The 118264-nt window shown below is 37.6% G+C and overlaps 4 protein-coding genes and 1 non-coding gene across 5 annotated transcripts; 3 read left to right on the top strand and 2 right to left on the bottom strand.

Annotated features, from left to right (window-relative positions):
* Positions 1 to 11055: 11055 nt before the first annotated feature.
* LOC134657699 (uncharacterized) lies at positions 11056 to 23714 on the top strand. The gene is made up of 6 exons (XM_063513262.1): positions 11056 to 11249; positions 12277 to 12430; positions 14821 to 14928; positions 17590 to 17741; positions 18507 to 18684; positions 23334 to 23714. Exons 1-6 carry the CDS (start codon positions 11056 to 11058, stop codon positions 23712 to 23714), a joined length of 1167 nt encoding a protein of 388 aa, XP_063369332.1.
* Positions 23715 to 37308: 13594 nt separating this feature from the next.
* Positions 37309 to 39570, top strand: LOC134657400 (uncharacterized). Its single transcript, XM_063512947.1, has 3 exons — positions 37309 to 38111; positions 38299 to 38445; positions 39321 to 39570. The coding sequence occupies exons 1-3, from the start codon at positions 37643 to 37645 to the stop codon at positions 39491 to 39493; spliced, it is 789 nt and encodes a 262-aa protein (XP_063369017.1). The 5' UTR covers positions 37309 to 37642; the 3' UTR covers positions 39494 to 39570.
* A 6835-nt stretch (positions 39571 to 46405) lies between these two features.
* On the bottom strand, positions 46406 to 109747 carry LOC134657554 (uncharacterized). Its single transcript, XM_063513130.1, has 11 exons — positions 109578 to 109747; positions 81438 to 82167; positions 53055 to 53270; positions 51702 to 51955; positions 50963 to 51144; positions 50485 to 50585; positions 49786 to 49879; positions 49236 to 49311; positions 48617 to 48772; positions 47658 to 47830; positions 46406 to 46551 (listed from the first exon to the last, which is right to left on the bottom strand). The coding sequence occupies exons 2-11, from the start codon at positions 81937 to 81939 to the stop codon at positions 46410 to 46412; spliced, it is 1896 nt and encodes a 631-aa protein (XP_063369200.1). The 5' UTR covers positions 81940 to 82167; positions 109578 to 109747; the 3' UTR covers positions 46406 to 46409.
* Positions 109748 to 113516: 3769 nt separating this feature from the next.
* LOC134657375 (golgin subfamily A member 7) lies at positions 113517 to 117557 on the top strand. The gene is made up of 4 exons (XM_063512915.1): positions 113517 to 113844; positions 114920 to 115072; positions 115529 to 115714; positions 117394 to 117557. Exons 1-3 carry the CDS (start codon positions 113692 to 113694, stop codon positions 115703 to 115705), a joined length of 483 nt encoding a protein of 160 aa, XP_063368985.1. The 5' UTR covers positions 113517 to 113691; the 3' UTR covers positions 115706 to 115714; positions 117394 to 117557.
* Positions 117558 to 117610: 53 nt separating this feature from the next.
* On the bottom strand, positions 117611 to 117682 carry Trnat-cgu (transfer RNA threonine (anticodon CGU)). The gene has a single exon. It is a non-coding gene; the product is annotated as a tRNA-Thr (tRNA).
* Between the last annotated feature and the right edge of the window lie 582 nt (positions 117683 to 118264).

The raw sequence follows: 118264 nt of genomic DNA, 5'->3' as shown, positions 1-118264 counted from the left end.
CAGACGTATTGAAAAGTGCTAGAGCCTACTATTTCTGCAACTACATATTTCCTATAATATCTTTAATACCGCATAATTATAATACCGATATTTAGATAATAATATATGTACATGGTAGCCATTACTCAGAATTGCATGTACCTAATGCTGATACAGATGACGCTGATTTATTCGGATCTAAAGTAACACTCGTGGAGGTTACGTGATTACCTCCTCATCAGTTAATCAACAGATTTGAGCGAAAAATGCGGCATCTGATAGATATTACTGCGATTTAGGTTAATAGTACCAGCATAAAATATGTGGGCTTATAGCGAGCTGTAAAAGTTCCTTCGACCCTTTGTGGAGCTCCGTCTTCGGCCTTTATCATTTAGATACTTGTAATATTTTTCTGTGTTTGAAGAACTAGTAAGCATGGACGCGAGCTTGCGTGGAAACGATCCTCTCTCGGTCGCTTCGAGCCGTCGGCCCCTAATTGGAGCTTTGGCCTTCGCCTTTGCAATTAAGAAACTTGGGGTAGTTCCAAAGAGCACGCACCTGGCTCACGCTCCGGGCCTTAAGGCCCTATTACGCGGAGCTCGTCCTTCGAAATTAAGATGCTTGGGGAAGTTGGAAGCCCGCACCGAGCCTGGCTAAGGGCCTTCGGCCCTACGCGGAGCTCGGCCTTCGGCCTTCGCAATTAAGAAACTTGGGGAAGATACAAAAAGCTCGCACCTGACTTACGCTCTGGGCTTTACGGCCCTACGCGGACCTCGACCTTCGGAATTAAGATGCTTGGGGAAGTTATAAGCGCGCACCGAGCCTGGCTCCGGGCCTTCGGCCCTACTCGGAGCTCGGCCTTCGGCCTTCGCAATTAAGAAACTTGGGGAAGATACAAAAAGCACGCACCTGGCTTACGCTCTGGGCCTTACGGCCCTACGCGGAGCTCGGCCTCCGGCCTTCGCAATTAAGAAACTTGGGGATCTTACATAAAGCACGCACCTGACTTACGCTCCGGGCCTTACGTTACGGCCCTACACGGAGCTCGGCCTTCGGTGTTAAGATGCTTGGGGAAGTTGGAAGCGCGCACCGAGCCTGGCTCCGGGCCTTCGGCCCTACGCGGAGCTCGGCCTTCGGTCTTCGCAATTAAAAAAACTTGGGGAACTTACAAAAAGCACGCACCTGGCTTACGCTCCGGGCCTTACGGCCCTACGCGGAGCTCGGCCTTCGGAATTGAGATGCTTGGGGAAGTTGGAAGCGCGCACTGAGCCTGGCTAAGGACCTTCGGCCCTACGCGGAGCTCGGCCTTCGGCCTTCGCAATTAAGAAACTTGGGGAAAATACAAAAAGCACTCACCTGCCTTACGCTCCAGTCCTTCGGCCCTGCGAGGAGCTCGGCTTTCGGCCTTTGCAATTAGAATACTTGGGGATGTTGTATAAAGCGCGCACCGGGTCTGTCTTACGCCCCGGGCCTTTAGGGTATGCAGCACGGCCTTTGGCCTTTGAATAAATGTAGATTTTTACAAAAAAATAGGTTATTAATGACACTTTTTTCTGTCAAAGTCGGTGCAGAGTTAGCTTAGACGGACTCTACAATGGTATCGATTAATAAATATAAGTTATATGTACACATTTCGATTCCATTAGCGCAATTTGGAACATAGGTATCTGGCTGCTTTTAAAACATGTCTTAAAAACTTTAAGTAGTATAATGTAATATGTACTATATTATGTTTTTTTTATGATCGGCGGTGAAAACCTTCCTTTTATTATCCGATTCAATAATAATAAATGGTTTAATGGGATTTGCTTTTCTTAACATATTTTGAAAGTTCTTATATTCTCTAAATTAGACTTAAACCAACATGTTGCATATATATTATTACTCGTCTCTCAAAGCTCTATATCTTGATACCCTACTCGATAGGTTTGCAAGATATTTTTTTCTTAAGGTTGCGTAATATGGCGTATTAAGTCCGCCATATTGATTTTGTAATGACGTCACATAGCCTATGTCACCCGGGATGACGTAAGGATTCTAATGATATATCATACATCTAAATCGGTTAAGGCATTCTGAAGTTATCGTGGAATAAAGAAACTCACATAAATACTTAAATATATACATACAAACATGAACGCTGAAAAAACAATACAGTCTTTTTGTTTGGGCAGTCGTGTAAAAACGCAAGTAAAGCACTTTCTTACAAAAACGCACTCTAAAGTGTGTGTAAATGTAATGGCCTGAGTGGACGCTCGAAGCGGAGCGATCGGCGGGGCGTGCAGCGTGGCGGCGGGCTCACAAGTAATTTGAGCAGCGTGCACTAAGGCCACTACTATACGCTTGGTAAGTACGGCTACCATCAGTTTGGCAGTTGGCACTGAAATAAACGCCGTCGAGAACGTAATTTACTTTCTGTACATATCGCTCGTACTCGCATATAAGTGCAAACGAGATGTATCGAAAGTAAATTACGTTCTCGATAGCGTAAATGTCAGTTTTGACACTGTCAGTGACTCATGGTACGGGCTCAGCTCTCAAAGGCGACTCCGGATGCTCTAACTAAAAGTTCGCCAGATGATGTCAGCCTGTCAGTTAAACAGTCACCTTTTGACAGTTCCGAACAACTGACAGGCTGATAATCGTCCGGCGAACTGGTAATCTGTGGGCCCCTTTACATCATTTACGTGGAACGATCTTGGCTCTCGAAAACACAAACAACATGCTTTGTAAACTACAACATCGATTCAGACATACCAACAAATCTTTGATTTTTATCTGGTAATAAGTGTTGCCACTTGCAGTTAAAATAATCCCGTATTTTGTATAGTACAATTTTACACAGATCTACCTAAAAATATTTCCTTATTTGTGTTGTGTAGTGTGTTGTAAGTAGTAAGTTACCTAAAGGTTCAAAATAGCGAAAATAAAATTTACCCTCCCATATAAAATGGACTAGCCTAAATGTATGAGGGCCATTTTATTTAAAGTTGTCCCCTACACTTTTTTTTAAATTTGTGAATTTCTATGTTATTTCTGCTCTATCACGAGCTCTTTCTAACCTAATAGGAGAAAAAAAGTGTCCCAAGGTTTTTATTTCCATTTCGTTACCATTTTTCATAGACTTTGTATGGCGGTCACGGAATGGAATGATCGAAAAATGTATGGACATTTTGGGACACTTTTTTTCTCCTATTAGGATCAAAAGAACTCGTGATTCTGAGTAGAAATAACTTTAAAAATCCCAAATTAAAAAAAAAAATGTAGGGGACAACTTTAAATAAAATGGCCCAGGCAGGCGGTTACTACCGACTAGACTCGCCTTCATAGCCAAGTATTTAAAAACGTACTTAATATAAAACAGCCACGTAATATGTACACACTACACATAGATACTGTAGCCTTACCACGAGTATGACAGTTGACACTGACCTGATACTGACATATTCGCTGGCGTCTGCGTAACTTACTTTCTACGCATCTCGCTCCTACTCGCAATATATATTAGTGCGAGCGAGATGTATAGAAAGTAAAGTTACGCAGACGTTAGCGAATATGTATCTTTATTGCACATAACTCAAAACACAAATTTATGGCACAGGATAGGCAGTACAAATACGAACTTATCCCTCTAAGGGATTTCTTCCAGTTGACCTTTGAGTAGATGTCAGTGTCCAACTGGTAGTGGCTAGGAAAGTACCTACAAGCTGTTTTTTTAGCCGGTTCGATTCCTGGGTGAGGGAAGCGTATTTTTTAAATTCTTTGAATGCAGTTTTGTTTCTTTTCAAAAATAAAGGAATATTTATTTTAAGTGCTTATTTGATTTTTTGAAGTGAAAACTTCTTTAGCGGCGCTGGGCACTTTTTGGGGTGGGGAAAAAATGATAAACTCGAGACAGCGTAAGGGCCGTAAGGCGATCACGTGACCGTAAGGTTTAGATGGCCACTCATTTAGATGGCATTTAAATCAATAAAGAAAAACTCAATGGCATAATATAATTCAATAAAGCTACATCTTGATGAAATCGCTAATAAAAGTGAACTGTACTACTTAACTGTAGTACTGGTGAATAAAACTCAAAATATCATGACATTCATGACCAAATAAATATATTTAGATGCGAGGTCTGCAAGGTAACTTTACAATTTCTATTCGAATTTTAAACAATTAACGCTACAAATTTAAGCTCACTGGCCAGCAATTTCCGAACTAAAGTTTTTTAATAGAAAGGAGGATGGGTCAATAAAATTATACGTAGTGCTGCAGACATTTTGGACTAGTAATTGAGTTTTCACTTCTGTCGGCACTCCCGGAGTGCAACCCGTTGTTTTTTATTTTTTGCTACGTTTTCGACCGTGGGTCTCCGTTTTAGCTTGGGCAAAAATGCTTTCGTATGTCCGAATACGAGAGTATTCTCCTCTGCTGGGCTATAACCGCGAAAATCGAAGTGCGCAAATTGCGGGCATCTTTCTCTGTCATTCTAATTACGCCTTTATTGGAGTAAAAGAGAAAGATCCCGCAATTTGCGAATTTCGGTTTTCGCGGTAGGCCCCCTGGGGCCCGTTTCTCAAAAGCTTGTAACTTGTAATAAGTCCCTTTCTAATAAAATAACAGCTGTCAAAAAGTGACATCCGCTTGTATTACAAGTTTTTGAGAAACGGACCCCTGGGACTTGTACGCGTGTCGTGAACTGGTCGCATTTCCTAACCAATTCTTGTAAAAAAGATTAAGGTGGTTAGTCTGACGTTTAGTTTTTTGTAAAAAAATGATAATGGCGGAAATCGCTATAGAAGACTCAAGCACCAGTGTAGAGACTAAGTGTGGCACTTACGAAAACTGTCATTACTACAACTTAACGTGGTGTTTTTACACTTTTAAGCTAACCGCGAGGTCTACAACTCACAGAGATCTTTGTCTCACACTAGCACTAGCACCCAAGAGAAAAGGATGAGTATATAGTTTTTTTGGTTCTTATTTACTGACAAATCGGTTTGACCAACTATAGTTTTAAAGTATCGCAAAGAACAAAAAAATAAACAACTTTAACATAAAAACAATGGCAACACTGAAGTGAGCCATATAAATACGTGGAACGACAACCGAGAGCCAGTTGAGCGAAGATCAGTGTCAAATAGGTAAAGTTAGACCGAGAAAAGTCTGCAGCGATTTTGATAGCCCACGCAGTGCAAGTGTCATTTTAAACGTCAACCTTCTATGTATTTATGACGTGTAAATAACATTTGCACTGCGTGGGCTATCAAAATCGCTGCAGACTTTTCTTGGTGTAACTATACATAATTCAATTTTTTTTAAACAGTTATGGCCTGGATGCGAGTTCTTTAAGCCAAATTCAATCATAATCATGTGGCGTTTATTATTTTGGTAAGTGTTCATTACTATCATTTATTTATCTTAGCTCTGTGAGTTGTAGACCTAGCGAACTCCCATAGCTTAAAAAGTCATTCTGAAAAATGTCCAAAAACGGAATCTATAATAGGTAGTTATTTACGATACAAGTGCGAAAAATAGGAATATTTAAACACGACCGAAGGGTTTTCAATAGATTTTGCGATCGTTGTATTTACTCAGCTCGTCAAAAAAAAATTGCTATGTGGTACTTATAGATACACTACCTGTTTAAAAAGAGTTAAACTAGCGACCCGCTACGCTACCCGCTTTAACTAATTATAGTAATTATACATAAATAAACCTTCCTCTTGAATCACTCTATCTATTAAAAAACCCGGCCAAGTGCGAGTCGGACTCGCGTTCCAAGGGTTCCGTACATTAAGTCCGACTCACGCTTGACTGCACATTTCTAATAGGTTTTCCTGTTATCTATAGGTAAAGAACTATTTTGTGTATTTTTTTCAAAATTTTAGACCTATTAGTTTCGGAGATAAGGGGGGGAATGGTAATTTTTTGCCTATGTTCTTAAATAACTGCTAAACAATTAATCCTAAAATTATAAAAAAATATATTTGAGATCCTTAGAATGAGCTCTTTCATTTGATATGTAACACGATATAGTTTGAAAAACTTTTTTTTTACCGTACTATGACAAACACACGTACTTATACCAAACAGCAGTCGTCCGCATTTCGTAAAACAGATTACTTACGTTACCGTGTATATACATATATACTTGAGTCTGCACTTTTTGATAGAAACCACTCGGAATTGTTTAAAACCAAAGGAGAAGTATGTAAAACTAATAGTAGGTCTAAAAATCACAGCTAGCCATACCAAATACCAAATTAGCTATGTGCAGAAAGGGGCCATACTACCAATGTATTATAATTACAAATAAACTCCCTGACAGTATAAAACAGGAACCGTGCGACAAACAGTTTAAAAATACGCTTAAAAAGCTTCTTCTAGAAAAAGCATACTATACAATAGACGAATTTTTAAATGACCAAACACTGGAATAATGCTATGCTATGTACTTAATTATTGTAAGCATTTATCGACATTCATGCACTCTATAAAACGACTTAATAATTAATTAATGTGACCATAAGTATTGCTTATTGTTTGAATCTATTTATAAATTAACCTGGACATCTAAATTTAATATTCATTAGCATGAGAATTTTATTATTAGTGTACCGCACAAACTTTGTTCGCAGTACACTTATGGGATCACATCGGTCTTGCAAATCAGTTAAATGTGTTTTTCTCAGAAACCGTTTGACGTAGATAGCTAAAATTTGGAACAGTTATAGCAAGTACCAGCACTAACATTACTAATAAGTAAGTCAAAACCGCTTACTTATTATTTTAGGGGAAAATTTGGGGGTTGAAGGGGGTCAGCTGAAAATATTTTTTATTTGTAAGAATCGTGTCGGGTACCGTTGGAAAGCTTCCAAAAAATTGAGCCGATGGACTGATATTGACTTCATTTTAGAGTGCAGTGGTTTCGCTAAAAAATGCATTTAAAGTTGCAAGTTTTCATACAAAAAATTTCACCTCTGTCCTGGCGATTTTCGCGAAAACTATATCTAACAGGCAGCTGACCAGTCAATACCCAACTAAAACAGTCATGGAGAGGGCGGGAAAATTATCAGCTAAACTTTATCTTTATTCGTTTTTCAACTGCAGCCTGATCTTTGGTTGCTTAGGGTTAAGGTTACTAGCTAACACTGGTCATTTCATATAAGGATGTAGTTTTAGCGAGAAAGATCCTTACTTCCAACTTTGGAGTTTACAATTTATGACTTATGTGCTTGACACAAAGTTTAATTCGTCTTGCTTACTCTTGTGGGATATTCATTTTTTTCTTAATAGCCTACTATAAGTATGAGTGAGAAAAAGATCTACAAAATACAACCTTGTTAAAATGCTAATAAGTTTAAATTTCGAACGAGCTTTGCAACCAAAAGTCTATCTCAATGTGCCCAGTAAGAATCATATTTATTATTGGAGTATATCTGTAAAAAATTTAATTAAGAATTCCGTTCTTCACTGTCGTTGTGTTTTGTTTTTTCACAATAAAGCACATAGAGTTAGTAAGGCGTATAGTATAGAGATAACAAAGTCAACTAATACCTTTGAACGAGCAATTCTTGTATATTTATATATTTCGGGGATCTCGGAAACGGCTCTAACGATTTAGATGAAATTTGCTATATGGGGGTTTTAGGGGCGAAAAATCGATCTAGCTAAGTTTTATCTCTGGGAAAATGCGCATTTTTGAGTTTTTATATGTTTTCCGAGCAAAGCTCGGTCTCCCAGATATTAACCTATTAATGCGGTTTAATATTGCATTAGAAGTACATTATAAAAACTGAATTACAAAAACTCGTACTGAATCCAGTATCAATTGGACGTAGTTTAGCGAAAAGGATTCATCCATACCATAAAATGTCATTTTAATTAATTCTGCTTACACTCTCACTTTGTTAGCTTAGACGAACTATGCATTTTTAACAGCTCTATATAATATTTAAGTCTATGTATTTATGGTATGGAACTAGCACAGAAACAAAATCAAATCAAAATAATAAGTTCTTTTGTCTATCTTGATGTAGTATAAATTCAATATATGCGATATAATCCGTTTTAATAGTTTTATTTCATGAGTAACTATCGCGGTAACCGAAGACAATATTAAACGTAGAAGCTAAAAAACCGGCCAAGAGCATGGTCATGCTCAGTGTATCAAAAAATGTGTACTTATCTAAAAACAGTCAAACAATCTCTGTAAAATATAACGATGCGTGCGGTACACTAAATGCCACGAGCTATGACTCGGGCTTGGCCAAATTTTTTTTTACTACTTTCATAAAAGGAGTGACATTATTTAATACTGTATAAACGTCGATAAAATATAAAATTATGAATACAGATTTTATTGCTATTGCTATTGATATAAGATGCCTACCATCCTCGGGAAATGAATTAGAGATTCACTAGATGTGAAATAGTAAAGATATGTGACGTTCTACGGCAAAAGGTACCTTATGGCGGCTGGCGCTTACGCTATTATTAACGCCACTCCAATATTCAGCCGGGGCAATGGTACCTTTTGCTGTGGAACGTCACATATCTTTACTATTTCATATCTAGTGAATCTCTAAATCGTTTCCCGAATCGCGCAGTCTGTATGTGGTATATATCTCTCTCTCATCTCTTATAGCTCTCAAACGGATACACCGAATCGATACGGTTTTTAGGTGAAAGCGAGTCCTTACGGTGGTTTTTAGCAGGGATGTTGCAAATATCCGCATCCGCATCCGCATCCGCAACCGCGGAACTTCCGCATTATTTTCAACATCCGCATCTGCATCCGCATCCGCATAAAATCGATGCGGATTTAATGCGGATGCGGATGTGGAACAGGTCGGTACAGGAACGTCTTAGCATCGGCGTAAGTGCTAGACTGCTAGATAATTTAGTCATTAGCCAATAAACCTATTAGAAATTAGCAGTCAAGCGTGAGTCGGACTTAATGTACGCAACCCTTGGAACGCTAGTCCGACTCGCATTTGGCCGGTTTTTTGAAATAAAAATTTCTAAAATGTAATATTTGACGTTTATTATGTACCTATCTTGACATCCGCATCCGCATCCGCGGATGTCAAAAAATCAGCATCCACAACATCCCTGGTTTTTAGCTATGTTTGGTAATTTTATATGTTATTAAAAAAACCCCATGCAACAGTCGCAACTACACCATTTTAGAAGTACTCCAGCCGGGGTCCCGTTATTTCCCATAAAGTTTTAAGTCATAATGTATTGTTTGTTATATTATCATTAGTCATAAAACTCAAACCGCTAACATTTCAGGATTTTCGTTAGGTTATCCTATAGATAGGTTAGGTTAGGTTAGGTTTGTTTTATGGCAATCCTGAAAAGTGACGCGGTTCTGAACCAAATGAATTATGACTAACGAAAATGCGGGCAAACAATATAGACCCACTTCGGCCACACTATGACACAGAATAAATAATAGTACTAGGTACACAAGACTCACTCTCTAACAAAACGCGTCTGTTACGATCAGCACAGATATGGCCGCTAGGTGGCGACAGCGCCACGCGCGACATAGATTAGTTAAGTTTATTTATTTCATAATGATAAATTACAGTATAAATTATTCTTGCGCTAATCTATATGAATTTACATTATGGTCGTCAATAATTTAGCATGCAAACGTATAATTATAAAATGTCAACAATGATAATCAAAAAACAATACAAATTAATAACACTAACAATTTATAAGTTAAGTTCAGAAATTACAGAATAAATAAATAACGGAATACATGTCAAACAAAATATGTATTGTAGGTATCTCATAATTATCTTCATACATATAATAGGGATGATCACACATGTTGAATTTTATAACAAAATTTAGTAAAATAGATAGCAAACGAGCATTTTATCACAATAATGTGGATATTAAAATAAAATATTGAAAAATTACAAAAATACAGGACCTGAAAGTTTCAAAATTTAAGTTTTTTTAAACTTCCAAAAACGATAAAAGTAAGGGTACCATTCGATTCCTTACATTTCATCAAAAAAAATATTGTATAGCAACTATATATACATAAACGCAATATTTCACCGACAAAAGCGCAATTTTCTTGTTTTGTCCATACTACAAGATGGGCGATGACGTCACGGCCCTTGGCCGTTTTGTATAGGGCGTTTCGCGAGTGAAGTGCGACTGTCGGCCTTTGACTACAATTTCTGACCTTTGTGTTACTTTAATGCAATGGGTCCCATATAGACATTTGATCCTAAAAACAAACCCGATCGATTGAGACCATAAAAAAATTTTTGTCATGTAGCCTATTTTAATTTATAAATGAACAATGATTTAATAACAATGTTGTAATTATGTAATTAGGTTCTGTCTCGCGCTGTCTCGGGCTTATTGGATAGACTGGAAACCGTATGAAAAAGAGCACGCGCCCCACTACTTCGATCGGATCAATTTTACTAAGAAATATCATGGCACGTTTTATGAAGTAAGAACTTTAGTGTAAGGCCTGAGTGGACGCTCGAAGCGGAGCGTTCGGCGGGGCGTGTAGCGTGGCGTCGGGCTCTCAAGTGATTTGAGCAGCGTGCACTAAGGCCGCTGCTATGAGTTTGCATTTGTTTAACATGCACGCCGCACGCCCCGCCCCGCTGCACGCCCAACTCGAGCGTCCACTCAGGCCTTACACTTAGGCTTTCTTTCTATCGAACTTTAGTCTAACCGCCTAAATCCCAGAAACTTTATATTACCTCTCGCGTCGAATAATATGTCATAGGAACGACAGTTCATTTTTACAAGCTTTTACTTAATATTTTACCAGAGCACATCATTAAGAATATTTATATTTTAATAAGTAATGACATTTTCTGTACTATGTAATTTTTCCATTACACAATTTTTTCAAATTTTTTATGATTATATTATAATATTTTTTTGCTACTGACTTGTAAACTAATTATAACGTTTTAATATTGAATACTGACGAACTACGAGTAACGACGAGTTTGGTGAGGTGTATTGCCTCACCAACCAAGCGCATTGTATTGTATTGAATAATTAAACTTTCAGTGGACAAAACCAATAATGAAACCAAAAAGGCCCCCAGACCTGACGCCGGATTGGAAGATTGATGAAATCCCCCCAGAGCCATATTCGCAGAGCTTTTACCAAGAATTTGAGAGACCATATAAACTGCAGCCGTTCGCCATGAGCGCTGCATTTTGGGACGCGTCAGCTAACAACTTCGTAAGTACTATGCCTGCACCAAAAAAGGCCCGGTTCTACCGGCGTACTAACTTCAAATTTTCATACTTTCAAAAGGTTTAAAAGGTTCTAATTTTACGTCCTTGTCCACTAGATACAATAGACAAAACTACAAATTCATATTATTCTGATTAATTTTAAGTAGTTTTATTTTATGTGGGACCGGCAAGAAACTCTATATTGGGATACCCTCTTACAATTTAGGAGGGATTTAAATCTTCTCGGGTCAGAGGTGTAGGTTTAGAGCCGGCGTAGCTTTATCGCGTATTTATCTTTACTTGAAAATAGTTGTAATGTAGAACTAACCTTTTGCATATATAACTGGCCTTAAAATGTATAGTTTATGATGGTTCATTATTTTGTATGTCGGTAGTTTTACAGTGATAGTTTCTTCCTCAGTCACCCGTTGATATTAATCCGTTTTAGCAGTTTTATTTCATATTGAATTGATATGTCACAGTTTGAAATTGTTTGAACAACGCTAGCAACATTTAAATATTTTGAATGAAAAATAAAAATATAACATATATATTTATAAATATACTGAACTATGCTATTTAGTTTCCTTAATCGTAGGTAGGTACGAGTATGTCGAAGTTAACGAAACCATTAATATATCCAGAGGGAAAAATGGGGACTACGTTTGTATGGAGAAGGGGCCGTCCCCTGTCCTCTTAAGCTGTACCGTAATAAGGCCCATCAATGGTCTGTCCATACTGATATAGAGAAATATAGTAAGACAAGAGTGCTCATTCCATACATCAGTTTGGTTGGTGCTCACTCCATTCATCACTTGACAATAGATGTAAGACCGACCGGAAAGTCTAATGCTCAACAACATAAGACTTTCCGGTCGGTGCTACATCTATTATCAAGTTGTAATACTGATAATTCCGCTACTCGATGCTAGATGTCGACTATGAAAATAATAGTCTTTTTGGTACTAAAACAGATGTATGGAGTGAGCAATTAATCTATGTATTTTTTTCTCTATGACCATAATAAGGCCCATCAATGGTCTGTTCATACTGATTAAAAAAGTGTACTGTTTCAGGACCACCCCCAACTCCTGGGTTGTTACTGTTGTACTGTGTACAAAAAAGTGGTCCCACTCGCCGGCTGTGCTGTCCTTACGACTCGGCACATTCTGACTACGGCCACGTCCACAGAACTCGTTCTTAAAGAAGTTGATGAGGTAATATAATTTTTGAGATTTTTTTTGCCATGCCTAGTGCGGGATTCACAGCCACGTTGCTGCCTTTGTTAGGTTACCTTTTACTTTAAATATTTAATTTTTTTTTCGGGTTGGGCCATAATCTTTTATACAGTCTTCAACGCTTGTCGAAGCAACAATTAAATGTCGTTTAAAAAGGGCTTATTACGATTTGGGCAACTAAAATATTAAACATAAACTTTCTTTGGGCATATAATAATACAGTGTGTAATTCCAATACGGGTGATTATATTTAAACGGTAGTTAGCATAGGACCTAAGAAGTATATTGAGATAAATTTTGCTTAGAAATACAATGAAAATTTTGAACCATACAAAATAATTCGGCCCGCAATGTAATACACCACACAAGCTTTTTAAAGTAACTGTCAACGCTTGTTGGCAGTCACTACAAAAAGCTCGTATTTCGTAATGTCCTCGGTAAATAAAAAAAATACGGGGTTATAAACGAAGTGTAACCTAAAAGAAACTTTTTAATTCATGATAAGACGGATAAATTCTGTCTGGTATAATTGGACGGCGTTACGGGTCAGTTTCTGAACGCGATTTTTTTTTGTGTCCGAGATGAAAATCGGAAGATAGCTTCAGATAATATTATGTATCATTTTTTTTTTCATAAAGAAGTCACACTTCCACACCGAGGTCAACATGAATTCACTGATTAATTTGTTTTTAGGGTACACTTAAAAATATGTATTTCAAGGCTAAAATTACTACTTCCGTTTCCTGTCCGGAATCTGTTTTTAAGTATACTGAAAATTCCTACTAAAAACTGTACATTAGTATCACTTATTGAATGTTTAATCCTTAAACTAGATAATAATTATTATCACTGAGCATATAAAACATTAACTTCTTTGTGACAAATAACTCGTGATCGACGTTTAAGACGAAACAGGAGCTGAGATTTAAATATTTTAGGTAAATATACCAGTCTCGCTAACGGAAGCAGCTCCTAAAACCAGTGCTATAAGGACAAGGCGAAAAATCCTGCGTAAAATTCTCAAAAATCGAGGTCTCGTACTCGACTGTTCCCTCCTCCAAAGCTTAAGCAATCGTAACCAAATATGGAAATCTAAATAATTATGAAATTATCTGTGTCGGACCGTTTTGCTTTTTTGGCTAATTGATATCAGTTTTGAATACCACGCCTCTCATTGCGGCATAGTCAATAGGGAATATTACGCGAAAGTCTGCGTAGGGGGCGCCACATCAACAACAAGTAAACAATCTAAGGGTCTACCGCAAACGAGAGAGTCGACATTTTGTTATCTAACATCTCTATCACTCTTGCATATTCGAGCGAAACTTGTCAAAAAACAGTTTAAGGTACAGTATGTATAAGTTACTCTATGGTATACTTAAGTCACTAATGCTGCACTCTGGCGGCAAAACATTGCAGTAAGTACTCCCTATTAGGCCATTTTGGCCATTTTTGAAGGGCTCTAGCGCCTTAAAAAACAAAAATATCAAAAAAAGCAAAACGGTCCGACACATATATTGACAATATTATATAATCTGTGTTGAAAAAATCATTGCTCTAGCTTCAAAATCCACGGAGGAAACAGTCGAGTACGTTTGTATGGAGAAATGACCACTCCTGTTGGCTCTTAAATTTTGTCCCAGATCTAGAGTAATTTTTTGTCAATCAACATCACATGTGAAGCCTTGATTTGTAATGCACTTCCGTTTTCTTGTTCTGTCATGTGTCTTCTAAGTCTAAGGCCTGAGTGGACGCTCGAGTTGGGCGTGCATGTTAATCAAATGCAAGCGTATAGGGGCGGCCTTAGTGCACGCTGTTCAAATTACTTGTGAGCCCGACGCCACGCTGCACGCCCCGCCGAACGCACCGCTTCGAGCGTCCACTCAGGCCTTACACTAATGTATATATTTTAAATATATTTTCGTTAACGAACAAGCTAACTAGTAGTTTGACATATCCCGTTTCTATCTTAGTATTGAGGATAGAATAGAACTTCTGTAATATGCGAATTAGACTCTACACCTTAGTCAAAATATGTGGCTAATATTTAGTATTTTCACCTTACGCCCATGTGACGGTAGCGAAAAGGTGTAGAGTTTGTGAAGTTAGGGCTTGTAGAGTTAGAAGCTTGGCTCTACTAGAGATCTGATAACTTTTTGATAGTGCGAGCCTTTATGGTTTCGTCTTGGCAACATTTTATATGAAAATGTTTTTGGTGGGATACCTACTTACTAATAGCCCCCGTTTGGCCTGTTTTGACAGAATGGTAACTACGAAACTCTATACTGAACATGGCCCGACATGCTCTTGGTGGGTTTTTATTTTATCAGAATTTGTAATATCTTAATAATTATCTTTATTTTATACAGGAAAGAGAGAATCTGGAAAATTATCTCGGTGCCTGGTACGATGTATCCTATTACCTTTCAAACAACAGCATCTATATGACACCTGCAAGGATTCATTATCATCCTAAAGTAAGTTATTATAATAATCTTTAAAAGAAAAAAACCGACTTCTCTAACTACTATCATCAGAACTCAAGCTTGACAAAAATGTGGCTTAAAAACTTAACATGATTAACAAACATAACGAAGAGGACAAATCACCAAACGTGAACTATGCGTTTTTGAAGAGTTCCGTTCTGATCATCATCAGCAGTTCCACTTCCTCAAATGTCTTATTTTTGAATGTATATGGTTGATTTGTTGATAAAAACGCAAAAATCACTATATGTATGCCTTTAAGATTTGAGGAGTTCCCTCGATTCCTCACGAAATTCCATCATCAGAACTGGGTTTTGAAAAAAACGGGTCCAATCTGTATGCATGTACATACGCACGCGCGTAGTTAAGTATAGGTATTGCAGTCCCGCCCAAGATTCCGGCGGTCAGTGGTACAGTGCGAGCGAGTCAGCGATATAGTTATGCACGTATTTATTGCACGTGCAATTGAGATCCCATCAAAAACATTACATGTAAAAAGTGCAAGTCTCGCAACGCTTCTACTACAAAAAAGTTTTGAGATGTAATGTGAAACCAAGTCGGTTATTTTAATCAGTGCCAGGGGGTGTTAAAACCGTATCAATAAGGTATCTTTAATTTGTACGTATTAATGATATTGTGCGCAGAGCGATGGTGTCGGCTAACCTGCCGTGCGTGTTAGAATCCCAGGGTCTTAGTCGGACGGACGGGAAGAGGCCAGACGGTCTCACTCTTGTTCCTTGGGCTAAAGGTCGGAGTCTGTTGTGGGATGCTACATGTGTGAGCACCTTTGCCGCATCGCATCTTGCACAGACAATACGTGCGGCTGGGGGGGCTGCGGAGAACGCCGCGAGACAGAAACATGCCAAGTACTCAAACTTGAAGCCGGTTTACGATTTTGTCCCTCTCGCTGTTGAGTCGGCTGGTCCTTAGTGTTCCGAGGCGAAGGTTTTTGTGAGGGACCTGGGAAAACGCTTGCGGGATAGGGGTTGCGATCCTAGGTCTAGTTCGTACCTGGTCCAGCGTATATCGTTGGCTATTCAGCGCGGGAACGCCGCTGGTATTTTGAGGACGTTTGTGCCGGGTACTTACCGGATTAGGATATAGGTTTATGGCTTATTATTATGTATTTTGTATTACCAATTTCCTTTAAAATTTGACGATGCGTGTTGCGGATGACATATGTGAAAATATACATTTTATTTTGACGAAACCTGAGGTGGATGAGCTATCTGTATGATAACGAAGCCTGCGCTGTGGATTTGAAGGTAGCTGCGCTGCGCTGTGGATCTGTGGATATGCCAGTGTCGCGTTCTAGAGCGTTCTAACCTACTAGATGTCCCGTTAGGTATGGGAAATTATAAATGAGTACGCAGAAGAACGGTACAAATTATTTATTTCCACAACTAGCCCAGATGGTAAAAACCGGCCAAGTGCGAGTCGGACTCACGCACGGAGGGTTCCGCACCATCAACAAAAAATAGAGCACAAAAGCACAACACAAGCACAAGCAAAAAAACAAGCAAAAAAACGGTCACCTATCCAAGTACTGACCCCGCCCGACGTTGCTTAACTTCGGTCAAAAATCACGTTTGTTGTATGGGAGCCCCACTTAAATCTTTATTTTATTCTGTTTTTAGTATTTGTTATTATAACGGCAACAGAAATACATCATCTGTGAAAATTTCAACTGTCTAGCTATCACGGTGCGTGAGATACAGCCTGGTGACAGACGGACGGACGGACGGACGGACGGACAACGGAGTCTTAGTAATAGGGTCCCGTTTTTACCCTTTGGGTACGGAACCCTAAAAACGGGTAAAATGACGTGGTTCGTGCTAATACTCTTAAAGAATCGGATTCCGCTAATCATTTGCAGCCGAAGTACTCCCCTGACGATGCCGAGGTGGTAGGCGCCGTTTTTCTGGTCGGCGCCGAGTTCAGCGCAGCTCGGAACTGCGTGGCGCTGAGTCGGGGAAAGGGCTAGAAGCACGCCAGTTAGCAAAACGGCAAGCGGGCGGCAAGCAGGAACCCAATGAAAGTCACTCTGGGCTTTGGAGCATACAAATTTAACATACTTTTAGGGTTCCGTACCTCAAAGCTTTCTGTGAAAAATTACATTTAAAATAAATACAATAATAATTAATAATACAAATGTTGATACAAGCTTTTATCGCTGAGTGTACTTTTCTTTCCACAGGCAACTAATTTTCATCCAGACAATTCTAAAAACCCCAAACAAAATTGGGTTGCGTTGTTTTATCAGTTATCACAGAGTTTCAATGGCCACCTCCTGTCTCCATCATCAGATCAGCTCGATGGTACCATAATATTTCATTGTCATTCAACTTACATAATTAATAATTATATGTATGAAAATTTTCAGCTTCATTGAAAACCGAGAAGTGGGACAAATTAACTTGAAACATTTGATTACAGACAACGGGACATTTTGAATAAGTCTTTCATTTCATTTTTGTACAAGCTTTTATCGCTGACTTTTCTTTCCACAGGCAACTAATATACTCGTCGAGACAAATCTAAAAACTCCAAACACAATTAGGTTGCGTTGTTTTATCACAGAGTTCCTATGGCCACCTCTTACACATGACATATGTCCGCCCTGTGGTTTTATGTTAATTCATATTGTTTCAGTATATAATGCCAGAAAATGTAAATGCCTCACATCCAATCCCGGGAGTCTTTGATTTGGCAGTATGGGCGTCAACATATCCATTTTTTCGCTTCAAAGATTATTATGCTGATATGCGGCACACCTACATATGCAACAGAGCGGGATCATATTGGTACTTATATTCTCCACAAAAAAAATATCTTTCATTTTCTGGATTTATCTACGTTTAATAGATTAAAATGAGTTCAAACGGCTGTCGCTAGCATTAAAGTGCGATGGGCTCCGCCGCTGCGGATGAGCCGGCCTGCCACCTCCGCGTGACGAAGCACAGTCTAGTGACCGTAGCGCGATAGTCTTCAGAAGTGACCCGCACTCCTCCGAATTTCGTCCACCTAACGAGCTAACGAACGCCAGGAGCTTCTTTCATCCGAAATCGGCCACCATTCCATTAACATAACATAGCGGTCCCATTTCAGTTTGGTAATTACCGTGACCCACCCGGATGTCGTCATTCCTCGCTTGATCTTGCAGCTTGATGCTGCCGAGCATGGCACGCTCCATGTCTCTCTAATGGTACATTTACACGCTTGGCAAATCTCGACAAGCTTCCACAAACACAAGCGTGTGAACGGGGTTGTTTGGCTTGGCTTGCGTGAGCTTGTCGCGATCCGGGCTAGTGTCGGTTTTTGGAGACAGATCAAAGGGAGCTTGCGGCAAGCGCTTGCGACGTATTTACACGTTGGCGCGTGTTTAGTGTTTACTTAGAGCAATTGCCGACACAACTTCAACGTCCACGTCTGCCATGCTTGCTTGTCCGGAACACAGTAACGCACTCGCAAGCATGTAAATGGCATCCAAGCGTTTGTAAAGGCTTGAAGCTTGTAGACGCTTGCCAAGCCTCGGCAAGCGTGTAAACGTACCAGTTATCTTAGGTCAGTTTTAACCTCATACTATTCTTGTGCAGGCTACAATTCGGATCTCCGACGCTTGGATCTGTAAAACAGCCTGTCGCCATTATAGTGGGATTCCAGTTTATATTATGGTACAAAAGAAAACCCAGCCCTTTTTACAAATATGCGGTGAAAACACAGAAGTACACGGGTAAATGTCCAAAGGTAAGCTTCATTCGATTCTATCACTTTCTTGTCCATAACCATAAAGAAAAAACCTGCCAAGTGCGAGTCGGGCTCGCGCACGGAGGGTTCCGCACCATCAACAAAAAATACTTAGAGCAAAACAAGCAAAAAAACCGGCCAAGTGCGAGTCGGACTCGTGCACGGAGGGTTCCGCATAGTGATGTGCCGTTACCGTAAATTACGAGAACAGAGAGAATCGTCGGGTAACTTTCGCGGTAACGTTCTCCGTACGGGTAATTATCGAGAAAGTGGTCTAAGTTTAAATTTTTTTAAACTTTTTTTTACAGAATTGATTCTTATTTAGGTAATACAATCTGTATAGAAATTTTCAAAATAATCTGGCAAGAGGAACTAGTTTATTACCAAAATTACCGTAAATTACCGCCGTAAATTACGGGCAATCTTCCCCGCGAATGTTCTCGGGTAATTTTTCTAAGAGAAATTTTAACTTTTATCAATGAATTCAATGATGTATGTAATTAGATGTTAGAGATTAAATACACAATAATATTACATTATTTTACTAATGTTTAATAAGTTTCATTTGATGTGCGAATTAAGTGTTTTTAATGAAAGTAGGTTGAATCAAACTTGCATAACGAAAAATAAAGTGTGTTCTTTATTATTTTAGCTTAAATGTATAAAATTCATCTCATAGTTATGACAGTGATTTTAAATACCTAATTCAAAATGTTGTGTAACCTAAAAAAACATATCTTATACCTTTAAACGAGCAATTCTTATATATTTATTTATATATATTTCGGGGATCTCGGAAACGGTTCTAACGATTTCGATGAAATTTGCTATATGGGGGTTTTCAGGGGCGAAAAATCGATCTAGCTAGATCTTATTTCTGGGAAAACGCTGATTTTTGAGCTTTTATATGTTTTCCGAGCAAAGCTGCTCGGTCTCCCAGATATTATATTTCAATGTCATATGTAAGCAAGCATTGATGTGTAAGGTAAAGTTTGATTTGCAATGACTTCCATTACAACAAGTGTGTTTTAAGATACAATTTTATTACGTCGCGTGTTTATTTTAAGTTAAGTAGGCTGTTATATTGTAAACAGGTAAACGCTTATCAGCTGAGTTTGCAATGTACCCAGTTACCGCAGTAAAAATAAAACACGTGGAAAGTGCATTTTTGTACTGTGTGGGTACTAACGGATTAAAATAGTTCCTGATGGCCCTCAAGATCCTGCATTTATAGCGCTCGACTTTTCTATGTCCTGTTACTTGTCTCGATAGCGCAATGAGCACGTAAGAGGATCTTTCAGAGTGGTCCTTTATTTATGACAAACTAAAAGAAGGCTTAGGATGGTCCGGTCCGGCCACATGAAACGTTTGATAGTTTGCCAGTTAAACATCCCTACAAAACACGAAGTCCTCACAGTCTGCAGCCATTCATGCCCTTCAGGGCATGCTAAACCTTCCATCGCTTCACCTACACATACAGCAAGAGGCCATCCCCCTCAGCGGACATCCCGAAACAGACAGTGAGTCGGACTCTGGTACCTTCTCAGAAGACCTGAACGTGTCCATTACCACCGCTAGGAGCCCATAACTCATATTCCAAGCTGAGTGCATGGGCATCATCAATGCGGCGGCTGCCATCACTGCAAGGAGGGTAGTAGGATCCTCCATCCACATGCTATCCGACAGTAGAGCACTCTTAATCGCCCTGAGCCATATAATTACATCAAACCGCATTAGGTGCGGAGGCGATTGGCCCGGAAACGATTCTCCCGATCCACTTTAGCAAGGTACGCTCACTGCTGCTAGAACGTACAAAGAAACAGCACACTGGCTAAACCAGGCTGGAGGCCGAAAGGCCATGCCTGGTATCAATGAAAGACTCACGAAGTCGCTCTTTCAGGATCCAGCAGGAGGAAGGGTGACCATTCCTCTTGAGGGGTTGGGTTGGCTGGACTAGCCCCCACCCCCCGTCATGAAAAAAAGGCGCCCGTCGTCGAGTTACGGAAATCTGCCCGTGCTACAATACAATACAATATCCTCACAACATTCCTGGGAAGACGAAGACCTCCCGGCACATGGTAGTTCAATATCAAGAGGGAGATGAAAGCCCAGAACCTAAACCCTATGGTAACATTGGTAACCCAGAATAAAGCGGTTTGTCTCCGCCGCCGTACATATAAGCCCAGATAGAGGTGGGACTAATATAAGGAGAAATAAGACTAGAAATTATTATACCAATCAACCACATGTCAGATAACATAAAAATAATAATAACACAGAATAATAATAATGTAAAAAACATTTAAATACTTTAAAACCACAAAACTTGTAAGCAAAATTCAATCCTAATTTAATATACTTCATGGGTAAGTTACCGTAAATTCTCGGTAATTTACGGTAATTTTCACTAATGAGAATTACGGTAAGTGCGTAATTTCTCGGCGGCACATCACTAGTTCCGCACCATCAACAAAAAATACTTAGAGCAAAACAAGCAAAAAAACCGGCCAAGTGCGAGTCGGACTCGTGCACGGAGGGTTCCGCACCATCAACAAAAAATAGAGCAAAACAAGCAAAAAATCGGTCACCTATCCAAGTACTGACCCCGCCCGACGTTGCTTAACTTCGGTCAAAAATCACGTTTGTTGTATGGGAGGCCCACTTAAATCTTTATTTTATTCTGTTTTTAGTATTTGTTGTTATAGCGGCAACAGAAATATATCATCTGTGAAAATTTCAACTGTGAGTGATAGCTAGTATCACGGTTCGTGAGATACAGCCTGGTGACAGACGGACGGACGGACGGACGAAAAATACATAATTATATTGCTCACTTCATACATCAGTTTTGGTACCAAAAAGACTATTGTTTCATAGTCTACATCTAGCATCGAGTAGCGGAACTATCAGTACTGCTCTAAATAATAGTATTTTTGGTACCAAAACTGATGTATGGAGTGAGCACTCTTGTCTTACTATATTTCTCTATGCCATAACCTAGCGTAGAATTTACATCTCATATGTCATCCCTCCAGAGATATAATACACATAATTATATTTTAACTGTTGTGAAACACACCCAACTTTTCAGTACAAAAATCGGTTAAGAGCATGTCGGGCCATGCTCAGTGTAGGGTTTCGTAGTTACCATTCTATCAGAACAAGCCGAACGGGGGCTGTTAGTAAGTATCATGTAGGTACTACATTACAAGCGTTAGGGACTAACATAAGGGAGTAGCTTCTGGGAAGCTTTGCATGTCTTTTTTACTAAGAAGAGTTTTTTTTCAATAGGTAACTTAAAAATGGCTGGACCGATCATGTTTGCTATAGTTTTCATTAAAAGTATTCAGTAAGCTTTTGTTTCACGGTTTTTTTCATTATTTTTGGACCACGGGTCCAAAAAATATGACAAAATCGTAAAGTACCTAACAGCTTAATAAATATTGATCATGAAAATGATAGCGAACATGATCGGTCCAGCCGTTTTTGAGTTATTGCAAAATTATTTATAAAAAAAACTTAGCTTCTTTGTAAAAAAATACCAAATTCCCTATGCTTGTAATGTACATGATACATATTATTAATAGCCTCCGTTTAGCCTATTCTGGCAGAATAGTATAGCTTGTCGATTCATAAGAGACCCCGACGGCGAATCCTTTGTCTATTGTTAAGAGCCAACAGGAGTGGTCATTTCTCCATACAAACGTACTCGACTGTTTCCTCCGTGGGTTTTGAAGCTAGAGCAATGATTTTTTCAACACAGATTAATATTGTCAATATCTGTATCGGACCGTTTTGATTTTTTTGATATTTTTGTTTTTTAAGCCGCTAGAGCCCTTCAAAAATGGCCAAAATGGCCTAATTGACTATGCCGCAATGAGAGGCGTGCTATTCAAAACTGGCATTGATCAATTAGTCAAAAAAGCAAAACGGTCCGACACAGATAATGTCATAATCATTTAGATTTCCAAATTTGGTTACGATTGGTTAAGTTTTGGAGGAGGAAACAGTCGAGTACGAAACCTCGATTTTTGATATTTTTACGCAGGATTTTTCGCCTTGTCCTTATCGCACTAGTGTTAGGAGCCGCTTCCGTTAGCGAGACGGGTATATTTACCTAAAATATTTAAATCTTAGCTCCTGTTGGCTCTTAAGTAAAACCGCACGTGCTACTTACCTGCAAAAAAGGGTCCTATTTATTCTAATTGGCACCTGAGCGCAGGCTAGTCCAACGCTCAAAAAACCTGTTTAGGTGCGCTCTCCGATAACGCGCCTTTGTTACGCATCTCGATGACACATTTTAGACTGGTTCTGTAGCGTTCGACTCGCAGGCACTCAGTAACCGTAGTACCTGAGTGCCGGCGAGTCAAATGGACCACACACAGCCTAGAAAAATATTTTTCCATTAGTTCATTTTGAACCTTATTGCAATCTCCATAGAGTGGTAATTCTATAACCGGTAAAAACGGCCCAACCATTTTTTAGGCAGGTAGAAGCACCTGCGGTTTTACTTAACAATAGACAAAGGATAAGCCGTTCGGGGTCTGTTAGGAATCGACAAACTATAACTACGGAACCCTACACTGAGCATGGCCTGACACACGACATGCTGAAGCCGATTTTTTAACGAGTGGTTATATTATTTCCAGACCGAATGGGGGTGGTTCTTCTGCGTATGGGGCAGATGGGCAGGGCTAGGGCTGGACAGTGGTGCCGCCCTCCACAGGGCAACACAAGGGCAATCTTGGCTCTACGACGGGCTCCTCGGTTTGAACGCTTTCTCCATGGACCTGAGGGCCAAAGAGCTCACCCATTACTTCACTCCAGTGGAAAACCACGCCGTCTTGTCCTGGCTTTATGACGCATATATGGGCAGAGTGGATTACCGCTGGCTGGATGGTCGTTTTGAAAACACGGAATGGCAGGCACCGGTGCCGAAAAAAGGAATCAAAATCGAATGGAAGTACGACTCGGTCACTGCAAAGTGGTGGAGCCCTGGGTTCGAGCCTCCGATATTTTATAAAAAATAACCTTCTGGTCGACCCTGGACTCTGGTCGGTCTGGACTTACACAAGTTACACATACGTGTATAAAAAGCTATTCTGAAACCCCCCGTTCACATTAATGCTTTTTATTTTAATACAGCAGAAAAAGCTTTTAATAAAGCACAAAAGGCTTTTAAGAAAGCAGAAATCTGGCCAAAAGCGTTGCTACGCTTTTGGCAACTACTATTGAATCCGGGAGTCGATTGTATACTTTTGGGCCCAATATGTGAATGAGCTTGTCCTACTTGGCCAGATTTCTGCTTTCTTAAAAGCCTTTTGTGCTTTATTAAAAGCTTTTTCTGCTGTATTAAAATAAAAAGCATTAATCTGAACGGGGGGTTTCAGAATAGCTTTTTATACATGTAAGTATGTGTAAGTCTTTATGGTCGTAGAACGCTTTCTCAACTAACCAATTTTTTAATTTGTTTTTAAAAACAATTAAAAAATTGGTTAGTCGAGCAAGCGTTCTACAACTAGGGATTGCAGAACCGGTACTGTTTAAAAGAACCGGGATTTCCGGTACCGGGCAAAAATGGAACCGGGATTTCCCGGTATTTTCGGTACTTTCGGGACTGCCTTCAAAAATCAGTTTTCACATCAATTTTCAGTAAAAAAAAGCGTAAAACGACCACGAATCTAATACAATAAAAACGAATCACGAATCTAATACACGAAAACAATAAAAAAGTAGCACAGTGAAGGTACACACTTCTTTTGTAATAATACGTGTCTTTAAGTCACACAATCATTAATATAGTTTTTTTTTTTTTCCTAAGCTACATGATATTTTTACTATCTTTGTTGATTGGCAAAAACTGAATTGTGGCTCAGTAATATCATCATCTTTTTAAAATATGTAAGACGTTTTTTGAAAAAGGATAAAAAAAATTGATAATTTTCGCATGCGTTCAAAATGGGCTGTGGACCTTCGACAAATATAAACAGAACTATCAATACGACAAATCAAGAAATTATTCAGCCAGAATTATTAATTCATTTAAAAATTTTAAAATATCATTATCATATGTGAATTTCTTATACCGTGTTTGAATTTGAATTAAAAGTAGTATTTTATTATTACAAAATTGTCTCTATTTTTGCTTGTAGTTAGTATACAAATATGAAATAACTAATTGTTCGTATAAAATTATTTATCGTACAAACATTTATGCCCTTAAAGTATCAAATTACGCAATTTTATATTGTCGGCATTGTCAAACCCATTGACTTTTTTTTAAATTTATTTTAATGTAGTGATCAGCCGTAAAAGTATTACCATCAGCCTTAGATTGATAAAATATATTTATTTTCTTTATAAAACATGATATTTCATGCTAAGTAACAGAAAGCAGTCAAATATTGTACCGGAAATTTTAGTCTCGAAAATCCCGGGAGTACCGGGATTTTAATTTTGAAATCCCGGTTCTTTGCTTGGCTCTAAATCCCGGGAATTCCCGGTACTTTCGGTACCGGTATTTCCCGGGAGCAAACCCTATCTACAACCATAAAGAGTTCTTTAGAATTTAGTAACTTAGGTGCATATATGTAATGTATTAAATACAACCTACATTATGTAGTGATAATAACTACCACTACATAATGTAGGTTGTACCTACTAGGAGTAAGTTACTAAATTCTAAAGAACTCTTTATGGTCGTAGTTATTCTTACTTAAATATAATCTTTATACACTGTATAAAATGTGACTTGTAATTTATATGTATTATCAATAAATATTATGATTATGATTATGAAAAGCTTTTAATTTTATCTCACAACCAATATTCATTTAAACAGGTATATTAGGTACGTCTAGAAGCTGTTTTAGACTAGCTTTTTATACTTGTGTGTGTAAGTGTGTACCACCCTCGGCATCTTAAATTAATAATGCAGGGCCGAGAGTGGTGCCTTGACTTACGCCGGACCGAATGAAATAAGTCCTTAAGCTACTACCACCCCACTCAACATACAGTACGATTACCATCAGTTTGTCACTGACATACCTAAACGCCGTCGAGAACGTAATTTACTTTCTATACATCCCGTTTGCACTAATAGAGTTATAGGTGACACAGCTCAGTTAAAAAAGCACATCAAATATTTTATGTTGGTACTTAATTCATAAGAATCAATCAGATTTATATACGTTTTCCCATTTATTTTAATAACTATATTTTCTTTTCCTTTTGTATGAATTTGATATGTTTTCTGAAATACGTATTTGTATGGTTCCATGTACATATGTATATATTTTTAAATCCAATTTCTATTACACCTTATGTGTATAATTACATGAATTCTATAGTAATTTAAATTGTATTTCTTTTTCCTTATTTTCTCGTAATGCATGTTAATTATAAGATGTAATTTTTTTTGAAAAGATGTGTCCCGCCGAGTTTGTAGCCGGTCCCATATTGGGATACCCTCCTCCAATTGAGGGGGGATTTAAATCTTCTCGTGGCAGAGGTGTAGGGTTGGAGCCGGTCTACCTAGCTTTATTTGACGTTCATAAGCGCATTGTAATTATGCCTACTTGAATAAACTATCTTTTATCTTTATCTTATCTTTATCTTAATATGCGAGTGCGAGCGAGATGTATAGAAAGTAAATTACGTTCTCGACGGCGTTTATGTCAGTGACAAACTGATGGTAACCGTACTGGTTACTGTCTCGAAGGTAACTACATAGCGTTTTCTACGCGCCTATAAGCTCGTTTCTGGAAGCGCTTGGAGGCGTGTGAGAGGTGCACCTTTTGCCAAATGCACCGAAATGTAGCGCGCGTGTAAGCGCGTATGCCGAAACAACCGTAGGTACCTATACTCGCTGAAAAAAAAACGCTAGTCTGAAACGCTGGATGCGGGTGGCGCAAGACCGGTCATTGTTACACTCTTTGGGGGAGGCCTATGTCCAGCAGTGGACGTCCTCTGGCTGATATGATGATTATGATGATTGATGGCATGGTGGCTTCACTCCGTAGCTACTACATAAGTAGTTCATTCATCATTCTTCATTTGTAGGCCAAACAGGTACTTAAATGGCGTACAACAAATCATACGCACATAAAACAATTAAGTCACGTTCTGCCATTAGTTTTAATTTACGTTCTGTACCTATAACGTATCTGCTTTCACTTGCTGAGGTCCTGGCTATAGAAATAAAATAATTAATTACCTAAGTATTATAAAATATTACATTTTTTTTCCAGAATATATTTAATTAATTAATTAGATATGTATTAAGTATTAACGCATGTCGTGTTTATCTATAATTGGATAGACACTTATTCATGTACTTTTGGTTTTTATCTGTAATTTCTGTAGTGTTGTGTCTGTTGGTAAACCTTAAATAAATAAATGAAATAAAATACATTTTATTTTTATTTCAAGTAGAAACACTACTAAGTTAATGCCCAATAGATGACATACCCAACTGTCACGTCTATTGACAGTGACTTAAGTTTCAAGATGACATGTACTCTGGCACCGCGTCGAGCACCAGTACGTTTACCTTATTACATTATAAACAAAAATAAATGTCATATAATAGCGCGCACACAGCGCATCACAGGCACCTGCCGCGATACCAGAGGACGCTGGTTCGATTCCAGTCTAGGGCACTGGAGGCCTTGGAACTTTTTCTTAGTAAGTATATGACATATATTTCAGTTTATAATTAACTAGCTGTTGCCCGCGACTTCGTACGCGTGGATTTGTATATTGGTGGTTATATATTCTACATTAGCTTAGAACATTATGCAGCAAAAGATAGCAGTAGGGACTGTTAATCATTTGTTAATTATTATACACAACCTGGCTACGAAGTTTTAAGCCCCTAACTGAGTAAAATTGTTCTCGATATAATCCCTCTGAACCCCCAGCATATTTTCAAGTCCACTATTTAGTAAAACCTACAACCTAACTACCTGCGACGTCCCACGGGTAAAGGTACCTTATAGTGGTTGGCGCCTACGCTATTATTAACGCCGCTCCAATACAATTGCGGTGCTATGCGACGTAAGCGCCAAGTGCCATAAGGTACCTTTTCCCGTGGAACGTCACCAAGGTCATATTTACGAAGTTAGAAGTTCCTAGCTTTAAATACAATTTGAACTCTCTACCAACTTTCAACCCCATCTTAAACCTTTTAGGGGATGAATTTTTAAAGAAGCTGAAATTACTTTTCATGTATTCTAATAATATGCCTTTATACAATGATTCAAGTCCCGCACTCAAATAAATGTTTGACCATACAAATTTGCAACCCCTTTTTTACCAACTTGAGGGATGAATTTTCAAAAATGCCGAAATTACTTTTCTTGTATTCTAATAATATACCTTTATACAAAGATTCAAGTCCCGCACACAAAAACATGTTTGATCTCCATACAAATTTCAACCCCTATTTAATCCTTTTAAGGGATGAATTTTAAAAACGCTGAAATTACTTTTCTTGTATTCTTATAATAATGCCCTTATACAAAGAATCAAGTCCCGCACTCAAAAAAATATTTGATGTGCATACAAACTTTCAACCCCTTTTTCACCACCTTGGGGGATGAATTTTCAAAAACGCTGAAAGTACTTTTCGTGTATTCTAATAATATGCCTTTATGCAAAGATTCAAGTTCCACACTCAAAAGAATGTTTGATCTCCATACAAACTTTCAACCCCTATTTCCCACCTTGGGGGATGAATTTTCAATAACGCTGAAATAACTTTTCCTGTATTCTTATAATATGCTCTTATACAAATATTCAAGTCCCGCACTCAAAAAAATATTTGATGTGCATACAAACTTTCAACCCCTTTTTCACCACCTTGGGGGACGAATTTTTAAAAACCCTGAAATTACTTTTCTTGTATTCTTATAATATGCCCTTATACAAAGATTCAAGTCGCGCACTCAAAAAAATATTTGATGTGCATACAAACTTTCAATCCCTTTTTCACCACCTTGGGGGATGAATTTTCAAAAACGCTGAAATTCGTTTTCTTTTCTTTTATTATAATACCTTTTTACGAAGTTTCAAGTTCCTAGCTTACAATAAAATTTGAACCCCAAGACAAACTTTCATCCCCTTTTTAACACCCTTAAGGGTTGAATTCCCTAAAATGTCGCAATTACTTTTTTTTGTAATCGGCTATTATGCCTTTTTAAGAAGTTTCAAAGCATTTGTAATGGATTCAAACTTTCAACCCCTTTTTAACCCTGTTAGGGGATTAATTTTCAAAATGCCGAAATTACTTTTCCTGTCTTATAATAATATCCCCATATACAAAGTTTCAAGTCCCGCGCTCGAAATTTTTTTAATTTCCATACAAACTTTCAACCCCTTTTTCACCACCTTAGGGGATGAATTTTCCAAAACGCTGAAATTAGTATTCTTGTGGTGAAGCGGTGGTGGCCGAGTGGATATGACGTCCGACTTTCAATCTGGAGGTCGCGGGTTCAAATCCTGGCTCGTACCAATGAGTTTTTCGGAACTTATGTACGAAATATCATTTGATATTTACCACTAGCTTTTCGGTGAAGGAAAACATCGTGAGGAAACCTGCATACATCTGATACATCTGCGAAGAAATTCAAAGGTGTATGTGAAGTCCCCAATCCGCAGTATTCTTGTATTTTAATAATATATCTTTTTACGAACTTTCAAGTACGTAGCTCAAAATAAAACTTGTACCCCATACAACCTTTCATCCCCTTTTTAACCCCATAGGGGTTGAATTTTTCAAAATCGCTTCTTATCTCTTGTACACTTTATAAATGCAACCTGGTGTGCAAATTTCAACTTTCTAGCTTTTGTAGTTTCGGCTCTGCGTTGATGAATCAGTCAGTCAGTCAGGACACTTGCATTTATATATATAGATTACCTATTCAAAATTTTAAATGCTCCGATTAAATAAAAATAGCACTAATGTAACTTAGAAGCTACTTGGTTTACCACAAAATAAATAAATAAATATTATTATAATATTATTATAAGACAATCTTACAAAAATTGACCTGGGGGCCGATTTTTGAATTTCGATCGCTCGATCTCGTCGCTCGAAAATCGGTAGAAAACGGCGGTATGCTATTTTTGAAATACGAACGATAGGAATTGGAAATCTAGTGGTATTATTTGACCACTCGTACCGTTCGTTTTCAATTCTATTAGAGTGGAGATATGGAGCCACACTAAATGAAATTCAAAAATTGGCCCCATATATTCGTCTTTGGTTGCGACATTCAATATATAAATCAAGCGCTTGAAATTTAATAATCGCCCCCGTTATCAAATAAAAATGTAATTATTGATTACTTATCTTTAATAAGGACTAACTTAGAAAACTGGTAATTTTCATAAATTTACTTAATTTAATCTCAGGTATGCACCCTGCTAAACTGACGGAGTTAGAGTTAGAAAAACATAAATAAACATATTTGTACCAGGGGGCCGATTTTTGAATTTCGACCGCTCAATTTCGTGTATTTCGTGCAATAATATCTCCACTACTAGACATTTAAATTCTACTAAAAGATTTGAAAACGAGTGGTCAATACCACTAGATTCCCGATTTCTATCACTCGTTTTTCAAAAATTAAACTTACGCCGTTTTCTACCCATTTTCGAGTGACGAAATCGAGCGATGGAAATTCAAAAATCGGCCCCCTGTAATGCAAGTTATAGGTAGTTTAAAGGTTTAAACTATGTATAAAAGTCATGTAAAAAGTTTGTAAAATGGTCAAAACCAGTCAGTTGACGGTCCATCAATATTCACGGATAATTGATTTAAATTGATTCCGATCATCAGTCCGTCTGTTTTAATATTCTACGGGCGAGCGGAGCGAAATCGCCCTGAATAGCGTAGTACGGATAGGATATCGCACCTCCATTGCAGTTTCGAAACGCTTTTTAACCCTTATAGGCCTCACGAGTTATTTTACTTTTAATTCGGGTAGTAGCGTTAAAAAGTAATCTCTTGTTTTTTTTTGTAATTAATTTAATTAACACATTCGGTGCGGCAGCGCGAAACCCAAACTTACTGCCAGTGCGTTACGAGTCATATACTTCCCGTATTGAGAAAGCCAAATTTGCGGCACGACCTACATTTTCCCGTACCATGTCCTGACTTTAAAGGTCGCTACACACCTGGAATGTTATCTATTTGAACTAAAAGTCATTCTGATCAATAGACTATATCCTTGTGTATATACAGCTGCCGTTGCCCGCGGATCTGTATAAAATGCCAAAAGATTAGGCATTTTTCAAAACCCTTAATTTTATGGGAATTTTAACCACCGCCGCACCGGGGTAAGACAAGCGCAGATAGCTGCCACACCGGCGGAAAGTCTAATACGGCCAAATGCTTCCCGTAACGTAGCGAATGTGAATGTGAACCATGCTATTCATAGTATTTTGTAAAAAAAAACCTAACCCATAAATGTCATGTGAACTCTTTGCAGGGCAGTGGCCACTTAGAAACCACTTGAACGTGCCCCAATTGGGCACAGGGTTCATACGAACCACAAACTTTTAGAGCGAATATTTTATCAGAAAACAATAACTAAGGTAAATTATGACCTACTACACAAACATTATCTAATAATCTACAAAAAAATACAACACAAAATACTACACCTCCCATTTTTTTACGTTCGGAAATCACCCCTTTTATATACTTTACGGCATATGTCATTATATAGCCGTTGTCAAAAATAAGTGGTACCCATGTGGTACCTATTGATACACTACCTGTTTAATGGTTAAATAGCTCAGCTCCCAGTTATTTTATCATTAGATGCAATCCTTATCCTACAACTTATAGCACAATCGAAATAGATAGGACAAAGCTCAAAATCTCTAGAACTATCTTGTAATTTGTTATATAATAGTTATTGGCCACTACATAACAATAAGGGGTCAATTGGCTTGTTGTTTCATTCTGATTTGTTAGGTAAGGCCAATTACTATAATTATAGTAATTCTGATTTGTTAGATAAGGTCAATTACTATATAGTAATTCTGATTTCTTAGGTAAGGCCAATTACTATATAGTAATTCTGATTTGTTAGGTCAGGCCAATTACTATGTAGTGGCCAATAACTTAGGGCCCATTTAGACGATGCGAGAACTCGTATGCGAGCTTCATTACATTGCGGGTTTTGGTCGGTCGGTTGAGTTGGACGTAACCAACAGTCCGCAATGTAACTAAAATCGCATGCGAGTTCGCGCGCCGTCTAAATCAGCCCTATAACAGTCACCCTACATAGGTAAGATAGATAGATTATGGTGATAAGAGTTATGGAGCAATGATAGAACTTCTGAAATCAGTGCGAGTTCATACCTACATTTAATACTAAGTAGCGAATGTATAAACTTGCATTAATAAAATAATAAATAAAACATTAGACACTATTAATCAACGTGTGAACGTAAAGATGTCCCGAAATGTCCATTCCATTACGTCACGTTTTATTATGAGAAATTTTTTCACTTGTATGGACGTGACGTAGTGGAATGTACAATTTTCATACAAATTTTTGGGACATTTTTTTATCATCAGGATTGAATATGCTAGTGATTCTGAGTTGAAAGAACCCAAAAACACCAGGATCCGTGAGAATCGGGTTTTCAATATTTATTTTAGAACAGACTACCGTACCGTACAGAACGGAAACTTCCTACAAAACCGAAGTTCGACAGCGATTCAGGGACGAATCATGTTGTCCCTTTCTAATGCATGCCATCCCTTTCGACTATTTATTTTTACCTAAATAATTGCTCGTAGCAACGCTGAGCCGACCGAAGCCGATAACGCCCGAACGCTGCAGTTTCCCCCTACTACCCTGGGTGCGTAGCCAATATGCCAATCGTTTAAGCTCCGTAAATAATATACTAACGTTGAGTGAGATTTAACTGAAATCACTTTTCCCCTGTGTCCTTTTATTAATTTTCCTACTTTTATTATTTTAATTAATATACCTACATACATTAAGTAGTAAATTATTTTCACTAACGCTGAAATCTTCTATAAATATCCCACAAATAAAATTCAAACAATTATCAACGACATTGCTAACTCTGAACTTGACAGTCAACAGTCAATCAAAGAATTGATCGCTCCGTTTTGTACTCTACCGGGTAACAGTATTAAATTTCCACACAACATCACAATCATTGCATGTCCACCCTTACCTCTCTCACAATAAGAACCAGCAGCTCGGCAGAACCCTATCATTTGTACAGGCGGCATCATATATATCGGAGCGGCCGAGGTGTTTAAAATTACTGAACACGCACTCTAGCGCCTTGACAATAGAGGCGTGTCCAGATATTTGAGAGCACCTTGGCCGCTCCGATATATCTGATGGCGTGTACTAAAGGTTTAGCATCCTAAGCACGCACAGGAGCATCCGTTTTGCTGGACATCTTTCTCTTAGGTCCATGATTGGAATCACAATCAAAATGTCCTCTATTACGTAAGGAATGCGAACGCAATGTGGTATCACTTTCTTCTGATGGCAACGTCCCCTTTTACAAGTTATGGTGGATTGGGTTACTTTTACAAATTAAACTAGAATATTTTGAAATTATTTAAAGGATCTAACTAGGTATTTATTTCTAGGACATAGTCAAGTTTAAGTCTTAAATTATATGGACATGGGGCCCGATCCGGATTTTGTAATTGACATCTATTAGATATCTTTTAGACATCGCCAAGATACGATAATGATATGTTTAAGATCTAACCTGTCAAATTTGACATTTTCGCGATTCTGGAGATACTTTTGAACGATTTCCACAAGATATTACTTAGAGATCTAATTCACATCTAATAGAAATCTAACACGATCTATCGTAAAAGTGACATTGGTTGCCCGAATTGCGCTGCAAAAGAGAACTAGTTGAAATCTAAACTATAATACGTATCTAGAATGGATCTAGTACGTGTCGTCTCTTGTGAATATCTTGAAGTTCGAATACGGCTGATGATCATTACTAGGTGCATAATATGTGTTGTAGACATTAAAATAAAAAATAAAATAACTATCACCATTCTCTAAATTTAATATATAGGTACTTAGTAAGAAATGTGTATTGTAGGGTAGACTGGGGGCAATTGAAACAATTTGCCTTTAACCGCCTGTAACCGTCATATTTTTATGAGTAGAAAGATGTACGCCCAAAATATTTCAAGGTTAGTTATCTGGTTCCTAAATGAAGTGTATTTGGATGGTCTATAATCCATAGTTTTTTTACAATAATTTAATAAAGAGAATGGGGCAGTATGGTTCAATTGACCCCACATGTGTGTCAATTGAAACACTATGTGAGGTCAATTGAAACACTCAAATATCTTCGGCACAATGAAAGTACTTATATCTTTTTTAATCTTTTCCATCACTACATCTGCATACAATGAGCTCATCAAAAGTTCGCAAGCATAAAATAAATATTTCTCAATTTATGAGCATCTGAACATCTCGATCAAAACACGCGGGAAAAAAAAAGAGTGAACGACTTTTACGAGACGACGTTGCTGCTACCTTATACATTTATCTTAACCAAATTAGTTTTAATGCACTTATAATATATAACGATATAAAATCGCTAAAAATAAGCATAATCATGTTTCATACAAAAGTGCTTGTTTCAACTATAACAATGTTTCAATCACAACCATTCCGTGTACCTACCCTGTGACGAGTGTTGCATGTGGTTGCAAACGCCGGGATGTAAAATGAAATAATACTTAGACGCAATAAAATAATCAGTTCAAATTGTTTTATTAAACAAAACATTACAAATTAAAACATTAAAAATCAAACATTTGGGCCGCTTTTCCGAAGGTCTTTCCAGAGATCACTTAAATTCCTCGCCTGCTGGACGTTTTCGGGGCATCTAAAAAAAACGGTTCAATAAATGTATTTTACAGAAATAGGATGTAGGTAGTAGTGTAGTATTATATTTTTAATATGAAACTAATAAACCTAGGTAGATCAAAAACTACATAAATAATAGTGAACATTAATAGAACAAACATAATGTGCATCTAATACAGAACCTCCTTATATTTTGAAGTTGGCTACTTTTGGGGACGATTAAAACGTTTCAATCGTCCACAAGCAAGTTGTTTCTATCGTCCCCACACCTCGTTTTTCACTTAAAAGTCAAATATAATATATAAAAAAGACTCGAACGCTGATCAACGGCCATTAAAACATTCGTTTATTCCTAACTCGAACACCAACATAATTTGATTAGTCAAAATACAAGAGTAAACGAAGTTATAAGAAAAAATACGAGAGGACAAATACTTACTTTTTACCGCGAAAAACTGGTTTGGCGCGTGGACACTTCCGTCGCGCACCGTCGCTCGAGCGTTACTGGTCAAGGATTCAAACATGGCCGACCGCGTGTACTGAGTGTTGCGTCAGACGCGTAGGTATTATAGTTTTCGAGAAATTTGACTTGTTTCAATCATGATGTGTTTCAATTGCCCCCAGTCTACCCTACTTACATTTTTCGTGGCTTTCATTAGTTTTAAATTATTAACCCCATACCGCATAACGTATTTAGCCATATATGTATGGCGGATATGATACTCAAATTATACAAGGACTATAATATACTTATTATCACAAAAACGCGTCTTATATTTACCCATTCCAAGAGTAAATTCAGCATTTGGCAAACGTTTTGGGGAACGCGTCAGGGCGTCTACATACAATCATCATCATCATCAGCCTTTTATCGCCCACTGCTGAGCATAGGCCTTCGAGTACGCCACTTATCCAGGTCCTGAGCCAATCTCACCCAGAAGTAACCCGCAATCTTCCGAATATCGTCCACCCAACGAGCCAAATACGCCAGGCACTCCTTTCGTCTGAAAGCGGCTACCACTCCGTTAACATTTTGACCCACCTGCCATCACTCTGCCTGGCAACATGTCCTGCCCAGCTCCATTTAAGTTTGGTAATGACGTATCCGACATACAATGCAATAAATAAACTCTGTAATCTCAGGGATTGCATTCAAATTGAAGCAAAAAAACTGCTTTTCAAACTGCTGCTCTCACAAAATTATGCCGAGACAGAAGTCATAAATGTTTGACAAAAGTTTCAATATTGTGTCTAGATTTAGTCTTAGTTTACAGTTAAGATATGTAGTAGGTACTACTTAGGCGTAAGTAGTTTCTTACTAAGTAAATGTTAAACTTTAGAATTGTAACTTACAGCTCTGATATTTAAATTGTAATTTAATCGGTTCCCCGCGATTCAGGCATTGCCTAGTGCGGAGACCCACGCGGGCTCAGCACGATTCCATTTTTATCGACTATCACTATGCCCGTCACTTTCGCACTTACATACTTGTTAGAACGTGACAGGTATGGTGACAAACGATAAAAATGCGACTGTGTTTACTAGGGCTGGTATGGCTGTAACCATTATCCGAAATAAATTATCTTTATTCTTTAACTCTATTGACAGCTATTCACGTTCAAATGTAAACAAATATTTTTTATTACATGCATTAAGCGGGCTAACTTTTCAAAAAAAGGAAAAATTACTTCAAAGTGGACTGAAGCCATAAAAATTAAGAACAGATAACAATTTACTTGACGTTGGCTACGGGCAACACCGCCCTCAAGTCCATAACAAGAAAAAATAAAAACAACGGGTTGCACTCCGAGAGTGCCGGCAGAAGTGAAAACTCAATGACATTGTAACAGTTTTTCGATCAGGTCACGTGTCCGTCTTACGTCTTACGAATCTTACGGTCACGTGGCCTGTCGCGAGTTTAACATTTTTTCCCCATCACAAAAAGTGCACAGCCCCGCTAAAGAAGTTTTCACTTCAAAAAGGATACATAAATATTATTATAATCTTTTTCATTTATCATGCTCTGAAAGAGGGTTATTGTTATATTCTACAAGGTGTGCATAAAATGATACGTTTCTACACTAGAACATTTTACGTTCCAAGTACCACTAATATGAAATTGTTGACAATAAGCAATTAAAATTTGGATTTAAGTAAATAGATTTGTTATACAATTTCCATTCTGATATTTAACTCCCCATTCCATAAAATAAGGATACTTTTGCCTAAATTATTAATTGAAAGATTTACTATAAAATTTTCTACTCTCTCCTGTTTAAAAAAAAACACATGCATTTTATTTTCGTCGCATTCGAAATGAAAAGTAGAGTGTTTAATTCGAGTGAAAGGCATCATTTCAGCCTCGGAATATTGGCGCTCTCACTGCGTTTCGATCGCCAAACTACCTCGGCAGAAATGAGTGCCTTTCATCCCTTGGTTAACAATCTACTATTTTATTTTCTAGATGCTAGCATCTGACATGTTTGAAAATCTTAAAAGCGTCAACGTCAACACACTGTAGGACCGAAATAATACAATAGAAGTATTTATTTCATATAACATTTACATATTCTAGGTACTAACTAGTTACAATAAATAATAGTCAAACCGTATCTCGGTATGACTAAATATTATTTATTATAATTTCTAGAAATTGTTTTAAATGGATGCCAAAACGGAAGCTTAGGTAGGTAGGGTAATACATATTTAGTAGGTGTCTGAAATTTAGTCGTTTCATTAATTAAAGGGACTGCAAGTACTTAAGCAACAAAGTGATAGTTTTCCAATACAATGTCACCTAACAAACACATTTGAAATGCACTACAATTAAGTAACCTCTAGTCGACCTTATATCAATGCAAGGAAGGTTCATCAACGGTTAGCCAATTGTGTTTCGTCGACGGACCCAAAGACAGCACCCGCGTTACGCACATCACGTATTAATGCTAGTATATAAACCAAGCCCTGGACACCCATGGCATACATTGTGTATCGCCAGCCGGTGGCGATCAGTCGCGTCACAAAACAATTGAAAACAGTGCATCATGAAAGTTATAGTGCTCCTTTCCATCGCGGCGTTCGCCAGTGCCCACCAGCCAGCTTCAGAACTCGTTAGAAACATTTACAGCGAATGTTTGAGCCAATATTCAGTGGAGTGTGTGAAACCGAGAGCTTTGGAATGGATTTCGCGAGTAGCTGACGATGATGAGATCAAGATCACTGAAGATTTATCTATCGTGAAGACATCTATTTTGGATGAGGAGCCTAGAGCAGCTAAAGATGACGCGTACGCGATTGTCGACAAAATTGATGGATTCTTGCAAACTCATACGTTGAGAGTGAAAGTTCCTGAGGAGATCACCAAGAGTGCAGCGTCGGAATATGTGCCACGATCTCTGCTTTCTGGCTTGCCTTCAGAACTAGACATGCCTCTGGATGGTGAAGAAGATGTAGAGGTCTTCGAAGGCAGGAAGAAGAAAATCAAGCTGCCCAAGCCTTTGAGGATCAAGAGCAGTGAGAAATTCTTTCAATCTCTTCGACTGTGCTAGTTTAAAATTAGTAATCATATATTTATTCAATGTTACTTAAAAGTTATAGTGACTTAAGCATCTGTGAATATTTTATTTAGCAAAATAATTGTATGTACAAAATCCTGCCACGTCAACTGCTTCCGTGACAAAACTTTTTGTCTTTTTTGCAGAGCACGGTCTCATTAAGAAGGTGTTGCTGCCTTTCCTACTCGGTCTGAAGTTCAAGGCCTCAGTCCTGGTGCCCCTGGCCCTGGCCCTCATTGCCCTGAAGACGTGGAAAGCTCTCACCCTTGGTCTCATCTCCCTTGTGCTGTCTGGTAAGTCGATTTGATGAAAGACGTAACCGGTAGGGTAAATTGTTGTTGATGGTTTGAACTTACTATTAACAATGCTGCGATATAATTAACATTAGTACATAAAACTTAATTAAGAGCAAGATAATCAAGTTTAGTACATGAAACTTATTAATTTGGACCATCTAGTATTTTAATTTCAATTAAAAATCGACCTGTTATCACAATCAATAATTACACAGTAAGCAATAAAAAAAAAGTTTACTTATTTTGGACGATTTTTAGTAATTAAATAATATCTCATATACCTACCAAATTAAAATGTTATACTTCAGCTTTGATAGTCTTTGCTGAAAGAGAAGAGTCGTAGAATGTATTGGATGCCATACATTTCGCGACTCTTCTCTTTCCGCACAGACTACCAATACGATACGTTTCTTAATTTATTTAACAATACCTACGCCGCGGAAAAAAATTACAACGTATTTTTGGCTACTTTTTATGTAGTATTCATAGAAGAATAATACTGAAAACCATAGACTTAGCGAATTTGCAACTATAGTCCCTTATTTTTATTTTATTCCTTAAATTAACATTTACAGTCAAGCTACACATGTTAAAAGGAGTGACAAAGTGCCAACTATTATTTATACATTGGTTTAACTTGGGGTCGTTATTGACTCTAGGTAACGGCTACTAACTAAAGGGGCCCACTGATTAACAGTCCGCCGGACGGTATCGGCCTAGCTGTCAGTTAGAACAAAAAGTTGACAGTTCCGAACAACTGACAGGCCAGGCTGATATCGTCCGGCGGACTGATAATCAGTGGGGCCCCTTAATATTCAAAGCCTTCGCTTCTATTCAAAACATCAAAACAGCAACAATTGAATCTTCCACAGGTGCCATGGTCATCTTCAAGTTCACCAAGCCGAAGGTCGTGAACTACGAAGTGATCCACTACCCTCAGCACCACGTAGAACATCACGTCGATCATCACGCTGGCTGGGAGCACGGGCCCTACCAACGGTCCTATGAGGACGCCCAGGAACTCGCGTACAACGGACAGATCTAAACCGACACTGGCACTATTTATTAACTTATTTATTTATTGAAACGAACTGTAAATAAAGTATGATAAGTCTCAATTTATATTCGAGTTTGATTCTAAATAGGCTGATTTTTATTTTTTAACGATTTTTTTTTGTCTAGATTTGGATTTGAATCTGGGATTAGATTGATCTGGGTGGAACAAATACGTCAAAACTTGCACTTTAATAAATATCATTATCAATATCATACGTTTTTGTATGTCAGGTGAAGATTTTTAGGACATACGGTGAAATTGCGCTAAAATTGTACAGAATAGGGAACCCTATCACAGAATAAATAATAGTACTAGGTACAGAAGACTCACTCTCTAACAAAACGCGTCTGTTACGATCAGCACAGATATGGCCGCTAGGTGGCGACAGCGCCACGCGCGGCTTATGGCTTTCCCCAAAATTGGGGCCGAACGGATGTACCTGTAGCAAAGCGACGAAATCGCGGAGTGAGACACGCCTGACCCTATATATACTTACACTAAACTTTAACGAAATCTACCGAAAAAAAAAATTGGACAAGAACATAAAAGTCGGTCCAAATGCGGAGTGTTTTGTCAACCCTTAGCCAAATTTTGCAAAGTAAGTAGAGTAAGACCAAGATAACCGTGATAGGCCGTTCAAGTGTTATTACCAGGCCTCGGAGTTTTTTTAGCACGGTAAGACTAAGGAGAGCTATGGAGTCTTTGTTAACATTAAAATTAAGTTCATACTCATACTCATCCTCATTAATTAAGTACAAGTAAATTATGTACAGCTCTAGACCTAATAAATATCAGCGATCATCACAATAACGAAATACGTAACTATATATTCATGACATAATGTGACATCTGATTTACTCATACACATATTTAGGTAAATAGGTTTAATCATAAGTGGCCTATCACTTAAAAAAGTACTTAAGACATGCAACCTATGATTATAAACATTGGTAATACGTATTCGACATATTAAAACGATATTCCATAGATATTAAAACTGTTTGTTATTCATTAAGGTTGATATAGAGCTACAATATTTTAGAATAGTTATGCGTTACTCTTCCTTACGTCTACAAAACAGTTCGTTCACACATAATGGGCAGTATAAACGTCGTAAGTCGCATTCATGGGCATCATTTTCAAGACACCAATATCAATATCTTAACAGTAATTATAGTATGTAGGTACGTTAAGTACTTAAATAAAATATTGGAGCGATGACACTGCAATATGGGTAATATAATAATATTAACATACACATATACATATTATATTATTGGGCATCATTTTCAAGACACCAATATCCTTATCTTAACAGTAATTATAGTATGTAGGTACGTTAAGTACTTAAATAAAATATTGGAGCGATGACACTGCAATATGGGTAATATAATAATATTAACATACACATATACATATTATTACTTTTTTATAATATAACATTTAATTAAATATATGTAAACAGAATTAATTACATATAAGTAGTCTAAGTATTTATAAAACGATTCGGACGAACTTAATTAATGAGGATGAGTATGAGTATGAATTTAATTTTAATGTTAACAAAGACTCCATAGCTCTCCTTAGTCTTACCGTGCTAAAAAAACTCCGAGGCCTGGTTATTACCATTATAGCGGTCGCACGAGCGACCTTGGGAGCATTTTTTATTTATAAGTGTAATTCTAAGACTATTTTTAGTTTTATAATGCAGTGTTATTTAAACGTCATTTCATAGAAGTTTGACGTTTAAAATAACACTTGCACGACTGTGCTATAAAGATCGCAGCAGAGTTATCTTGGCCGACTTTATTTAGGTCATACTGACTATGGGATTAACCACATTTGCTGTCCAATAGAAAACATCGATATCATGCGGTCTAGCATGAGTTGCATTCCCGCGCGCGACTCCATACATCTTGCGCGACTTCAAGTACGGAGTCAGAATCGCACAAATGTCAAATTTGACAGGCAATATCTTTAACATATCGTTGTCGTATCTTGGTGATGTCTAATAGACATCTAATAGATGTCTAGTTCAAAATCCGAATCGGGCCCTGAGGGCCTACTCGTACCGCGAACCACATTCGGCATGTTACCACTCTGTCACACTGTTTGTTCATTCGTACGATGTGACAGGGAGGCAACACATCGAACGTGACCTTCAATCCTGGTTGTGAATAATAAATACGTCCGACGTAATTTATATTACACTAGCGACCCGCCCCGGCTTCGCACGGGTTAACAAATTATACATAAACCTTCCTCTTAAATCACTCTATTTATTAAAAAAAAACCGCATCAAAATGCGTTGCGTAGTTTTAAAGATCTAAGCATACAGACAGACAGCGGGAAGCGACTTTGTTTTATACTATGTAGTGATTAGACAGTACCAAATCGAGTAGCGGAAGACAAGGGAGCCCTTAGGCGGAGTAGGTCACTTTCTTAGGAGGTCACTTTCGAGTCAGATCACGTTCTGAGGACGTTAGTTTCTGAGTTCATCACTTTCGGAGTTCGTCACTTTTTTTTTCATAGTACCTAGTAGGTACTACCTATCTACGATTAAGATAAGATAAGATAATATAATATTTACCGTATACCTGCACTAACAACGGATGCCAGTAACAAGATTGTATCCGTCTTACTGGGTGTTTATACTGTTATTAAATGGACATTGAAGGGAAATCCGAATCTGCAGGTAATAAAGAGAAACTGTCTTAGAAACCCTTATGTACTCGTAGCACGGATCCTTGAGACCCTATATAGCAAATTCAAAACCGGCCGCCATTTTGAATTTCTATATTTTGGTCTGACAGTGATAAAAAGCGTAAGCCAATGTGTAAGCGTAAGTCATTATTTCAAACGACATTATGTATTATTTCGTTATATTCGTTTTTTTGCAACGGTACCTATATTTTACAGTTGTCTCCTCTTACATACATCCATCATACATCTTACTGCTTTAGTCATTGTAAAAATCTACAAGATCAACGAGGAGCGACAACACGGATTGTAAATATCTATAGGAATAAGAAACTCGAACAGAATAAAAAATAAATAGTTTATTTCAAGTAAAAAATTATAATATTCCATTTCCTTGATTCGATTATTAAACTATTAACACAAACTTAACAAATTATATTTGAGCAAAACCATTTTGTAAAGAATATTTTTTTTACATTTGATTATTAAATTTCGTTATTTATCAAAATAAATGTATTAGCTAGGTATTTTAAATATTTTTGACATGACAAAAATTGTTAAACACTGGGATAATAACGTATGAAACTATTTTCTTCAAAGTTTGACTTCGTATTCCATAGGTACTTATTAAAACACATTAATCTTAAATGCATTTTGTTAAATACGAAATATATTGTCCTAGTGACTGCATGGCTTTATTCTACAAATTTAATAAATATCTAATTGGATTACTCTCTATAAAGACTTACTTCGAGTAATTCATACTTTTAAGTAAGGTCACAAGTGTGTTTTAAGAAACTACACTCACAAATTGGAATTTTAATTAGGTTAAAATACAAACTGTTAAAAATGAACAGTTTTTGTAGGTAACAAGTTTGTAAAGCATAAACTGGGTGTCAAACACACTTTATTTTTATTTTAATTTCGCGTGAGTGGCTAAGGGCACTGCCACACTGGCGATTTGCAAGCGAGTTGAAAGCGAGGCGAGCGCGCAACGAGTTCGCCCTAAAATGCATAAGTTTATAGTAAAATTTGCTTAAAAATGACACAGAAATTAAAATATGAGCCCAATCAAAGTAAGTCTTAATCATAACTACAAACAAAACGTTGTTTAGAACAAATAATTCGCTACTAACGCTAAGGTTTTGGACGTAGCTGTAACTATTTTGTTTACTTTTAAATACCCTAAAATAAACAAATTGGTAGAATTTAGTTCTAATAAAAACTTAAGGCGAATAAATGCAGTAAAATGTAGATAACAGTCAATTTCCCATAAAACCCTAATGAATAAAATTATTTGAGAAATATAGTAATTACGTATAAAAAAGAAAGTATTAAAACTAGGATTGGTTACTTTGAGTAACGTACAATCAAAATCCTTTCATATCATTTTCATTTATACCCAGAATCAACAAGTAGGTTACGTTGTAAAAATATCAACATACAAAATAAATAATTTAAATTAACAATTTATTTACACAAATACCGCTTCAGTTTTACAATATTTCAACTCTGAAGTTTTAATTTTAAATTAAAGAAATGTATTTATTTTACAAAACATGGCCATAGAAAGTTGAGTCACTGTGAAATTAAAGCGATATTTTTACAATATTACATTATTTTACAGTATATGGTGCTTCATTACGACACCCTGTGCTATAATAAGCACATAACGCACATTACCATTACAGTACGTTGAAAATTTAAAGGGCCACATAGCCACATGTGGGTCATTCTCTCATTTCGTGCAAATCGGTGAGATTCTCTCGATTTGTAATTTTTCTTTTAAATGGTAAACTTTTGGGTTTCGTCAATTTGTGGATTCATTTATTAACATTTTTCTGCTAAAGGCACCTTTGTAACCTTATTACTTTTCATTTAATAAGGCTACTGGTAATGAACTACGCGCTGGTAATGAAATCGGCCGAGATGGTAATTTTATCTGTGGACGGTAATGAAACAAACTTATGAAATCGAACATAAAAAAACTGTATTTCAAGAAAATTAACACCAATTAAAATCGACAATATTAAAAACATGTGTCTTAAGCACTGTGGAGATGATCAAACCGACTTAACATACACTTGGGGTTGACAATCTCAACTTATAATGTTCAAGCTAGATGGTACATTTACCATTTACTTATCATCATTATAAGTCGAGATTGTCAACCCCAAGTGTTTGTTAAGTCGGTTTGAACATCTGCGCACCATATCACATAAAACGTAGTTTTCAAATTTTCAAAAATTAGCATAGACAAAATATATTTAAATCATTCGCGTTTTGTACCTATGTAATTTATTTTTATCGTTTTAACCCTATAGTGTGGGGTGTCGTTGGATAGGTCTTTAAAAATAAATAGGAGTTTGCAAACAACATTTTTTGATAAAGTGAATCATTTCGGAAATAATAATTTAGAAAGAACAAAAAACGGTTATTCCTTCTAACTTTTGAAAAATCGATCCAAAAATATGAAAAAAAAAATCATAAAAATAGTGCTTAATAAACTCATTCAAACAAAATTAAAGCAAACTTGATAAGTTAAGCCGTTTATGAGTTATCGCTAAAAGGCAGGCTTTTAAATAAAATAAGAAGGGAAGACCCCTTCTTATTTTATTTAAAAGCCTGGCAACCCTTATTTGTGATCGGATTTTCGCAAGCAACCCTATAACCACATAATAGTGACCGGGAAAAGATAGGCAACCTAGTTGATTTATATTGTACAAGTTGTATACTTTCCATTGGAACTTATTTTGTTTGTCAGACAGATCGGTGAAATTTAAAAAAAAAAAATTTTTTTCAAAAAATAATTAAAAATAGTCTTGACCATATTTCTTTAAGCAACCCTATTTATTTATGTTCAGCAACATATTTTCTTTCATAATATGTAAGTTTCATCCGTCAGACATATCGGTGAAGGTCGACCATCTTAGACTACAAAGGCTCCCCTATTATCATATACAGTTTTAAATGTTTATAACAGCGTAGTATTTATAATTACTAAGCCTCTTTTCATTAAATGCACTGCCTCGAATATATTATCATTACCTTCTTAAGTCATTCATTACCTTCCCCAGTAAAATTGGAAGGAAAAGAAGTGAATGAAACCGATATGAATGAAGTTTTGGAAGTTTTTGTCGCCTACATCAGTTGGCATCAGACCTTAATTTTGCAGAATAAACCATCTGAAAGGCGACACTAAAACACTTCATTACGTATAATTATAATAATGTACACTTGCTACTTACTGTATAAATCACGCGATGGCGATGAAGACTATCGAGAACCACACTCCTTCCCGACCCGAGAGATCGTATATATTTTCGCTAACAGTGGCACACGGGCATCCGCTACGAGATCATGCGGCCAACTGACTGACGAACAATGTGTTGCATCGGCGGTAGGCGCTATATACCCTCGCTATGTAGCAAAATATAGCTAATCTATTTCTCGCGTCGGTAATGAAGAAATTACTTGAACCATACACTTATAAGGCTGTATAGTTTTTATTATTTATTTCTAGCTTCTAATATTATACGATTTAAAACATAACTAAATAAGTCATTTATTGCACAAACAACGAATTTTCTATTTGTAGTATCTTAAGGTTAAAATGTAGGTCAAAGTTATATCTTCACGCGTTACATATAGAGATGAATGAAAAAATTGGGTGTTAATTGTACATATAAAGAAAATACTAACTTTTTTAGAATTGTTCATTGGAGATACATATACTTTAGGCCCTATGTTACAACCTTGCATTAACAGATATTCGAAAACGCCACCACATTTTTGGTAAATTTCCGAAAACACCGATTTGCACGAAATGCGAGAACGACCCATGTACTGTAAAAGGTTGTACGATACGCGTGCGAATTTTGCACTTGTGTCGTAAATAACTATTACTCGTTAGTCTACATAATGTGTCAAAGCGATTTTAATTTATAAACGTTTTTTCAAAACATGGAAGTCGCTTTCGTAAAAACTAGCGCCCACGCCAATTCCTAGGATTAGTTGCCAAGCAGACCCCAGGCTCCCATGAGTCGTGGCAAAATGCCGGGACAACGCGAGGAAGATGATGACGCGTATAAAACGTTAGTCTGTAACCGCCCTAAAACACTCTTTCAACAAAATCTGACGGACAACCTTGTCAAAACAAGTGGCAGTTTGTAACCCCAAACCGTGTTTACTATTTAGTCTGTGGCTACTTGTTGTAGTCGATATGGCAATCAGGGTAGATGACGGAGCACTCTTTCTGTTCCTGTCCGTCTCGGGCTGCTTGAACGTAGCGGTAGTACTGGATGGCGAACTTGCTGTCCGCTGCGGGTACGAGCTCGTTGGAATCTCTGGAAAACATGCAAATTTTAAGATTTCCAAAAGACTTATTGACAGTACTGGTGAACGAGGTACTGGTAACTTCCTTACGTGAAGCATCAGTAAATGATAACATTCTTAGAGTACCGTAAAATGGGGTGAGTAGGGTCAAAACTGAAATTCAAACCTCGATAACATTTTATTTTTACATATGAAAACTGAATGGTGTATATAATAAGTGTTCCGGACGTTTGTATTTTAGTTTTTATTTTATTTTGGGTAGTTCCATTTCATAACTTTGACGATAAAGAGGAAAACCCACCTCACCCCGTAGTGCCTCGTATTTGGGGTGAGAGGGGTTTTCATACAAAGGTGATTTTGGAAGATTGTTGGATCGATTTTTTTTATTATGCGTATTACTATAGCTCCATTTTAAATTGGAATACATTATTTTTGTAGCAGTAGCCTTAAAATCCCTTCTCACCCCCCTCTCAAACCTTCTCTCTCCAGTCATAACCCACCTCTCCCCGCGAAACCTACTCACCCCGTTTTACGGTATGGTAAAAGACGCTTAGCCTATCAGGAGGCCTTAGGATTTTCATGCAGGTTTCATCGATCAATATAGTGATTATTGAGGAATGTTAAGTTGTAGTGTATGATTGGTTTTGTGTAACACTTGCGAAGCCGGGGCAGGTCGCTAGTATTACATAATATTCGAGAAACCAGTGTCACCGTGACCAGCACTGCCAGTTGTTCTAGCCGCGAAATCTGAAGACACGGGGAGAGCGATTCGAATTTTATTTATTTGTCTTTGTTGACAACTGATAGATCATATCTAAGTATAACAGTTTCTTAACAACATAATGTAGTTAGAATCGCCCTCCTGTTCGAATTCGGTCTCGTCTATGAGGGCTTGATTTCTTTTCTTTAATATTATTTTAGCTTATAGGTAGCTCTGAGTTTCATAAGGCCTCTGGGTTGGAAGGTCAGATGGCAGTCGCTTTCGTAAAAACTAGTGCCTATGGTAATTCTTGGGATTAGTTGTCATACAGACCCCAGGCTCCCCATGAGCCGTGGTAATAAGCCGGGATAACGTGAGGAAGATGATGATGAGGTAGTTCTGAGTTTACCCACTTACTTGCTCAATTCATTGGAGACTAGATTGCTGTAAGGCGCGTGCTTGAAGGGCTCCCTGTATAGCGCGCAGACAGCCCTTTCCTTACACCCTGTATCACTGGCCCCGAGTGGACTGAGGATATGGTCCACTTTGTCCAGAAGCTGCCCGTAGAACCGCTCTGCTGCTATCGTGTCCTGGGGAAAATAGATAGATATATCAGCTATACATTTTAACATAGAATATCTGGGATACCGAGCTTTGCTCGGAAAACATAAAAAAACTCGAAAACGCGCGTTTTTCCAGAGATGAGATCATGAGACCTAGTTAGATCTATTTTTCGCCCCCGGAAACCCGGAAAAATATAGCAAATTTTATGGAAATCGTTAGAGCCGTTTGCAAGACCCACGAAATATATAAATAAATATACAAGAATTGCTCGTTTAAAGGTATAAATAATATAAGATTGAAGATAGAATACAATTTTTCAAAGAGGGTTATTGTTGTTCTAAAAGGTGTGCTGAAAATGATACGTCACTGCACTAGAGCATTTTACGTCCCGAAGTACGAGTTTCCGTAAGGCGCGAGGGTCCAACCTGAAATAAGCAGCAGATTCCTGCAGCCGACTTGTCTCTAGTGTCTCCACACATATTGGCTCGCCTTTTCTGTGGGATAAGACAGTGCTGGACATCCTTGAGTTTCCTTAATTCCGTCCCAGGCGGTGTAATGTCTTACAATTCTTACACCATAAACCGCCTGCCTCCTATAGTCCTACCTATAGTGCCTATTCAGTTCGATATAATTTAAACCATGTTCAAATGGAACGCTTTTGCTTTTGCTTTGTTTCGTTCAATTTTCAATCAACGCAAAATCAAATCTATTTCCTACAATTTAGGTTCAAATTTCAATGGCAAATTTTGGATGTATCGTTTGTATGGCTGGGCCTTAGGAGGATAGACGCTTAGGCCAATGACTGGACTCACAGGGTCCTGAGCAGCGAGAATTTCCTGCTGTTGCTTCACCAGCTGCGTTTCAGCCTTCACCCGGTTGTTTTCTGATAGCTTCGCGTGAGACACCCGCAGTAGCTCGTCGCGGACGGGGGACGGTGGCGCGCGCGCCGCTAGCGCCGCTGCTCGGATCTGGAACGTCCATCCAGCCCAGTGAAAGGATGATCCATCCATCCATGATCCATGCATCCATCCATCCATCCATCCATCCAACCATCCAACCATCCAACCATCCATCCATCCATCCATCCATTCATCCAATGCATGCATCCATCCATCCGAACCTTACAGGCTCATTTAGACGGTACGAGAACTCGCATGCGAGTTTAATTACATTGCGGTATTTGATTGGTCGGCTGAATTTGGATGTAACCAATAGTCCTCAATGTAACTAAAATCGCATACGAGTTCGCACGTCATCTAAATCAGCCCTTTTACTTTGCTGTGTTTTTTTAACATTAGGTAACCTACATAATATACAACGTATAAAACAAAGGACAGACAGCCAGATAAAGCAATGATGTTTCCATATGACCGTAGGCGAACCAACATCATACAAATAAATACCATTAGAATATAACATGACAAAACTTACCAATGCTTCTTTCTCAGCTTGCAAAGGATCTTTGGTTGTTGGTTTTTTATTTCGATACCCTGGCGGTCCCACGGGTCTGAAACGGACAGATTTATCCATGATTTAAGTTTGCATCGACTTAGTACTCTTTGTAGTGACACAATAATATATTCTACGGTCATACTTGCCACATACTTCAAACATATACTCGTAGTTGCCACATATTTCAAGTACACTTTGGCGGGTGACTGAATGCCAACAGAATCTAACAGACTTTTAAAATTTAATTTCAGGAGGCTAAATACCAAAGGCAAAAATGTGGAAACACTTCTAGAAAATATACATATTAATTCATATGTATATTTTTTATTTGTTATTATGGCATTAAGTCCGCCATTTGTAATTTTTTCTTTATTTGTACAAAAAGTTTAAATAAATAAATAATATTATACATCAATTATTTTCTTGTGGTCTGTGTGGTGGTGTGTTGGTGGTGGGAAGAGTACGGTCAGTGATCCTCGTATCAACATTGAAATTTTTGGCAAATACATCTATTGATTACGCTGTATACCTTCCAGCAAGTGATATCCTTTGACCGTTGGGAGAAGCGGCTACAGCTGCTGGGTTAGTGCCGGCTGCATATTCACCCACGTTGCCTGATGACCCTGGAATCACATGACAAAACGTGTTTAATAATGTCCTCGTCATCTTAATGGTTTTTGAGGCGTAACTACAGTTTCTTTTATCGCCAAATGCTTATTTGGATGACGAGTTCTTCCAAAAATCTGTGCGGTAACGTTAAATTTTATTTCTTGCCAAAGACTCATCGGAGTAAGTACTTCTTGAACACCTTTCCTACTGCTCAACCGTCTTGCACCAACTGGATGACGCAGACGAAGAAGAGAGGCGCCTAGCGACAACTACCTACCGTGACAATGACAATGCTAAATTATGTAACTGACGTCTAAGTGGCGTCATCAGCATTACTTGCAATTCGTTAAGTACCCCATATACTCCTGACCTGAGTCCCAGTCATTTTTGTTTTTTTTTTTGTTTTTAATTGAAACCTTCTATTTCATTAGAGTTCAAAATTGATTAGATTTTAATTCGTCCTTCTAAAAGGATATCGGGACTAAGACGGATGTTTAACAAATTATTTATTTTCAACAAAGTTTTTGCTAACGGAATGAAGTCCAAATTGCAAACCAAAGGCTTTAAATGAATGTTTTTTGTTGAAGACTGCTAAGGATTGAAAAACTTTTATAATTACCTGGTGGTAGGCCCAATCCCCAAGCTTTAATATCGTTCATGTCATTTGGATGAGGTTTGAAGTTTGCTATCGCGTTTCGATGTATGTCTGCTGCTATGTATCTGAAAAATAATATTAGCAGTCATTACTCTTCCATTTAGAATTTTGTAGATAAGCTAAAGGGCCCCTGTTTCGGCAGGTTAAGGCCCTTGAGAATTCGTATATTTTTTTAAATATTACTAAGCTTGATAATACCTTGAAAGCTTTTGAGTAAGTTATATTAGTTCTTTGGTAGTAATTTGATGTATACTATAGAGTTTTTAGTTAATACTTTTTTAATATGAATTTTTTCGTGAACCTCTTGTTTGGCTCCCATTTCGTGACAAATGTAGCTCAGCTCCTAACCTAAGTTCGTGAACTCGTGTCCCCTGTTTCGGAATAAAGTTTTCTAGAGCGCCGGGCCGTATGCTTGTTGCCACGTAGTATAAAAAATACATACTCGCTTCCAAGTCCCGGTCCAGACAGCTCCCAATCCTGCGGATAGTGTTCAAACGCTGGTTGTCCATCATGACCGCCAAGATGGTGGTCGTGCGACGTCGGTGGGCCAGCGGCGTGGGGTCGCACCACGACGGTGGAGCCATGGGGGCCGTGGGACGGTGCGTGGTAGGGGGCGTGGGGGTTCTGGAAGTTTAAGTTGTTTATTTGTTTATAGACTGCATCGCAATAGTTTTTCAATGTGTGTAACATTTAGGTATGTACAATGATGTGCTATAGTTGAGTCTATTTTACTCGTAGCCGAGAACACATAATTTATGGCTTAAGGAAGCCCTTGCCAAATAAGCCACTCCTATTAGTTTGAGTAAGCAGCAGAATGAGAATATGTTCAAAAATGTTGACATAGTACATTGTGAGTAATACGAGATATGATTAAATTAGTCACTTTTTTGAACTAAATGGCCTACGGGTCAAAGATTTGTGCTTTTATCGCCTCATATCATGTAGTGTCACTTTCTGACAAAAATGTAAGTCATGTAAGTGCAAAAGTGACGCATAAAACGAGAGATAAAAGTTGCATGTACTAACGACAGTATGGAACTAAGACTACTGAACTAAACTAACTGGTCGAAAATATTTAGATAGAATTGGTAAAATTTAAAATGTGTCTGTTTATGGTCAGGCAACGTGGAGAGGTTTTTTAATTTAATATTCCGTTCACAAAGACATTTCTTACAACTTACCTTATGGTGATGCGTTATCAAATGATGGTGGTGATGGTACTTCGTCGTATGATAATTGTTGTGATACCACGAGCACAGCTTGAAGATATGGCTCAGAGCAGGGAACAAGAATAGCAGAAGCTTGAGGAAGATCTTCTTCGCTGTCGTCACGCCCATGATGAGTGGGAGAACGAATACCAGCTTGAGGGCTATCAATTTGATGACCAGTACTATCGCGATCGCTGCCGTGATCAGCTTCTTCTTTATTTGTTTCTCTGGAAAATATAAATTCAATAAATAAAAAAAAAAAATAATTTAAACTGTTTATACGACAACGGTTTGACTCACTTGAATTTTTAGGGCCCGAAACATGTCGCCAATAGCGACTAAAAATTCAAGTGAGTGAAACCGTTGTCGTATAAACAGTTTAAAATATGTCTCACGAAAGTTTAATATCGATAATAATTTAATTGTTCTAATACGTATTGATCGGCAGCGCCATCTCTCTCGCTAACTCGGTATCAGCTGAGGAGATGATCCAGTTAGAAGGTCGAACCATACTGTTCTACCTTAGAGGTGGCCAGGGGTTGCCATAAGCCTTCAGTAAGAAGTGCATATACTTGGAAAAATTCGGCCTATGCCGCTGTGGCCCGGTGGCCGAGTGGCAACAGAAACCTGCCGCGATAGCAGAGGATGCTGGTTCGATTTCAGCCTGGGGCACTGGAGGCCTGGGTCACTTATTCTTAGTATAATAATTATGAGATTTATTTTCTGTTTATAATTATCATAAGCGTTTTAACTGCCTGACTTTTGTGGCTGTAGATTTTGATGGCATCAAAACGGGTTAACGTCAAATGGGGTAATTTGATGCATGAGGGGTAATATAAGTATGAACTTATGTAGATAGTTGGAAGAGTGACCCTCAGCAGTCAGCCGGTTTCATATAATTGAAGAGTATTTCCCATGTCTAATCTCTCATGACATCTCAGGTATATGGGCTCTGTATAGGTGTAGAACCAAGAAGAAAAGCGAAGTCAAAGAAAAATAAAAAAAATGGAAAAATGAAACACCCTAGTACTTACTTACTGTACTTTTAAAATCAAAACATACTTTCAAATCTACGGAAGTTATTCAAAATAAACGTATACATGAGGGACGGAATCTAATACATTTTGCTCAATTTGGCTACAGCGCTGCCTTTCTTCTGCTACATTCCTTGAACTCAATTTTCGGATATGGTTGTCCAAGCCCGAAAAATATTTCGGAAACGAAAATAACAACCCGCCACAAAGTGATGCACTATGCAAATGTGGCGACCTACAAACAACGCAACACATTATGCACGGTGACGTATGTATGTATATATGTACTTACTTATCTTATTGAAAAACAGCCTCCCTTCCCCCTGAGTCTGCCTTGGCTCCAGATCTATATGCACCAGCGCTCCAGTCTTCGTCAAGGCTCTTGGCGATATCCTGACAGATGCCCCATCGAATAACGTTTCTGGTAATATCAGTTTCATGTCGTGCGTGACCAAAAAGTTGATGCCTTTGTCGTACAGCGCGTCCGTGACTTCTTCGAATGGACTGGCTGGAAAATATAAAAAAACAATTGAGTCGAGTAGTTTTTGAAGTCGAGAGAATACGTGACAGATTTAATATCGAAATCGCTTTCATTGTTATCTTTTATTTTTGAGTGATGATGATGAGATATAAAACTTTATTATATTGAAAGTAAATTTACAAGATAAATATGCAAAATTAAAAACTTAAAGTTGCCCGAAAGTCGCCAGACACCCAGACAAGTATATTAGAAATTTCTTTGATGTTAAAATAAATTAAAATGATGAGATTGATGAGGTTGATATAACTCAAAATAGTAGGTACCGTAAAACTGGGTGAGTAGGTTTCGCGGGGAGAGGTGGGAGAGAGGGTTTGAGAGGGGGGTGAGAAGGGATTTTAAGGCTACTGCTACAAAAATAATGTATTCCAATTTAAAATGGAGCTATAGTAATACGCATAATAAAAAAACGGTCCAACAATCTTCCAAAATCACCTTTGTAGGCTTTGTATGAAAACCCCTCTCACCCCAAATACGAGGCACTACGGGGTGAGGTGGCTTTTCCTCTTTATCGTCAAAGTTATGAAATGGAACTACCCAAAATAAAATAATAACTAAAATACAAACGTCCGGAACACTTATTATCAGAGATCGGACAAATTTGCGACATTGCTCGCAATAATGTGGACATGACTCCAAAATTGATTAAATAATTAATCATTTAATTAATTTCTTACCTGAGGTTTAATTTTGATTCCTAATCAAGTAATCAATAAATAGCACTTAAATATATTTTTGATATAAACAAATAAGTACCTACAGAAAATTTGGAAAACATACTGATTATTTTTTTAAATAAATTTACATTATAAGAACTCTTTGTGTTATTTATTGATTAGGAATCAAAATTAAACCTCAGGTAAGAAATTAATTAAATGATTAATTATTTAATCAATTTTGGAGTCATGTCCACATTATTGCGAGCAATGTCGCAAATTTGTCCATTCAGTTTTCATATGTAAAAATAAAATGTTATCGAGGTTTGAATTTCAGTTTTGATCCTACTTGCCCCATTTTACGGTACCTACGAGGGTTGTTTGAGAAGTAACTTGGTTTCATATCGAAAAATAATAATATTGCAAATGTATTTATTTTATTTCTCTACGTAATCCCTCCGAAGTTCTACGCACTTATCCCAACGAGTCTGCAACATCTCTATGCCTTCACGGAAGTGCGTTTCTTCAAGGGCCTCGAAATACGCATTGACCTCCCATATAACCTCCTCATCGGACTTAAAATTTCGCCCTAAGAGAAATGTTTTCAGTTTCGGGAAGAGTTGATAGTCCGACGAAGCCAAATCTGGTGAATAAGTAGGGTGTGGAAGAAGTTCCAATCGTAACTCCGACAATTTTTGTGCAGCGACACGACTTGAATGCACCGGAGCGTAGTCATGGTGAAAAATCACATTATTTCTTGCCAAACCTGGACGTTTTTCAGCTATTGCCGCCTGTAACTGATCCAAAAGTGATGCGTAGTATGCTCCAGTTATAGTTTTTCCCTTGGCCAGGTAGGCAATTAAAAGTATCCCTTTGCGTCCCAAAACACAGACGCCATCACCTTTCCAGCAGACGGAATGCATATGGCTTTCTTTGGAGTTGGCTGACCATGACCAGCCCATTGTTTCGACTGATGTTTCGTCTCCGGGATGTAGTGATGGATCCAGGTTCCATCCATAGTAACAAAACGGCGAATAAAATCTGTTGGATTTTTTTAAACACCTGCAAATCTTCAGCAGATGTTCACATGCGAATACGCATTTGTTCTGGAGTCAGTAATCGCGGCACTTACCTTACACAAAGCTTTTTCTTGTGCAAATCGTCGTGTAAAATAAAATGCACCCGCTCAGAAGAGATGTTTGTGGCTTCAGCTAATTCGCGTATTTTCAATCTTCGGTCGGCTAAAACTAAATCATGGATCATGGATTTTATCGATGATTTCGGGTAAAAGTGCTGTTTTCGGAACTCCAGGGCGAGGTGCATCTTTAATGCATGTCCTGCCTCGCTTAAACTCATTTACGCAAAGTCAAATCGTTCCCTAGGAAGGACACGAACTACCCAACGTAGGTAAAATCCTTTTATGGATTTGTTTCACAGTTTTGCCTTCCAAAAAAAGAACTGAAAAACTCCACGAATTCCAATTTTCTCCATTTTCCCGCGTAACTCAGACGAGTTTTGTTTGAACTACTGTCAAATGTCAAATTCCTGCCAAAAATGACATGACGCCACATATTAAATATGTTTAATTACTAAACTAAATCAATACATACAGAGTTGACGCCAACGCCATCTATACGTAGGCGAAACAAGTTACTTCTCAAATTACCCTCGTATATATCTACACCTATGAGTTACTTACTACATTATCTATTAATATTGTGTAATGATTAACATACAAAAATTTTAACAATGTAGGTATAGGTAGGTCGCTACAAAGTATATCAAGATACATTAATGATTAAATTTCTCCTGTATTGTCATCTCAAATACTTTCTTCCGTATTTACACGTTCTACATTCTATTGAATGTTGTTACGTGATTTTCTCTTTTCAATATGACGTGTTGTCCCAGTTTTCCATTACAAAATACCCCTCATTATGATTAAGTTACGTGTTGTCATGTATTCTGTTATATCTGTTATATCTGTTTCTATTTTGTGTTTGTGCTCACGAATAAAATTATTTCTATTCTATTCTATTCTATTCTATTCTATTAAGAGTAAAGGGGAAGGCCGTTTCTCCATACAAAGTAGTCCCTATTTTCCTCTCTGGATATTGACATTGTTGAAAATATTTTTACATAGTTAATTGGATATATATTAACCATATCTATGCCCTATTTTATTTTTTAGATATTTTGATTATGTTTAATTTATGAGCATACATCGGGGTTTCCGGTACGGGAATGATTTCGTGTATTTTTCTACTCCCGTACTTTTATTTGTCATTTAAAGGGTCGTGCGCACACCTTTAAAACCCTACCTTATAGTTGTCAAGACAAGTCTTTAGTCTATTCCCCAAAAAAGAATTTGTGCTTACACGCAGTATCTTTTTGGCGATTTTACGATACTTCGTGTAATGACCACTTAAAAAATATTGAATGAAATACAGTGTTGACAACCGTATTTTAAATGTCATCTCTGACTAATAAGTGAACCATAGACATGTTTTTTTTTTTAATTTCATTTATTCATTCATTTTTTTCCCGCCCATCTCCATTTTTGCTACTTCTTGAATTAAAAATATTTGTTAAATTTACAATTTTATTTCAAAGTAAGTGCTAGGTCGTAGAAAAAGTATTGTATGCAACTTTGTTTAACTGAGTCAAAAATACTTGTAGCGTCATTATTAACAATTTTCGGCTTCGCCTCAAATTCACGCCACTCGCCTTTTTTGACCTCTCTTAAACAACGGTTGCATAAAATACTATTATAACTTTTTTTATTGTAAAATAATTACCAAACTATGAATTAAACGTAGGTAATAAGGTCCAAATGTGCTTAGAAATGTTAAATTAGTATCGTTTTTTACAGTTTTTACCTGTTATTTGGCTAGTATAAAACATTCCCGCACCGAAAACCCCGATGTTTGTGTTATGAGCGACAAACATTCATACAATGATTTCATGCTCAGATGGCAGAGCGCTGGAATATCGATCCAGAGGCCGTGAGTTCAAGTCTCACACAAGACAGTAATTTTTCCACTTTTAAATTTATTCTAAGCTTAATAGCATCGGTCGCAGACGTTTCTGCTTGTAAAAAATTAAATTAGATTTCATACAAATTGTTAAATGCTTCCAGCTCTTATAATAATTAGCTGCGGTTGATATACAACAAATAGTTTCAAAATATTTTCAATAATGTCAATATCCAGGGAGGAAAATGGGGACTACGTTTGTATGGAGAAAGGGCCGTATCCTTTCCTCTTAAGAGACCGGTATCGATTTTAGTCGCAAAAATATAAAATTGATAGATTTAGTCGATGAAATTGTACACCTATTGTTACGTAATAGAAATAACAAGTACTGGTTTCTATTAGCACGTCTTCTTATCTTGCACTTTTACAGATCATTTTTTTTGAAAACAGACTCACTAAATTAGTAATGATTTTTTTTTCTGATGGACGTTTAGGTAAACGCGCGTACAGTACTGATTTAGTCGATCTTATTTGTTAATTTTGTAACATTTGGACTGCTAAAAATGGTAATTTTGTATTACACATATCCTGTACTCCAACTTTTATACACTACATGTTTTTTATATGATATTGAACAAGAGTAAATGAAAGTTATACGAAATCAATTTTCACCAGAAATTACTACAAAACAAGTGAATATTTTTCGTGAAAATCGACTTAATTTCAACGTAATTTTGATACTTAAATAATCTACAACATTTACTGAATCTGTTCTTATACATCATTTTGTATAATTTACCACTATAATTTTTTGATGAATTTTTAAAAACTGCCCCTTCTCGTCAAAATATATTGCCGGTGACGCACGCTCGGCACGAGCGGCTCGGGACCTCATTATTAAAAGGCAAGATGAAAAGACGTGCTAATAGAAACCAATACTTGTTATTTAGATATTACGTAACAAAAGGTGTACAATTTCAACGACTAAATCTATCGATTTTACATTTTGGCTCTAAAATCGTTAACGGGCTCTTAAGGAGTAAGTTATTTATGATGTCGCTTGATGGATTGATGCAGTTACGTAAAAGTTTTGGATCATGACGTTTTTTACTAAGAATAAATATGTTTTGCTCATCTAGTTATTCTTTAATGTATAAATTAGAGCTTTTTAGATCAAAATGTAATGAAATAGGTACTTATTGTTGAACACTCTACGATACCCAGTTCTAATGAGAGTATTGGCGTAGGCACTAGTTTTTACGAAAGCGACTGCCATCTGACCTTCCAGCCCAGAGGGGAAAGTAGGCCTTGTTGTGATCAGTCCGGTTTCCTCAAGATGTTTTCCTTCACCGAAAAGAGACTGGTAAATATCAAATGATATTTGATAAAGACAAAGTCACCTTAACAAGAGAAATTTTCCCTCTATGTCTAGTCGACTTTGTGTGAAATCAATATAGGAAACGCATTACCTGCAGCATCTATTGTTTTTTTTTATGTAGGCAAGTTATGGAGAGTGAAGTTTTCAAACGAAAGTTTGTGACATTAGACGAACATTAACTACTTTGTAAATATTGTTGTTTATCCTAATATCAGAATAAATTCTGTGTGGCAAATGCAAATGAACAAACACTTATGTGCATAACGTTTGCCGAATAATATTGTGTATATACATATATTATACACCACTATAACTACTATAGTTTTGGCCAATAATTAATATTACCTAAATGTATTGATATTATAGGTACCTATTGTAATAATGTCTTGAATTAGTAAAATAATATCAAAGACATGACATAACAGGTAATTGGTACACATACCTACGTCTTAAATGACTAAAAAGAACACAATAATAGAATATTACCATTATTGTATAACTGGTTTAACAATGGCCTACTCGCATATTTTGGTCTCAGCGATTGGACATGGACAACGCAAACACTTTTGCGGTGCACCGCACTTTAGATTTGGTTGAGTCGCGGAGGTTTTACGAACTTATAAGAGCTTATAATATCTAGACCAGACTGAGTGACTAACGGCGCGATTCGGGAAATGAATCAGAGATTCACTAGATATGAAATAGTAAAGATATGTGACGTTCCACGGGGCAAAAGGTACCTTATGGCGGTCGCAATGATAATGGAGCGGCGTTAATAATAGCGTAATCGCCAACCGCCATAAGGTACCTTTTTCCGTGGAACGTCACATATCTTTACTATTTCACGCTCCCGACCCGTGGTCCAACCGCTATGTCCAACTAGACTAGTGAATCTCCAACTCATTTCCCGAATCGCGCCGTAGAATTCAAATGTTACACTGACAAACACAAACAAACAAAAAATAACAATTTAACCCACATTATTTAAACTCTAAAGTTATTTAAGGAAGAAAAAGTCAATGAACATAAGGCACTTCTACACAATTCATAACTGCACTATAAATATAACATTACAGTGCTATTTAATTCGCTATCTGATACGAGTATGACCTACAGACATATAAATGCATCTTGCTCGCAATGTTACAGTATCATTCAAGATTCCTTTCTGATCGAAAGATAAATCTAAGTGATAATGTTGATCAAATGATCACCTATGTAACTATAGTTATTTGTTTTACAAGAGAGCAAAGTTGTTGCTTAACTCCACGTGATAGTTGTTACTAATTATAAAATGTCGATACCCATCAAGTGAAAGATTACAAAGATTTTTTCACCTCAGCAGCTCGAACAAAGGTACTTTGGTACTTAAAAACAGTGAGCAAAATCGCATTTTGCTCACTGAGTGAGACAAAATGAGCAAAATGCGATTTTGCTTACTGTTTTTAAGTAGCAAAGTACCCTTGTTCGAGCTGTATAGGTGAAAACTTAATTGTTGGTATATCTTAAGAAAACATGAGTGAATAGAGGTAAGTGATGAAAAAGGAATACATTTTTCGGGTTCTCTAATATGTTCTCACTGCTGAGGTGAAAAGTTTTGTGAACTACACGAGATCAAAGTTATTTACATCTCGTGCGCTTTTGAGTCCCTTACTACGCTCAAGATTCTAAATTAGATAGAATCTGTCGCTTGCACGGGACTCAAAATAAGCACTCGAAGAAATATCAAACTTTGATCTCTTGTTGTACAAATAACTATTTTAAAGTGAAATCTTGAGCGGTTAAACAAATTTTGCCGCCGAGTGAAGTAAAACACAACATTTTGCACTACCAACACGAGGAAAATACTGAACTGAAGTAAACATTATACAAATCAAATCCAAATGTTTACCCAATGGTTCCCTTCACTGCTCTGTTGGATGACAACCATTATTGATTCCCGCACATCTCCTCATTTACAACTCATTGGAAAGGCAGCCTAATTATCTATCTAAGTTTCTTCTTACTCAGTAATGACATTCACAACAAGGACACTTAAAGCTTTATTTACATCGCTATTTAAAACTGAATCTTATATTTACTCAGTTAAAGTTGAATTTAAAGTAAATTATAAAATCCTTTATGTCTAAGAATTTCTTCACCACGCCACGGTTCATTAAGTGGAGATCTCTCTCGAGACCAACAGTTTGTGTAAATGATAGTAATTCATGCACCATTGCTCTTTACGAGTCAGACCAATAAGTAATTGTTAATTAACTTTGCTTTTTAATAGCTAATGATGGATTCTCATGTTGTGATGTCACACTATTATAATTCATAATTATATAATAGGTATTGTTATTGTTTCATACACTAGTACAGGGGTCGGCAAACGGCGGCTCTTTACAGGTATACTGCCGTATTCGAACCTCAAGATATTCACAAGAGACGACACGTACTAGATCCATTCTAGATACGTTATAGTTTATATTTCAACTAGTTCTCTTTTGCAGCGCAATTCGGGCAACCAATGTTACTTTTACGTTAGATAGAGTTAGATATCTATTAGATGTGAATTGGGTCTCTAAGTCATATCTTGTGGAAATCGTTCAAGAGTATCTCCAGAATCGCGCAAATGTCAAACTTGACAGGTTAGATCTTAAACATATCGTTATCGTATCTTGGTGATGTCTAAAAGATATCTAATAGAAGTAATAGATGTCTATTTCAAAATCCGAATCGGGCCCACAATCAACCAAAAATAATCACACTTTAAACTCACTTTTTCAACTCACGTGAGTTGAAAAAATTAACGATGCGGTGTGATAGAAAGTGCCGGATTAATCCAGTGCGGCACCTGTAGGAAATTCTATCATGGGGCCCATGGATTGTTTTAATTATGTCGGATAAAGTGGACGAAGTGCCAGTTTACGCGGCCACAATGCGTATTAGGGGACCCACTGATTAACATCAGTGGGCCTCTTTAGGTGCGCGGGGCCCCAAACGCGCGGGGCCCTTGCATTTGCTACTTTTGCCACGTGGCTAATCCTCCACTGATTAAAAGGGCTTCCTAGGATTGCTTATGCTGGGAACCTGAGTAACCTTTAAACTATGATTCTTGCTTATAACAAACAGGACAATTAATTAAATTTATTAATTCAATGATATTATATAACCATAGATAGGACTCATACTTGAGGAGCACAAAAAATACTTCCATATTGATTTCTGTGCCTACGAAGAAATCTGTTATTTTTGATTATTTTTTCTCATTCCATCCATCTTTGTCACACACGTTGTTAAACATAAGGTCGGGTCGTCTCTTTCTCTTTCGGTGTGCGGGAGCTCGTTAGCACGTGCACATTTCTCGCTTGTTCAGCCGCGACTAAAGGCAACTTGTCCAATTTGTCACAAGGTAAGCGCTTCAATTTTGGAACGCCTATAACCTATCGTGAGTTATAAATCATTGATTTAATTCAGGTAAATCATGTAGGTATAATCTTACTTGTTTCAATGAGGTCGCCACGCTGGTCGCTCTAGACTACTCTAGAGGGCCAACCGGGAACATCGAAGTTCGATATATAATTGCAGATATATTTCTCTGTCACTCTAATAAACTACGCCTTATTGGAGTAAAAGAGCAATATATATGCCCGCAATTTGCGAACTTCGGTGTTCGCGGTTGTAAAACCAATATTAGCAAGCCTTTGGTCATACGAGTTATACGAGTATGGCTTATTATTATTACGTAATCCATATACCATTTTGATATCAATGACTTGTAGTAGAAATTTCACGAAATTGCCTATAATGTGTTATTCCTGTATGTCCCAAAATAAGCCTGCGCCGTATGTTTTATTTAGAGTTCCGTACCCAAAGGGTAAAAACGGGACCCTATTACTAAGATTCCACTGTCCGTCTGTCTGTCTGTCCGTCTGTCCATCTGTCTGTAACCAGGCTGTATGTCATGAACCGTGATAGCTGATAGTTGAAATTTTCACAGATGATGTTTCTGTTGCCGCTATAACAACAAATATTAAAAAGTACGGAACCCTCGATGGGCGAGTCCGACTCGCACTTGTCCGGTGTTTTTTGTTTCGAGCCGGAAGGTTGACTACTTATTGCATTAAGCACCTTTCAGACACATTGATGCGTAAACGGCATATCGTGCACACGAAACTAAAACAATTTCCGTACTATGGCACAGGGCGGACACGCCATACATCAAAAATCATTTGCGTTTATATGTGTGCACGGCACGTCTGTACACGCGTCATTGTGTATGTGTGGTATAAGTCGCTTTGCTGAGAGTACGTCAGAAGTCCGCCAGATTCATGTCGCGGGGCGAGGTAATGCGAGTCGGGGCGGGGCGGTGCGTGGCCGTTCTGTATGATTCTGTGACTATGGCGTGACCACCTTGAGGGCTTACCGTGAACCACGAACGAAGTTTTGCCTCCCTGTCTCACTTACGTTACGTATGAATTTACAAGAGCGATAGTGATGCAAAACTTCGTTCATGCTCTGTGGCCAATAGAAATACCACCAAAGTGATAAAGGAAATTGACTGTGTTTTTCATAATACCTGCGATATAATTAAAATTAAATGTCAAAAAAAACTAGTTCGTTCCTACATTTTTTTATGCAATTTATACAAGGCAATAAACCGGAATGGCTTTATAGCGACGATCAATAAAAAAAATTGTAAAAAAACTCGCAAGCAGCCACTGAATTACCTACTCTATTTTAATATTAATTAATTAATTAATAAAAATATTTATAATCATTTTATACTGAATAGTTTTCAATTTATATTCATTTCCAGATTAAATTAGAAAAAAATATGAGACAGTAAAAAAATCCATGCCTTGACAGTACTATTTTTGTGAGCAACTTTGAAGAATTATAATATAGCTGGTCAAGCAGATCTTGTCAGTAGATTAATTAAAAATTAAAAAGCACGACTGCAGTTTAAGAGCGAACTGAAAAGCTAAAAATAATTTTTAGTTGTGTTAGGTACTCAACTTAATGAATGTAATATATAATATATAGGTAAGTGTTCTTTCAGGGTCGTAAACAGCAAACGGAAAAGTTTAGGCTCATTTAGGATCGTGACTGTACCTGCATATTTTATTTCGATTGCAGTCGGGGACCTTGATATATTGAATTTTTCCCATTCACAGGTCCCCGACTGCATCGAAATAAAATATACAGGTACAGTCACGACCCTAAATGAGCCTAAACTTTTCCGTTTGCTGTTTACGACCCTGAAAGAACACTTACCTATATATTATATTTTAAATTCATTAAGTTGAGTACCTAACACAACTAAAAATTATTTTTAGCTTTTCAGTTCGCTCTTAAACTGCAGTCGTGCTTTTTAATTTTTAATTAATTTATTTTATTTTATACATTTTAGTGACCATACAAACCAACCACATTTTTTATATGATTTAAGGCACTTAAGTTGCTTCAAGGAGCTTTCATCATGTTGATATTTGATATGTTAGCATAAAACGTGCTTAAAAACCTAAATAGGTCGGACCCAAAAACCGGACATATTGAAAAGTGATATGGCTTAATATCTCTGCAACTACATAATTATTTCCCATTAGTTGGCTTTCGGGCTTCGCAATTAAGATACTTAGGGAAGCTGCAGAAAACATGCACCTTTCTTACGTTCCGGCCCTTCGGTCCTACGCGAAGCTCGGCCTTCGGCCTTTGCAATTAAGAATCTTGGGGAAGCTACAGAAAACGTGCATCTTTCTTACGCTCTGGGCCTTCTGCCCTACGCGAAGGTCGGCCTTCGGCCTTCGCAATTAAGAAACTTGGAAAAGCTGCAGAAAGCGTGCACCTTTCTTACGCTCCGGGCCTTCGGCCCTACGCGAAGCTCTGCCTTCGGCCTTCGCAATTAAGATTCTTGGGGAAGCTGCAAAAAACGTGCACCTTTCTTACGCTCCGGGCCTTCGGCCCTACGCGAACCTTCGGCCTTCGCAATTAATACTTGGGGAAGCTGCAGAAGGCATGCACCTCTCTTACGCTCCGAGACTCCGGCCCTACGCGAAGCTCGGCCTTCGGTATTTACAATTAAGAAACTTGGGGAAACTGCAAAAAGCGTGCACCTTTCTTACGCTTCGGGCCTTCGGCCCTACGCGGAGCTCGGCCTTCGGCTTTCGTTATTAAAATACTCGTGGAAGTCACAGGAAGAGCCCATCTGTCTTAAGCTCCCAGTCTTTGCTTCTCGTAAAATATTGTTTCACAACAGTAGCACGTGTGCTCCGGGATTTGCAAAATTTGTCGTGCGAAATTAAAATCATCATCAAAGACCTGCCTTCTACAGTCATGATAATAGTGTCTTCTATTCAAAGTCTCAAGTTAAATCTTATAATAAACAGCACAATATTATGTTTATTCAGAGTACCTGAGCATTTCTCAAATAATTTGTACATTTCGATCACATCTTAGATTTCTATAAAAATTGGTATGCTGGTAAAGTACCTACATGAAGCTGAACAATTTCCACCATATTTCCCAAAATGTCCAAGAAAGTTTGTATGAAACATTCCTTTTTTGTTACCAAATGTGTAAGGAAATCTGGTTACCAGAAAAAATGTTCATGTAGGTACTTTACCAGCATACCAATTTTTATAGAAATCTAAGATGTGATCGAAATGTACAAATTGTTTGAGAAATGCTCACCTAGTCAATCGTTCAAACCGTTCCTTTCGTATTTGACACTTTCGCAATTGAAAATAACGTAAGCGCCACGTATGACGTTGTCGTATATAGCTGCAAAGAGAAATGTCATTAGCGCGATGTAGAACATTTCGTATTTTCTCTCCAACGATACAATTAAACATATAACTTATATATATTCATATGATCGCCTTAAAAAATCCTTTCTTTTAATATCCCATTCAATAGATTTAGACAATTCATTTATCTTTGCGTTATACTTATATTTTGTAAAATCTTGTCCTACCAAATGAATAGTTTAAACCATATTTTGTGTACAGTTTTAGAATCGTCTTTCAAAATCCTTTATTTTAATACCCAACTCGATAGGTTTATAAGTTTTATTTTTGTTTCGGTTGCACAATTTGCAATGCATAATCCGCCATATTGGTTTTGTGATGACGTCACATAGCCTATGTTACTCGGGATGACGTAAGGATTCCAATGATATCTCAAACACCTAAATCGGTTCAGGCACTTAGCTGTTACGGTGTAACAAAGAAACTTACATACCCACATACAAACATGAACCCTGAAAACAATACACTCTTTTTTTGGGGCAGTCGTGTAAAAAAGGCGGCAAATTTGAAAAATGTAGGCGCGAAGGGATATCGTCCCATAGAAAATTTGAATTTCGCGCCTTTTTTTACTGACAAGATTTGCTTGACCAGCTAGAAATTAATATTTACCTACATCTAAAATCTCGCAAGACCAAGATATAATTATGTTGAATCTATTCATTATCACAGCTTCAACATATCCGCTATTCACTTTCCAAACTAGTTTTACTCTCAAGCTGCAAACTCTACCTATTATCTCCAAAACTCGCTAAACGAAGTCGAAAGCATTCGCGATAAGTGAAAGCAAAACAAGACTAAAACTACCAGCTAATGGCGATCGATTATCAATCTTCCTGCTACTTATATAAGATTCCATTTGGATCGTGTTCCTTAAACAGTTTGTCATGTTTTTTGTTTGATGATTCTTATATAAAGGGATGTAGGTTCAAAATAAGAAGACGGTTAAACCAATTGCGATAGACTCATTCATAATTTTGGTATTACACGTGTTGCTTTATATATATATTGTTATTTAAAAATGAACTTTATATTCTTTACAGTACAGATGATATTCGATTTTTTAGATGGTGCTAGTAAGTTCAACAATAACAATAAAGCAATACATTTATTCTCATGACAGGTTGAACGAGTTAGATCTAATATGTACGGCACAAAAGGTGTTTAGAAGTCCGCAAAACACAGAACTATTATAATATTGCGGGCATCTTCCTCTGTCACTAATTACGCCTTCATTGGAGTAAAAGAGATAGATCCCCGCAATTTGCGAACTTCGATTTTCGCGATTATAGCCCTGATAGCTGGCACACTGAACGGAGCTGATTACTGTATTTAGACTATTTAGTAGATAGTACCTAGACTAGACCTAGATATTTCTAGAATCTGTGCGGAAAGAGAAGAGTAGTGGAATGTATGGGGCCCAATACAATCCACGACTCTCCACTTTCCGAACAGACTACTAGAGATAGTAGAAGTACTATTCATAATAATGTAACTGTATCCTATATAGCATCATTGGCTATATCATTGGCAGGACCAGGTAGTGAATAAAAATATCTACTACCTGCTCCTGTCAGTGGAACCTTTTTTTTTTTAATTAATTTTGTTTTTTTTTTGTTTGTTTTTGCTGATTTTTAACTAACATAGCCTTTTTTAAGTTTGTAATACAACTAACATTTTTATGGACATACTTAGTCTGAAATAAACGATTTTTATTTTTATTTTTTATTTATATTGGCTAAGTTCCAATTTGACTCTAGAATTTGACAGAAGATGACGTGTCTAGAATCTATCATATTCACATAATTAACGAACAAAACGTCCTCTTAAGACCTTCGTGTAAATCAGTCGAGTCTGAGGGGCTACCGCGAAAACCGAAATTCGCAAATTACGGGGATCTTTCTCTTTTACTCCAATGCAGGTGTAATTAGAGTGACAGAGAAAAATGCCCGCAATTTGCGAAATTCGATTTTCGCGGTTATAGCCCTGTGCGGAATGAGAAGAGTTGTGGAATGTATTGGGCCCCATAAATTTATATGAAAATGTGTGTAGTGACGTTCACGGTCAACTCACCTACTTTTTATGTTTCAATCCAATTTATTAAATAGACATAGTATTTAAAAATAACTGCTATATAAGTTTCTAATAATTATCTGGTGCTTTATTTCGTGCACGGTGTGAAATAATTTATTTTAAGTAGAGGAAAGTACCCAATTACCTACTGCTAAAGTGAATAATATTCAGTAATTTCCAATCCGCAATTTTCATAGACTGTAAATTAGGAAAAAGCAAACCTTATAACCCACGTCACCTTGACTCCAAAGTCCAAATAATGAATGATTTATTGTCAGTAAATCATCAGGAAACAACTTTTCTGGCTTACTGACCTTTCACAAGACAAATATTTCTCCACGTGATCGTTTCCTACGTCAAAAAATTCTATAGCTTTAAGTACACTTAATCGTTTCTTCAAAATCCCTGCTTTAAAGACTAATAATATATTATATTTCCAATTTGCATACCTAACATGTTTTTTGGTCCAACAGATCTCATTGGCCATTCAGCACGCTAACGCTGCCAGCGTAATGGGGACATTTGAGCTAGGTACGATTCGTGGTGGTTATTTTGTTCAACTTAGATTAATTTGAAACCACGGGTGACCCTGCTGGCTCATTCCTAGGCCAAAGAATAGGCATAGCTATTCAGCGTGGGAATGTAGCCAGCCTTATGGGCACTCCGCAGGGGACAGATCTGGGGGACCTAAGATAGGTGGAAGTTTTATATTTTATTTTATTAGTTTTAATTTATTTAGCTTATACTTAATTTTAATAATAGTTTATAAGTTTTGTTTGTGTTAATAAATGTCATTATAAGAAATAATGACGAAGCTTGTTGCGGATACGATCATTGGTATGTTTGCGACGAAGCATGTTGCTGATTTGCATTCGTTGCCACCGGATGAAGTATTTTTTACACGACTGCCCCAAAAAAAGAGTGTATTGTTTTCAGGGTTCATGTTTGTATGTGGGTATGTAAGTTTCTTTGTTACACCGTAACAGCTAAGTGTCTGAACCGATTTAGGTGTTTGAGATATCATTGGAATCCTTACGTCATCCCGAGTAATATAGGCTATGTGACGTCATCACAAAACCAATATGGCGGATTATGCATTGCAAATTGTGCAACCGAAACAAAAATAAAACTTATAAACCTATCGAGTTGGGTATTAAAATAAAGGATTTTGAAAGACGATTCTAAAACTGTACACAAAATATGGTTTAAACTATTCATTTGGTAGGACAAGATTTTACAAAATATAAGTATAACGCAAAGATAAATGAATTGTCTAAATCTATTGAATGGGATATTAAAAGAAAGGATTTTTTAAGGCGATCATATGAATATATATAAGTTATATGTTTAATTGTATCGTTGGAGAGAAAATACGAAATGTTCTACATCGCGCTAATGACATTTCTCTTTGCTATATACGACAACGTCATACGTGGCGCTTACGTTATTTTCAATTGCGAAAGTGTCAAATACGAAAGGAACGGTTTGAACGATTGACTAGGTGAGCATTTCTCAAACAATTTGTACATTTCGATCACATCTTAGATTTCTATAAAAATTGGTATGCTGGTAAAGTACCTACATGAACATTTTTTCTGGTAACCAGATTTCCTTACACATTTGGTAACAAAAAAGGAATGTTTCATACAAACTTTCTTGGACATTTTGGGAAATATGGTGGAAATTGTTCAGCTTCATGTAGGTACTTTACCAGCATACCAATTTTTATAGAAATCTAAGATGTGATCGAAATGTACAAATTATTTGAGAAATGCTCAGGTACTCTGAATAAACATAATATTGTGCTGTTTATTATAAGATTTAACTTGAGACTTTGAATAGAAGACACTATTATCATGACTGTAGAAGGCAGGTCTTTGATGATGATTTTAATTTCGCACGACAAATTTTGCAAATCCCGGAGCACACGTGCTACTGTTGTGAAACAATATTTTACGAGAAGCAAAGACTGGGAGCTTAAGACAGATGGGCTCTTCCTGTGACTTCCACGAGTATTTTAATAACGAAAGCCGAAGGCCGAGCTCCGCGTAGGGCCGAAGGCCCGAAGCGTAAGAAAGGTGCACGCTTTTTGCAGTTTCCCCAAGTTTCTTAATTGTAAATACCGAAGGCCGAGCTTCGCGTAGGGCCGGAGTCTCGGAGCGTAAGAGAGGTGCATGCCTTCTGCAGCTTCCCCAAGTATTAATTGCGAAGGCCGAAGGTTCGCGTAGGGCCGAAGGCCCGGAGCGTAAGAAAGGTGCACGTTTTTTGCAGCTTCCCCAAGAATCTTAATTGCGAAGGCCGAAGGCAGAGCTTCGCGTAGGGCCGAAGGCCCGGAGCGTAAGAAAGGTGCACGCTTTCTGCAGCTTTTCCAAGTTTCTTAATTGCGAAGGCCGAAGGCCGACCTTCGCGTAGGGCAGAAGGCCCAGAGCGTAAGAAAGGTGCACGTTTTCTGTAGCTTCCTCAAGATTCTTAATTACAAAGGCCGAAGGCCGAGCTTCGCGTAGGGCCGAAGGCCCGGAACGTAAGAAAGGTGCATGCTTTCTGCAGTTTCCCTAAGTATCTTAATTGCGAAGGCCGAAAGCCAATAATTATGTAGTTGCAGAGATATTAAGCCATAGCACTTTTCAATACGTCTGGTTTTTGGGTCTGACCTATTTAGGTTTTTAAGTACATTTTATGCTAACATATCAAAATATCAATATGATGAAAGCTCCTTGAAGCAACTTAAGTGCTTTAAATCATATAAAAAATGTGGTTGGTTTGTATGGTCACTAAAATGTATAAAATAAAATTAATTAATTAAAAATTAAAAAACACGACTGCAGTTTAAAAGCGAACTGAAAAGCTAAAAATAATTTTTAGTTATGTTAGGTACTCAACTTAATGAATGTAAAATATAATATATAGGTAAGTGTTCTGTCAGGGTCGTAAACAGCAAACGAAAAAGTTTAGGCTCATTTAGGATCGTGACTGTACCTGTATATTTTATTTCGATGCAGTCGGGGACCTGTGAATGGGAAAAAATTCAACATATCAAGGTCCCCGACTGCAATCGAAATAAAATATACAGGTACAGTCACGATCCTAAATGAGCCTAAACTTTTTCGTTTGCTGTTTACGACCCTGACAGAACACTTACCTATATATTATATTTTACATTCATTAAGTTGAGTACCTAACATAACTAAAAATTATTTTTAGCTTTTCAGTTCGCTTTTAAACTGCAGTCGTGTTTTTTAATTTTTAATTAATTAATTTTATTAATAAGTAAAGTTAACATTATTTGCATAGACTCTATGTATATGAGGAAAAAGCAAACCTTTCTAACCCTCGCACCCTTGACTTCAAACAATGAATGATCCATTGTCACCGTCAGGAAAAGCGGGTCGACGTAACTTTTATGTCCATAGAAAGTCCCCTAGCCTCTGAACGGACAGTTCCTCATGTACCTACTTAACTTTACGTGACACGAGTGTTAAAATATGACGCATTGTGACGGCCAACATATTGTTTTAAACCAATATGCCCCTTATTATTATTGGGCTAAGATACAAAACGATGTCTGAGTTTTTGAGAACACCAAAAGAAACTTGACAATTGTAGATCTTTATTATCTATTAGTAGGTTAATCCTAATTTATCTTGAGAATGTTAGCCTGAATCTAAAGTTTTGTTTCATGTATCTAAATTTATTGTACACTAAATGGGTTCAAAAGTTTTGTATATCGACAGTTACCTACTTTACACGCAAGCGCTACATTCTGATCTCGATATTCAATTACTGTAATATTTTATGTTTCTGAATACGTCTTTAGATATGTTCAAGGATGGTTCAAGGAATGAAAGATCTTTCCATTCCGCGACCGCCATACAAAGTCTATGAAAAATGGTGACGTAATGGAAATAAAAACCTTAGGACACTTTTTTTCTCCTATTAGGATAGAAAGAGCTCATGATTCTGAGTAGAAATAACATAAAAAATCCTAAATTTGAAAAAAAAAAGTGTAGGGGACAACAAAAAACGCCCAGTACCTATTGCATTGCTTATATTTTTATTACTTATTTACTTTCCTGAGGTACAACTTTACATTGGAGAATAGTGTATTTGTAGATAAGATACTCGTATAACAATTAAAACATATTTAATGGTGACAAGTCCGTTGAACAATTTCATTCTGAGTAGGTAAGTCCGGAATGCCTACATACTTAATTGGCAATCGTTTCTTTTCTATAGTTAGTCAAGCCAATTTGTCAGTAAATAAGAACAAAAAAAAACTATAGGTACTCATCCTTTTCTTTTGGGGATCTATATCTGAATCCCTAAAGTCTTTTCTCCTATCTTTGCATTCCCTAATATTGTTTGTCATAATGATCAGTTGACCTAACACTAAAAGCCTTAATTTTCGTTTCCCTAATTATTGATTACTTATCCTAATGTTATTAAGCATATTTTCTTTTTTGCGAGGGTCGCAGTTCTAACCCTAACCTAACCCACTTTTGTGGCAGCAAGTTCTAAAACCTAACCATTTTTCAGAACCTTACATTATGGAAAATAATCGTTATGACAATTGATCGTTAGGGCATGTGCCCATTAGGACAAACCAGTTAGGGCAAGTGACTTTAGGACAAACTTTGTTAGGGATTCAAAATGACATCCTCTTTTGGGTGCTAGTACTAGTGTAAGACAGAGATAGTATGATTCTCTCTGTCTATGTTTGAAATGAGACCGTCCTTTGACAAACTATATATAGGTGAGGGTGGGGAGGGTCGATCCCTAGGGGACACTTGGTAAACTTCATTTTTAATCAAACCAAACGAGATACATTTTTTTGCACTGGTAACACTCATTCATTCGTTCCTAACTTCACGTTCTGTCATGGCACTGTATCGGAAAAGTCAGTGGTTCAAAAATGGCAGACGGTGAAAGATTTTCTGCGTACTATATTCAATTTTCGGAAAGCTTTAACTGGATTTATTTTATAATATGAGATGGAAATGATGTTAGTGAGTGTGCTTATTTTATTTGTTGTTTATTGAAGTGATGATTAACTTGGATTACATTGATATACGCGAACACACGTTTCGAGTACGGCACGTTTTATAATCTTACTATGTATGGGGAGACTTTGTCTTTTTCTTCAGGGGAGATATGATTCCGGGATCATGTCACCCCCAAAGCGATCAAGTATACATTGTAATAAATTTACTTACAAAATGATTCATAGAGCTATCATAAATATTTTCTTTTCTTTAGTAAATCATGCCGCAAAAGTACGACCAGAGAAACACTAATTTAAACTTTCAAGGTTTTTGACTCATTATTGTTTATTAAAACGGGATTTAATGGCGTATAATTCAGTTTTTAATTATACAACCGACTCCGAACTCCGAAAACGGAATTATCCCCGTGGCCTTTGAAAAGACTAACTAAAGTTGACATCAACATTTTACGAACTACCCGCACTTGGTCTTGTTTATCAAGTTAAACGTTTTACACACAGGGGATGTTACTCGGTCGACAAACAACACTTATAACGATATTTGGTTTTCAACCGGCGATATTTGTTTTTATGGATGAAATGCTATTTCAATGGCTTTCCGACCTTATGAACCGACTTATAGAACCGACGGTCCATAGAAAGGATTTTAGGATTATGCAGCTCAAACACCGTCCTCGAAACGTGAGCAGTAAATTTCTAAACTTATTTATTATAGTAAACAATAACGACCAGATGGGTAAAAAATTTAAAATTACTGTAGGTATCTGACGCTAAAAATACCTTCATAATAACTTTATAAAATTTAGCTTGTTACAATGAATTTTATGTTAATAACGTAGATTTTTGCTTTTTTTTTACTTTTTTTTTGTTCAAAAATGGATTACCTATTTTATGTTGTTTTATGGATAATACAATTACATTGTTTTTTAAAAGTACAAGATTATGGATTAATATGTGTTTGATATCTTCATATATTAATTTTCTGTAGATAAAGTGAATAAATTAATGTAGATACTACCCTCGAAATATGACATTGCCGCTTAAAATCTTTTTACCAAGTGTCCCCAAATCTGGAAGACTTGATCCCTTCGGCTTAGACATCTGATTACCGGAAATACAACTTCAAAGCATGGAAGATGCAATATGTATATGTTTGCTGTGTATTTTACAAATTATAGATGCATTGCTAATAGCGATCCTAGTTATATAATCAATGAGAATCTGGTATGGGGAGACATGGTAAAAATCTGTTTACCATGTGTCCCAAGAACCAGGGTCACTTGATCCCCCTAGGATCAAGGCTCCCGACCAGGGGTAAACAAGTCTCCCTTACATAGGGGACACATGGTAAAAGTCAACAGTATGGGTTTTCATTAAATAATGGTCTAATTTATTGCACAAATCTGTTCTAATTCAAACTATTAATGAAGAGATAAATTCTGAATCGTATGGTCTATAAAGTTTTTCAATACTACAAATAGTTAAGAAAATGTATGCTAAAAACAAAAGGGGTGATCAACCCTCCCCAGTTTCCCCTAAATCTAAAAATAATTATGAACAATCATCCTTTTACCATAACTAAAGCAAGAATTTTACATAAAACAATCCATTACGAGTATTCCAGATGTACTTTTTAGGGTTCCGTAGCCAAATGGCAAAAAACGGAACCCTTATGGATTCGTCATGTCTGTCTGCCTGTCTGTCTGTCTGTCTGTCTATCTATCTGTCTGTCTGTCTGTCCGTCTGTCCGTCCTAGACGTGTGCGCCGCGCCGGCGCGCCGCCGCCGCCGGCCTTTTGTGCCACGCCGCCGCCGCCGATAAATGATCGGCGTGAAATCGGCGTGACCTTGAGTGTTGTTAATTAGCTATTGCAAGTTGGTATTTGGATTACAATATGGATTATTTGGAATTATATATGTTACAGTGGTCAAATATACATCAATTTTGACACACCGATTCATTAATCGGTTCAATTACATTTAATTGAGTAATCCTCAATATTCAGCGTCAAGAAAGATGAGGGAGCGATATATGAAGTAGGTTTTACAATTGACGAGGCAACGAAATCACAGGGCTCATTTACCAATAGGAGCCATAAAAGAACCTACCTCCCGAGAAGATGTCTAGTACGGTGTGCTAATCTGTTAGCATATAATATTGAAGACCCCGTCGTGGCTAGCCCGGCGTCTAGTAGCCTTAAGTCGCCTAATAATATTGTACGCCTTGGTAGTGTAGGTTTTGAGATGGAGCCGCCTGGTGATATGAATTTAAACTAATCGCTCCGACAACGTGTGCACCGGCCGGCTCCGTTCCTATTGATCGCTGCGATGCTAGTATGATTAGTAAAACGAATTTATTGAACTTGGTTCACCAAAATATCCAAGGATTTACCTGTAAGGAACTCGAAATTGATCTGTTTTTACAGTCCACGAATGTTGACATTCTCTGTGTAACTGAGCACTGGCTTAAAGGTCATGAATTTATGTTTAACTTCAATAATCATAGTATAGTAAGTTCTTTTTTTAGGAAATCTTGCAACCGCGGCGGGTCATTGATAATGGTTAAACATAATTTAAAAAGTAAGGAGCGTAGAGACATTGTTGACATGTCTGTGGAACGCCATATAGAACTTTCCTGCGTTGAGTTGGAACAATTTATAATCATATGCGTGTACAGACCCCCATCGGCAGACTATAACTTATTCGAATCGGTCATAGATGAAGTGCTTAGTGCTGTTTTTAGAAGTCAGAAAATTATAATTGTATGTGGTGATTTTAACATTAATTTGCTAGAAAAATCGCCATTATGTGGAAGGTTACTAAATACTTTTAAGTCCTTCAATTTAGTCAATTTATTTTGTGAACCTACTAGAATCACGGCAACCAGTGCTACATGTATAGATAACATCTTCAGTAACCAGGATGCGATTTGTAAATCTGTTATAAATACCCTAAGTTCTGACCACTGTGGAGTAAAAGCCTCGTTCAGCGGGAAAATTGAGGAAATTCCACAAGACACTATGTGCAGACCGATTTCCGAAAGGCGTTTGGAGTTATTCAATCGAAATATCAAGAGAAGATTATGTTATCTTTCATGTACCCAGGATAACCCTGACTGTTTGAGCTCAGAGTTGTTTAACTGTATTAAAAAGGAATTCGATGCCTGTTTCATTCCAAAGAAGTTGCAGGGCAAGATCAAGACTAAATTTAGCGACTGGGCTACGCCGGATATTCACGAGAAGAGACGCCAACTCTATGATTTATATGATTTGAGAACAACAGATAAAAGGCCGGAATTTCTAGAGTACGTAAAGAATTTTTCAAAATCTTTTAAGATGATGTGTGTCGCCGCTAAAGCTGATTATTTGTCCAAAAAGATTCTAAATTCCAGCGATAAAGTTAAAACTGTATGGCAAGTAATCAACAACGAAACTGGAAAACGTAAAATGAAGGATCCGCATTACAACCTACGAATCGCTGACACTTTAGTAAGTTCCGACCGTGAAGTGGCAGATCATTTCGAGCAGTTTTTCTCGAATATACCGGTAGAAACAACAAAGTCACTTAATTCATCGCCAGAGGTCGCTGAAGAAATTCTGAAGACAACCGTAGCGGAATGTACAGAAATGTTCACATTTTCTTATGTCACTCCGAATATAGTTCTTAAAACTTTCAGATCATTAAACTTAAAGAAAACGGAAGATCTCTGGGGATTATCAGTAAAAGTATTACATTCTATTGTAGAATCGATCGCACCATATTTAGCCGGGATTTTCAACAGATGCATTGATACTGGAATTTTTCCAGATATTATGAAACACAGCAAAATTATCCCACTGTTTAAATCTGGAACGAGAACAGACCCCACCAACTTTAGACCAATTTCTATACTACCGGCGTTAAGCAAAGTTTTCGAGAAACTTATTCTTAATCAACTTTTGTCTCATTTTAACAGAAATAAATTGCTTGACAATAATCAATTTGGTTTTACCCGAGGTCGGTCAACTACTGACGCCGGTGCGGTACTTCTAAAACACATCTTTGACGCTTGGGAAAAAGCTCAAGATGCTGTTGGAATTTTCTGTGATCTATCAAAGGCATTTGATTGCGTTGATCACGAGAATTTAAGAAGAAAATTATGCCGCTATGGGATAAAAGCTACTGCCCTTGATCTTGTTTCTTCGTACCTTTCGGATAGAACTCAGCGAGTAGTTATCAATGGAGCTCAATCGGCGGGGTCTCCAGTAGCTCTTGGAGTGCCTCAAGGTTCCATTCTTGGTCCCTTTCTGTTTTTGGTATACATTAATGATCTACCAAAACTAGTGCAAGATAGACATGATATAGTGTTATTTGCAGATGACACGTCTCTTATATTTAAAGTAGACAGGAAGGAAAACAGCTTCGACAACATTAACGATGCACTTTCCACCATAGTAGACTGGTTTACGGCAAATAACTTACTTTTGAATGCCAAGAAAACCAAGTGCATCAAATTTACGCTGCCGAACGTCAAGCAGGTAAACAACAGCAATATTAAAATAAAAGGTAATACGCTGGAATTCGAAGATCGAACGGTTTTCCTTGGAGTCACTTTAGACGCAAAACTGCAGTGGCATGCACATATAGCCACTCTAGCCGGCAAACTTAGTTCTGCTGCCTATGCAGTGAGGCGAATCAGACAGCTGACAAACGTAGAGACGGCCAGGCTGGTATACTTTAGCTACTTCCACAGTGTTATGTCGTATGGAATCCTGTTGTGGGGAAAAGCGGCAGACATTCAGACAATATTTGTGCTGCAAAAACGAGCTGTACGTTCTATCTATGGACTGGGCGCTCGAGCATCCCTGAGAGAGAAATTCAAAGAAGTGAACATTCTTACCCTTGCATCTCAATACATACTTGAGAATATTATGTATGTTCGGAAAAACGTCCACGAATTTAAGCTTAACAGTGATATCCATAACTATAACACTAGAAACAAACATAAACTTTCTGTGCCCGCCCACCGCCTCCGTAAGGTTAGTACGTCTTTCGTCGGGAACTGTACACGTTTTTATAACAAAGTTCCCACTGATATAGCGAATTTACCACTTAACAAATTTAAGTCACACATTAAGCGCTCCTTGTTGAGTAAGGCGTACTACACTGTAAATGATTTTATAGATGATAGAGATGCCTTTAAGCCGGCAGCTTGATTTCGATAGTATAATAAGAGTTAATATGTATTGTTTTTCTTTTCTTTTTTTTTCTTTTCATTGTGAATTAATCATGCTAGTCTCCAGTAGAATTGACACATGAGACCATCATGTTCTCGATTAATTAGGTATATTGTTTATATTGCTTAATTTAATTTTAGTTTTTGACACTTGGAGACCTTATACATCTCTAAGTTTTAATTTTATTTTTAATTTGTTTGTACATATTTATATTTTTAATGATTCTGACACTTGAGAGACCTATACATCTCTTAGTCAATATAGGGCATTTTGCTTAGTAATTATGTGAAGATATACCGTTTTTCATGTAACATACAAGAACAAAATGTTGTGTCTCACAGCTATACGTTATTACAATTTAAATATTAATATGGCCCGGCAGCTTGAATATGTCATGCTCGCTTAAAAGTCTTTGCTTACGGTGGCGTTGTTGATCGGGTCGCCACTTTCCCGAATGAAGGTTGAGAGAGGCGATGGCTGAGATACGCGTCATACTCGTGAACGGGTGCTGTTTGTGGAGACTGGTCTATTTAAGCTAACACGAGCTATTATATTTAGTAACTTTATTTTTGAGTATAATTACATGGACACACCTCATTCGGTTCTCGTATGCTATTTTATTTTTACTATCATTTTCTTTAATTTAATGAATGTTTTAATTAGGTATACAGGATTTTGACTCTTAGAGACCCTATACATCTCTAAGGATAATTTGATTAACTACTATATATTTTAATCTTTTAGTTATGATGACACTTAGAGACATTTACATCTCTAAATAATTTTAGATTATAGTTTTTGTATCTTTGTGTTTTTTTTTTTTTCAATACTATTGTTATTGCGTTTTCTGTAATTCGACATTTAGAGGCTTTATACATCTCTATGTTAGTTTGATTTGATATTTACGGCTTAGTTGTATTTTATAATTATTGATGTGTTTTTTTTTTTGCTGTATGTAAATTCCATATTGACGTGTAAAAGTGCCCTTGTGGCCTATTTGCTGAATAAATGTTGATATTTGATATTGATATTTGGACCTCAAGGTGGTGTAACAAGAAGATATACATCGAAATGGCGGCTCTTCTGAAGAAAATTGAAGATTAGTTCTAGGAGGTCTTAAGATCAACCATTTCAAGACCAAAGTAATGGTAGTAGACAGGGCAAACGCACTCCCATTTACCGACGCACGACGCACTCGGCGATTACGAATAAGCGAGCTAGTTTGTATATCTTGGGTTGATAACCATGTGCCGGTGGTTGCACCGCCGAGAAACGCCGCAGAGCTGGCATGGCTAAGAGTGCTATGACTAACCTCGACAAAATCTGCAAGAACAGAGGTATTCGACGTGCAACTAAAGTGCGCTTGGTACGAGCGGTCGTATTTTCAATATTCCGAAAACTCCGAATTCCGAAACGTGCCTCAAAAAGTGCAAAGTGGCAAAGGTAGGCGCTTTTAAGATGTGATGTTAACGAAGACTTAGACTTGGAAAGCTGGAAGAACAAACCCCTCCATTCTCAGAGAGCTCAGATCTCAATATCGCCACTCAGTTCTTCACAATATGCCATGGGTGAGCCCTTAGATTGCTCGACTTGGAGCATGTGTGAGATGGTCGAACGCTATGAAGAGGTCGGCTTGCGGCAGTGTGCAGACAGCTTATGACCGGGCGAAATGGAGACAAATTACATGTGGTCGCGATCCTCAGCAATGAGAAAACGAGAAAGAAGATCCGTCTCAGTAAGCCTGGTGCTTGTACAACAAGAGAACCATTAAAAGGAAATCATAGCAGTCCACTATATCTAGCTGTTTTCTAGGATATTTGGAGTTCTGTTTTGTTAAAGTTCTTCATTTTTAATATGACAAGCCATGGAAATCATGAGAAAATGGAGAGTTACAGATAGGATCGAATGTCATTGGGTCCAGGTAACCCCTTAATGCAAGCCAGTTACTAGGGAAATCAAGTTATCATGCCTATCCTATATTGAGTATATTCATTTACAAATCTTATTTCACTCACAGGCTGTTCAAAATTATACGTAGTTCACTGACCAGCAACCTAGATTGATCAAATTGTCAAGAAAAATAACAAATTAATAATTTTACTTAAGAAAACTGAAAGTCAAGGTCACGCCGATTTCACGCCGAAAACACGCCGCCGCCGCCGATTTTTTAGCAAACGCCGCCGCCGATCATTTTTTAATCGGCGCACACGTCTAGTCCGTCCGTATGTCACAGCCACTTTTTTCCGAAACTATAAGAACTATACTGTTGAAACTTAGTAAGTAGATGTATTCGGTGAACCGCATTAAGATTTTCACACAAAAATAGAAAAAAAAAACAATAAATTATGAGGGTTCCCCATACTTAGAACTGAAACTCAAAAAAAAATTTTTCATCAAACCCAGGATACGTGTGGAGTATCTATGGATAGGTCTTCAAAAATGATATTGAGGTCCCTAATATCATTTTTTTCTAAACTGAATAGTTTGCGCGAGAGACACTTCCAAAGTGGTAAAATGTGTCCCCCCCCCCCCCCTGTAACTTCTAAAATAAGAGAATGATAAAACTAAAAAAAATATATGATGTACATTACCATGCAAACTTCCACCGAAAATTGGTTTGAACGAGATCTAGAAAGTAGTTTTTTTAGGGTTCCGTACCCAAAGGGTAAAAACGGGACCCTATTACTAAGACTCCGCTGTCCGTCCGTCCGTCCGTCCGTCCGTCCGTCCGTCTGTCACCATGCTGTATCTCACGAACCGTGATAGCTAGACAGTTGAAATTTTCACAGATGATGTATTTCTGTTGCCGCTATAACAACAAATACTAAAAACAGAATAAAATAAAGATTTAAGTGGGGCTCCCATAAAACAAACGTGATTTTTGACCGAAGTTAAGCAACGTCGGGCGGGGTCAGTACTTGGATGGGTGACCGTTTTTTGCTTGTTTTGCTCTATTTTTTGTTGATGGTGCGGAACCCTCCGTGCGCGAGTCCGACTCGCACTTGGCCGGTTTTTTAATACGTCATAAATCTCCTAAATACGGAACCCTTCATGGACGAGTCCGACTCGCACTTGGCCGCTTTTTGTTAATAATATAATACCAGGCTGACAACAATTTAGTCATGCAATGATTACTGCATCTCTACCATAAGGCCTGAATTACACTTGTAAGTTTTACTTACGTAAGTAGGGACAAAGCTATTTGTTAGAATGAGATAACGATCTCTCATTCTCTAGTATAGCTGTGTCCCTACTTACGTAAGTAAAACTTACAAGTGTTCAGGCCTAACGTAAACTGCCCCGGACTTACCAATGGTTTAATCAAAAATCAAATCTAATCGTAACTAATTCCCTGAGTAATGCTTCGTTACTCAAATTAACATCTTTGGAATAATCGTCAATGCATTAAATTGAAAGGTTAACTTCGTTAAACGTCATTTTACAGAAATTAAACGGAACGGTAATTGTTAACTTGGAATAGCCCTGCCGTTTTATATTTTTACTTTTAAAAACCTCCTGAGACCCTACATGCAATTTTTGTTCAAACTCCACATTATTTTTTAAACTATTATCGAGTAGGTAACTAAAGGTCCTAAATTCAAAAACAAATCAGGTGGTTCAGGGTCTCATGGCATTTTTTTCAGAATTCGTAAAACTATCCCTAGAGTTAGTTTCTTATATGATGATGATGATGATGATGATGATCCTTCCGGTCGATTCTGGCCATGGCGACCACTTCGACTCCTGGTTTGCTTGGCGCTATGCGCCCGAAGATGGCTGACGTAGCCGATCTTTGAGGTGAACCTCCGCGCACATTGAGAGCACGTGAGGACACCAGTTTATATACGTAGTTTAAAAAATAATATAATATGTTTGATCTGGCCTGATGAGCCTGATTTTAAAACATTTTTCTAACTGCTACTGTTTAGTTTTCCTGGAGGCGATTCAAACTTACATTGTGAGATCTAAATGATGTTAGTCGCGCGCATTTGCGTAAATTGGCCTCCTAAGTCTGGCTATCGGTATATAAAATACAGAGTAAAATACGCTTACCAGACTCTTCCTCGCCGTTGATCTCATTCTCTTCTTCCGCCGCTCTCGCCTCCACCGCCTCCTTGCTCCCCGTGAGGTAAATCTCATTTGCCTCCTTACTGTACTTATGCACGTCCACGTTATTCTTCTTGAACCACACACCACTGCCCAAGTTCACATCACCGTCGTATTTCAAACTGTCATCTATATAACTATACACATTCTTCTGCAAACAACTCACTGAAGGACTTTTCGAGCACTTATTCAAAATGTCGTCCCACAAACTATTACCAGTCCTATAAGTCCCATTTTGGTACACGTCACTAAAAAAGGATCTACCTAAGGATTTTCCTATGTTTCTCAGTCGAGATACTATATCGTTCGGCTTCGATGTGTCTTCGTTTGTTTCATTTTCACTACTCGCTTTCACGTTCACTAATAATATTAAAAATATTGATATTTTTAATATGTTTCTCTCTATTCTTCTTCGCGTTTTTAAAACGTCGCGTCTTTCGGAGGCCATCGTCACTGCATAACTGTTCGAGAACAATAGTCTTCTTCGCTTATATTTTCGATTTCTACCGAAACAATATCTGTAAGTAGTTGTGTAAGCTCATTAATTCCATTCTTTTTGGGTAAATTTTGAATATTAATTCAAGAAAGTTTTTGAGCATCAGTATTGTTCAAGTCTTCAAAGTCTAGTGGCAAATTGAGCTCAGTCGCTTGTCCCAAAAACAAGTTGACGGCACATCTCTGAAATGAGACAAAATTGAATTACACACATTGTTTAAGTTGACAAACATTTGAATTGCAAACAATAGAATAGTGACAATAAGTTACTATCATTTCCACCACCTGATTTTAAAAGGTAGTGAAATTGTAGGAAATGTTACAAATTGAGTTAGTCACGCAGTGAAATGAAAATACATTCAACTGCAATTTGGTATCACGCTTAAGAGCCAACAGGAGTGGTCATTTCTCCATACAAACGTACTCGACTGTTTCCTCCATGGGTTTTGAAGCTAGAACAATGATTTTTTCAACACAGATTAATATTGTCAATATCTGTGTGGGGAAAAGCAAAACGCTTTTTTTGATATTTTTGTTTTTTAAGGCGCTAGAGCCCTTCAAAAATGGTCAAAATGGCCTAATTGACTATGCCGCAATGAGAGGCGTGGTATTCAAAACTGATATCGATTAGCCAAAAAATCAAAACGCTCCGACACAGATAATTTCATAATTTAGATTTCAAAATTTGGTTACAATTGGTTAAGTTTTGGAGGACGAAACAGTCGAGTACGAAACCTCGATTTTTGAGATTTTTATGCAGGATTTTTCGCCTTGTCCTTATCGCACTAGTTTTAGGAGCCGCTTCCGTTAGCGAGACGGGTATATTTACCTAAAATATTTATATCTCAGCTCCTGTTTCGTCTTAATTAATTGCTGTCGTTGCTACATAGGCCAATTTTAACGTTCACTGTCATCAAACCTGTCCGATATTAGTCTGATATTGGAATCATATCACTTATCTGTCATTCGCGCGTTATTTCGCTCAGCCTAGACAAGCATTAGTGTGAGCGAGACGCCCGCGCGAATGACAGCTAAGCTAACTGATATGATTCCAATATCATTCTAATATCTGTTTGATGTCAGCTCACGTTCGTAATTGGCCTGAACATTTCTGCTTTTAAATAATTAGAGATAATTACTGTAATAAGTGAACATTGGGTTTCAGAACGCAATGATTAATGTTACTGCCTTTGCAAACAATTAAATATAAATTGGCTATCATATCTTCGCATGACAGTAATGGCTATAACTTTAATGAATAATAAAAACCGGCCAAGTGCGAGTCGGACTCGCGCACGGAGGGTTCCGCACCATCAACAAAAAATAGAGCAAAACAAGCAAAAAAACGGTCACCCATCCAAGTACTGACCCCGCTCGACGTTGCTTAACTTCGGTCAAAAATCACGTTTGTTGTATGGGAGCCCCACTTAAATCTTTATTTTATTTTGTTTTTAATATTTGTTGTTATAGCGGCAACAGAAATACATCATCTGTGAAAATTTCAACTGTCTAGCTATCACGGTTCGTGAAATACAGCCTGGTGACGGACGGACGGACAGCGTAGTCTTAGTAATAGGGTCCCGTTTTTACCCTTTGGGTACGGAACCCTAAAAACTACAATTACTCAAATGTGGAATGTGCCAAAAGAAAATTAGTACTTAGTTATGATTTAAAATCGATGTTAACAACGTAATAATATCTTCTTCATCCTCGCGTTATCCCGGCACTTTGCCATGGCTCATGGGAGCCTGGAGTCCGCTTGACAACAGTACTAATCCCAAGAGTTGACGTAGGTACTAGTTTTTACGAAAGCGACTGCCATCTGACCTTCCAACCCAGAGGGGAAACTAGGGCTTATTGGGATTAGTCCGGTTTCCTCACGATGTTTTCCTTCACCGAAAAGCAACTGGTAAAGCTAGATTTTATAGACTACACTGAACCTTTTTCATGTAATGTCATTGAGTTTTTCTTATTGATTTAAATGCCATCTAAATGAGTGGCCATCTAAACCTTACGGTCACGTGATCGCCTTACGGTCACGTGATCGCCTTACGCTGTCTCGAGTTTATCATTTTTTCCCCACCTCAAAAAGTGCCCAACGCCGCTAAAGAAGTTTTCACTTCAAAAATAAACATAGGTGCTGACTTAAAAACAGAAGACAATTTTAAGAACAATGAAGACAATTAATAATTAAATGTTACCTACTACCAAGCGTGTAATTAAAAGGTAGTTTATAAACAATCTCAAATCGCAAAACAACGAATAAACCACTTTCATCTGGCCTCAAGCCCAACGGATAGATACCGGTAGGTATGACCAAACTGATAAAAATGCGTTGCTAATCCCAAAAATAAATAACACTCGAATGTGGACATAGAACTTCACAGCTTTCACCGATAATTCAAAAACATTGGATGTGCAGTTCACCAAATGGTTCTTATATTAGTGTTTTTAGACCATGGGATATTTCCATGAGCTTTGAATGTGAAATTGATTAACAAACTTGGAACCAGTTTACGGTGTTCCAACTTATTGAGGTCGACAGACGAAATCACAAGTGCATCCGCATATATATAAAAATGTATATCCGTTACTGCCATTAATTAACGGCTGCATGTAACTAATGGCCTGGCAGTTGTTTTAATCTTTATGTCACTTAAATATATGTATTCTCAATCTGTAGTCTGCGCCAAGTTTTTTTCTTATTCGTAAATTGTACGAATTTATTTGTAACAACCTTGAGTTATCATTTTCTTGATTATAATTAAATCTTTCGCAGGATTTACTTTAAAAAAATTACCCCTTTTAACTTCGATCAATTCAATTTCATTTGAAAGTAATCTGATTTCATGATGGTACAATATAGAAAAAAAAAACCGGCCAAGTCGGACTCGCGCACGGAGGGTTCCGCACCATCAACAAAAAATAGAGCAAAACAAGCAAAAAAAAAACAAGCAAAAAAACGGTCACCCATCCAAGTACTGACGCCGCCCGTCGTTGCTTAACTTCGGTCAAAAATCACGTTTGTTGTATGGGAGCCCCACTTAAATCTTTATTTTATTCTGTTTTTAGTATTTGTTGTTATAGCGGCAACAGAAATACATCATCTGTGAAAATTTCAACTGTCTAGCTATCACGGTTCCTGAGATACAGCCTGGTGACAGACGGACGGACGGACGGACGGACAGCGGAGTCTTAGTAATAGGGTCCCGTTTTTACCCCTTGGGTACGGAACCCTAAAAACCAGGCACATAACTAGTATATTGGCTGTAGGTACCCTGTTCCCGTTTAGCCTTTCTTGACATATCAAACTCGTTTCCCAAGGGCAACAATCTTTAATCAACGTTGTACTACGAAGTTTAATATTAAGATGAGGCATATGAACATTTTATAGAAGCCCCATTTCTGCCTTTATTGACTTTATTAATCTCTTCATTATTGTATATAATTTACTACAACGGAAATTAATCTCTTCATCCCTTTTTATTTTCATTTCTACGAAAAGAGTAAAGTGAAAGAAAAATAATAATTAGTATGTATTTACAGACACTAAAACGTACATACAAATACTTGGATTAAAAACATATTTATAAAGTCATAATGTTGTTTGTCATTGTCATCATATCGAACGCATGATATTGTCATTACTGCATCGTAAAAGAGACCATCATAAGCCCACGGTGAATCATCACTTGGTAGCACTATACCTACTGGAAGCAATATTATACACTTACCTACATCACAGAAGTCGAAAACCACAGTCGAAAACTAAAAAGCGGCCAAGTGCGAGTCGGACTCGCCCATGAAGGGTTCCGTATTTAGGCGATTTATGACGTATTAAAAAAAAACTACTTACAAGATCTCGTTCAAACCAATTTTCGGTGGAAGTTTACATGGTAATGTACATCATATATTTTTTATTTTAGAAGTTACAGGGGGGGGGACACACATTTTATCACTTTGGAAGTGTCTCTCGCGCAAACTATTCAGTTTAGAAAAAAATGATATTAGAAACCTCAATATCATTTTTAAAGACCTATCCATAGATACCCCACACGCATGGGACTGATGAAAAAAAAATTTTTGAGTTTCAGTTCTAAGTATGGGGAACCCCAAAAATTTATTGTTTTTTTTTCTATTTTTGTATGAAAATCTTAATGCGGTTCACAGAATACATCTACTTACCAAGTTTCAACAGTATATTTCTTATAGTTTCGGAGAAAAGTGACTGTGACATACGGCGGACAGACGGACAGACAGACAGACAGACAGACAGACAGACATGACGAATCTATAAGGGTTCCGTTTTTTGCCATTTGGCTACGGAACCCTAAAAACAAGTTATATGAAAGCGAAAGGACTACTTCATACAATGTCAAACGTAGGATTCAAAAGTGGAGTAAATCTGTCGTAGGTACAAGTAACTTTCCATTTCTTTAAGTTTTTTTCTTTTTTAAGTATACCTGGATAGTATTTGCAAGTAATAATGAGTGAAATGAAGAATAGTCTTTAGTCGAAACGATCCTAAATTCCATGAAAATCATTAGACATCTAAATGGATAGAGAGTTTCGTTTTAGTGTCTGCAAATCTTTTAATGACCGCATCATTGTTTCTTTCCAACAAATATTACTTGCTGCAGACGATTTAGAAATGAGAGAAATTCCACGTTTAGAGTTTAATCGAGTTTACGATCCGTATCCGTAACTCACTTCAACATACAATACAATACAATACCATTTATTTCTCCCATATAAGTTTACAGTAGTTTACCAATTCGCTTAAGTACATGGTAAAATAGAAGATATGACACATTAACAAATTATAAATTCAAAGAAGTAAAACTCAAATACAGTGAAAACAAAATAAATAGAAATATAGAGCAGATAGGAAATCAAATATAAATAGCGGCATAGCCTTAAACAAAGGTAAAAATTAACTACCAAGTTCGGTATGGTTTATAGCTCTGCCCTCCTAACTCAAAGTGAAATAACTCATTTATAAATACCATTCAATTGATTATCTAAACAAAGAATATGTGCAAATGCTTGGAGGCCTTCGAAATGTGGGTTTTTCTGAAAAATCCTGATAATATCATGGACGGATAGAATATCCCTTAAAGAGATAAGTTCGCCTTTGTACTAATGAATTTTGTTCTGATTTTTGTATAATAAAGTGTTTTACTACTACTACTTACTAATATCTAATGAGAGAGTGTTGCAGTTGTTAAATAGATCGAGGTTCAAAAGACAATTAAAAAAACGCAAGCTGCAATACCTTGGTCATATTATACGATACAAGAAATAGGTATGAACTCCTTCAACTAGTACCTAGGCAAAGATTCAAGAGATCATAGTTATGTTTAGTTAACTGTCAGTTTTATATGTTATCCGGACCACAGCAATTTCATTCAACTAGATAGGCTCGAACCCGCAATCTTTGAAATCCCCGTTCAGTCTCTAATATCTCAGCCCCGTTGCTGAACTAGCTGAGCAACAGAAACGTGCGTCAAACTTGCAATTTTTTCAATTGCGCTTCCTTCTGGCTTACATCAAGAATTTTCGCGATGATTGTTTTCCCTTTCATTACAAAAGAGAAAACTCACAATTTGCATGTTAAGTATTAAAAACGTAGCGACATTCTGTTTCCTCGTTTTCCTACCGTTTCGTACATCCGTGGAGCAAATTGCCCGCAACTGGTTTGTCGGATGACCAACAGACACACTTCGCGGACACACTTTTAATGCTCACAGTGTTTCCTCTGCGTTTTTAGGGTTCCGTACCCAAATACGAGACCCTATTACTAAGACTCCACTGTCTGTCTGTCTGTCTGACTTTCCCCAGGCTGTATATCATGAACCGTGATAGCTAATAGACAGTTGACATTTTCACAGATGATGTATTTCTGTTGCCGCTGTAACAACAAATACTAAAAAGTACGGAACCCTCGGTGGACGAGTCCGACTCACATTAGTCCGTTTTTTAATCTTATTGCCAGACATTGTGCGTCTTGCAGTTGTTACGGCCACGTCTTGCGAAAACAGGCAAGCTACGTGGGTAACTAATGCCTGGCTATGCCACCAGGCCCACCAGATCTCCAGAGATGGCTGGACGTTGCGAGGGATGACATGTGTGCCAAAGGTCTTACTAAAGAGGACGCCGAAGAGTGGGAAAAGGAGGAAAAAGAAGGAAAGCAGACTCTGGGAGAAGCAATCGCAGAGCACATAAGAGATTGTACGTTTTATAGTACCGTAGAGTGAACCTAGTTGAATTGATAATATAATGTCACTTTTTATGGTGATAAATGTAATAATCAAGCCTTTTTGTGATAATCAAAAATGTATAAGTTTCGACATCGGTCAACATTGTAGGTACACATACCTAACTTAAATAATAAATTAGCTAGATACTGATAATTCTCTCAATTAGGTTAACGCTACAAAAGTTATGAAGCATTATTTTTATTTCACAAGACACAATAAATTGTTCATTGTACTTAAGTACCTATAACTTTTAAATATAAACCAAGAGCAATGCTCGGTTATTACATGGTAATATAAAATCAAGATGCATTTTCTCAATAAATTATTTGTATTTGTAATTAATATATAGTTAATATGACATCAATATCAAATGAGCCGTTTTCAACCAAAAGGGTTGTCAGTTGTCAATAAGAAGCTATTTCCATAAAGCTTCAAATTGAAATAAACCTTATCGATAACCGAATGTGGTACAGATAAAGTTGAGATATTGAAAGTTTTAATGCAGTGTCAGTCGAAATGAGAAACTGATAATTATCATACATGTAACAGGTTTGACTGTTGTAAATATACATAGATAATAATGAGTAAAGATTAGATTTATTTGCATTCAGACATCCTTTTAATGCATACGCCATTTATAAGTGAAAGGTGTCGTGCTTAATTTAATATCCATTATATCTCAAGTAGGTAATAGTTCAATTTATTGAAACATTTTAATAATTAATTTATACAAATCATAATACAAAATATCTTTCTCTTTTCGTTATCTTGCATGACATATTTATAAATGGACATCAGCAGAGCTGGTCTCCCGCGATACAGGCCTAGCCTAGTGCTAGGAATCCTGGAATCTCCAAAAGTCAATGATGCACCAAGTCTTAACAGAAACTTGTGTAGGTATACTTTATTTAACGACCGGTCTGGCCTAGTGGGTACGTGGATGCCCTGACCCTGACCTTGCCTCTGAGCCGATGGTCCTGGGTTCAATTCCTGTAAGGGCATTTATTTTTGTGATGAACTCAAATAATTGTTCCTGAGTCGTGGGTGTTTTCTATGTATATAACTCCCTGTTGTGGGCTAATGAGACCCCAGGTTTACCCACTAAAACCCCTCTGTGTATATATCTATATAAGTATGTATATCGTCGCCTAGCACCCATAGTACGTATAAGCTTTGCTTAGTTTGATTGGGGCTAGGTTGATCTGTGTAAGATGTCCCTAATATTTATTTTATTTGTATATTTGTTCTTTCTGTGCAATATATATTTTTATCTTTATCTTCACATTTGTCCCTTTACTTTCCTGGTTTCCAATTTATACTGGACATGTTGATCTAACAAACAGGCTCTCAGATATTTGATGTCTGCGTATTCTGTCGGCTTTCATCCAATATACCTATTCACTAATTTAATTGAGGATCGTTGATAAATGAATCAACATTAAACAAAATATGATTATCACTCTCCATACCCATAAGAAAACGAAAGTGCACACTCCGTACCATCAGCGCAATCATATTTATTATAAACTTCAAATCACGCTAACGAGCTAATTTAGATCATTTGCGGTTACTGATAAGGCACCAAATTGTTTGTGCATCAATAATTGTGGAATGAGCAGAATCTGAAACTGTTTTTCCGTTCCGCTTTCAACGCGTGCCTGGGACGGTCGCGTGGCGAACGCAGGTCAGTCTTTAAAAGAAAACAGTCTTAAGTACAAACAAATTGTTTATGCTTAACCACATTTTGGTTTAGAATCGCATACGAATACCAACTTAGTGCCCAAGGATACAGGCGTTTTCCGTACGCATGCGATCGTGATGCAGCTGACAGTGAAAATGATCAATACAATACAACACAATACAAATCCTCTTGGCTCTTTATTGCACAACCTCAGCATAAATATACATGAAACACAAATAATACACGAAGACAGAGATAAACAACAGGCGGCCTTATCGCTAAAGAGCGATCGCTTCCAGACAACCTGTCAGGTAGTGGAGAAATGAAACTCATAAATTAACCAATTAGGAGGTGCAAAAAGTCCAGGGTCCGATTCTCAGCTTTTTTCTCCATTACGTACAATCCTCTGGATTTTCTTTTGGATTTTTGCAGTCTTGGCCGCGCTAGGCCCATGTAGTAAGTACCAGCCGCCTCATTCTCTTTTTTTGCCAAGGTTGGCCGTCCCTTATAGGGCTAACTTATAGGGCCCCCTAGGGCTGGGCCAACTGGGACTTAGGGCAAATTCCCCACTGCTGGAAAGTCGCAGCAAGTGATGACCAGTGACGTTAATCTTCGGCTAGACATTTGTTGTTTTCCGTCAGAAAAGAGTACTTATGCCCCATGTGCATTTTTTGGTGGAAAGGACCGTATTTAAAGACCAATTATTTGGCATATGGACTTAAGGACCCTTCTCTGAAAGCCTCATTTACTTTCACACAGTTTTACTGCAATCAGCATGCACCGATATAGACATCTGTTACCCGCGAAAGTCGCGTAACTCACCGATTTTCGTAAGACGTGGCCGTAACATTGAAGGCGGCACTCTTACTGTTTTTATGAGCTGTGTCACGAACAAGTTTAGTGTAGTCGGAGGGTTGAAATTTGAACTAGGTAACTACTTCAACTTGCTATCGGTAGGTATGAAAAAAGAATACTAATTTCGAAATCACGCTGTCACTATGTACTTACATGATTTTGTTTTTGTGTGCGTCACTTCAACTCTAGCTAATAGTGCCCCAACCGTAGTTATGCAGAAAACGACCAACTTCATTTTTTTATCAATGCAGAAAGTGACCAAATCCACTGAATTATGTCACTGACAAAAATAAAAGTTGGTCGCCGGTAAACAGAACTACGGTACTACAATTTGTTACTGCTTTTCACCCAAGATTGACATTACCAGCAATTTATATTCCACTACTGACAACGCATTGCTGAATGAATGAATGTGAATGTCTTGACTCGGACTTTTAATTTCGAGAGCGGACTAGTGAAATTTCCTTTTCGCTTGATGTCTTGATATATTGTACGATATCGCTATCTCACTTTAACTATTAAGATTATGAATGTAAACTGAAATAGATGTCATATATTAAAGAAAAAGTGTCGAAGCCCTCCAGTGGTAAAGGCCGAATTCGAACCGGCGTCTTTAGCAATCCGGGCTAACGCCTTGAACCCCTTGGCCACCCCGCCATGGTGGAACCGGTGGAATATTATATTATTAGACCTAATTATGCCAAAAATGACCACTCCATAACATCATCTATTTGTTGTATTTTTGTGCAGAATTTTGAGGATTTTATTAGAAGCGATGAGGCTTGTATCGTTGGAAAAAAAATAGATTTCTGCTGATCTAGTAACTACAGGAAATGCCCACAGTCGGCAAATTTCAAAAGATTCCGATGCACTTGTGCCGTGAGACAAAACGAGTAGCCATAAAAACCGAAAATAACCAGTTTTCTTTCACCGAATTCATCAGCTCAGCTCACGTCATCGGTAAACAAACTTTCACTACATGACTGCATGTCCGGAACCCAGGACCCAATTAACTTCCTATTTTGTACGTGGGCCTTACTGAAAGTTTCTGGATTCTCGGTACGGTATTAATTATATATTTTTCACCACACCAGCTCGGAAAGGCTAACTTTGCACTTCAAAAATGGATAGCAAAGTTGCACTTTGCTATAGTAATTCACATGTGAGGCAAAGTAATCAAATGCAAATTTTGAGTTGTTTTCTTATGTTTGCTGGTAGAATTGACTTTTAAATGATGGTTTGGGATGATAAATATTTAATAACATTCATTTGAATTTGATTTTGTTTGATTTTGTTTGATATTTTACATTTAATATTTGCTTCGGGTTGGTGTGGTGAAAAATTTTGTGTTTCACTCGGGGCTCGGGGGCAAATTTTGTTTAACCCTCGTGCTTTGAAACCCTCGTAACGCAATTCAATTTTGGAATCTTTTGCTTGCTCGGGTATCAATATTAGCACGAGCGGTTAAACAACAACTTTGCCCCCTTGTAAAACAAATAACTATTAACGGCTTCCTAGCCAAAGTCGGTGCCTTGCCTGCTAAGCAGAAGGTACCGGGCACGAATCCTAGTAAGGGCATTCCGCCCCGGCTTCCCACGGGTTAACAAATTATACATAAACCTTCCTCTTGAATCACTCTATCTATTAAAAAAAACCGCATCAAAATCCGTTGCGGAGTTTTAAAGATCTAAGCATACATAGGGACACAGCGGGAAGCGACTTTGTTTTATACTATGTAGCGATGCCCTGGGGCACGCAATGCCTCCACGTGTGTCGCCCATCAAAGAGGCTTCTGGTGACCAGGGGCCCATTTCTCGAAAGGTATTAGACGAATATTATTAGTCCACTGGGGCCTATTTCTCAAACGGTATTAGTCTAATATTATTAGTGTGTTGCCAGCATAGTAACCTATACGATTTGATAGTTCGTAGACTAATAATATTAGTCTAATACCATTCGAGAAATAGGCCCCTGGAGCCCATTTCTCGAACGGTATTGGACTAATATTATTAGTCCACGAACTGTCAAATCGTATGGGTTGTCATGACAACACACTAATAATATTAGACTGATATCGTTCGAGAAATGGGCCCCTGTCAAGTCGTATGGGTTACCATAGCAACACACTAATAATATTAGACTATTAGAGAGAAATGGGTCCCAGAGGGCTGACCAATATTTTTCTCAGCGGATCGGCATTGCTATCCTGCGGGGCAATGCCGGCCACGACACAACGATTTAGGAGTATTTTTTTATGTAAATTATGTTTATGGTTTTAATAAATATAAGTTTTTAATTTAATTTTTTAGTTACGTATTATTTTACTTATCAATAAATCACTTGAAATAGAGATTTAAAAACCATTAGTCAGCAACAATTTATATTATTTGAATGCATTTTAATGACGCAATAAAAGAAAGGCGGAGAAATTGTAGCTTTATGGATTTTACAGAACCGGTATTTACTTCTTGGTTCTTGGTTATTACTTTCTTTACATAGGTAATCATTTTCTAGATATATAATTATCAAAATGAATCGAATTTCAAAATAGTTTTAATACTTATCTCGTCAATTAAAATACATTATATATAAAGTTTTACAGTTAGATAGTATTTTCTTCGCGGTGGTATTATGAAAAATGTGCAGAAAAGCAAAGTTTGTTTAACCCTCATGCCTGATACCCTCGCAACGCTCAAGATGTCACTTATTGAACCACTCGCTAGTGATCTTTCGCTTGCTCGTCAGGGATATTAGCACAATGGATTCAACCACAACTTTGCCCCCATGTAAAACAAATAGCTATTTTGTCATTAAATAGTTTAAAAACCCTAGGAACCTATCCGTTATTAATGCTTCTTTCGAGGTCATATTTTAACCTCCTAAGACCCTGCGTAAATTTTTTTGTTCATAATCCAAAAAATATTTTGTACTTTCTTTGAGTAACTAAGGATTCCAAATTCAAAAACAAAACAAATGCTGATAGCCTCAGCTCGCAGCCTCAGGAGGTGCTTGAATCTTACTATATTAATAGTTTAAATATACGCATTAAAATTTTCACGCTTCGAACAAACTATATACTTAAAACCTTCACAAGTTATTCTGTTATTGTTTACTTACTCATCATATAATTTAGAAACAGTGTAGAAATTCAGGTCAAAATTTCACTGAGAATACAATGGTGAAGTCAATCATAAGGAAAAGTCTCATTACTAAATATTGTTCAACAAATGGGTTGTTTGTGTATGTCAAAGATATGGGGAATTATAGTCGTTGTTACCTACTTTGAAGCGAAATGCGGAATAGTGAAAAGTTCGCGTGAGTTAAATACTTTGACCAAGTAGAATAATCATAAGTATATTATAGTTGCAGGGGTTATTATAGTTCAGGGGGGGGGGATCTTCAGATCGGGCAGCCAAAAGGGCCTACTTGGGTCAGCGATATTTAAGGCCGTGCATCGAAAAATAACAGGATCTTAGAAACGTGGCAGTGGCTAGCCCCGGAAACAAACAGTAGTGATTTTCGGATATATGTTTCTTGACTATATGATAAGTGATTTCGTAGTAGTCGAAACACGAATGCTTAAAATTTTCTCGATAGAAAATAAATCCAAACTTACGTGTTCATTTTTCGGTTTTAGTTTCGTGCAACTAGAAAACACATCCATATCCAGCACAATCCACCTTACAGCAAAGGTTTTCATCTCGTCTTAACTTTCAAAGAACTAAATATTAACTTATTATCCTTTACCGATGGATTTATTATCGATTTTTGATTTCATGAATTCAACAGCAAACGCCCATTTTACGCAGTTCGGTTTCTCTTTCTGTCATGCGTCAAAGTCATAAATGCATCCTTTATGCCAGTAATGTTAGATGGCCGTCGTGCCTCAAAGAGGTAAGACCTATGTCACTTCGCGCAGCGCTCCGAATTACGTAAAATTTTAATATCCAATAAACGTTGAGTCGTAACTCCATTGAGTAGTAACGGAATCGGAGGTAAACCTATGATGGTGCCTTCTTACAGGCCTATATGTTACGCATGTGTGCGTGTTTGCTTAGCTACGTCATGCTACGTCGAAATCTATACTCTTTGTCAGTTACAACGGGTTAGGAAATTTCGACAGATATTGAAATGTATCGGTAGCTGTTTGGTATATAGCCATCAGAATCTAACCGTAACTTTTTGCTTTATTTTTGTTTGAAAATAAAATATCTATAAGAATATATTTTTTGCTTTTTTTCTATTGTAATGATAAAAATAAATCTAGTATGTTTCATGCTCAAATAATTTAAAATAATTGAATAAATATTATAAACTAATTGATATTATTCGTTTTAATTATTATATTATTAAGTTTGTTTGAATAAAATATTTTATTTCAATAATACGAAAAGTTATTATATTTAAGTACCACTAAAAAAAGTCCCTACTTACAAAAACTCACTTGCACGGGCCGGGGTTCGAACCCGTGACCTCCGGTTTGAAAGTCGCACGCCACTACAATTTCACATAAGTAATTTACAATGACATGATACCGTGGAAAAAGTGAATATTACAATGTACTGTGTTACTATCATTTTATAGTTTATTTTGGCTTGACAAGGAGGAATGAGAAAAACGTGCAGAGCGAGAGGATTAAATCTCTCTGTCCCTTTCTTAAAGTAGCCAATCCTAATTATGACATCTGTTTTGATATTAATTCTTTGAACATAATTTGTCGATGTTCTTTTTTATATCATCGAGAAAGATTTTTATTAAAAAAATGTGTTGAATTTATATGTTTTATTTATGTTTTTTTGGCATAAATTTCATTACTTTTGACAAATTTTGATTGTGATGACAAACGATTTGATGTGATGTGTGAAACGAACCATGTGATCAACGATTTATCTAATAAAACTTCATTTAGTCGAAAAAAATAGTTGTCTACTACCGGGTGGAAAAAAATTATGGGCCCTGGAGGGAAAGTGCCTTAAAACCTTAAGTTTGCTCATTTTACTTAAATGAAACATTATTGTTTTTTAAAGAAACAACTGCATTCAAAGATTTTTGAAGTGAAAACTTCTTTAGCGGCGCTAGGCACTTTTTGAGGTGGGGAAAAAATGATAAACTCGAGACAGTGTAAGGCGATCATGTGACCGTAAGGTTTAGATGGCATTTAAATCAATAAAGAAAAACTCAATGACATTACATGAAAAAGGTTATAATCTTGTACGGGCTGAAATACGAGGATCTCACAGTATTATAACTTTATATCACTCAAATATAATTCAATAAAGCTACATCTTGATGAAATCGCTAATAAAAGTGAACTCTAGTACTGGTGAATAAAACTCAAAATATCATGACCAAATATATTTAGATGCGAGGTCTGCAAGGTAACTTTACAATTTCTATTCGAATTTTAAACAATTAACGCTATAAATTTGAATTTCGAATTTTAAACAAGCTCACTGACCAGCAATTTCGGAACCAAAAGTTTTCAATAGAAAGGAGGATGGGTCATTTATACATAGTGCTGCAGACATTTTGGACTAGTCATTGAGTTTTCACTTCTGTCGGCACTCCCGGAATGCAACACGTTGTTTTTTTTTTTAAATTCGCTTAGTCGCGCCCGGGAATCGAACCTACTTTTTCCACACTGTATAAAAGAACACAAATGCTTTTCTTCTGGTAACTTAAATGTTCTATCTATCTTGGTGATATGTCAATGCAATCAAATAATCTGAAAAAATAATAATAACCCAATTTATGAATTCCGTTCCTTCAGAAAAATGCGAAATGTACGTACAATTTTTAGGGATATCGTACTTTTCCCAGAGACAAATTTAGTTGGCTAAGACACATTTTCACTGATTTGGGGTCTGTACTAAAAATCTAACATAATATGATAAGGACTTAATCGTTTTAAGCTCAAGAGTGAGTTTTCCTAAAGCTTTTTCTAAAAATTATGTCTTTATTAACGTTAGGAGTGCACTGCAGCATGTCAAATGTATGCCAAAATGTCAAGGGAGAGAACAATAAATTAAGTTTAAATTCCACTTCCACTCATCAGCAAAGTGATATAAGTATATCAGCAGTTTAAAGTTATTTTAGATTACAAAATTAGCGCATCAAAAAAATCAAAGTGCATAGAAAAAAAGTCTCCTGAGTCATAATAAAATTGATGTCTCTTGGGTCACCAGAAAAGTCACCAGGGAGAACGATGACCCAAATCACATTTAAAAGAAAATGTAAATTTTGTGTACTACCTACGAACATTTTTCAAAAAACTATGTTTTTATAACATATTAGACCCAGGATAGATCTAATACCTCTTTTCGTACCCCGGATAAAATGGTCGGCGACTAAAAAAGTAACTGAAACGTTACGTTATTAGGTTCACGATGCCGCGTTGTACCCTTGCCTTCGTTGCGATATGTTTGGTAAGTCAGGAGACTTAAAAAATGAGCCATGATTTTGGGACATATTAACAAATATTTTTTTGAATATATATTAATTTTAGCGGACTTTAATAATTTACCAGTTAAATTAGATGTAAATACCTTTTTAGTTAATCGTTAATATGATATATTAGTAGCAGTAAAACACTTTATTGTACAAAAAGACACATAAAACATGAAAAAACACACATCCTTCGTATATGGTAGAATATATTTTTCACACTTATAAGTAAAAACCAAAACCGATACGCGATTGGGATACGCTCTTTTTGTATGGGATAAAAAAAATTCTCCTGGGTCACCAAGAAAAATCGACATATTAAAATAATTCAGTTCGTTTTTAAGTTCTAGTCAGATTGACTTTTTGGTTATTTGAGATAAATTACAATAACGCTTAGATTTGAAAAACATGATTTTCTATTTTGTTGCGATCGACCCGGGTAATAAAAATACGGCGAATTTGTACTTTTGTTTGTTGTCGTTGTAAAATGTATTAAAAAATAATGTAGGCTCCCCTGACAATTGAAATTCAAAATTATCCAGAAAAAGCGGCCAAGTGCGAGTCGGACTCGCCCATGAAGGGTTCCGTATTTAGGGGATTTATGACGTATTAAAAAAAAAACTACTTACTAGATCTTGTTCAAACCAATTTTCGGTGGAAGTTTGCATGGTAATGTACATCATATATTTTTTTTAGTTTTATCATTCTCTTATTTTAGAAGTTACAGGGGGGGGGGACACACATTTTACCACTTTGGAAGTGTCTCTCGCGCAAACTATTCAGTTTAGAAAAAAAATATGTTAGAAACCTCAATATCATTTTTGAAGACCTATCCATAGATACCCCACACGTATGGGTTTGATGAAAAAAAATTTTTTGAGTTTCAGTTGTTCTAAGTATGGGGAACCCCAAAAAAAATTTTTTTTTTCTATTTTTGTGTGAAAATATAATGCGGTTCACAGAATACATCTACTTACCAAGTTTCAACAGTATAGTTCTTATAGTTTCGGAAAAAAGTGGCTGTGACATACGGACGGACAGACGGACAGACAGACAGACAGACATGACGAATCTATAAGGGTTCCGTATTTTGCCATTTGGCTACGGAACCCTAAAAATGAGTGTTTCAAAAAGGCACCCTGTATTCCTTACATAACTAAATAATCTCTTATTCAATAAAACATATAATTACTAAACACTGTGATTTATTTCAAATAAATGCAAATCGATCGGATAAAAGATATTAATACCTACCTATACAACAATGAATACGAGTACAGTCAGCTGCAATAATATGTTACACACCGAAGGCCGTTTTGCGGTAGATCATGTTAGATCTTATTTGTAGAGCCATAAGAGCGTGTCACATATTTTTGCGGCCGTCGAAGAGTAACATATTATTGCAGGTGACTGTACCTATGAAAAATTCGAGGGTTAAAAAGTATTTCAACCAAAGCATTTATAATAATAACGACTATGGACGCCTGCAACCCCAGGGGTATTGTAACCCCATAACAATAAGGTTGAAATTTGCATTTAGTGACCGCAAAGTCAGGTGAGCGTAATCAAGTAAATCTGTTTTCATCATATTTTATCAAAAATAATCTCTTTTCTGTTCTTGTGCTATTTTCTTATTATCAATACTCTTAACTTATATGCTATATACGCTGCTGCTTCTATGCTGTTAACGTCTTCCAAAACAACAATAAATATGCAGGTTTATGAATTAATTATTTTATTGTTTGCTATTATGAACAAGTAACAACGCCATCTGTTTCAATTTTTTCCGAATTTAAGTTTCTGGCCGACCGCAGCGACCGCGTATAATGGTAGTTAACTTCTGTAACGTTAGATGGTGCTAAAAGGTCACACAAACTTCACGTGGGGCGCGAAGCGTTTCCATGTGTGCGTGTTAGCGGGGAGGGAAGAACTAGCGGGCGTGGTTTACGAAGCGCCAGACGCGGCTGCAGTAGGCCCTTAAGATGACCAACAGGACGCCGTCCTGTTGGTCATCCTAAATATCGTTGGCCGGACAGAGTGGAGGCAGATCTCCGTGAGCTCGACGTCGGCGAAAGCTGGCGTGATACCGCTCTGGACCGAGCCAAGTGGCGTGCTCTTGTGTTGGAGGCCAAGACTCATTTTGGGTCATCGCGCCAGCCAAGTAAGTTAGTAGTATAGTTGCGGAGAATATAGGCTGTGACAGACGGACAGTCAGACAGACGCACGAGTGATCCGATAAGGGTTCCGTTTTTTTCTTTTCAGGTACGGAACCCTAGAAAACGTTAACAGCGCGACCATCATATTCCGCAATGTTTAGCTTTGATGGTTTTCCGAGAACTGGCTACACCGCTAATGATGCGGTTGATCCGTGTCAACAGCTCAGACCTTCTTTGTCGGGAAAAGTATATTGTATCTCGTATTGCGTTGGTAAATTACCATTTTGTAGACCCTATCTCTATGTAGCAAGGTGTGAAACTATCTGGAGAAAACGTAGCATTTCGTACAAAAGCTTTTCTAAACTATTCAAAAGACGTGGTCAAAGACGTAATATTATATTCCATTATACCTAATAGGTATTAATGTTACTACGACTAAAGTACCTATCCTATAGGTACCAACCTAGGTATATACTAGATACTTATTAAGGTACCTGAGGCCTGAAGTGTCTAAAAAGGATAAGTTCAAATTTATTGTTAGTTTCTGTAACTGTGTCCCTTTTATATTTATTATTATCAAATAATTTATTAATTATAATTTATGGTAACATTAGTGACGCGCGAACGCGGAGTCTAACTAAAGTCAGATTTGCGAGAGGCCTAGTTTTTTAGAATCAGACCGAGAAAAGTCTGCAGCGATTTTGATAGCCCACGCAGTGCAAGTGTTATTTTAAACGTCAAACTTCTATGAATTTATGACGTGTAAATAACACTTGCACTGCGTGGGCTATCAAAATCGCTGCAGACTTTTCTTGGTCTAACTCTAATAAAAAAATCACGCACCCTCGTCCCATGAATACCACGAACAGCGCTCCCTTTTTTAGGGTTCCGTAGCCAAATGGCAAAAAACGGAACCATTATAGATTCGTCATGTCTGTCCGTCTGTCCGTCTGTCCGTCTGTCCGTCTGTCCGTCTGTCCGTCTGTCCGTCTGTCTGTCCGTCCGTATGTCACAGCCACTTTTCTCCGAAACTATAAGAACTATACTGTTGAAACTTGGTAAGTAGATGTATTCTGTGAACCGCATTAAGATTTTCACACAAAAATAGAAAAAAAACAATAAATTTTTGGGGTTCCCCATACTTCGAACTGAAACTCAAAATTTTTTTTTTCATCAAACCCATACGTGTGGGGTATCTATGGATAGGTCTTCAAAAATGATATTGAGGTTTCTAATATCATTTTTTTCTAAACTGAATAGTTTGCGCGAGAGACACTTCCAAAGTGGTAAAATGTGTGTCCCCCCCCCCTGTAACTTCCAAAATAAGAGAATGATAAAACTAAAAAAAAATATATGATGTACATTACCATGCAAACTTCCACCGAAAATTGGTTTGAACGAGATCTAGTAAGTAGTTTTTTTTTTATACGTCATAAATCGCCTAAATACGGAACCCTTCATGGGCGAGTCCGACTCGCACTTGGCCGCTTTTTTTTTATTAGGTCGACCTGTATGTAACTATGTAATGGAATCTAAGGTAACTAATTTAACTATCTTCCAAGGATCGTAGCGTCATGAAAATTGGCAGCTGTATGTAGTTCTGTACGGATATGATGGTCGTTCTTGTCTACGTGACAGCGTGATAAAACGGTGTCCGTCACTTTCTTTCCCACGGTGTTAAACAGTGACAGTTATTTTATCACGTGGATAAAGATGGATAAAGCTATCCATAATAGGCTGGCTGATGACAGTACAATAATATGGCACTGTCGAACTGATCTGATGATGGAGACAGGAGGTGGCCATAGGAACTCTGTGATGAAACAACGCAACGAATTGTGTTAGGGGTTTTTAAAATTGTCTCGATGAGTATTAGTTGTCTGTTGTAAGAAAAGTACATTCAGCGATAAAAGCTTGTACCAAGAATGAATTTTTTGCCAAAAACTTATTTTTTTATACTAGATATTTTATCTATTATTTGCTGAAACGGAACCTTTTAAAGAGCATATAAAATACATACTTCATTATCGTACATATTCATTCCGCTTTTGCCTCATAGCGTTAGACTGCATCAAGCATTTATTATAACAATCATAATACATAGGCTAAAGGGTAGATAATACATAGGTAGGGTAGAAAAGGGGTTTCAATCGATGTAATTTCAAGGCTCTCTTGATTGTTCAAAAACCGATAACAAAGTTTCATTTTATTCACACGTGAGGCAAAGTAATCAGATGCAAATTTTGAGTTGTTTTCTTATGTTTGCTAGTAGAATTGACTCTTAAATGATGATTTTGAATGATACATATTTAATAACATTATTGGTTTCATTTTGTTTGATATCTTACAGTTAATATTTTGGTGAAATTTAGTTTTAAATGTTAAGAGCCTTACTGACCCCGTTCTCCGTTCAACAAAGTTCAAGTTTATGGTAAATTCATATATTCGTTTCTCGAAAAATGGAAATTCGTCAACGGCGACCTCAAAAGGCTCATTCCTGAAGTGAAAGTGCCAACCTTTTAGGGCATGGCCGTATTGGCGTTGCGTTTTCAATAAAAAGGTAGGTAATAAGTATTATAACTACCTTTAAATATCACTGTTAAATACTTATGAGCCAGGTAGAGTCGGACTAAGCTGCATGGTATTTGCAATGACAAATTGTCACATTGTCATTATTAATGTCAAATTTTTATGTTTTTTTTGTCTGGTTTTGTGTCCCACTGCTGGCCAAAGGCCTCTCCTCCTTTCCTCCACTCAACCCTGTCGTTTATACTTTCCCGCCAATCCGGATAAAATGCGTACGCCATCTCCTTTTCGGTCCGCCTGAACCCCGGCTTGCACCATCGATGGTGTTCCGTGGGTCCCACTCGGTAACCATTTTGGCCCACCTTTCAGGGTGCATGCGGCAGACATGTCCCACCCAGTCCCACTTAAGCTTGCAAGGAAAAGTATTAAACCCTTTTTTAGGGTTCCGTAGCCAAATGGCAAAAAACGGAACCCTAATAGATTCGTCATGTCTGTCTGTCTGTCTGTCTGTCCGTCTGTCCGTCTGTCTGTCCGTCCGTATGTCACAGCCACTTTTCTCCGAAACTATAAGAACTATACTGTTGAAACTTGGTAAGTAGATGTATTCTGTGAACCGCATTAAGATTTTCACACAAAAATAGAAAAAAACAATAAATTTTTGGAGTTCCCCATACTTAGAACTGAAACTCAAAATTTTTTTTTTCCATCAAACCCATACGTGTGGGGTATCTATGGATAGGTCTTCAAAAATGATATTGAGGTTTCTAATATCATTTTTTTCTAAACTGAATAGTTTGCGCGAGAGACACTTCCAAAGTGGTAAAATGTGTGTGTCCCCCCCCCCCCTGTAACTTCTAAAATAAGAGAATGATAAAACTAAAAAAAATATATGATGTACATTACCATGTAAACTTCCACCGAAAATTGGTTTGAACGAGATCTAGTAAGTAGTTTTTTTTTATACGTCATAAATCGCCTAAATACGGAACCCTTCATGGGCGAGTCCGACTCGCACTTGGCCGCTTTTTTTAACTAACGGTTTTTTATTCATAATGGTAGGTACCTAGTATGGTAGGTACCCTACTCATCAACTGGAGGTTTCGGAATAACCCAAAACTAAACAATGATGTTTTCCACACCAAAGAACTCAAAAGTTATCCACTTTGAACCATATTTCAATAAAGCCAAGGTCTATAAATAGTCACCTTATGCGTGTCTTTCGGGTGTAGGTACCCAACAAAGTCAAACATTGTAATCTGTTGATAAATTGCTAGTTGTTAGTAGAGCAAGCAATCATTGCTTGTGCGCAAGTGCTTTTTGTGCTTAAGAAGCATAACGCGCTAAACTCAATTGTGACGATTTTCGGATTCTCACTCATGCTGTATGTTTGTGTGTTTGTTTATATGTTTGCAATAAACTCAAAATCTCTATCTCTATCTCTAAAAACTACTGGACGGATTTTCATGCGGTTTTCACCTATCAATAAAGTGATTCTTGAGGAAGGTGTAGGTGTATAAACCTTAAACAAATTAAATAAAATGTCGTTTGTTATTAAAAAGTGATGAGTAAAACCATACTGCTGTAGCAGAAATTAGTCTCCTTATGTGACTAAATCGCCTGACTATATACACTACATTATACACGATCATCTATAATGTATGCGTAAATAGTTTCTCGGCTGCGAGAAAGTATTTGATCTTCCTCTCGCGTTTGCATCGTCCGGCTTTTTTACACGACTGCCCCAAAAAAGGAGTGTATTGTTTTCATTACACGACTGCCCCAAAAAAGGAGTGTATTGTTTTCAGGGTTCATGTTTGTATGTGGGTATGTAAGTTTCTTTGTTACACCATAACTTCTGAATACCTTAACCGATTAAGATGTATGATATATCATTAGAATCGTTATATCGTCCCGAGTAACATAGGCTATGTGACGTCATTATAAAAACAATATGGCGGACTTAATACGCCATATTACGCAACATTTAGAATAAAATATCTCGCAAACCCATCGAGTAGGGCATCAAAATGAAGCGCTTTGAAAGACGATCAAAAATATATATACAATATGAGGGTTTAAGTCTAATTTTGATAAAGTAAGAATTTACAAAATATGTTAAGAAAACCTAACCTCATAAAACCATATATTATCCTATTGTTGGAATATTAACAGGAAGTGGTTTGACCGCTCATTATAAAAAAAAATTATACATAGGTATTATATTAATCATATTTTACATGTTTTCAAACCAAGCCAATATGTTCTTAATTGCGCTAAGGGAATAGAAAAGTCTAAATAAGTTCTTTGTAGAGACGCTAAGATTGTAGAGTACGTCTTCAGATATGATTCTGCATCGACTTTGACGGAACAAAGTGTGAAAGTGTCAGACCGAAGGCCGAGCTCCACATAGGGATGACGGCCCAAGTATTCAAATTGCAAAGGTCGAAAGCCAAGCTCCGCGTAGGGTTGAAGGCCTAGAGCATAAGACAGGTTCGGTGCGCGCTTCCAAATTCCCCAAGAATATTAATTACCTACGAAGGCCGACCTCCGCGTAGGGGGCAAATACCGGGAGCTTAAGAGCGATGGGCTCTTCCTATAACTTCCCCGAGTACTTTAATAACGAAGGCCGAAGGCCGAACTCCGCATAGGGTCGACGGTCCGAAGCGTAAGGCAGGTGCGTGCTTCCTGTAACTTCCCCAAGTATCTTAAATGCGAAGGCCGAAGGCCGAGCTCCGCGTAGGGCCAAAGGCCTGGAGCGTAAGAAAGGTGCACGCTTTTTGCAGTTTCCCCAAGAATCATAATTGCGAAGGCCGAAGGCCGAGCTTCGCGTAGGGCCGAAGGCCCGGAGCGTAAGAAGGTGCACGCTTTCTGCAGCTCGAAGTATCTTAATTGCGAAGGCCGGAGGCCGAGCTTCGCGTAGGGCCGAAGGCCCGGAGCGTAAGAAAGGTGAACGTTTTCTGCAGCTTCTCCAAGTATCTTATTTGCGAAGGCCGAAGGCCGAGCTTCGCGTAGGGCCGAAGGCCCGGGACGTAAAAAGGTGCATGCTTTCTGCAGCTCGAAGTATCTTAATTGCGAAGGCCGGAGGCCGAGCTTCGCGTAGGGCCGAAGGCCCGGAGCGTAAGAAAGGTGCACGTTTTCTGCAGCTTCTCCAAGTATCTTATTTGCGAAGGCCGAAGGCCGAGCTTCGCGTAGGGCCGAAGGCCCGGGACGTAAAAAGGTGCATGCTAAAGATGCATGGTAAAGATTCTTGGGGAAACTGCAGACAGTTTCCCCAATAATCTTAATTGCGAAGGCCGAAGGCCGAGCTTCGCGTGGGCCGAAGGCCCGGAGAATAAGAAAGGTGCACGCTTTCTGCAGCTTTTTCAAGTTTCTTAATTGCGAAGGCCGAAGGCTGACCTTCGCGTAGGGCCGAAGGCCCAGAGCGTAAGAAAGGTGAACGCTTTAAGCAGCTTCCCCAAGTATCTTATTTGCGAAGGCCGAAGGCCGAGCTTCGCGTAGGGCCCAAGGCCCGGGACGTAAAAAAGGTACATGCTATCTGCAGCTCCCCCAAGCTTCTTAATTGCGAAAGCCGAAGGCCGAGCTTCATGTAGGGCCGAAGGCCCGGAGCGTAAGAAAGGTGCACGCTTTCTGCAGTTTCCCCAAGTTTTTTAAATGCAAAGACCGAAGGCCGAGCTTCGCGTAGGGCCGAAGGCCCGGGGCGTAAGAAAGGTGACCGCTTTCTGCAGCTTCCCCAAGTATCTTTAATTGCGAAAGCCGAAGGCGGAGCTTCGTGTAGGGCCGAAGGTACGGAGCGTAGGACAGGTGCACGCTTTCTGCAGTTTCCCCAAGTTTCTTAATTGTAAATACCGAAGGCCGAGCTTCGCGTAGGGCCGAAGGCCCGGAGCGTAAGAGAGGTGCATGCTTTCTGCAGCTTCCCCAAGTATCTTAATTGCGAATGCCGAAAGCCGAGCTTCGCGTAGGGCGTAAGCGTAAGAAAGGTGCACGCTTTCTGTAGCTTCCTCAAGTATCTTAATTGCGAAGGCCGAAAGCCAACTAATAGGAAATAATTATGTAGTTGCAGAGATATTAAGCCCTAGCACTTTTCAATACGTCTGGTTTTTGGGTCCAACCTATTTTGGTTTTTAAGCTCGTTTTAGGCTAACATTATCAAAGATCAACATGATGAAAGCTCCATGAAGCAACTTAATTGCCTTAAATCATAAAAAATATGGTTGGTTTGTATGGTCACTAAAATGTATAAAATAAAATTAATTAATTAAAAATTAAAAAACACGACTGCAGTTTAAAAGCGAACTGAAAAGCTAAAAATAATTTTTAGTTATGTTAGGTACTCAACTTAATGAATGTAAAATAGAATATACATATAAGTGTTCAGTCAGGATCGTAAACAGGAAACGGAAAAGTTTAGGCTCATTGAGGATCGTGACTGTACCTGTACATTTTATTTCGATGCAGTCGGGGACCTGTGAATGGGAAAATTTCAATATATCAAGGTCCCCGACTGCTTCGAAATAAAATATACAGGTACAGTCACGATCCTTAATGCGCCTAAACTTTTCCGTTTGCTGTTTACGACCCTGACTGAGCACTTATATGTATATTCTATTTTACATTCATTAAGTTGAGTACCTAACATAACTAAAAATTATTTTTAGCTTTTCAGTTCGCTTTTAAACTGCAGTCGTGTTTTTTAATTTTTAATTAATTAATTTTTTTCTTAAAAACTCTTATTAAAATGCATCCAGTGCAGAAGTGAGTTGATTACTGTCTGAGAATAAACAATCAACTTGAAATCTGCTGCAATATTGCGATTGCGGTAAAGTCATAGTCACCTTCATGGACCTATAATATTGTCACCTTTAATCTGTGCGTGCTGAACGCAATAAATTGATTCGGTCAAATTGTGTTTTATGAATAACAAATTATAGCCAGCCTTTTATGAATTTAGAATGATACCTTTGCGTATGGTGCTTTACGCACACTAGCGTCCCAACCCCTCCCGCTGCCGCAACCCCCCCTTTTAGTATGAAATATGTCCCAGTTGACGGTTTATTAAATTTTTGGGGAAAGTATATATGTAATATAGGCAAAAAGTGTCAATGAAAGAAATACAACTGCCACAAAGGAGTAGGGGAGGTAGGGGACCATTGGGCAGTCGGGAGGCTCGGGCATCTTCTTGTAAATCAGGACGCTTTTACAAAAGGGTGCCCTAGCCTCCCGATGCCCAATGGTCCCTTACCTCCCCTCAGCTGCAAAAGTTTACCTAAATTAAATCTTTAACGTCGAATGTAAAAAGAAGAACTTGACCATACACGTGGTTCTAACAACAGTCAAAACCACTTAAAACTACCAAATTAAGCCATAATACGAGTATGATAAACATCACGCTTAGAAAGTACCCACCATGAATGAAAGGACCATCATAATGTAGGCCATGTAGGTCGCACATCCTTATACCGACCTTGCTTTCTCTGCGTCCTTCGCTGTTATTTTATACTGGCAACTTTACTTCGGGCCGGAATATAGTCCGTCAAGCCATTACCGTCAGTAGAAAAAGTCAGTGTTATGTGCAGTTGTTAAGGCAAATCGACCGATTTGATCAGGAAAATAATTGGCGCCAATCTCCAATTTAATCACATGAAGATTTATGGTGATATTTAAGCCCTCTAAGTTAAAAAAAAATGCTCCAAAACGAAAATACACACGTCACAAATTGGTATTCTTGCGTCCGCACCATTTTATCGGTAATATCGGTCATAATCGGCGGTCGAATTCGGCGAGCCAAATTGGCGTTTGTGTCCGCACGTCCTGATTTGATCGGACAATTTCATCAGATTAGCGAAAATTGTCTCGTCTGGAAACAGCTTTCTACAGACGGTACAAAATATGGCATCTTAGAGGATATAATCAAACGGAGACGCCATGTCTGTAATTTTCTGTACAAAACAGTCTGCCGATTTTTGCGGGGGAGGGGAACGTCAAATGTATGCGTAACGTAAAAATAGCCATGTCAGATAAACGTCAGTCCATACATTGTGTATGACCGTTGGCCGCCTATTTTCGACAGAGGGGAAAGCCCGTTAATGGCTACTCCGTTTAGTTGTATCCTCCAAGTATGGCATGTGATTTTAAATAATTGTCGGTTAAACAGGAGCTATGAATACAATCGATCGATCAATTCCGCAACGTATTGCAAATCACATGCGATTACGGTGACGTTCGTAAACGTCGTAAAGGCCATTACGAGTTTCGGGGTAGAGATAAACTAGGAAATGCATTTAAAATAAATTATTTCACACCATGCATAAAAGCACCAGATAATTATTAGAAAAACATAGATAGCAGTTATTTTTAAACACAAGTTCTATTAATTTCATATTAGAAATTAATTAATTAATTAATTCCATATTAGAAAATCGTTTTGTCCGTTCTAAAAAAGAAGCTGATTTGACTAGTAGGAAAATACCCTATTGCTAACAATAGAGCCCTTAAGGATTTGTTACGTGTGCCTTTTCATCCAGACAAAACTCATGATGCCATTGATGTCACAAAAACGCGTTTTCAATTTGCCCATTCCAAGAGTAAATTCAGCATTTGGCAAACGTTTTCGTGATTGCATCAGAGCGTCTACATACAATTCAATAAACAAACTATGTAACCTCAGGGATTGCACTCAAATGGAAGCGAAAAAACTACTTTTCATACTGCTGTACGGATATGATGGTCGTTCTTGTCTACGTGACAGCGTGATAAAACGGTGTCCGTCACTTTCTTTCCCACGGTGTTAAACAGTGACAGTTATTTTATCACGTGGATAAAGATGGATAAAGCTATCCATAATAGGCTGGCTGCACTCACAAAATTAAGCCGAGACAGAAGCCATATTTGACAGGATTTAGTTTCAATATTGTGTCTAGGGTTATTAGCCTTAGTTTGTAGTTTAGATTACTAGTCCTAAGTAGTTTCTTACAAAATGTTAGAATAAATGTAACAGCTCCGATATTTAATTGTAATTTGGTTCCCCGCGATACAGGCATTGCATAGTGCGAAGACCCCTGGTATATCTGTAACCTTTGCTGAAATAAATTATCTTTATTCTTTATTCTTTCTATGTCATTTCAACTTCCAATATGTCATCATCATACCCTAGGATCAAAAGTGTAAGCCATGAAGGCTTATAGGTACGTCCATGGGCTATTCTGACTGCTTTAGCATCAACTTGGCCGAATGTTTTACTTGCGTCCATGGGCTAGGGTGACCGCTTTAGCATCAGATATGCAGAATGCTGACTTGCCATAACATTGATTGCTTTTGTAACTTAATTATAAAAGAAATTCATTGTCAAAACTAAGTAGTATTGTATCCTAACTTCAGCCGAATATCGTCTACACACAACTCTAAGTATTTAAACTAGGTGACCTATATTAGGAAAACAGCTGATGTTAGGGCATGAGCATAACCTAGGTCAGAGGAGCTACCGCGAAAACCGAAACCCTCAGATATTTCTCTTTTACTCCAATGAAGGCGTAATTATAGTGACAGAGAAAGATAATGCTCGCAGTTTGCGAACTTCGATTTTCGCGGTTATAGCCCAGGAAAACCGGGTAGAATCGCGTAGCAATCGTCTCAAACCGAAACAAAATCAGAGATTAATAAAAAACAAATATACCTCTAATCCATAATCCAAGTCCGTTGCAACTGGCCACTTTCACAAATTAAAAAAAAGTTTTGTTTACAAAGCTTGCATACACGGCAGATCGTAAAGCCGGCCACGCATGCGACGCGCGGAGTATCGCTTGGGTTACTAAGTTTGATCTCGCGCGGGCTACTGGGTGGGAGTGACAGAGAGGGACTAGAGCTCTCCATCGCGTTTAGTGATGTCAGGAAACTTATCGATAGTTTACATAGGCAGGCTAACCAAATTTGTAAGTGGAAAGGTGCTAAATTCTCGCATAGGTACATCTTTCAAATTTGCCGCCTTTTGTACTGAAAAATGGGATGGCAAGCAGCCTAATCAACAACTAAAAGATTTACTTCCTTAATATGGAATCAAAATGTACGAGTATATAAGTACATTTTCGTTTTAGACAAAACCTTGCTTACACTCCATGTAAAAAGATATACACATAAAAACCTATGTCTAAAATAGTTTTAATTCATTACTAACATAATTATTTCTTAACTAAAAAATGTTAGTATTCAGTAGGTATTTATTTCTTGCAACTCTTGCAACCCTATGTACTTATGGGTTCCTTTAGTTCTTATAACTACAGTTTGCTACAAAATATTAATAAAATTATTTTATCTTAAATATTTGAACAATATGACATGACGATCTGACATGTCTTCCAACGAAATACGGTTAAGTAAATATATAGTACCTGTACTATGTAAATAATAATATGTACTTAACTGTGACTTCGTTTATATTTAGATCGATCTAGTGATCGAATATAATATATAGCAACCTAGAACTAACACATGCATAAGAACAAAATCAAACTTAATAACTATCGACATCGATATATCGATAGCGTTATCATAGCACATCACTATTCGCGAGTTTGCCAAACCATGTTCTCCAAGAGCAAGGTGTGGATCTGGGTCTTTGACCGCATACGGAGGGCCAGTGGCGTCACGGTACCTAACTGCGCTTTAAGTTATGGTTAACTTTTAACTAGTCATACTAATATGTTCAAAAAGCTAGCGCTGATGAATTTATGAGATTCTAAATCGCATAAGTAATCCAAAATTTTGAAAGCATTTATTATTAGCTGGTTTACTGTTATGCTTAAGGTGACAGTCCATTTCCAACCGCAGCTGCGCTACTGTTCATTTTACTATGGAAATTGACAGTATTAGCGACGCGTTCAGTACCAGTAGTGCAGCTGCGGTCAGAAATGGAATGTTACCTACCCTTAGGTGTTTAAATTTAAAAGAGTTAATTATTTTCTGCTTAGTGACGTCGAGCAACGATCATTGATTCATTTGATACAAGTCTTTAGATTCAAAAACATAACTACTTACCTGTGGGCTTGCTATTATTGGTCATCTGTCAAATACAAGCGTGGAGTGTAGACAGCGCACGTGCGGCGTAGGAAAAATGACAACTTTCATGGGTTGACAATGTTAACATCATCAACCCCGAAACCCCAAGGCAAAAAAATCTATGTATATATTATAATTAATAGTTAATTATTATAAAAACTGCTTTCATGAGAATCCGTTGAGAAATGCGACCTGCAGAGAGAACATTTGGACACACATATTTTTTTTTAAGCTGAACCGAAGACCTTCGCTCGGTCAATCATGTCTCACACCCAAGTGGCACCATAGTCATCATCATCATTATTCACCATACATTACATTCCAAAAAAGGTCTACTTTGTCGGAGATGTGACAGCTAGGTTAATAACCTGAGGGGATACCGCAAAAACCGAATTTCGCAACTTGCGGGGATCTTTCTCTTTTACTCCAATGAAGACGTCGTAATTAAAGTGACGGAGAAAAATTCCCGCGCAATTTGCGAAATTCGGTTTTCGTGGTAGCCCCTCTGCAGACATCTGCATTATAAACATACCTACCGTTGAATTTAAAGCTAATTTCTCAAACTTTATCATGCCACATATCGGGTTCTTATCTTTATCAGGGGCTAGGCAGCCATGATGGCAATCATTTGCGATACATACGACAAAGAAACATCATCTGTTTCTCTGTCACACTAATATCACAGCTAATATGAAAGAGTGATAGAGCAACAGATAACGTTTCATTGTCGTATGGTCGTATAGTGGCTAGCCATAGGCGGCGCGTGGTGCTGTCGACACCTAGCGGCGATATCTGACGCGTTTTGTTAGAGAGTGAGTCTTCTGTACCTAGTACTATTATTTATTCTGTGGCAGCGGATAACTAATGATTAAGACTGTGCCACTGGCTCTTCGAAAGCGACAGCCAACCTGGCCGCGCTTATTTCCAATTTCTGCATTAGATTCAGCGCCCAATTATTTTGACGTCTTTCTTTCATCGTCTGAATATCTGTCTATGCTAATCAAATGCTAATCCCACTTTTCGACTTTGAAATAGTTATTTTTTTTACAAGGGGGCAAAGTTGTTGTTTAACCGCTCGTGCTAATATTGATACCTACCCGAGCAAGCGAAAGATACCAAAATTGAAATTCGAAAAATGGACTCATGAGCGTTGCGAGGGTTTCAAAGCACGAGGGTTAATTGAATGTTATTAAATATTTACCATCCAAAACCATCATTTAAAAGTCAATTCTACCAGCAAACATAAGAAAACAACTCAAAATTTGATTACTTTGTCTCAATAAAATGCAACTTTTCTATCAGTTTTTGAAGCGCAAAGTAAGCCTTTCCGAGCTGGTGTGGTGAAAAACACATCTATAGGTACATACGACTATAACCTACGTCACAGAATAAATAATAGTATTACTAAGTACAGAAGACTCACTCTCTAACAAAACGCGTCTGTTACGATCAGCACAGATATGGCCGCTAGGTGGCCACTCTCCACATTTACTAACACTCGCGCAACGGTAGTAAAAACTTGTGTGCGTGGTGAATGGATACGCCTCCTTTAGACAGATTTGATGTCTGGCTTCTTAATCTGAAGGTTATTGTGGCGCAAAAGGCATGTTTACTTCGTTTTTCGGTCAGCGCGGGCGAGTAGCATGCGAGCGTTTGTTCAAAACCGGCGGCGACACGTACCCTGCTCGCATCGCCATTCTAACTTGTTCTGTGGTGCAAATCGACTCCACACTCGCGTTCGCGGCTTCGCGCCGCGATTCGCGCACGAGTGTGGAGGGCGCTATAGGATTACAAACAAAATGCCGAAACGTAATAATTTTGAAATGAGATAAAATTCATCGCAACGGTTGTAAAATGGTTGTAAATATACTTGGTCAAGCAGATCTTGTCAGTAGAAAAAGGCGGCAAATTTGAAAAATGTAGACGCGAACGGATGTCGTCCCATAGAAATTTTGATTTCGCCCCTTTTTCTACTTACAAAGTTGTTTGACAGACTATAATAAATTATAGTTGGCCTAACCAATTTCATCAATCAGTAAGTAAGAACGTTCGGAAAGAGAATGTATTGGGCCCCATACATTCCACGACTCTTCTCTTTCCGCACAAACTCTAGTATGATTCTCTCTGTCTATGTTTGAAATGAGACAGTCCTTTGACTCACTTTAATTATAAAGCCCTCGCTACACGGTCGCCGACAAGCCTTCTAACCGTCTGACCTTGGTCTGTCCTTGGTCAGTTTTGGTCAAATTTTGTTGGAAACAACTGTCTACACGGTCCGTCCAGACCAAGGCCACGAGGTCTGAGGGGCTTGTCGGCGACCGTGTAGCAAGGGCTTAATACTTTTTTCTGTGGTACGTGGTTAACCTTTATAGAAAAACGCCTAATTAGTTTCGTAATATTTTTGCCCTTGGCAACATTCAGATGAATTATTTTAGAAAAAAATACGGGTTTTCTATCTCATTCTATCTAGCACACAACCGTATGTTAAAAGAGCGAGACAAGCAATCCTTATCGTCAAATTCATGTCAAATTCAATGAATGGAGTATGGCCTGTCTCACTGACGTTTAGTTTATGATTTACGATAGTCTTGTTGTAAATCGTGAATCAAAATCCAGGGATTTCGTGTATTCTAGCGTTCTAACGTTTTTCCAGGGGTTGAAACTGCAACTAGACATGCAATAACATTGTTTTGACTTATATCACTTGTGATTTGGACATTGGATTGTGAGTAATCATGGCGAATAATCGAATCCCCTCTGGCCCGAATACGCCTGGTAGCCAACAGACCCCTACCCAACAAGGAATAAAGATATTTATCCAAAGGGACTATTCTGAAGGGACAGCAGTTAAATTCCAGACAAGATTTCCTCCAGAACTGGAAGATCGAGTGAGTTTTATTATGTTTGTAAGCCTGTTGCCAAAGTAGAAAGCATGGTATTTAACAGTTTCTACTGTACACTATAGCCACTATAGGTCTTTAATGTGTGTGAAATATTTAAGAAAAATAGCATTTTCGGTAAGTAAGTTCATTAGGAAGGTCTTATGTTGTAACAAAAAATTGAGTTACATAGAACTTACTTACTGGTTTTTACTTGATGCCATTTATATCGTATGTATGAATTGATAATGTTTCATATAGATGGGCCAATTCTCTGACTTGTTTTAAGATCATTAATAATTTTACAGAAGAGATATATTATAATAAGATTATTAAGAGTGCATGGTGGTGTAACCTTAATAGATTCCAACATATTTTCCAAAAGTGCCCATATACTCAATATACTGTGTGATTACATTTAATACATATGTGTGGTGCACAGATAGTAATTTTTATTCATCATACTCTAAGGTTTTGGGTGCGGTAATGTTTTACACTAGCCAATAAATGGTTAAAAACAATATTATTTAAACTTTTTTAATTACGGTTGAAGCTTACTACCTATTTTTAATTCATATTTTGGTAACTATTTGTCAATAAGGGAAGCGAAAGAGGTATGTCAGGATCGTAGCAAGTGGAAATCCGTGGTCTCCGCCTACTCCTCCGGGAAATAGGTGTAATTATATGTATGTATGTATTTGTCAATACCCAAAGTTATAACTAATAAAATCGTACCTGCACCTAAAACCCTGGAATACTCATGAGAATGTAGTCCTATGTGATTAGTGAAAATGTTACCTGTAACATTTATTGTATTTGGGTCAATCAACTATTTCTTGTTGTTATTCTGTCCCATCAGCGAGGAGACAATAGTAGCAAAAATTGTTAGAACTGCTGTACCATGTTCCACTAACATGCTCAGATGTCCCATTATGGAAAGGTCTTATAACTACCATAATATACAAGTTTGGTTCATTTAAATACAAAAAACCTAGAATTTTAAGAGTGACTCAGGAGACCGTGACCATAGCAACATGTGACAAGAAAAAGTTGATTAACCCATTTATTATTTTTTCGATTAAAGATTGAACGACAAACCTTCGAGTATACTATGGAAAGATTGAATGAGCATTTTGAGATGGCGGAAACAGCGGACTGCAGCACCTATTGCGAAGGCTGCTTAGCGTGTCTCACGGCTTACTTCATCTACATTTGTACTGAAACACATTATGAAAAGGTATGTATTATTATAATAAAAGACTATTTTACTTTACTTTAAATATTTGCTGTGTCAAAAGACAAGTCAAGATTGCTTACCTTCTTTCTAATGCTAAAACGAACGCAGTATTGCATAGATCATCTTTATCTATAATTTTAAAACACCATCCTTGAACTAAAATATCATGATGACACCCTACAACAGCACTATGGCAAATAATAATATAACTAACCTCAAACAGTGTTGTGAATAACGATTATTTTTAGGGTTAAAGACTCGAGCCCTCAAAACTCGTAAGTCTCGAAGACTCGACTATATTTGAGAATTGTATTTATTTATTTTACGCGTATGGATGGAAGAAATCGTCTTTGCCGCCTTTGAGGCATTAAGCCTCAAGAGTCTTAAGGGTTAGAGTCTTTAAGCCTTGAAATGAGCATTTTTCATAACACTAACCTAAAACCATAATAATTTCAGCACCTCCGGAAAGTGTCCAAATTCATAGCGACCCAGAACGAGCGGGTGTACAACCCCAAAGGTATCCACATCACTGACCCGATACTCCGGGGGCTCCGGGTCATCGAGATAACCATCATCGACCTGCCCAACTATCAGAGTCCCACAGGGAACTCCAACCAGATCAGGCACACTTGACCACCACAGGTAATATTCGACTACCCGTCTCTCTTATTAATACGGTGGGAAAATGAATGAATTAATGAATGAAATCTTTATTTCAGGCAACTAGTGGCCCATACATAAATACCTTAAAACTAGCATACATATTATAAAAACCGGCCAAGTGCGAGTCGGACTCGCGCACGGAGGGTTCCGCACCATCAACAAAAAATAGAGCAAAACAAGCAAAAAAAACGGCCACCCATCCAAGTATTGACTCCGCCCGACGTTGCTTAACTTCGGTCAAAAATCACGTTTGTTGTATGGGAGCCCCACTTAAATCTTTATTTTATTCTGTTTTTAGTATTTGTTGTTATAGCGGCAACAGAAATACATCATCTGTGAAAATTTCAACTGTCTAGCTATAACGGTTCGTGAGATACAGCCTGGTGACAGACGGACGGACGGACGGACGGACGGACGGATGGACGGACGGACGGACGGACAGCGGAGTCTTAGTAATAGGGTCCCGTTTTTACCCTTTGGGTACGGAACCCTAAAAATGAAAACGACGGGTAGTCTATCTCTGTGTTTCAGCTCGGGCAAAATACTGTCGTAAGTCTGGCTGACGGCTGTTCTTTAGAGATTGCATTTCTTAACCGGTTCTTATTAATTAATTTTGGCATTTGCTAATGACATGCGTTTTTTTGTTGATTCAGCTTTTAGAAAATTATGTACCTAAAACGACCAAGATTTATAATAGGTACCATATGGGTAAATAAATAAAGCTTGTATTGCGTTGTTCATTCTTATCAAAGTTACGTACCTATACGTAGGGAGGTATTTTAAATTTCAGCCCAACTTCTCTTTTTGAAAAAGCACGATAATTTACGTACGTTACGTTGGAATTGCCAGCCTTGTATTAATAAATAAATAAATAAATATTGGGGGACATCTTACACAGATCAACCTAGCCCCAAACTAAGCAAAGCGTGTACTATGGGTGCTAGGCGACGATATACATACTTATATAGATAAATACATACTTTATATATGTCACCGTAAAATTGTAAACACTCGTCATATTATAATCTCGCTAGTTACATTATAAACTGACGGTAGGGAGATTATAATCTAACCTAACCTACGTTAGATTATAAACTAACGGGTTCACAATCTTACGGTGTCATATATAGATAACACCCATGACTCAGGAACAAATATTAGTGTTCATCACACAAATAAATGCCCTTACCGGGATTCGAACCCAGGACCATCGGCTTAGCAGGCAGGGTCACTACCGACTAGGCCAGACCGGTCGTCAAATGTCATCTCTTTGTTAATACCACACGGCCGGCAATTCCTCACTTCCCGGCGTTTCGACTAATGTACTACCATAGAGAAAAAAATACATAGAGTGCTCGCTCCATACATCAGTTTTAGTACCAAAAAGACTATTAGCATCTAGCATCGAGTAGCGGAACTATCAGTACTGCTACTTGACAATAGATGTCGCCACCGACCGGAAAGTCTTATGCTGTTGAGATAAGACTTTCCGGTCGGTGCTACATCTATTGTCAAGTAGCAATACTGATAGTTCCGCTACTCGATGCTAGATGTAGACACTGAAATTAATAGTCTGAAGTGATGTATGGAGTGAGCACTCTATGTATTTTTTTCTCTATGGTACTACATAATTACCTATTTCATATTATTTGTTCCAGGAGAATCGGGAGTTCTTCATGTAACAGTTACGGTACTGGTTTTAAATTCGTTAATGCCAGTTAAAACAATGTGATTTTTGGAAATTTTATCTAAATAAGGTAATGGATTTTGGAAAGTTAAAATAAGGTATTGGTTACGCTACGCAAAAAAAAGTTTGGCATGACAGAAATCTGAAATAGATAACATAAGCTAAAGAAAAAGTGACAAGTTCACTGGTGGCTGAGGCGGGAATCGAACCCGCGTCTTCAGCTTACGCGGCTAACGTCCTGACCACTAGACCACCCGGCCACGGTGGTACCCGTCCCAAATTCTCTGGTGTACATCTGGTGTATGCTATCTTTGAAAGGCTAGTCGCCTTCAAGACAGAAATCATTGAATCATTACAAACGAAAGCGGGTTTAAGAGCCAACGGGAGTGGTCATTTCTCCATACAAACGTACTCAACTGTTTCCTCCGTGGGTTTTGAAGCTAGAGCGAGGATTTTTTTAACACAGATTAATATTGTCAATATCTGTGTCGGACCGTTTTGATTTTTTTGATATTTTTGTTTTTTAAGGCGCTAGAGCCCTTCAAAAATGTCCAAAATGGCCTAATTGACTATGCCGCAATGAGAGGCGTGGTATTCAAAACTGATATCAATTAGCCAAAAAAGCAAAACGGTCCGACACAGATAATTTCATAATCATTTAGATTTCCAAATTTGGTTACGATTGGTTAAGTTTTGGAGGAGGAAACAGTCGAGTACGAAACCTCGATATTTGAGATTTTTACGGAGGATTTTTCGCCTTGTCCTTATCGCACTAGTTTTAGGAGCCGCTTCCGTTAGCGAGACGGGTATATTTACCTAAAATATTTAAATCTCAGCTCCTG

This window comes from Cydia amplana, chromosome 20, assembly GCF_948474715.1.
Source record: "Cydia amplana chromosome 20, ilCydAmpl1.1, whole genome shotgun sequence".
NCBI lineage: Eukaryota > Metazoa > Arthropoda > Insecta > Lepidoptera > Tortricidae > Cydia > Cydia amplana.
This window is presented reverse-complemented; position numbering and strand designations above follow the sequence as displayed.

Bases quoted from the DNA above. Each gene is read 5' to 3' on its own strand.
- LOC134657699 (XM_063513262.1), top strand. From the start codon at position 11,056: ATGAAACCAAAAAGGCCCCCAGACCTGACGCCGGATTGGAAGATTGAT. The intron at 14,929-17,589 runs GTAAGTTATTAT...ATATTGTTTCAG, and splicing joins GGATTCATTATCATCCTAAA to TATATAATGCCAGAAAATGT. The intron at 17,742-18,506 runs GTACTTATATTC...ATCTTAGGTCAG, and splicing joins AACAGAGCGGGATCATATTG to TTTTAACCTCATACTATTCT.
- LOC134657400 (XM_063512947.1), top strand. From the start codon at position 37,643: ATGAAAGTTATAGTGCTCCTTTCCATCGCGGCGTTCGCCAGTGCCCAC. The intron at 38,112-38,298 runs GTGAGAAATTCT...TCTTTTTTGCAG, and splicing joins GCCTTTGAGGATCAAGAGCA to AGCACGGTCTCATTAAGAAG. The intron at 38,446-39,320 runs GTAAGTCGATTT...AATCTTCCACAG, and splicing joins CATCTCCCTTGTGCTGTCTG to GTGCCATGGTCATCTTCAAG.
- LOC134657554 (XM_063513130.1), bottom strand. From the start codon at position 81,939: ATGGCCTCCGAAAGACGCGACGTTTTAAAAACGCGAAGAAGAATAGAG. The intron at 50,586-50,962 runs GTATGTATTTTT...ATTATTTTTCAG, and splicing joins GGACCGGGACTTGGAAGCGA to ATACATAGCAGCAGACATAC. The intron at 48,773-49,235 runs GTAAGTTTTGTC...TGGACGTTCCAG, and splicing joins AAGCTGAGAAAGAAGCATTG to ATCCGAGCAGCGGCGCTAGC.
- LOC134657375 (XM_063512915.1), top strand. From the start codon at position 113,692: ATGGCGAATAATCGAATCCCCTCTGGCCCGAATACGCCTGGTAGCCAA. The intron at 113,845-114,919 runs GTGAGTTTTATT...TTTCGATTAAAG, and splicing joins CTCCAGAACTGGAAGATCGA to ATTGAACGACAAACCTTCGA. The intron at 115,073-115,528 runs GTATGTATTATT...TAATAATTTCAG, and splicing joins CTGAAACACATTATGAAAAG to CACCTCCGGAAAGTGTCCAA.